The sequence below is a fragment of the Onychomys torridus genome, chromosome 3, assembly GCF_903995425.1.
Source record: "Onychomys torridus chromosome 3, mOncTor1.1, whole genome shotgun sequence".
Classification (NCBI taxonomy): Eukaryota; Metazoa; Chordata; class Mammalia; order Rodentia; family Cricetidae; genus Onychomys; species Onychomys torridus.
This window is the reverse complement of record NC_050445.1, coordinates 112,626,179-112,770,357: the sequence shown is the minus strand read 5'-3', so window position 1 is coordinate 112,770,357 and position 144,179 is coordinate 112,626,179. Positions and strand designations below refer to the sequence as shown.

At 46.6% G+C, this 144,179-nt stretch overlaps 2 protein-coding genes across 4 annotated transcripts; both read left to right on the top strand.

Moving 5' to 3' along the window:
* Positions 1 to 4,816: 4,816 nt before the first annotated feature.
* Prokr1 (prokineticin receptor 1) lies at positions 4,817 to 13,286 on the top strand. Its single transcript, XM_036182792.1, has 2 exons — positions 4,817 to 5,304; positions 11,707 to 13,286. The coding sequence occupies exons 1-2, from the start codon at positions 4,817 to 4,819 to the stop codon at positions 12,401 to 12,403; spliced, it is 1,185 nt and encodes a 394-aa protein (XP_036038685.1). The 3' UTR covers positions 12,404 to 13,286.
* A 39,535-nt stretch (positions 13,287 to 52,821) lies between these two features.
* On the top strand, positions 52,822 to 130,219 carry Arhgap25 (Rho GTPase activating protein 25). Of its 3 annotated transcripts, none has more exons than XM_036181504.1 (11): positions 52,822 to 53,168; positions 88,188 to 88,387; positions 92,511 to 92,598; positions 96,447 to 96,563; positions 112,864 to 113,071; positions 119,158 to 119,290; positions 121,605 to 121,678; positions 123,090 to 123,211; positions 123,980 to 124,176; positions 127,080 to 127,612; positions 129,518 to 130,219. In XM_036181504.1, exons 1-11 carry the CDS (start codon positions 53,108 to 53,110, stop codon positions 129,729 to 129,731), a joined length of 1,947 nt encoding a protein of 648 aa, XP_036037397.1. In that variant the 5' UTR covers positions 52,822 to 53,107; the 3' UTR covers positions 129,732 to 130,219. The 3 variants fall into 3 exon arrangements, with proteins under 3 accessions (XP_036037397.1, XP_036037396.1, XP_036037395.1); XM_036181503.1 differs by lacking the exon at positions 52,822 to 53,168 and adding an exon at positions 76,394 to 76,407; XM_036181502.1 differs by lacking the exon at positions 52,822 to 53,168 and adding an exon at positions 82,042 to 82,100.
* The last annotated feature ends 13,960 nt before the right edge of the window (positions 130,220 to 144,179 follow it).

The following is a 144,179-nucleotide window of genomic DNA, read 5'->3' as shown; positions in this document are numbered from 1 at the left end:
AGCTGCTGTTCAGTGCAGTCACACTACATCTGGAGCAGGCAGCAGGGCTTGGCTATGTCACCTACTTGGTGCTGGCTTTACAGGCATGCCAGGACATGGAGGCTTCCATGAAAGCCTCAGAAACCACTGGGGCCCAGGCAACATGTGGCTACATTGGATTCTCTTGAGAGGCCACTGCATGCAGCTATGAATGCCAAGTTCAAGTTTCAGTAAAGACTCCAGGATGCTGGCAATTCCAGGACCATAAACTGTCACTGAGAAAAGCTTTGGGATGGAGTTGGAGCTGGACCAAGAGAGGCTACATATATTACAGGGGGCAGAACTGGATAAGTAGGGCTGATGTTTGTCAACCTGCTTACATCTGGAGTTAACTAAAAACCTAAGTTTCTGGGCACACCTGTGAGGGATTTTTAGTTAACTGGGTCACTTGAGCTAGGAAGATCAGCCTTAATTCCAGATCACTTGAGGTAGGAAGACTCACTTTAAGTACGGGCCATTTGAAGTCAGAAGACCCACGCTAAATCTGGGCCACACTTCCTCATGACAGCCTATATAAAGGAAAAGGAAGAAAGAGGTTTTTACCCTTTCCTTATTCACCCTTGCTCTAGCTTCACTGGATTAGAGCCTACTCCTTCAGGACTCTAGCATATACTGAAGACCAGCTGAGACATCCAGTCTCATGGACTGAACTGGATTCTTGGACTTTCTTTTGGGAGACAGCCATTGTTGGATTAGCTGGACCACAGCCTGGAAGCCACTCTAAAAATATCTCCTCCCCATATGGATAGAGAGATTCATTTTATAAGTTCCAGGCCTCTAGAGCAGTTGTTCTCAACCTGTGGGTCTCGACCCCTTTGCCAAACTCCTGTCTTCGAAAATTACAAATAACAAATAACAAAACTACAGCTATGTGGTAGAAACACAAATACTTTTATGATTGGGCGTCATCACAACGTGAGGAACTGTATTAAAGAGTTGCAGCATCAGAAAGCTTGAGAAGCGCTGCTCTAGAGAACCCTGACTAACACAGATTGTGACACCAGGAATGGCATGGGTCTTTCCACCTCAACTGATCTGGATTTAAGGTGGGTCTCCCTAGCTAAATTATCCAGTTAACTTAACATCCTTCACAGGTGTGTCCAGAGACCAGTTTTTAGTTCATTCCAGATGTAGGGGAGTTGACAACCAAGAATAGCCATCACACTGCCTCTGCCCGTTGGTAGCCACATGCTGTCATATTAGTCCCAGATGCCAGATATGAGTCTACAAAGTTTGGTGTTTGCTCTTCCGAGTTTTATTCTTGCTTTATCCTGTCTTTCTTTACTGTCATCCTGTTCTTCTCTTTGGGAATGGATATGTGTGTCCTACGCCAATGTAACTTAGAAATACACAACTTAAAAGCAAAAACAGGAGCTCCCAATAAAGGGATTGCCCGAGTCTTAGAAGAGACTTTGGACAGAACTGGGGCTATTAAAGATGATGAGGACTTCTGGAGCTGGAGTGAGTGCATTGCGTTTCGGGAGAGGGCCACGAGCCTTTGAGGAGCAAGCCTGGAATATTATCATTTTGAAGTGATACATTTGGGTGTCAAGTTGACAAGGGGTGGTCTTCTGGGAGTTACTCTTGATTATTATCCTGATAGAATTTAGAATTATCTAAGAGACAAACATGGGCGTGTCTGTGAGGGTATTTTCAGAAAAGCTTAACTGGGGAGGGCAGACCAGCCTTGAATGTGGGTATCACCGTCCCATAGGCCGAGGACCCGAGCTGAAAGAGAAGGAGAAAGCGCATTGGGTCTCCTTCTGCTTCCCAGCTGCAGGTGCAACCCACCCAGGCGCCCTGCCCTGCCTTCCCTGCTGTGGTGACTGTGCCCTTCTTAGATCCTGAGCCACACTGACCCTTGCTTTGTCATGCTGTTTGTATTCAGTGTTGGCTACAGCAACAAGGAAAAGAATTAACAGAGGCGTCTTCAGTGTGCTGCCCACTGCTATAAACAGGGTATGGAAACATCTCTTTGAGACCCTGCGTTTATTTGATTTTAAGTTAATACCTAGGAGTTGAAATGCTGGATACTAAGGAAAGTCTGTAATTCTTTTCTGAGGAAACATCATACTGTTTCCCATAGCTGTCACACCATTTTACACCTCCGCCAGTGCACAGGAGGGTTGTACCTGTTGCAGTTCACTCCTGTTGAAAGTTTAGTAGTATTCAAAGGCATGCGCATGCTCCTTTGTTTTTCTTATATCAGTTGATGGACATTTGGGTTGCTTCTGCCCTTTGCTAACAGTGAATAGTGCTGCTGTGGATATTGGTGTACAGATACCTAAATTCCTGCTTTCGTTTTTGCAGTCTTTTATTTTAGATAGGATTGCTGGCTGTGGAGTGGTTCATATTCAACATTTGGAGACCGGGTCATTCTGAACAGGCATGGGCGGAGGCTTCCCCTTAGAGCCTATTACTGGGGGGAGGCAGCTCAGCTGAGGGCTGCGGAGAAGAACCCAGAGGTGAGGTCTCAGCCGCCCCGGGTGCTCAGGCAGAGTACCTGGGCAAGAGATTCTCTGTCCTTTGAAGGCGCCAAGCTCCCGTGACCAGCCTGCCCACTTGGGCGGCAATGGGCCAGACAGGTGAGCCCGAGGTGCTCTGTGCTCAAGGCAAGCATAACCTGCTCTCCGCGTGAGTTGGCGCTCAGGCGACCCACGGAGCCACCCCCTCTGCATCCAGACACTTCAGCAGGTTCAACTCCAGTCGACTCAGGGGCTCATCTCGGAGCTCAGGCATCTCCAGGGTGGGGGGTAGTGAGTGAGGGGTGAGGACAGAGGGGACGGGAAGGTGAGCACGCTCCGGGAACAGTGGCGGGGGGGGGGGGGGGGGAGGAATCTCTGACTGTGGGCGGGAACATCGGCTCGGGGCGGGGCCAGTGCGCCGTGGGCGGGGCTGGCTGGCCTCAGCCGCTGCTCTGTGAGTCCGCCGAGGTAGCAGGAACCCAGCTGCCACCCGAGCCTGGAAAGACCCTCAGAAGACAGAAGGGCTCCTTTCCCTTGATGCAGAGCTTCTGAGGAGAGACCGGTCTTCGCCCTGATTCACAGGTACCGACGGTCCCGGAGAAGCTCAGAGAACCACGCATAGGGAGTGGACGGAGCCCAGACTGCCCCCGATTCACAGCCTTAGGTGAAGCAGGAGAGGGTCTCTCAGGACTGAAGTCCCAGCAGCAGAGGACAGTTGGGTAGTGGGCTTCTCCACAGAGCCGAGGACAGTTCCAGAAAAGAGCGTGGGACAAGTCCTCCAACCGTCTACCTCCCTCTTAGGAGATTCTGGACCCTTTCTTTAAATTCTGACTTGGAGCAGTGATGGCAGCATGCTTATAGGGTATCCCTGGGAGGGATATGCCTGGGCTCCCAGCTGGGTCCCCGGCCTCTCGGCTCTGGGTTCCCCCTCTTATCTGTAGGGGCAGAGCTGGGGGCTGAGCTGGGCAAGAGAGAAGGGCAAAACCCACTGAAGAGCGCGAGATGAAGCAGGTGGGATGAGCCTCCAGGGGTGTGGAGGGACCGTAACCTGTCCTCTTACTCCTGGACAACAGGATTCCTGGGGGTATCGTCTTGGGGAAAACTTACTTTCTCCCTTTTCTAGGATCTCAGTTTTGTCTATCTTCTTCCCTTCTGACATTTAGTGTGCTTTGCAGACCCTAATCCTCTCCCATCTCCAGTTCTCTGGTCTGATGTCTTCATGTCTTGGGAGGGGTGTAAGAGAAAAGTCAGCAGGGAGGGAAGAGACTCCCTACTGACAGATCCTATCTCCCTGCCCTGCTCTGTGGGAAGCGGGTCCCCTCCCTTCCTTAGAGATGGTCTAGAGGCCTGAGTACACTGACTCCTGTGGTTCTGGGATGTAACACTGCCTCTCCAACAGCTCTGAGCTTTATAGACAGTATTGATCTGCCTGGAGGATGTTAAAACCCTGCGTGTTTAAGCTATTAACTGGAGGACACACCACTCACCCAGGGATTTTGCCCCAGGTCTCCTTTCTAACCCTCTAGGTTAAGTGACAGCCTGTGATTGTGCCCCTGTGACCACTGCCTAGGACAAGCCTTGGCACATAATGTGCCAACCTTATAGAGTCACAGCAGAATTTGACATGTGCACAGGAGTCGTGGTGAGAAGTGGCTGCTGGATGGTTCTGTGGACAGGCTTCCACGTTCAGTTCTCTGTGGAGGGTTCCATGTTCAGGGCTCTGTGATTCTGCAGCTGTGTTTTGCAGCCCCTCATGATATGTCCTTTCTTTCCAGATGTGGGAAGCAGCTGTTGTCACTGCAGAATGGGACTGTTCCACAGGGATAGAGTTCAGGCTGTCAGACAGGGACTGGGGTTTGGAGCAGGCCTCCTCTAGTTCCACCTTCCCACACTCACAGCTTTGGTCTTGGAGGAAGAGCACCGTTTTTCGGTCTCCATTGGAGTGGAAATAAATGGAGTTAGAGTCTGTCTCCGCAGTCCCCCCAGCCTTCCCCAGCTGAGTGGAAATGTGGTTTCCCCTCTCTTGTGTTCTCTCACTGGCCCCTTTCTTCCATCCATTACATTAGCTGAGTGTATGGTGAGCAGGTGGCTAATGGATCTGCATAGGTTTTGGGATGATTTTAAACTCACCCAGGCTCACTCCAACATGCAGCCAACCGTGTGTATGTCTTTCAAAGGTTTAAAATGGAACTCAGAGACTGTGTCCCTCACATGCTGGTCAGGAAGATCTGACTCACCTAGGAAGGATCAAGAACCTTGGAGCCGCTGCTCTGATACAGCGCCCCCTGGTGTTCATGGCAGCACCTGCCTGGATGGAGACCACCGTGGGGGCTGTGGGTGAGAAGAATACCACGGACATTTCCACCAGCTTCCTTTCTGCACTTGATGCCCACGGAGCCCAAACTGCTTCCTCTCCATTCACTTTCAGCTATGGCGACTATGACACGCCCTTGGATGAAGAGGAGGATGTGACCAATTCTCAGACTTTCTTTGCTGCCAAGATTGTCATTGGCATGGCTTTGGTGGGTATCATGCTGGTGTGTGGCATCGGCAACTTCATCTTCATCATTACCCTGGCCCGCTACAAAAAGCTACGCAATCTCACCAACCTGCTTATTGCCAACCTGGCCATCTCGGACTTCCTGGTGGCCATTGTGTGCTGCCCCTTTGAGATGGACTACTATGTGGTACGCCAGCTCTCCTGGGAGCATGGCCATGTCCTGTGTGCCTCTGTCAACTACCTGCGAACTGTCTCCCTCTACGTCTCCACTAATGCCCTCCTGGCCATTGCCGTGGACAGGTGAGTGCCACAAAGATGGACACAGAAGGGGGGGAGGTTGGCTTTGTCCCTTTCTTTCCTGTAGTTGCATGGTGATGACATGCATCTGTATTCCCCATAGATGGGACCTATGGGGACTCAAAAGCTCACTGACTGAACACCTAGCCTTATCAGGGCTGGAGGTAGCTGAGGCCTGAGTTGGACAACAGGAAAGTCTTTGATCACAGTCTGTGGATGTTCTTCTAGATATACCTGATCACAGCTTAGACAGGTAGGAGGAAGTGTTGAGGGGAGGGGCTGAGATATAAGGAATTACTTCTTGCATGAACATCTCATCTAGGCCTCCTCTATTAAACTGTGATATCCCGGCTCTAACTGGTTTTTAAATAAGATTGGGAGAGTTGTTTTGAATAAAAACGTTGGAGGGTCAGAAAGAGAGCGTGTGGTTGCTTACTTTTGTTAGGGTTGTCTGGATCCCACCTCACGTCACACCCATCATGCAACAGTACAAGACCTTCTCTGGAGATGGGGAGTGAAGTCAGTGGGAGCAGCCTCTGCAGGTCTTTCTTATTCTTGGATGTTTCACTTGGTATGAACTTGTGCTAAGGAACCAGGATCACCGTGATCAGGGAGTCTTTGCAAGCTTGTTGGTGCATTTAACTCTAAGTACAAAGCACCTTGTTATGGTCTATGGACAGCTACCCTGAGGGGCTAATCAGGCTTCCATGTACCTTGAAAGAGCTTGCCATCCTCTTCATCCAGAGAGCCTGCAGCACAGGCTCTCCTTGTTCCAAGGCCCCAGGGCTCTGGGGTGTTTGACCTGGGCCCAAAGTCAGAGCAATGGAGCAAGTTTTCTGGCAGTACAGATGGGGGTGGGAAGGCCCCTGAAAGGTTGCTTTCTAAGGAAAGGGACACAAAAGAGCCTGGCTTTAAGACCACTGAGGGGCAGAGCCCCTGCCTCCTTTCCCCAGAGGATGTCAGAGAGTCAGCAGCTGATGGGCCCCTGTTCTGTCACCCATAACAGGGATGTTGAGGTCCTTGATATAAGTCACTAACCTTGGGGCAGTTGCCCACTTAAGCAAGAAATCCAAAGAAACCTAGCAGAGGATAGTGTCGGCCATGCTATTTGTTTCCCACGTGACTTTCAGGGCTGCCCAGGACAGGCTCCTGCAACTTTGCCTCTGTCATTCCTTGAAAATGGAAATGCTGCCTTGTCTCTTAGCACAGGAACAGGACAAAACATACAGGGTCATTGCCTGGACTTTCACATCAGTGACACAGCTTTACCCAGAAGATGCTCATGGGTACTAGAAGCAGGATAGGTAGGAGCCTGCTGTGACAGAGTCCTGCTTCTCTGTGAGAGCCATTCACCATGGAGAGGGCTAACGGCTGTGGGGGAAAGAAGCCAGGATAAACTGAGGAATACTGAGGAGCTATTAACAGGGATATTGATGAACCATGATATAAGACCAATATCCTCAAGACAGCTCAAGCACATATCCAATTTTCACACCAAACTCCGATGCTTTGAAACATGGTATCTATCTCTCTGCACAGTGCAAACTAGACACACTAAGAAAGGTGAATCAGGTCATGCTCTGCTCTGGGGAGAGCTGTTGGTGCTTGGAGTGGGCTTCTGATGGGACATTTGCACACAGGTGTGGGAGAAAACCCCAGGTGCTGGCCTTCCTTAGTTTTAGGTGACTTTAGGGGACTCACTACCCCAGTACCTTTAGTTTTTGTAATCTTTGCCCCAGATGGTTTTTGTTTTACTATGTTGCTGTGATCTAATTTCAGTTTTGTGGTTCAGTAGTCATTAATTTTTTCCCTGTGAGCTATTCAAAACACAGCAATTTTTCAGGTTCCATTTTCTTAGCTTTTAACCTCTGTATAACAAATAGACACCTCGCTGTTAGAATGCCTTTATTTTGTTGAATGAAATTTCTGCAGGATAGTTAGTGTGTGCTTGATTTGATCCTGCTGGTGCCCTCCCTCACTGTGGGGCTTCCCCCTGCTTACTGGTTATCTGCCTTCTTCCTGCCTCAGGCTTTGAGGACAGTAAGAGAGTCTCATGTCCTCAGTTGCTTTGAAGATGGAATGCAATCATATCTGCAATGCAAGGTATTTTCTTTTTCTGTCTTGGTAATTTTGAGACTGGGTCTCACTGTAAAGCTCAGGATGGCTTTGAACTCAAAATTCCTTCTGCCTCATGCATCAGAATGCTTGGATTATAGGCTTGTGCTGCCATGCTTGGACAGAATAGCATGGTTCTTAAGTTAATATTAAAAAGACCACGTGACAGCAAAACTGAATAAGCTGGAGGGTTTCCAGCTAACTGAGGGTTGTTTTATGATGTACAAATCACAGTCTAAGGCTAGGAACTGGGCCCCCAAGCATGGCCCCTCGGAACAGCTTATCTGCTAGCAGCATAGATTTAGTGTCTCTCTTCTTGCTTTCACTGTCCTTCTAGGCCTCAAGGCTGGAAAGTTCCTCTCACCCTGGCCAGTCTCTGTTCTAGAGCATTTGATCAATTGTCCTGGTCACACTTGTTCCCGTGAAGGCTCACTTGGCTGGATGGTCTTAGTCTTCCTCTGCTTTTGATCTTCTGCTTATAGTGTCTCTTGGTTCTGCCCAGCTGCCCCCTGCCAGATCCATCCTAACTTTTATTCACTCATGCATACGTGCATTCTTGCAAAAAGAGTGTCCTGTAGAATAACTGTTCGGTGCCAGATACTATTCCAAAGGCTGGGGATGCGGTGGCAAACAGAGTAAAGTATCTCACTCCTGATGAAGCTATACCCAAGGGATGAAGAGAGCTCTCTGTCAGGCAAAGAACTATGGAAGGTGAGTTCAGAAGTGAGAAACAAACAAACAAACCCAAACCTAACAACAACAACAACAACAACAACAACTAACAGAGAAACACACCAACAGAAACATCAAGAATGATGGAGTGGGAGAGACAGTGTAGACGAGTCAGGAGAGGTGTCTCTGAGTTGACGCTCCGATGGCCCAAGAGTGACTGGAAGGTTCACTTTGTGAGGGTTGAGAGACAGTGCCTCGGATAACAGGATTTGTAAGCACAAAAGCCTCGAGGCAGGAACAGACTCCATGGTTCCAGGAACAGAGAGAAGGCTTTGTGGCTTAATGGGGGTGAGTGAGGCTGTAGCCCACCAAATCTTCTTGAACATAACTGGTTTCTTTCTGAAATCACTGATACATATTCTGAACCTTGTAAGCTGTAGACTGGAATGAAATGTCCTGTCAAAAGCAACATGCCTAGCTGAGCCTCACCTCCTGCAAAGTTCAGCCCTGACTCTCTTACTGCATTTCCAGCATTTGATTGCTTAGCCCCACACTGCATCTCAGTCTCAGGCTAAGTAAACACATCTTTGTCCCTTTCCCCAAACGGTCTTTTTGACAATGAAAGTTTCTGTTCACCCAGTACCAAACCATGGACAGGGTAAAGTTCTATTAAAGTTTTTAAAACTCGCCCCACACTCACAGACGGTAAACGTGAGAAAAGGTACAGACAAGGATCAATTAAGGCAAGGGACTAATGCCGGCAGAGCTGTTTAATAAAAGCCAAGGTTATGTTTACAGTGAGGCTTGGAGAAGGGCAGTGTGCAGTGGGCTGAAGAGGTGGTGCAGGAGGTAGACTTCAACATGGTCGTCAACAAATGATCCCCAAAAGGTCTTCTAAGAGACCAGAGCAGTGTTTGAGGAAGCCAGGAGGTGGGATCCCTCCAGAGACGGCAGAGTCTAGGGGAAGCGTGTGAACCAGGGACTGACTCTTCAGAATAGTGATCAAAAAGGATGGGATCAAATTTCAGAAGATCTAAAACTCTACCAGACAACAATAACCTGGAGGAAGGCATTGGCAAGATCCTGCAAGAAGTCCCCACCCCCACCCCAGCCCTTGGGCTTGGCCTCTGGGCCTCCTCTTTGATGTGGAAACCGCCACACTGCTTGAGGTGTCTGTAACATTCTGGTCTGCTGCTTAGGAAATGCTGGGAGCCTCCTCTTCCCCTGGCCTGCAGTGCTGAGGAAACCAGCCGAGGTGTGTGTCCACTGGTGTTGAGTCACGTTGTCCCGGCTCTGAAAGCACAGATGCCCCCAACAAGTTCATCCCTGGGGTCTGTTACCATGCCATGGCCAGCCTGGTAGGTTCTTCAACCACCGTTCTCATGTGACCTTGGATGGGGATAGGCATGGAGTCCCAACTGAAACACCCGGTCCATGGTTATCATACCTCCACGGCACCCTGGTAGCCTTTATTTGTTGTTCTCTAGGAACCGTTGTCTCTGAGAGGATCTGAACCTAATGCGCTGCAGCAGTGGACACAGAGCAAGTAAAGCCATGCTCATAGAGAGAGAAAGGAAGCTGCCAATAGTCTGACTGCCTCAAGGAATGGTGTAGGGAGAAAACGAGTCTGTGGTAGAGGAAAGAGATGGTTGCTGAGATCTGGTGAAGGTCAGGGAGAAGGGAGCATGCCCCATCCTGCTGGGAAGGGAGGTGTATTAGAGAGAACATGGGTTTGGTGGAAAGATGTGGGTCAAGAAGCTGTACAGCTTTGAGAACTCATTCCACTTCTTCATGCTTCCGCTGGCCTTTCCATCAAATGGGCATCTTTGTTCTTTTATACCTTTGGTAGGGTTGAGATTACCTAAATGAATGTATGGGCTTGCTGTTGTAAACTTCAGACTAATATGGAGTGCCAGAGCCAAGGCTGATGGAACTCTCCAGAACAGTGTTCTGCACTTTGCCTGTTGGTTCGTGTATCAGTGACAACAGTGTTAACTGGGTGGGATCATTGCCTGGGTGAGGATCGACTGTGTAATATGGCTAACACAATTTGAGCACTGGCATTCATCACTCTACTGGTTGTAGATATGATGTGGCCAGCTGCTTCAAGCCCCTGCCATGACTTCCCTGCCATGATGGATGGATTATAGCCTCAAACTGTGAGGCAAAATAAGCCCTTCCTTTCTTAAGATGTTTTTGTCGTAGTATTTTAATCACAACTTAGTAACTAAGAGATAGCATGTGTGTGTATGTGTGTGTGTGTGTGTGTGTGTGTGTGTGTGTGTGTGTATGTTGGGGTGATGTGAACCCAGAGCCTCTGCATATGAGACGAGACAAATTACCACTGAGCCACACTCCAGCCAGCATGATGGTTGCTATGAAGGGTCCATGTATGCACAATGCCAACAATGCACATAATCCTGTTCCAGTTTTCCAGCACTAAGAAGTTGCCTGAAGTTCCAGGTATGCATGCTGGTGCCCTGCAGCAGCTATCTATCTGGGGTATCCAGAGGGTAAACATGCCCTATCCAGCTTCTTCAGACTCCAGGTTCCTCCTGGTTCGCCCACTGTGGGATGATTACTTGTGAAATTCAGTCAGAAAATCACAAGAAGGGACCTTTCTTCAGATCAAAGTCCCGAGAAAGATGACCTGAAAGGGTTGTCTACAAAGGGCACAGAATCGGCCTGGCTCTCCTTCAGGGCCCTGTCACATTGCCAGCGACTCTGCCTGGAGTCAGCTGTGGACACAAAAGAGTTTGTTCCCGTGCTGGCCGGTCCTTCCCACTCCACTCCCATCCTTCTCCCAACCCTGCAAGCTTTGCAAAGCCTTCCAGGAAGCCAGAGCTCTCCGCATAAACGTGCACTCTGGGAAGGGTGCCATCATACCACCCGGGTGACTCACAGCCTCATAAAGTGCTCTCTGCTTCCTGGACCACTGTGGTAACAGTGTAGGCTCTTTGGGAGCGAACAAAAGCAGCATCTTTTACTGCCTGATGCTTTGTGGTTGAAAAAAAAAAAAAGTCCTGTATACACTAATTGATTTTCACATCAGCCCTGTGAGCTGGGGTCTAAACATTTTCTGCCAAGGGTCTTGTGTCCTATAACCTTGAGAAAGCCCCTCATCTTTCAACAGCCTGAATCTTTCCAGGTGGAAAATGAGGTAAATACACTTTTCCTCTTTGCGTGCAGAACAATGCTTTCTAAAACCTGGAATAAAAACAAAACCTTGGCCCATGCTTTGGTTGGAAAGGGTGATTTTTCCTATCAAACCAATTCAAGTTGGAGTTGTCAGGCCTATTTAACTTTGAACCTTACAGGCCTTAGGAGAACTGATGGAACGCTGCCTGGCCAGAGACCTGTGGGAACTATAATTACTAATTTAACAGTAATTTCCCCCAGTACATGACAGGTTTAAAACTTAGCTAGGAATAGTGTATTCATTATCACATTTAATCTTTAAACCACCCAGCTACTTGGGCAGAGAGAAAGCGGAGATGAGAAGTTAGAGGTGGAGCTGAGGTTTGCTGCAGAGCCCTAGTCCCGCGCGTGTCCCTCGGGTAACACCCAGTATCACAGGCGGGCTCCTTCCGCGTTGACTCCTCTTCTCTTCTTGCCCAGGTACCTGGCCATAGTGCACCCTCTGAGACCCCGAATGAAGTGTCAAACAGCGGCGGGCCTCATCTTCCTGGTGTGGTCCGTGTCCATCCTCATCGCCATCCCAGCCGCCTACTTCACCACGGAGACCGTGCTGGTCATCGTGGAGAGCCAGGAGAAGATCTTCTGTGGCCAGATCTGGCCAGTGGACCAGCAGCTCTACTATAAATCCTACTTCCTCTTCGTCTTCGGCCTCGAGTTTGTGGGCCCTGTGGTCGTCATGACCCTGTGCTATGCTAGGGTGTCCCAGGAGCTCTGGTTCAAGGCAGTGCCCGGCTTCCAGACAGAGCAGATCCGCCGGAGGCTGCGCTGCCGCCGCAGGACCGTTCTAGGGCTTGTGTGTGTCCTCTCGGCCTATGTGCTATGCTGGGCGCCCTTCTACGGCTTCACTATCGTGCGTGACTTCTTCCCCTCCGTGTTTGTGAAGGAGAAGCACTACCTCACTGCCTTCTATGTAGTGGAGTGCATCGCCATGAGCAACAGCATGATCAACACGCTGTGCTTCGTGACGGTCAGGAACAACACCTGTAAGTACCTCAAGAGGATCCTGAGGCTCCAGTGGAGGGCCTCTCCCAGTGGGAGCAAAGCCAGCGCTGACCTGGACCTCAGGACCACAGGGATGCCTGCCACTGAGGAGGTGGACTGCATCAGACTGAAATAAGCAAAATGGTCCCACAGCACCGAAGAACTTGTTTTTCTGCAAAGGCAGAGGAAAGAGACAACCATTTAGACATACTATTCAAGGAACACCAAAGTGTAGAATTTCTGAAATGAATGTCCGAGACACTGTCACCAGTGGTCAGCATTCATTGAATAACTATTTTTGCAAAAGAGTAGACACCAGTGAAAATCATTTATTTGACAAATGAAGTGGGGGTTATAACAAGGGAACGTGGTACTGAGTGTCTGTAAGAGAGAGTTTCCGAATAGAAGGCAGAGCAGGGTATGTGGGACATGTGGTCCTAACTCACCTCTAGCAGTCCTCTTGGGCTTTCCTTCAGTCCCAGCGTTAGTAAGCCTGCAAGAGTACAGAAGAGGTTCCCACTGGGAAGGACTCTAATGCATGTGTGGATATGCCAGGACCCATGGGCAAGTTCTGACCACCACCCCGCCAACCTATGACCACCTCTTAGGCCTAGAGCTCTGCATTAGACAGAGTGGGGCTTCTCTGGAGAGTGGACTTGGGGAGAAGCTGTGTGGACTCTACCATTTGGACAGGGAATTTGGAGTTCTGAGTCATATGGAGAGGGGAAGTCTGGGTTCACGAGAACATGGTTCCCTCACTTCACGGTCTACTCAGCACAGGGGAGGAGACATTTGGGACCTCTGAAAGCATGTGTGCAGGTTAAAAGATGCAGTGGTTCCATCTCTCAGCCACTGTGACCTGGACCACGGACACTTCCCCTAGAGTTCTCATGCCTCTGTGCTTATGGAGTGTAGAGCCCTTGAAGGTAAACCCAGCACCTCACTTTCCCATTCTTGCTTGCTCTCCAATATGAGGTTTCAGCCCAAGCAGCCTATTTGATGAGGTTGCCTCACTGGTATGATTGGGAGAAAGATTTCTTAGCCACTGGTGCCTGAATCTTGGCTTGGTCATGATTCTGTGGATTCAGACTTGCTGCTCCTTTAAAATGAAGGTGACCTTCACCACATCTCCGCTCTTCAGTGGGAGTGAAGACTTGCCTGTCAGTGGCATGCCTGGACACTTAGAAAAAGAGGTTGGCCCAACAGGGAGCTCTAGTGACCCCACAGACTTATGAAAGTTTCACCCATTTGGAACTTGCCTCCTTAGTTTGTCATTTATACTTCTAGCCTGAGAAGATCTGAAGTTCAGCTTTGTCTATGTTGTCTACACAGACCTGAGATGAGCCTTCTGAAGACCAAGGTAATACCTAAGAAACTTTTTAGAATTGTTGTGAGATCAATCAAATAAAACGTTGAAGACACGCTTTTAACAATTTAAATAGAAAATACCCACTGCCACCGCTGCCACACCACCATGACCACCACCACCACAGCAGTGAACTTAGCAACTGTGGGTTCTGGACAAAGGAAAACTTGTATGTATGTATCCTATGTACAGATCCATCAGCCTCATCAACATCTCCCCTCAATGTTCTTCATGTGAGTTATTTTCTTATGCTTCTCAACAGTGTGCCATGCTATCATAGCACATTGATACAAAGAAGACCACGAGCTTTCAAGGCAGATACATAAAGAAGTGGTACATGGTCTCCAGTCAGGAGCGGTAGATTCCAGATCAGAGCATCCTAGTTGCCAAGTAGAGTACCTTCCCACGTGTGCTCCTAGAATCAGATCATCCTCACATACCATCATCACACACGTGTTCCCCATCAGCATGAGGATGCAGAGCTGTAGAGTGGTCATGCCCTTTCCTCAGATTTCATTATAGGGCAAGGCATTAATAAGACTGGGTGACACCCATGTGTGTTTTCTCTTCAAACACAGGCAACTTTATTTTTGACCATAAAGTTTTTTTTTTAATTGTCTATTTTCCCAGAAAACACATTTCAAAGACCTATTTATTTATTCTCATTCAGTACCCGACAGATTTACCTTACTTTAAAGCAGAATTCTCTCAGAGGACAAAAATTCATTACACTAAAAACCTAAATTAAACACAGAGGGACAAAAACCCTATTTTTAATTTTAAACTTTATTACAAAAATATTGCAAAGACAGAAAGAAAAGAAAGCTGTATACTAAGATTAACCAGACCCAAAGACTCCTATTTTTTAGAGTAAAACCACATATTACATTATAAAATGGCTAAGTTAATTTGGGGATTTAGAAATGCTTAGAGTGTATAATTGACTGGGATTATGTTCACTGTTTCTACTACTATGGCTCAACAAGAGTTGACTCTGTCAAATTGTTTTAATCCATAACATGTGAACTCTTCTGCCTTTCAGCCTAAAATGTATCAAAATTTTGCTTATCTGACTGTCTGGACTACTTCCAGATCTTAGTGTTGGCTCGTGATTTTTATGGTGAATGGTTGTTATCAAATGGAATACCTGTAGATGTACACAGATGATCATAGACTGTGTCTGCCATTTCTGCCCCCTCCCATCCTTTCCCAGCTTTAGTGTGATGGCCTTTGAGATAACATCGAATAGATTCCATGATCATAGGAACTGTGAGAACAATGCTGTCTCATTCTGCTTTTGCCAAGAACGTCCCATCTCCATCAGGAGCAAAGGCAGATGCATGAGCCTTCTTCCTTGAGTCTGGGCTGGTGGAGCCAAGAATACTTTTCAGCATCTGAGTACTAAGATTTGATGTCTCTGGTCCCATTTATGGCAACTTTAGGAGTAAACCTGTGAGCAGGCCCAGTGTGCACACACACAGGGAGAATGAGGGAGAGACCAAAGACTCAGTGCTGCATACAGATTCCTGGGGCTAACAGCTCAGACAACAGGCTTCTCAAAACCAACTAAACAAACAAACAAACAAACAAACCACCAAAAAATCTTACACTCAAAAAGCAACTAGTGGTAAGCCCCGAAAGATGACACTTATGACCGATATTTCTTTTATGTTCTCTAAATACTTTCAGTGCTCAAAGAGATATGCAGATAGGATATAGATGTGATTTTGCAAAAGCATACCATTTCCATAACTAAGAGAGGAAATAAAACACAAAGTCTTAAGTCAAAGACATTAAAACAAGTGATGTCATGGTCACCACAGCATGCTCCGAAGCATGAGGCAAGAGCCATGATTGTTGTGAACAAAGATGCTGGAGCACTTAGGAGATGAACAGATTAGAAATCTGACTACTGTGCTTGAAAAGCATGATCTTTTGTAACCTGGTTGCAGAGAAGAGTCCAATTCTCCTTCCTAGAATTTGAGAATATCAGGTTCAAAACTGGGATTCTACAGTTGTGGAAACTGAAGTGCAGCAGGCAGGGGAGATGGGGGAAGCTGGGGGTGAGGAGGATGGACCTGATGGAGCTCAGTGTCACACAGCTGGACACTGTGAGAGCCAGTTAGACTCAAGATTGCTGAGTCTCACATTCTTCTATGGTGCAGGGTTCATAACATCTTAGAGAGGGGGTTCTGTCCAAGAATCCTTGAGATGTCTATTCAACCTGCCTGGCCTTCTCTGGAGACCCTTAAGGAGTTTAGCAGAGACATTCCTGGCTCCTTTGCAAGCCAAGTTTTAGCTCATTTAACCCTGGACCTCACAGCCAGTCACAGCCTCTCCAAGGCTCAGGGAGAATGACTTAAGAGCTGTTCCTGATGGCTCTGTTTACCTAGCCTAGCCCGAGGCCTCTAGGAATGTAACAGAACAAAACTTGGGCTTCCCTTCCCTGAGATGCAGAACGAGCATGACTCCATACTTGCCTGAATGTCCACACATTCAGGACGCCAGAGTTTAGAGACTGCACAGAGACAGCTCATGTCCTTCCCTGGGAGGCCAAGACTGATAAGTTTGTGAATGAGGCAGCGTTTGAACTTAAGAATCAAAGCATAGGGAAACAAAAGAGAACACCATGTCACAGGACCAGAAACATTTTTCTGCTTCTGGTGAGCAAAGGTTTTCCCCACAGCACTGAAACGGTGGTCCCTGTGAGAAAGAAATTAAAACTTGAAAAACATATTAAATATAGTTAAGGGTTAGCACCTCTTCCCTCACAGTGCTTTCAAAGGCTGGAGTGAGAACCACTTCAGAATACTCTGTTCTTTTTGGAGTTTGTGTGGCAGTCAATTTTAATTATGAATTGACTATATTCATAAACACCAAGAAGACACACTTTGGTTTGTCTGTGGCAGCTTCCCAAAGGGGTTAGTTAAGGAGGGAAGACCTGTCTGGAATGTGGGTGCACCATTTAATGTCTTGTGGGCCTGGACTAAATGAAAAAGGGGGAGGCAGAAAGCCAGCTGAGCACCAGTGCCTACCCCTCTCTGCTCCTCTGCCCACTGAGACTCAGTTTCACATTCTTGTCACATACCCCTAGCTGCCCTCCCTCCTGGACTCCCATGGATTTTATACTCCCATGTTGTGAGGCAGAATAAAGCATTTCATTCTTAAGTTGCTTTTGTTGGATATTTAATCACAGAACAAGTCAAGTGATGAATGCAGTCTGAAAACAGTTTATATTTTCATCTATCAATCTGTATTTGCTTCTATCTCTTTTTATCATTTTTAGTTACATTTGATGATATGCCCCCTTTGCCATGTCTCCCTAATAGAAATGTAAATGCTCATGTGCTATAAGAAAACTATTATCTTGGAAAGTGTCTTAATTAGTGTTCTATCGCTGTGAAGAGACTCCATGGCCAAGGTAACTCTTATAAAAGAAAGCATTTTATTGGGGCAGGCTTATACTTTCACAGGTTTAGTCCATTATCATCATGGCAGGAAGCATGGTGGCACAAAGCAGCACTCCAGGCACACAGTGCTGGAAAAATAGCTGAGTTTTATATCTGGATCCAAAGGCAGCAGGAAGAGAAAGAGACAACGGGCCTGGCTAAAGCCCACCCTCAGTGACCCACTTCTTCCAACAAGACCACATCTGCTCCAACATGGCCACACTCCCTAATCCTTCTCAAGTAGTGCCACTCCCTGATGACCAAGCCTTTAATATATGAGGCTATTTAATATTTAATATATGGGGCCATTCTTATTCAAACCACCACAGAAGGTTTGGTGGTCAAAACAGAAAGCAGAAAGACTGCTTTGGAAGCACACTAATAAAAGAGATAGATGGAGTGGATCTTGTGGGGATGTCTAGCTTTTTGACATGGTCATAGGACATAGGTCATGTGGGACATAGCCCACAAATGTGTTGCGCTCTTTCTATGCTATCCTGGGGTACATATGGGCCATGAGCCTCAAGTAAGCCTAAGTAAGGGAAAAGGAAAGGATCATGGCTTTAAGTCTAGGACTGGAGCTGATTTAGGAGGCATACAAAACACTTATTATTTGATATATTGATTTGAGTATTGATAAAATATTTAGACTACAGTTACAGCAAGTAGCTAGAAAGAACAGTTAGAACTCAGAGCAGATTGTAAGTCAGAGTTTTCACTGTGAACTCATGCAGGGGCCATGTTATCAAATCAGACTCAGGTCAGAACATTTGCAAATCATTAAGCTGAAAATGTCGAATCCCAAGAAACTCAGAGGCGCTGATAAAGCAGAGGTTGGCTGGTACAACCCAAAGGCTCCCAGGTTTTCTCAGCAACATAGTCTTTGCTCCAAAATAAATGGGGTGTGTGTGTGTGTGTGTGTGTGTGTATGCATATATGTAAGGCAGGAAACATTTGTTTTTTGAAACCTCTTTTTTTTTTTTTTTAAAGATTTATTTATTTATTATGTACACAGAAGAGGGTGTCAGATCTCATTACAGATGGTTGTGAGCCACAATGTGGGTGCTGGGAATTGAACACAGGACCTCTGGAAGAGCAGTCAGTGAGTGCTCTTAACCTCTGATCCATCTCTCCAGCCCCTGAAACCTCTTTTTAAAAGTAGAATATCTCAGGAACTTACCTAAGAGCTTAGTAACTTTTCTTCCTGCAGTGGCCAAATACCTTCAAGTGGCAACCTAGGGGAGGAGTGGGTTTTCTTTGGCTTGGGGTTTGAGGGGGGTGGAGTCCATGATGGCAGAAAAGGCAGGGGTAATGGAGCTCCCAAGGGTTGCAGATATAGAGAAGGGGTCACCTAACAGGTGGAAACCGGGCTTGTGTGTCTCTGGGGTATGATATCAGTATCTGCAAGTACCTAAGACATCTTCCTTTTTGCACATAAAAAGGTCAGTGTTTCGAAAGAATGAGTGTTGTAGAGATGGAATGCCCTGCCTAGTCTTTTGTTTCTTCTTCCTTAATCCAACGTCTACTAACACTCAGAAGAGTGTTGAGAGTGTGGATGCCATCCATCATAATATGTTTTCAGTCTAGGGACCATGTTTTACTGGGGTTTCCCTCTATCTCGAAGGTAGCAAGAAGGAAAGATTGATGCAACCATGTTGTAAGCCTCTCCCCACCAATAATCAGAAAGGATGCTGACCACTGAGATGAGAGCTCTGGGGCTCTGGATTCCAGAATCTTGTTTTCACAACTGCTTTTTGAGATGCTTACACCACTAAACTACACAGATGGTGTATTGAGCGCAGGCTTGCAGAAACCCAGGATTTGAACTGTTCCCTGTATGACAGCTATGTATATGGCTCTCTGACTTTTCAGTTTAGTAAATAGCCAAGAAAAGTCTCCCCTGGATTTCTAACAGGAATAGTTTGAACATCAATAAATCTAAAATGATCTAAAAAGTACATTTTGTTTAAGAATACTTGAATGAGAACAACCATTTGGGATTCAGTGACATTCAGTACTTCTGGAATCATCAAGAGAAAAAAAGGTGTCTTAAGACCCTCAAAATGGAAGTTTGCAAAACAAACCTCTTTCCAGATCAAAAGAAGCTACAAGAATGGTATATATGCAGGCAAATGGCTTCAGGGATCAACCATTGTAGATGCGATAACACATCACAAAACTGTGGAGGCAAGCATACATTTCACCTCCAGGCCCAGCTATCACAGGTGCTTAATTCTCACAGTTCCATAACATAACAGGAAGGTTGGATAGCCCATCTGACTTCCACAAGTTACTGAGGCTTCTGAGAAAGGTCTAGGCTTCATAAATGAGTCCCTGGTCTTGACTCATTGCTTCTGACCAGCAACCCTGTTCCTCAGGCTAAGTCAGCTGTTACTGGATTCTGTGGGTTGTGACCCTCCACAGGAGGCTCTTCCTCTAGAGCCTCCTGTACACCCCTTTCCTCTAGGACCAGGTCATGTACACTGTGCTTGGCAGAGTACCTCATCTCTTCCTCATCAACAGCAATTCACTGAAGTTTCTCAAATCTGAGTATTGTCTGTCCTTTACCAGAAGAGCACATAGAACCCCTCAGGGATCTTGTACCCAGGAAGCCCAAGGCCTCATGAAGCATGAAGTATGGAGGAACTGATCCAGGTGCATGACCTTGATAATGTCAGTCAATGCTTGGGCAAATGTATATATAAATATCTAGTAAAAATTAACATCTACTGTCTAGTATTTTTCACACAGCCTGACTAAGAAGCAAAGATTGCCCTGAGAAAACCACACTCATTTGGTCTGAAAAATCATCAGTCAGGTATTAGTGTCTTCTACACACACACACACACACACACACACACACACACACACACACACACACGTAAGTTACTCTTTATCTTGTGATGGGTAAAACATTAGCTTGGAGTAGTTAGTTCTGAATTCTAGGAACCTGTGAATGCTGCCTCATGTGGTCAGTATGATTGCATTAGTGATCATGGAGTCTAGATATGGAAGTTTACCTAGTGAACCCCAAACAGCATCAGAAAGCATCCTTGCAAATGGAAGGTGATCTGTGTGTGATTTTAGGTGGCTGTCATATGACTCTGCAATTGGAGGTTGGAGGGATGTGTTGTGACATCGGGAAATGCATCACAAACCGTCAGGCAAACCGGCCCCCTGCACAGCCTTCAGAAGTCAGCTCTCACTCCAGTGTGCTGCAGTGGGATGGCCCTGGACTTCTGACCTCCTGTTCTAAGGACATTGAACTCTCTCAGGCCCGTTGCTTCCATCACTCTAGAAGGCCGTTTCTGAAGCCTCAGCTCTGCTTCCAGATTCGGCTGATAGGTCTTGCTGCACATATCACCCCTCTCTGCTTTGGGCTAACAATTGGACTCCAGAGGCTGGTCTTGCTCTGTTGTGTGGAGGAACACAGGCCCTTCCCTGAGACAAGGCATTTTGGGGAGTGAGATGATTATTTGTGATGAGATGAGTTATTTGGATTACCATTGGATTTCTATTTGTTCTCTCGACCTCCCTCATTGTAGTAGAGATATTTCATAAGAGCCACAGTCTAATTGCTTTTCTCAGAAAATCTTCTTTCAGGGCTTAAAAGCACCCCTTCCCCCGAACCGTGGTCCTTAGGACTTGGAGAGGCATATCAGCCCTGGGACTTTTCTTCCTCCAAACTGTTTTCCCTAAGCCCCTGGTCAAGAATCACTCTGCGGGAGTGGATGGCTCATTTGTTGATGAGCAGGCCTCTCCCTCCCTATTGTCCTGGTGGGAGCATTGTGTTCAAGCAGACTTCCTTCAAGCCTTCAACTGAGTCTGCTGTGTTACTCCCTCCTGTGCTTAAGGATCTGCCAGGAGGGAGGGATCTGTGGGGCTCAGAGAGCTGTTAGCACATGTTGCTCAGCCCAGATCCTGTGCATGGCACTCACTCCAGGGTTCAGACTGAACAAACAACACGAAAGCAATTCCCTTCACTGTGCCCGAACTGCCACTTTATTGTCTTGCAGATTGAAACATTTAGAAATTCTATTAAAACAGTTGTTGCTCTTTGTATCATTATCGTTACCACCCAGTGTTACTCAGTCATCAGTTAACAAATGTCTGGATGGTATTTGCTGTATGTTAGGGCATGCTGGGAATTCAGCAGTCAACAAGGCAGGGCTATTGTCTTCATGTAACTCCATGAATTCTATGTCAAACAACCCAAGGAAGAGCACACACAGACAGAAAACCCCACAGTAGTAAGTAGTGGGGTGAAGGGCTAGCATGTGGCTATTAGAGAGGCAGCTGAAAGGAACTGGAGGTGGTTTGGATTCAGGGACGACTTGGCTACTTGGAGATGAAGATGAAGAAGTCAGCCCTGCAAAGACCCAGGGCTGCAGTCTTTCCCAGTGTTGGAGTCTGCAGAGGCAAAGGCACAAGGACCAAGGAGCTGAGGTAAGGAAGAACAAGGAGCTGTGTGGCTGGCCCAAGGAAGAGATGGATGGAGAGGCCACTTACTGACCAGCCAGGGCCTCACAGGCCTCAGCAAAGAGAATGGCTTCTCCTTCAAATTTGAGGGGATGCTGTGGCTCTGAATTAGTGTTTGACTGAGAACTATGAGTTAGTGTGGGAGAGAGGAAAAAGTGTATCCACCCAGGTGTCAACCTTGCGGTGAGCTACGGAGCTCAAACTCCATTTCTGGAAAACTTTCATGCCTTTGAGCTTTTTATTGATGGTTGCTAAGACCCTGGTGTTGAGTATTCCATTTAATAACGTTTTTCTTTTTTCTTTTTCTTTTTTTCTTTTTAGATACAGCATCATCTTTTAGCTTACATAGGGGGAGTATTATACTTTTTGAAGTTTTCTTTTTTCCTAATTGTCTTTATTGCTAACTAGCATACTTTATTTTATTGGCCACTATATTTTAGGCTGTGTACTGAATAATTTGATGTCAACTTGACCCAAGCTGGAGTGACCTGAGGAGAGGGAGCCCTAATCTGGAGCATTGACAAGCCTGGACTGCAGTCAAACCTATAGAGCATTTTCTTAATTAGTAATGGATGGTGGAGGGCCCGGCCCATTGTGGGTGGTTCCACCCCTTGCCTGGTGGTCCTGGGTTCTATAAGAAAGCAGGCTGAGCAAGCCATGAGGAGCAAGCCAGTAAACAGCACCTCTCCATGGCCTCTGCATCAGCTCCTGCCTCCAGCTTCCCGCTCTGTTTGACTTCCTGCCCTGACTTCCTTCAGTGATGGGCTATGGATGGGGAAGCATAAGCCAAATAAAGCCTTTCCTCCCCAGCTTGGCTTTGGTCATGGTGTTCAACACAGAAATAGTAACCCAAACAAAGACAGGCTGAATGGTTACAAGCCAGACTGCCTAGTTAGAATAATAGCTTCTTTGCTTACGATGTGACTTTAGGCAAATTCCTGATGATAATTGTTTCCTCCTTCTTAATGGAGATGATAAGAACATTAATTTCTGCAGACATGGTGGCCCAGTCCTGGTAGCCCAACACCCTGAAGGTGAAGGCAGGAGCATTCTGAGTTAGAAGCCGACAGTACTACAGTGAGTCTCAAACAAGCCAGTCAGCAGACATACCTGGCTACTCAGTAGTTTTATATTGAGTGGTATTTGTGAGGACTGATTGTGTAAATACACGTACAGTCCTTAGCACAGTGTCTGGCCCCAGGTGTGCACAGTGAATGCAGTTTTGCTCATCTTTTCTTGTGTGTGTGTGTGTGTGTGTGTGTGTGTGTGTGTGTGTGTGTGTGTTCTTTTATCTGTCTGTGGCTGTACATGCATTTCTCAGATGCGGGGACTCGCTGATCAGTGTTCAAGTTTGAGAAAGGCCATCATGATGCCCTGGGGGTGTGGCTCCAGGGTCCTCAGCTGGGCTGCACTCTCCCCGGGTGACAGCCTCCTTTAGTGTTCTCCCCTGCGCTGACCAAGTGCACTCTACTTCCCCTGCTTGCTCAGCCTTTAGCTCAAGAGCATTCATGTAACTCCCCTGTTTTACAGGGGTACTCCCTCCATCAAATACGTTTTGTGTCCCAAATGGAGAATCCTTTGACTTAATCCTTTCCCCAACCCAGCCTCCTCGTTTTCTCACCAAGCCAGTACAGGCATTTGGCTCATTAGAGATGGGGGGTTGGGGGGGATCTGGAATCAATCACTTTTTAACAGGCTCTTCCCACCTTCCAGTTCTCAGCCTCATCTTTGGTATTACTTCCAAGGATCCAGGACTTAACAGATGTGTGGAGCTTTGAGGATTCCGTGGTGCAAACACAACTTCTCATCTGTCTACACTGAGGGTCAAGTTGTAGCTTTCTTGGACAGTCAAGCCTGTTTGGTTTCCAACTTGCAAACTTTTTTTTGCCAATTTTCCTCTCTTGGTTCCTTTGTTAAAAAGTCCCAGAACCATTATTCTCACGGGTTTAGAAAGGATCAGAGACACATATACCAATGTGTTAGGTCTAACTGGGGGGATAGCCCTTTTTTACATATACATATTGGAGGCCTGAAGTCCAGGGTAGCCGCATTGATGGTTGGAGACAACATAAAGAAGAGATAAGTTTCTTTGATTTGTGGCCAAATATCTTCTCAAAACTTATCCCTTAGCATGGGAGCGCTAATGTAATACTATTGGTCATATTTTCTTCATGACCTCACTCTTGCTTCCAGAAGGGCCCCAGAGTCCCAGAAACTCAGAGACTGTGGCTCCCCCCTCAAATCCCCCCCACCCCGTCCTCAGCTGTGAAGCTGCTGGCTGAACCTGCAAAACAACAAAATCTCTTCTAGCGGCTAATCCCTGCTGGGGGCTCTTCATTTTAATAACTTAGTTTTCATAAATAGAGACAATTTCTCATGATTCTTGAGTAATGTCATGGATATTCCACTCAAGAAAAGTGTGAGCCACTGGTTGACTGCAGGAATCAGTTCTCCAATGGCTCTGAACTCCACTTCAGCAGCTGATGCTGAGACACCGGAGTCCACCTTGCTTACTGGGTTGTGTGGATACTCTTACTTATTTAACACTTCAGTTAAAAAACATTTCTCCTGCTCTCCATGTGGCTGGAACTTGAGTAGGCCAAGGATGACCAGGGAATGAAGAATGGCAGACACACATACAGAAAAGCTGGGGTCAGGTGTCATGTGCTCTGATGGCGCTGCACCAATGACCCAGAGCCTCAGCGCTTCAGTTATGTACAGGACAGCAGGAGGAGTTGGCTAGCCTCAGTGTGTGTGTGGGGGGGGCTTTGGGTGAGCAGCATCAGGCTGTAAGCATCAGGAGGAGGAGGCTATGGTCGCCTGCTTTTGCACACATTATCAATATTTGTACTTGGACCACACAAAGGCTTTGCCATCCCTCTGAACCTGACCTGAGAGAAGGGCTTTGGCAATCCCTCATGACTTTGAGGCCTTGGTCCTTGACTTGGCAGTGCCCATGTCAAAAAATGCATATTCACTCAGGACATCATGCACTCCTTACACATTAAGGCTTCCAGGATTCCCACACATTTCTATGGAAACTTTCAGACCCACACACATATTATACAATCAGAAAGAGACCTTAACAATTACTTAATCTAAAAACCCTATTTAATAGGAAAAGGTGGTTTCAACCTGGAAATTTGCTTATGGTTGCGCAAACAATTATGGTTTTGTTTGTTTGTTTTGTTTTAAATTATGGCCTTTCACACGGGATTTCTAGAGTTTAAAGACATCAAGTCACACATTTTTTCCAAACATGCTACTCCACATCTACTCTGTAGCAGACAGTGCTCTAAGCACTGGGGACCCTGGGATGAACAATCACACAAAGCTTTGATGTCACAGCTGCATGCTGTAGAACATGCGGAAAAATAGCGAGGACTGAATAACATGGAGTGATAGCTTTTTAAATTATTAGTTGAGAACGTTATCTCTGAAGAGGTGACATGTGAACAAACATCTTAATTTGAAAGTGAAACTGCTCATATCTGGACTAAAAAAAAATGCCGTGTCACAAGAGACAGCAAAGAAGCCCTGAATCGAGAGAGCAGAAGGCCAGAGAAGCGGTGAGGACTGAGCAGGAAGGAGCAGTGGAGATGACAGGACAGAGAGCAGATGTCACAGGACCCTGATGACCACCGAAGGGTTTCAAATGCTATTCTTGGTGTTTTACAAGTCAGTGGGACAGTTTTGAGTAAGAGAGTGACCAAAACAAGCTGCCTGTAAAAGTGTGCCTCCGCCATAGTGTATAGAATGGACGATAATAGGCAAGGACAAAAGAGACCTAGTATGGGAGAGAGCAGGTGATTATGTGAAGATGATAACTATTTTAACAATAGGAAGACACGATTATGAACAAATTTGTGCCAATATATCCTAAAGGGCTAAATGTCCACCAATTTCAAAACACACATTCAAGTGAAGTACCCGAGCAGACTATGCGCTGGCCCACAAAACAAGGTTTAATACATTTTAAAGAGCTGAAATGACCCAGAATACAGTCTCTGAAAAATGTGATTAAATTACAAATGAATATCGATATTAAAGTAATTCTCCAAAGTTTGGAGATTGAACAAGACATTTAAAAATGACCCAGTGATAACATCATGGAAAAAAGGACAGAAGATTGGAAGTACTGGAGGGCGGGGAGGAGTCACAGAAAACACTGTCTTCTGGATGTTACACTGTCAATGTAATCAGAACACACAGCACTGTGCCTGCCCCACAGTTGGAAGAAGAAAGGGTCGTTAGGAGTGGGATACAGAGTGTACACGGTGTACTGCATACATGTACAAAAATCATAAAAATTATTATAAAAACGGGGGTTGGGGATTTAGCTCAGTGGCAGAGCACTTGCTTAGCAAGCACAAGGTCCAGGGTTCAGTCCTCAGCTCCAAAAAACCAAAAAAACAAAAAACAACAACAACAACAACAAAAAATCCAGAACAACAAAAAACAAAGAAAAATGAACCTGTAAAAAATTACAATGGAAATTAAAAAAAATATTTTGAACCAGATGATAATGAAAGAATCCATCAGTATATTGTGGTGAGCAACAGAAGCATTTCTTATAATTTTAAATGATTAATTTGAAAGGATTTAAAACTGATTAACATCAGTTTCTGCAAAGATGCTAGAAACCAAAGAGAAAATTAAATCCAAATAACACAGAATAAAGGAAGCAAAAAATGGAAGTAAAAGAAATGAAAATAGATAAAAAATAAGGACAAAATCAAATTAAAAGACTGCTTTTTTAAAAGATTAAAAAATTAAGATGCTAAAAATTTCTTAGCAAAGCAAATCAGTAAAAAGTAGGGAAAAAAACAAACAAAACAAAACAACAACCAAACCCCACAACCATGCAGTTCACAGGGTGAGATAGAAGAGTTCAGGAAAGATCCTACATAGATTTTCCATATTAAAAAATGTAAAAGGTGCTAATGTGTACATTTTATGCTAACCAAATTTGGAATTCAGATAAATGAACTAATTTCTAGGTAGATACAATTCATCAAAAGTCACTCAAATGGGAAAAAAAATCTTAATAATTTCACATAATTTAAAAGTTAAATTTGCAATAAAAATTCCTGTCCTCTCTTAATACTTTCCCACCAAAAACAACAACAACAGCAGCAGCCATGGCGGTCCCCAACTCTAGTCTGGTACTTTATAAGACACTAGTCTGCAACAGATTGTACAGTTGAAGGGAATTACAGGCTAATGCCCCTTGTTAATGCAGATGGAAAATGTAATAAAATCGCAACCTGAAATTTATCTCAGGATTGCAAGGTTGGCACAGCACTTGCAGATCAACCAACTCAGCGCAATGCATTAACAGAATAAATGATAAAATGATCATCTAAATAAAACATAAGTTATCGATTCCAAGTTTGAGAAATTGCTGACAGAAGGAAGTGCCCCCCACCTGTGGAAGGGCATCGACATGAACACCCTTTCTCCTTAGACCAGGGGCATCGACATGAACACCCTTTCTCCTTAGACCAGGGTCATCTACATGAACACCCTTTCTCCTTAGACCAGGGGCATCTACATGAACACCCTTTCTCCTTAGACCAGGGGCATCTACATGGACACCCTTTCTCCTTAGACCAGGGGCATCTACATGAACACCCTTTCTCCTTAGACCGGGGTCATGACCTGGTTCATTGCTCTGGCTTGTTTTACTCAATACTGCTACAACCTCCACTGGCTTCAGTGAGTCAGGACAACTTGACAAAAGGCATTAAGATTAGGGGAAAGGAACCCTGTCATTTATACGATGAAGAGAGTTTGTGTGTAGAAGTCTCAAGTAACCTATAAGCAGTCTGTTAGAGTTCGAGATTCAGTTTAGTGAGTTTGCAGATCATTAGTTGATCTGAACATAAAGTCAATTACTTAAGTATATAACAGCGTAAGCACCTAGAAAGTGAATATTTAAGTATTACTGTCTACAATAGCATTGAGTTTTATCAAACACCTAGGAAGAAAAGTTGTGTACCTAGCTACACTTATAACTACAAAATCAATGGAATACTAACAATTCTCCCAACAAAGAAAACTGCAGGACTAAAGGGATTTGCTGCTGACATTTACTAGATGAAGACACCAATGCTCCTGAAACTTGTTCATAAAAAGAAAAGAAAGAAATGCTCTGGAATCCATTCTCCAAAGCCAGTATTGCCCAAACCAGATGAGGACTTGATATGATCAGAAAATATAGACTGGTTTTCTTGATGAACATAAGTGCAAAAATTATCTACAAAAACCTTGCAAACTAAATTTAACAACACATTTAAAAAATCGAACCCCATGAACAGGTTGGTTTCCTTCCAGGATAAATGACTGTTCCAATAAGTGCAAATCAATAGATATAATACAGTCATAAGTCAAACCAAGAATGAAAGTTACAGGATCTGCTTAACAGAAGCAGAAACGTTGTCTGAAGAAACTGAACAAACGTGTGCCAACCCCTTTAGATGCTGGGCTTGTGGGGCTGTAATAATTATATTGTCTCAACATAATAAAAGCTCTGTGCAACACCCTTGGAAGCAGCAGTGGGCTGCGGGTACGACCCAGTGCACAGCGCTTGTCAACAGTCATCGTGGTGCTGACTGGAGGGGGTGGAACTGAAGGACTCGCTCCAAAGTCAGGAATGAGACCTGGAAGGCAGACGCCAGATCATTCCCATTAGAAGGTGCAATGGTTCTAGAGACCAAATGAAGCCAGCAGACTCAATAAAGGCAGCATAGGAGGATGTGAAATCAACATAAAACATAACAGAAAGAATAAAATGGCTAGGAAGAAGGAAAAGGAAATGAAGACATTCCTAATAAAAACTGTAAAACATACACTAGAGGAAAGGGTGCTGAGGAACCCGAGTATCCACATGTAAAAGAATGAAACTAGGTCCATAGTTCTCAGCTTGCACAAAAATGAACTAAAGGTGGCCCAAAGTGCTAGTTACAACATCCAAAGTTACAGCTGCAAGGGTAAACACTTCCAAGCAGAAGCAGAGACAATGGCTGTCTGAATAAGATTCCCACAGCGAAGGAAGTAATAGTTGGGGCTGAGTAATTTGACTGTATTAAATTAAAAGGTACATCCAAAGAAACAGTTACTGGAGTGGGGAGACAGTCTACAGAATGGAAGGAAATCTCGGACACCTATTCAACCAGTGTGGGATTGATACACTAATATATAAAGAACTTTTCAAAAAAGTACACACTAAAAAAAGAAATAAGCCAATCAATAAACCAAGAACTGAACTGAACAGACAATTCTTACAGGAATAGAAACTACCAGGAAGTATGTGAATGATAAATATCTGATAGTTCCAATGACTGTCATCAGGCAAACAAAACAGCAAATGCGGACAAGGATGTGGGAAAAGAGGAATCCTTAATACTGCTTGTGTGAATGTAAATTTGTGCAGTCATGATTAAAATCAATATGGAGGCCTCAAAACAACTCAAAATAGTACTGCCATATGAACTGGCTTTACCTTTCCTACTGTATTGCCAACAGAATCAAAGGCAGCCGGTAACAGAGGTACTTGCCTGTCCACATCTTTCTGAACACTGTTCACTAAATGGTATCAGCCTACAGGCCCACCAGCGTATGGACAGACACAGAGAGTATGGACCAGATACTCAATGAATGTCACCCAAACACAAAGAAGAACAAAACATTTGCAGGGCAATGGATGGAACTGACTCAGAAAGAAAGTCATCATGTTTTCTCTCAGGCATCTATGAGTGGGGCCTGGGAGGAGGGGAAGCTATGGCGTGAGAATAGTGGCCTGACTATGACCAAAGGAAGTTGTGCACAATAGGAAAACGTCACAGTGAGACAGTAAATCTGTGCAAATACAATGCGTACAAAGGAAAACCATGATGGCTAGTAAGTATAACCAAAAGTTCTCAGCATCTTAGTTAGCAAAGAAATGCAAAATCGAGGAGATTCCAGTTCTCACAAATAGAAATGGTTAAAGTGTAATGAAAACATTCCCAAGACTGTGAAGGGCAGTTTTCACATACTGTCAGTAAAAACACAAAATTGAATTTGTCAAATGCAAATGGACTAGATATTGTTGATATGTTTATTGCCTGTATATGTTATATATAGCTATTGTACTTATTGTATATAGTTTTTCTTATATTAGCTATGATCTTTTTTATTTTAAACTAAAAGGAGAAATGTGGTGATATTTTGTGCATGCTCTAACAAATAAAGCTTGCTTGAAGATCAGAGAGCAAAGCCAGCCACTAGTTAGCCTTAGAGGCCAGGCAGTGGTGGCAAGCACCTTTAATCCCAGCACTGGGGATCTCATGCCTTTGCTCCCAGTACTTGGGAGGCACACACCTTTAATCCCAGCACTAGGGAGGTTGAGACAGGAAGTGATATGGCTGGGCAGAGAAAAGGACTACAGGGCAGGAGGAGACAGGAGCTCAGTCCTTTAGGCTGAGGAGTTGGTGGGGTGAGAGGTGGCTGTGGCTTGTTCTTTTGTCTCTCTGATCTTCCAGCATTTACCCTGATATCTGGCTCTGGGTTTTTATTAAGACCAATTAAGATTCATGCTACATAAAATGGTGCAATGCTTCCCACAAGATGATGTCTTCTGTGATCCTTTTCTGTAGCTTTCTGTAGTTGTGATCTCCCATAATACATGCATGAGCCACCAAACAGTTGACACATACCTGCTCTACTTGGTAGCTGTAGTTTTTTGTTTTTGTTTTTGTTTTAATCAAGTTGATACAACCTAGAGTCACCAGGGAAGGGGAAACCTCAACTGAAAAAAATTGCCTTGAGTAGACTGGCCTGTGGTCATATCTGTGAGTAATTCTCTTGACTGATGATTTATGGGGGAGGGGGGCTGCACACTGTGGGCAGGATCATCCCTAGGCAGGTGGGCCTGAGCTGTATAAGAAAGCTAGCTGGGCTAGGCTTGGTGGCTCATGCCTTCAATCCCAGCACTCTGGAGGCAGAGGCAGGTGGGTCTCTGTGAATTTGAGGGCAGCCTGCTCTACAAAGAGAGTCTCAGGGCAGCCAGGGCTGTTATACAGAGAAACCCTGTCTTGAAAAGCCAGAAACCAATCAACCAATCAATCCATCCATCCATCAATCAATAAAATAAAAAAGAAAGAGAGAAAGCTATTTGAGCAAGAGACAGTGAGCGAGCCTGTAAGCAGCATTCCTCGATGGTCTCTGCTTCATTTCCCGCCTCCAGGTTCCTGCCTTGAGTTCCTGCCCTGACTTCCCTTGGTGATGAACACCCTGGAAGTATAAGCCAAATGTGTCCTGTCTTCCCCAAGATACTTTGGATCAGAATGTGTCTCCATAGTAACAGAAAAGCAAATGAGGACAACTGTTGTGAGTGTTCTGGCCCTATCCTGCCACGTGAACTCAGCTACTGTGTGTTTGCTAGAAAAAGTGTTCTTGCACAATCAAATTTGTGGCAGCCATTTAAAAACAAGACAGATAACAACTCCACTACCTCCCACCATTTGCTCTGTGTCCTTTCCTTTTGTCTTAGGTCGTCAGCCCTTTCTGTGTTTCTGGCGTCCAGTCAGTGCTGTGCTGCCCTACAATGAGGCAGAGGAAGTTTGGTCACCTTCATGTGACATTCACATAAGTGGCAAAAATGAATTGGTTAGAAAATATAACATTGTTCATGTATCCCAAAGCTATTGAACTTTAAATATTTGTGTGTGTATGCACACATGCATACATGTGTATACATATGTGAACTTTTGCCATGGCATGTGTGTGGAGGTCAGGCTATAACTTGCTGGAGTCTTCTTTTTCTACCATGTGGGTCTTGGGGATTGAACTTAGATTATCAGGCCTGGTGGCAAGCCCCTCTTTCCCTTTGGTGAACCATTGTGCTGGCCTGCTAAGACAATTTTGAACTGTTATTTTTTACTTATTAATTGAGTGAGTTTGAAGAAATATCACAAGTCCATTTACTGCTTGGAAATGGCTGAAGGGAAATCAGAAACTAGGATTGTGTTTTATGTGAAAGTTTATAGTCAAACTAATGTTGTAGCTGCATTTGAAACAGCATCACCTTCTAAATAAGAGGAGAGGGAATTCTTGTAAGGAAACGTGTCTATCATGAAAACAAAGCTTATCAATGACATTTACAGGAAACCATTTACAGCCAACAAGCTAATTGTTTTGCATGCTGGGTCACTACTGTGTTCAAAAATTCTCTTACTCCACATAACTCACATTGCCCAGGAAAGCATCTTGGAGACCACGTCACCCAGCCTGCTTGCTTTCCAGTTGAGGAGCACATTAGGGAGATTCACCATCAAGGCAAGGGTCACACAGCTAGTTAAGATTTGAAAGGAGGCAATGGTCTTGCAATTCATCAGTCTTCCTGTTACTACAAGAGGAAAAATCATGGTGTGCCTTATTGTCAAGGTCTTAGGGGGACAGAGTGTCAGTTTCAAGGAGAGCTGGTTAATTACAAAAACACCACCCCTCAGGAACCAAACCCTGTGCCTTCCTCCCACCTGTACCAACCATGGCCCCATCTGCTGGTTTGGGCCAGGGTTGTGGGAAGGGGACCGGAGACTAAGAACCCAGAGGAAATTTAGTTCAGCCAGAATTCCACAGAAGCTGAAAGGAGCTGCCAGAGAAGGTGCTCACAGTTGAAACCTTCTTAGTCAAGGGTCTACACACTTTGTAAACCCATGTGAGAGCTTGGGTCTGTGGCAGCTGGTTTTGAATATTGCATTTAGTGGTCTCTGGGTTGTTCCCCTAATTGCCATGGGGTTATCGGTTTAACTGATTGGTGAGTCAGACAAACAGAAAGTGTTTTGGGCAAGGAACAAATGTGACAGGAAACAAGTTACCACCCATGGCCCACCTGTTTCTCTCCGTGTGGCTCCTTTGGAAGTCCTTCATTGAATGATCTTTCTGCTTGGAGTGATGTAACAGGGTTACTGTATGACTGTGATGAGCTTTCACCATGGGGAATACATTCCAGCCAGATACGAACAAAAGCCTGGGCGACTTTGTGCTTTCTTCTGAGTCTTTATTTCCAGGCTGGAGCTAGTCCTTAGTTCTGGAAGTCAGGGGAGTGCTGACTGCAGTTCATTGAAATAATGTAGCTTGTGCCTAACAAACAGGCAGGGCCTGTTGATTGGCTCCCAGGACTGTGGCACTATCCTTAGGAAGCAAAATACAGTATACCCACTGTGAACATGTGAACACATCACACACACACACACACACACACACACACACACACACACACACACACACACACACACACACAAAATCAGAATTTAATAAATAATAAATCCACATGATACATTGGTTTCATTGGCTGCCATTTTCTAAGCAGTCATGATTTCTCTTGATGGGTGGCTGTTGGCAAATATGGGTTCTGTCATTCCAATCTTAAATACTGATATTAACTCTGAGATCAAGTAGTTCATGCAACACAATAGTCGCATCTACAGATGTGTGAATGGGTAGGTCATAGAATGGCTACAAAAGGGTCAGAGAGGTGGCAGCATTACTTTGGGAGATGAGGATGGCAGAGTGGTTGCTTCTCTCTACATGGACTATAGATAACTTCCAACTACATGGAAGACACTGAGAGGATGTTTTGGATATTTCATGATGGGTTAAGAAGGTAGATCCTTCAGCACTCAGGAGGCAGAGGCAGGAGGATCTCAGTGAGTTTGAGGCCAGTCTAGTCTACAAAGTGAGATCCAGGACAGCCAGAGCTACACAGTGAAACCCTGTCTCAAAAAAAAAAAAAAACCAAAAGAAAAAAAAAAGAAGGTAGATCCTTAAAAGATGAAACTTATTACCTTGAGCTGCTTCTAGTGAATCAGGAGGCATTATCTAGGGTGTGGGCAATGGAGCAGAGGTGTTCCCTAAGGGTTAGAAGTCCCGCCTCCAGAGAGAAGTGGTGCTTCTTCCAGCCAGCAGCTGTGGAAGATCTGGAGTGGTGACTGCCTCTCTCTGTGGGAATATCTAAGCATCTGCTCCTGTTTAAAGATTTATTCCTGTTACTTTTTACGTGTATGGCTGTTTTGGCTGCACATATGTCTGTGCCCATAGAGGTCAGAAGAGGGTGTTGGAGCCCCTGGAACTGGAGTTATAGGTGGTTGTGAGCTGTCCTGTGGGTACTGGGACTTAATCCCTCTTGGTTGTGTTCCAACAGCCTGCCAAACTCCTAGTCAGCTAGAAGGAGAAGGTGTGAGGGAGCATGTGAGATGACAGAGGTGCTGTGGAATGAACCTCCACACCTCCCGAGAATCCCACTAAACTCGGAAAGTGTGGTGAGTCTGAATCCACCCCGATACAGGACACAGTGTGCACCCCAACAGAACAGCAGACTCATGGAAATCCAAAAGAGGGGGCTTGCATTGTGGAACTCAGGTTTAAATGAATTTTGCCTGTGTGCCCTGGGCAGCTGGTGTTGGGTTTCCACTAAAAAGAAGGTTTTTTAGTACATAGTTGGGGACAGAGCTTTAGAATTCAAGTAAAGGACATGGCTCAAGGAGATGACTCCAGGACACAGGTGTACACCAAGGGATAAGGAACTGATGATTTCTGAAAGGCTTGTCAGGGGGACACAGGGAGTGTGGGTGGAGAGAAGGTCCTGGTGAGGGAAGTCGTCAAGGAGAAGGATGTGTATCCACAGCCAGGGTCCTTACAGTGTGGGTGTGTGGGAAACCCTGAGTCAACCAAATGGCAAGTAGGTGTCAAACTCTCTGCATTGCTATGATGTCACACATTTAATGACGACAACAACAATAAATCCCGAGCCCATCAAATCCCGACCCCAAATCCCAATGACATGAAGTAATATGCATACTCCTACATCTTTTAAAAGGGCTGGAGAATTTGCTTGGCTGTTAAGAGCACTGACTGTTTTCCCAAAGGATCCAGATTAAATTCCCAGCACCCACATGGTGGCTCCCAACTGTCTGTAATTCCAGTTTCTGGAGATCCAATGCCGTCTTCTGGCTTCCATATACATAAAATAAAAAAAAAATTACAAATATATTTAAAAATTAGATATGAGAACTTGAGATTTTGTGGTAAGTTACAACATGCACATCCTAAAGTTAATTCTTATTTTCACTTTCTTATTTTAATTATTATCATCCCTTAAAAATGAAATATTTTTTCTTGTAAAATTTTCAAATTTTCTTTTTAGTTTCCCTATTATTACTTCCAAAAAGAATTTCCTGCCTAAATCATTTGGTCTTGCCAGTTCTTGCTGTTGGACATGTATGCCTCCAGCATTTCAACTCTTTCGTGAGGACAGCGTACAAAGTGAGTTTAAATGTAGTCATTTCAATTGCACAGGAAGCATCTAGTGCCGCTTGACATTTTCTAAGACACTTTGGGGAAAACATCAAGCTGATGCAAACCGTTATCAGAATGGGAAGAGCCACGGGAGGTGGAGTCTTTGGAGAAGAGTTCAGATACTGTCTGGTCAGCTAGTGACCGGACCTGATGGATGTGAGTGAGGAGGGGGTCTTTCTATTGGTGACCAGTGCCCTGCCGGAGTCGGGGTGGGATGTGTATGGGGGATGGGAGGGTTCAGACACACTTGACTGAGTATTTCCAGTGAACTCGAGGGTCTGTCTGAGACAAGCCTACCTACTGTGGCAAGTGTTGCCTGAAGGAAGGAGGCACAGGAGGCCTCAGCCTGTAAAAGGGGTTTCCTCAGGGAGGTAGGAAGTGAAAAACACAATTCCTGTTAAGGACTCTCCCTTCGCTTAGATGCCCACATGATGTTGAAAAGCAGAACTGAAGGACAGCAGGAAGCTCTCTGGGCTCCAGGAATCCAGCTTGAGATCCCTCATCCAGGACGGGACCACTCTTCACTCTTCTGGGGAACACTGGCAGGCTCCCTTGTGTGTTGGATGAGGCCCTGTGCTTGGTTTGTGCTCATCACTGGGAAAACATCTCCTCCACTTCATCAGCTAGAGCTCTGGGGGTCCTGAGAAACTAAAGCTGACTTTCCGGTTGGCTGTGGACCTGATTCCTGTGATCCCAAACCTGGGATCCCAGAGCAAGAGGTCAGGTGACCGGAAGTCCAGCAGAGGGAGCTAGGAAGCAAGAGCTTTCCCTTCTGCCCAGTAGTCCCAGCAGTTATGGACACAAAAACAAAACACGACAAAACAAATCCAGGGAGCTTTTCTCTCCAGGGTTACAATTAGGAACAGATTTAAGTCAAGCTCAGAAGTCCTGCAGTTTGGTCACCGCTCCTACGGCACTTCTGTCTCGCTTTGCCAGGTCCTCTTCTTCCCTGAGGGTCAGGAAGGCAAATGCATCATCGGCCAGCTGACCGGGACGCCAGCTGACCGGACGTCTGCCCTGCCTCACCAGCCTCCTTGGAGACAAAAAGAATACAATTCGATTGAACTTTGGATTATGAGGCTAAGTGGCCAGTGCATTTTTCATCATGATTTCCCCCTAGTAAGTTAAATAATGGCTTTCTTTAAGATAATAGCATTATGCTCTCTGAGAGACGCTTCAGTGTAAATCCTGTGATAAGCCTCGGCCATCAGATCTGTAAAGGAGGCAGCTAATCACCCAGAATGCATTGCATGCATTTGATTTTATGTTTGGGCACAAATGGTCCAGTAACTGAGAAATGAAAAAGGAGAATTGGCCACAGAAAAGATGGAAAAATATTAATGTAACTAAGTATTGTGGTGGTAAAGAGAAAAGAAATACTCTTAAAAAATAAAAGACATGGGCTTGAATTATTTTAAAAAATGTTAGGAAAAAAAAAGAAATTGAACAGAATACATTCAACTCCTGAGTGAATGGAATAGTAATGATAGTTTTGTACTAATGGAGGGTCTACAGATTCATTCCTGGATATTGAGTGGATGATAACCAGACTAATGGACCTAAGTAGCATATGAATTGGTCTCTGTTCCTCAGATGGTAGGCAAATAATGACTATGGAGCAAATCTGCCTGGACACAACTATAGAGTTTTTATTTAGTTTATTTATTTGAGAACTCAAGAGGAGGTCGCACTTAGCTTTTCTGGCTAGTTCTATGGGTGAACTCCAGCCCAGGAGCTTTCAGAGTTGTCCCCTCTGGGTACACACTGAACTGCTGGCCACCAGTGACTTCTAGGCCAGGTGGCTTTGGACACAGAGGATGCCCCACCCTGCAGGCCTCCAGACAGGTTCCACTGCAGCAGGTAGATGACAGGGCCTTTCCGGTCAGACTCCCCAGTCAATGGGTGACCTTACCAGGTACACTTATATAACATGTCTGCTTCTATGACATGTCTATAGCATGTCCTCCCTGCTCCAGCCATGTTAGATAAGTAGAAGTCAGCTAGGACGGAGATGTCTTCCACTCTCTAGTGACTGGTGACTGAAAACCCAGACTTCTGCTATGTATCCCATAGCATAGGGCCAGCCCAATGTAGGCAGGGTCTCCTCTGCCTCCTTGATCTCCTGCTTCCTCTTGGGCTGTTTGGATGAAGACACTTGAAACTTAGCTTCTTAGTTTCAGCCACAACAAAATGACTTGCATAGGCTGCAGCCTTCCTTGCCCCTCTTGAAGACACCCATTGTTATTTATTAAGTGGCGCTGTTTACCGTGGGAGAGAAGCCACGAGGCACAACAACAAGGGAAGGGAAAAGAGGAGGTGAGCAGAGGCTCATGGAATGAACGTGCAGGAAGAGAGGGAAGGAATAGGTGGAATCCGCTTTTATAGGTCCCCACCCCCTACCTCCCAACCCCCACACATGCACATATGGGTTTAGATTATGTGATCACGCAGGGCACGGATTAGGTAGCACCAAGACCCTAGGATGACTAGGCATCTTGCCTGGCTACTGGACAGTGCATGTACAGTCATGTAGCTGGGGAAATGGCTAGGAATTCTGACACCTATGTCTCTCCCCTTTGCTTCCCTGCTCTTGGTATCAAAGGGAGTCCAATGCCACTCTCTGCAGGTTATTCGGCTCCTTCTCAAGGCCTGGTACTGGTCTTCATGGTGGCTGAGGTGGCTTGGGGATGAGTAGAGGTGAACTTTCCCCTTACACCTTCTTAAATATTTTTCTAGTGGGGACATATGTTTTCCTAAGATAAATTATGGTGCAAGTCTTAAGTCAATATTTTCTCAATTTTACTGTGGTGAGTTTAACTACATTATTGGTGTTTTTGTAAGAACACCTATAAAAGCTCCACTCATATCCTTGGTCTTGATGTAAAGAAAAACCCAAAGGAAAGAAAAAGTGAAAGTTCCTTAATAGGAAAACATATTCTACAAAAGCATTCCTAGCCAAACAGATCAATAAAATCTTATCTGCTCAGATGGGCATAAAACGGGAGCAGAGTGTTTCTCTGCTCTCCTTCCTTTCCCACAGAGGGCCATCTCTGAGTACTTCAGTATTCAGCTGTCCTGATGGTTAAACAGCTTCCCCGACCAAGAGCAATGACTAAGCTCTGAGCACATGAGCCGGAAGTGTACACCACAAAACACAATCTAAAGCCTGCAGCAGGAAGTCAGTGCTTTGCAATCCAGGCAAGAGGGCAGGCTCTTTCACTGCAGGGCCATCCTCAGATACACTTCTTAAACCAGCACCATCAGAATTGCCAACCCACTGCCCTGCCCCAAACTTAGCAGGTTTTCTGGGATGAAGCCAATGGAGCCAAGCTTTGGTTGTGAGTGCTAGGGATTACATCAAGGGCCTTGGGCATGCTATGTGAGAGTAGAGTGACTGGCCCCTGGGGTTTTGAGGTGTTCTTTATTGAGGACTGCATAAAGACAGTCTCCTTCATCCTGCAGCAGCTCATTTCTCTTGCCGACTCTTGATTTCTAGGCAGGCAGGTGACCTTATTCTGGTCACTGAGGCTCTGTAGAAGGATTGTTGTGGGGGGGTCTCTGGGCGAAGAGTTCTTGCTTTTGGAAGGGTAATGATGCAAGTACTGCTCTGCCTCAGTCTAGCTGATTTCCTGTGTGGGTGAGGACAGAACTGTTGTCTTCTTGCGTCACAGGGGAGCTAGCATATTGAAGGAGTCGAGCTGAAATGGCATCTGGGAGCCCGTAAAATTGGTGATGCTGTAGCCAAACCACTTGGAGATTTCTTGTGTTATATTTGTATGGTTAAGGTAATTGAGTTGGCTTCAGCATAAAGCCCTGTGATAAAATTCCCTTCTGGAGCTCCATTGCCTCTGGGTATATGGATATGTGGCTGCCAAGACCTGCTCTCTAGCTCTATGCTAGAGCATAAATTTACTCAGCTTGCTATTTCTACAGCCCAGGGCTCCTACAGAACAGGACTGGGATCCCTAAAGCCCAGGTGATGTATGTCTACATAGACTCTTTTTTTTTTTTTCACAGACGCCCTTACTTTAAAAGTTCTACATAGACTCTTAGCAACTAGATAAGGCCACAGGATTCTTTGTTGCAGAATTGGGTGTATAGAATGGCTGTTGAAGCATGGAAGACATACTCAACGAAGTCTAGATCAGTTTAACAGTAAATATTTTCTACATATTTACTCACATTAATCAGTGGGGAGAGGCAGCTAGAAGAAAGAAGGCCTTCAGGTTCAGTCAGTCATACCTCCCACTTCCGAGGTCAGGGCCATTTCTGACTCTTCTCCACGTGGAAGCCTTTTCTGAGCCATGTTCTGATCATTCTCCTCCTGCTGGCATTCATCCCTCAGTGCAGTTCCATCCCCTAAATCACACACTCATCCTTTAAAGGCCCCTGTTCCTCCTTGCCCTTCTTCTTTTTTTTTCTTCTGTGTCAAACCAAAAGAAGAACTTTAATAAGCTTTTACACCACTGCAAATACAGGGACATTAACCCATAACATAAAAGTGATTTTGTCTTTCCAACGTATTTAACAGTTAAACTTGACATCAACGAGGAAGAACAACATGGTCTACAAAACAAATATGATGTGTTTCAACTTTCAGGTTAGAAAATGTAGGTTCTGGCTGCAATCTCAAGTAGCATTTAGAAAGTTTAACTTCCCATTTCTACCTTCTAAAAGAAAGGATGATTTTTAAGTGTAATTGTTCTCACATTGGAAATAATCACAAGGAATCAACAAGTTTAGTCTAATTGACTGACAGATTTCATTGCCACTGTTAATTTTGAAAGAGGGCTCCTGTAGTAGTGTGGGTTTGGGATAGGGAAAATAACTAGGCTAAGAGTAGAGAGCCTTGGCCTTAGAGTGGCAGGGGGAACATGCAGTGGCACACTGGGCAGGTGCCGGACTTCTGAAGCCAGGTGGACGCACATGGCTTGTGGAAACAGTGGTGGCACGGGAGTCATTGGGATGATATCGAGAACCAGCTTGAATGTTGAGAATGAGGATTATTCCAGGTATCCTCCAAGAGAGTACAGGGCCTCTGGGAGCTGAAGAGGATTGGCTTATGGACAGTGACACTTTGGGGGCACGTGACAGTGAGGAGGAGGGAGCTGGGCCTGTTGACAGACTGCCAGTGAGAGGGAAAACTGGCAAGTTTAAGGATGATCCTGAGAAGGGGGCAAGGTCTGCCTGCTTCTCTAGTGTTAACCATGATGTGAAAGAGGGGCTTGGCAAGGGAGAAACCCCCCTCCCCCGCTGCAAGGCGCTCTGCTAGCAGGGCTGAGTTCTTGAAGCAGAATGGCATGGCCTCTCAGATGGCTTCTGCTGAAGACAGGGCGGCTGCAAAAGGTAATAGCAGCTTGGAGAGGGAGAGGCAGAATTTACCAGCATGTCCTAGCAGGGCTCCTGTGAGTATTGGTGGTGCTGGAGAAAACACCCCAAAGAGTGCAGAGGAACCAGTGGAGAGACCAAAAATCCGGAATGTGGCAACTCCCAACTGCATGAAACCAAAAAATATTTTTTGATACTGACAATGATGATGATGTACCACGCAGTACTTCCAGGTGGAGAGATGCTGCCAATGTGGATGCTGAGGAAGCCCATGCAGAGGGCCTAGCAAGAAGAGCCCATGGTGAGGGTGCAGGCAGCTCCTCTGAGCCAAAGTATCCTGAAGACAACAAGAAGAACAGGAATGGGCAGGTGAAACCAGAGAAAACCTCCTTGCCCTTCTTTATCCCAGTTAGACAGGAACTGGGGAAATCAGCTAATAGAGTATGATTTGCTAGCCAAGTTGGCCTAGTTTATTGTTTGCTTTTATTGAGAGATGGCATTTCTGTTCCTTGGTAACTCATTTCAGAGGAAGATGCCATCATGGACAAAGAACAGAGCCTTCAATGAGTATACGTGTGCTGTGTACTGACAATTATTAACAATAATTACTCTTAACTCTTGCACACATTAAGAAACTTCAAGGTAGACAAGGACACTGCAGTGTGTCATGTGGATAAGGGGTGACTCCCAGACTCCCCTGTCTGCGTGAGTGTCTTTTGCTCTCCTCTGGCACTCGAGTGAACAACCTTCTCTCTGAGATCCCTCAGAAGACGTGGAATGTGGATCTCTCCTTTCACATTTTAAATTTGAAGTGTCAGTTATCTGGCACAGATGGAGGAAGAACATGTATGCGAGACACAAAAGTGGAGTGTTAGACAAACCCTCACCATGTGATGGTATCTTTAGGTGGCACTTACCCTGTGAAACCGCCATAGTCTCTAGGACCATGTCAAATAGGTATATGCACTTTACTGTACAGTCTTGGACCCAAACTTCCTTCAGCCCAGGAAGATCTTGCCCCAGCCTACTTTTCTCTTTGATCTTAGCGACACAAGCACATCCTGTCCACCCCAAATCCTGTCCACCCCGAATCCGTGGCATTCTGTGTTTTCAGCAGCATCTCCTTGTGTCTGTCCCTCAGTGCTTCCGTTACAGTTAGATGTTTGTTAATTTAAGTTCCCGTGCTATGTGTAACCAAGGCTACCTCTATAAAGGACTGAGACTCAGGATCTGGCCCAGAGCCCACACAGGGAATGAGCTAATTCACTGCTTTCTTTGGGCACTTCAGCCTCTTTCCTTGCAAAAGAGCAGAGGCTAATCACAGCCTGAGAGATTCTGCACGGACACAGCTCCCATCACTGACCCAGGCTGACAGCGATCACTCCATCTTTCACAGTTTAACTTACAAATCAGATACGCATTCTTATCATTTCCCACATACAAACTGCATCCAACAGGCACCGACAGGAAAGTTTTGGTTTCTTTAAAGTGTAAGTGAAAGCTGAGACAGGGCTTTTAAGTCTTTCCATGTGTGGGGCTTTTCTGACCTGTGTGTGGACTAACCTATTGTATAGTGATCTGCATTTCTTCTCTTCCTAAAGCCATTGCCTTAGACTTCATTGAAAGAGCCCCATTTTCTTCTTTGTACTCATGTTCACTGGCTTAAGAGATCTACTTAATCATTTAATTAGAATGCTGAGTAATTTATTTTACCCAGGGAAAGCATTTAGGCAATCCATGGGGTTCATCTGATGGGAATAGAAGGGAATAGCAAGGTATGAGTGTGACGACATCTGTCTGAAATTTTTACAAAGGAGAGCTGGGGACTTCAGGGGAAGATCTAATAGACGGAATCTCTTTTAGTGCAGGTGAGGGGTTCCTCTAGAGCCTGGTTATTAATGTGTGGTCTGGGCACCAGTAACACCATACCATTTGGGACATGATGGATCATGGGCAGTACTCAGCCTTCTTCAAACAGAATCTTTATTTTTAAATAAGAAGCCTTATGGTTCAAATGCATGGAGAAGCATTAGTGCAGGGTCTGGGTACCAGTCACTTTTCTGTTGCTGGGATAAGGATGCCATGACCAAGAGCAACTTAAAGAAGGTTTATTATGACTTACGGTTCTGAAGGGTTAAAGTCCACAATGGCAAGGAAGGCATGGCAGCAGACAGGAGTATAAAACTCGTTACGTACTGTCTGGACACGGGAACCAGGGAGAACTAACTAGAAGTAGGTGTGTGGGATAAAGCTGCACATTCTTAGAGCATGCTGTGACACACTTCCCCCAGCAAAACGTCAGTCTAAAAATGCCATAGCCGCAGCGAACAGTGCCGGGAACAGGGAACCAAGTCAGCCTATGGAGGATGTTTCTCACTCAAATTACCTTAGAACCTCACTTCTCACTCCCTGTGTCTTCCTCCCTGATAGACGCACCAACTTTTGAATTTGGCACCAAGTAAATATGTCATAAATAGAGGATAATACTATTCTAAGAACAATTGAAAAGAATTTTGTTGGAAGTTGCCCAAAGACCCTTGAAGCAAATCAGTTTTATGATGTTGTATGAGCTACAACAAAACCCACCAAAATTGAGTGTCTCAGGCCCCAGCTTTTGTTTATTCTCGGGTATGTCTGGAAGTTGGATGTTCAAAACTGGTCTCATTGGGCTAACGTGAAGTGTCACTGAGGCTGATCCCCTCTGGAGAACACGAGGGGAGAAGCACTTCCTTACCATTTTCAGCTGCTAGAGTCTGCCACATGCCTTGCCTTGTTGCTCCTTTCTGGCACCCCTTGGGCCTCTGTTCTGTCTCACACCTCCTAACTTCCACAGTCAGATATCCTGTTCCCTTCATCAAGACCCTTACCATCACAATCAGGGCCCAGAGAATAATCCAGAGGAGTGTTGCCATCACAGGATCCTCAGCCTACTCATTTTGGCAAGGTCCCCACCATGCTGTGAAATCATCATCATCATCATCATCATCATCATCATCATCATCTGTGTGTGTGTGTGTGTGTGTGTGTGTGTGTGTGTGTATGTGTGTGTTTGTTTGTTGTATCTTTTCCAACTTCTTGGCAAACTCCTAAAATCCTCTGTGGAAGATTATCTTGATTAGGTTAATCGAGATGAAAAGTTCTCCCCTTCGTGGATGACACTATTTCCTAGGATGGGAACCTGGACTACAGAAAAACTAAGAAGAAGCCAGGCGGCAGTGGCACACACCTTTAATCCAAGCACTCAGGAGGCAGAGCCAGGCAGATCTCTGTGAGTTCTAGGCCAGTGTGGTCTATAGCGCAAGATCCAAGACAGGCACCAAAACTACATGGAGAAACTACCCTGTCTCGAAACTACTCACCTCCCCCCCCCCCCCCCAAAAAAAAAACCCAAAAAAACTAAGAATACAACCATGGAAGCTGTTCCTTAAGAGCTGTCTATCTTGGTTTTTGAGACCGTGTCTTTCACTAGCCTGCAGCTCTCCAGGCAGGCTAGGCTGACTGGCCACTGAGCCCCGGAGAGCTACCCGTTTCTTCCTCCCCAGCACTGGGTCTCTAGGTGTATACTGCTTCTCCCAGGTTTTACACATGGTTCTGGGGACCAGACTTGGGTTCTCGTGCCTGTATGGCAAGCACTTTGTCAATGGGCTTATCCTTGCAGCTCCTTCCAACCCTTTTGTGGATTAGCAACCTCATTGCCATTCCCCCCTTTTCTTCAAGCATGACTATCTAGACCCACTCATGAAGCTTCTTGGGAGCAATTTTAGCTCATGCAACTCAGGATTCGCAGGGGAAATGGTTGTTTCAAATGAAGATGAACATGAGTTTCAATTTTATGGCTACTTCAAACTTCATAAACAAAGTCTTTTGTATAATGTATAAACTGTGGTAGGATTATTTTATCAAAATGACCAAAAAACATTTGCTCTTTTTACCATCAGAATTAGCAGCTACAAATTAGTTCCTTTCATATTATATTGTATATTGTATGTTTCAGGGATCATACTAATTATTTTTAGGGGTCCCTAAAATTTTCCAACAAAATACAGATTTCTGACCTGACCTATAAACAAATGGCTCCTCTGTCCCAGATGGTTCTGTAAGCAGGAGGGACAGTGTCTGTAAGAGGGTAAAGGCAGTTGAGTGTCTGCAGCCAATGCACTGCCTCTTCCAGCATGTGAAATTCCCTGTTCCTGCTCACCCTCCCTCCCCCAACAGGCCTGTTCTGTGTATAGTTACTTAACTTGAACCTCAGAGTTTCATATCAGCTCTAGAATCAGCTGCTGTTACTTCCTGTTCTGGCAGAGCGCTGAATCTCCTGACCTCAGGACTGTAAATTGGTGCTGAACAGTCCAGATTTATCTTCACAACATAGTTGGAGACATGGCTCATGAGCAGAGAGCATCGGCTGTTCTCACAGAGGACTGGGGTGCAGTTCCCAGAACCCACATGGTGTCTAGCAATTGTCTGTAACTGTGGTTCCAGGGGCTCTCATACCCTTTTCTGGCCTGCAAGGGTCACTGAGCATGCATGATATATATGTGCAAGCAAAACTCTCATGCACATTAACAAAATCTTTAAACAAACAAATAACAACAAAAGCCAAAACAAAAAACAAAACTCACAAAACGTAGATCTTCAGAGACTGGGGACACAGCTTAGCTGGTAGCAGCACAAGGCTCTGGGTTCAAGACTCAGCCCCACCTAAACTGGATCTGGTGCTACAGGAGGATCAGAAGTTCAAGATCATCCTCAACTACATAGGAAGTTCAAAGCCAACCCAGGCCACATGAGACCCTTGTCAAAACAGAAATGCAGCTCTCCACATGTTACACTGGATTTCTTCACCATGGAGCCCAAGGGAGACAGGTTTCTAAGCTTGCATTTCTGAGGCTCAGGTCTCTTTCCCTTCTCTGACAGGGATTGACTGTCTCCCTCCTGACATCCCACATCTTCTCACCCAATGTGTCCAACTAAATCAAGTCGGGTGTCATTATCTGCACATGTGCTAGGCCACTGGGCTGGCAAGGAAGGGCGTCTTAAACCACAACGGTGGTTTGTGGTCTAGAAGCAGCCACCACCCGAGCACCTCAGCACTACAGTGCTTTGTGAATGGACAGCGCCCTTCCTCTTCCCTATATATGGCCTTCTGCATCTGGTTCAGAGTGGCTTTGGTGGGAAAAAGGAAGGTCAGGCTGTCTTCCTCCAGTTGGAGTGGAGATGGCACACTGTAGCTTGCTAGAGAGGAAGTCACACACAATGGAGCTCGCAGGGATCTTCCTGATTCATAATTTTACCAATGAGTGTTGTTTTCATATCTAGTGCACATTTAGAGCCTGCTAATATGCCGTGTACTGTTTTTAGTACTTTTTGTGGAATATCTCACTTGACCCAAGGAGCTCTAACACGGTGGGTCTCAACCTTCCTAATGCTGTGGCCTTTTAATATAGTTCCTCATATTGTGGTGACCCCCCAACTATAAAATTATTTTTGTTGCTACTTCATAACCATCATTTCTGTTATGAATTGTAATGTTTCAGATGGTCTTAGGTGACCCCTGTGAAAAGGCCGTTTGACCCTCACAGGGATCACGACCCACAGGTTGAGAACAGCAAATCTAAGAGACAATCAATTCACTGTTGCACAAAGAAATAGTAGAGCTTAGAAAGGTTAGTCAGCATCCCTGTGCCATGCAGGGCATAAGCTGAGTAAGGGGAGAGGATTTGAGCCCTAGAAGTCTGTCCTCAGACTCATGGTCTCTAATTTCGCATCCTCTCTCAGGTTTCTGAACTCCCAACCTTTTCAGATCACCTGTGTGCTCAGTGGTGCTCAAGAACAACTTCGTAAAGCATTGTGCAAGCATACACAAGGGCAAGTGTAACTCAGTGCAGACACCTGCAAGCAGGCTCACAGACACAGAGGTTCCTTACTCTCCAAGCTAGAGAGAAGCATTCTTGTTTTGGGCTTCACCAGTGGGACTCCAGCCATGGTAGTTATGGTTTTCTTCTTGAGGGAGCCATATCAATGATTGTTTACATGCATTGTTGATGTCCCAGAAGGAATGAAGAAGTAGAAGATCCCTTGTGGAACCGATCACAGACCACTTCGCTAGCAAGCAATACATATCTGTCAATCAGATGCCTTATGGGACTTCCAGTGATTATATTATGTTGGTCTCAGCAGGGATTCTATAGTTCTTGATAGTCTGTGGTTGGGTGTACTATGATGGCTGATGCATCCAAAACCTCCTTAGTCGTTTGTAATTCCAAATACTTTTCCAATCCCTTGCCCTTCTGTGGAACATAGGCTTGCATTCATAGATGAGAGTCTACAGATACATGCTGGTTCTCTGCCCCCTCGTCCCAGCCTGTCTAATGACTGGCACTGTTTGTTGTACTAAGGTGTGCCAATGTGGGGTGGATATTGCCTGTTATGGTTTGAATGAAAATGGCCCCATAAGCCCATTGGGAGTGACATTATTAGGGGGCGTGGCCTTGTTGGAGAGGTGTCACTGGGAGTGGGCTTTGAGGTCTCAGATGCTCAAGCTAGGCCCAGTGTAACCCTCTTCCTGTTGCCTGCTGATCCAGATGTAGAACTCTCAGCTACCTCTCCAGCACCATGCCTGCTTGCATGCCACCATGCTTCCTTCCATGATGATAATGGACAGAACCTCTGAACTGGAAGCCAGTCCGATTGAATGTTTCCCTTCATAAGAGTTGCCGTGGCCATGGTATCTCTTTATAGCAATAGAAACCCTAACTAAGACATTGCCCAACCAAGCACACAGGAGGAGATGGTAGACCCACCAGAGTGGAAAATGGCTGATAACAGGTCTTCCCTTTTCTCGGTCCCAGACACACGGCTGGCTTCCCATTGCCCCCGGAACACACCAGCTCGTGCCCACCTCTTCAGAAGGCCCGCTCCCTTGCTTGCCCTTTGCTCTGCCTCAAGGTTCGTCCACGGGAGTACTTGTCCTGTTCTCACTTTTACCAGGTCTTCTCTGAATGCCATCGCGTCCGTGAAGACTCCAGCATTCAGCCACTTTAAAAAAATGCCATCTTGCTCCCTCTCCCAGCAACCTGACCAGCCTCCCTCCTCATACAGCACGTCTCTTTCCCTGAAGCACTCCCCACTGGCTAACACACTGTACTCCATTATTGGATTTATTACCTGTTTCCTCTCACTACAGTAAGTCTCCCGGAAGCAGGGGACTTTGCCCCTCTTGCTGTTGGCTGCATTCTTAGCACCTGGCTGGCATCTGCGACACCACGGGGGAAAGATTCACTTCGTACTTGTTGTATGAGTGAATTGCAGACAGCCCAATCCCATTGAACCATTGCAAATTTTAAGGGAAAAAATTCAAGTCAAAAGCTGTTGAATATTGGCAGTTTTGTGTGGCTTGGCCTTATATGTTGCAACCCAACAATTGGTTCAAGAGGGCTGTGTGGCAGGGGCATTTTCATCAGCTCAAAACATCAAGCTCTGTTTTCAGTCTGGTGACAGGTTATTCACTTAAATAGGCATGTCTCTCCCTAACCCTGTGGTCCACAGAGTAACCTTCTTTTAGAAGACTGTCATATCAGAGGCAGAACTGCCAGTACTGTCCTTCACAACCCCACGTATAATTTTTTTTGGCTACGGATTAGTTAGAGAAACTAGAGTTTAATTGGCCACAAAACTGACCAGACATTAGACCCAAAGCTGGGGAAATAGTGTAGGCCAGTGATGAGACAGAACATGGCAGGGCAGAGGGAACAAGGCTCTGTAGGAGAGCTGAGGAGGCTGTTCCTGGTGGTCACACAGTGTTCAGAGGGCAGAAATCTTCCTCTGCAACACAGTGGGATTTTATTCATGTTTCTTGTTTTGTTGTTTTTTTTTCCATATAGCCAAGGGAAAGGGAATAAAAACTAGCACCTCCTATCTTAGAATCCCAGCTTTCTTGAAGCTAGTCTGTTCAAATCCAAAGGGAAAAAGCTGTTGCTTTTGGTGTCTCCACCACAGCTCAGAAGACAAATGCGGTAAGTCAGTAATTCAAGGTGGCCAGACGCCGCTGGTAGCCCCTAACACATGACATCGGCTCTATAGTTGTGTCTGCCGCTGTCAGGTGTCCCCACAATACAGGGGCCACCTTTAGTCTCTGCAGGAGCTAGGAGTGAAATACAAATGAGCTGGGGCAATGGCTTCATATGTATGTGATCCTCCTGCGTTCGACCCCAGGCTACATTTGCTTACTCTGGAGTGAGGTGTGGGCACAGAGCTTTCACTTTTCTCCTGTGTATCTTAAAGAAAACGGCAATGCAGTATGCCCACAGGGACCCTTGGCCCAGCCTCCCAGGACTGTGAGGGTTTGGTCAGTTAGTGACCCACAAGGCCAGCTTGGCTGTCTCCATCAGCTTTGGTACTCTGGGATGTGTCCCAGTGGCTGCCGATCATCAGCATCGCTCCTGGACGTTGGAGTGATGACGCTTTCACTGTAATTGTCCTATCCTAGAGCTCGGAGCAGTTGCTAACTCTCACCAGGCCCCAGTCATGGACTAGACCTTGTTGTAAGCATGCACATAGAGAATCAAAGCACAGCATATGAAGGGATTCACATGATCTGAAGTGTCTGGAACTTGGTGAGGGTGTGGTATTTACATCAAGAGATGTCACTATCCACATGACATGGACACGGCCATTTTTGTTTATTCTTCTTTAAAATGTCTACAAAGAACACTCATGGGATTCTGCAATCACAGTGAAAGGCAAGGCATGTTTGAAAGTTTCCTCACCTTGTTGGGCATGGCGACTAATCCCTTTAATCCTGTCACTTGGGAGGCAGAAGAGTTAGAGGCCAGCCTGGTCTACACAGTGAGTTCCAGGCCAGCCAGGGTTGCACAGTGAGGCCTCCCCCCACCCCCCAAAAATGGCCAGTTCCTTAGACATGCCTGAGGTCTCCCTGTGACCTCTGGCCACCCTGTTCCTTTTACCATTCTTGATGCTTCCCTGATTGCGCATGGTGGGGGACACATTTTAGTGGCCACTGCTGTTTCTTTTGTAGGCAGTGGCTTCCTCCCTGCACCCTTGCTTCCTAGACTTTTGTGGTCTCATTTCCAGGAAGCTACTCTGGCTCCCAAACAGACCTGGCCAGACCTGTCTCCACCATGTGGAGTCCCACGTCTGTACCTGGAACTGCACCGAACCCACAGCTCCTAGACCCCGGCCCCACATCAGGCTTCTTTCCTTTTGTGCATACCCTTCTCGGTGGTGGGAACTGCCACCACCCCGGTCACTGGAGTGAGGGTCAGAGCGCCTCTGCTTCTTGTGTAAGAACCTTCAGGGTTCTCGTTTCTGTCAAATGCTCTGGTGTGTCCTCTCTTCTTTCCTTGTGCAACCTTTCTCCCCTCTGTCCTCCCACTTGGGATGTTGGGTTCAGCCTCCTCACTCTGCCAAGCTGAAGAAGACTCCTTAGAGATCCCCATTTACCTGGAAGAAGTCAAAACTTCACCAGTGCCTTTTGGGACCTGCCTACAGCACCCTCTGGCCCCGCCTATCTCTCCTCTAGCTCATCCCTTTCACGCTTCTCAGCACCCTAAGAGCAAGCAGAGGAGTTCTTTCTAGACTGTTCTAGAGAGCTTTTGATAACCCTCAGTCTCTCTCTCCCCACCCCCATCTCCACTCTTCCCTCTCCCCTCCCCCCTTTCCATTTTGTGAAGGGATCTGACTCCTGTAGCGCAGGCTGCTCTTAAAAACTCAGGGCAGTCTGCTCTCCCTCAGCCCCAGTGCTCAGATTACAGGCGTGAGAGCCGCCACAGCTGGTCCTTTTCGAAACCTTCTGGGCTCCCTAACACATTTGTCAAGTCAGAGTGTGAAAAAGCCTGCTTCAGGAAGCCGGCCCCCTTTCCATGAGTCCCGCTGACGCCCCTCCCACATGAACTTTCACAGCTCCCTGTACTTCCCCAACATATCCCTTCTCATGCTATATTTAGCGTCTTCTGTATTGGCCTTCTTCCTATTAGCTGCGTCTGGGGGGTGGGAGAAGAGAGCTGGAAGAGAGAGGCAGAAACCAAGTTGCTTGTTCACCAGCTTTCCTCCAGCAAAAAGTATAGGTCGTTAATACATGGTTAGTGTTAATAGACAAACACATGGATGCTTGCTTTCATTATTGCGATGACGTTAACCCAAACTTCACTATTAACCACGACATCTGGTTCTTCATCTTCTAAAGGTCAGAGAAGGTGCAGCAGAAGCTCCATTAGGTCTCTACCCCCACTCAGGAGAGGACACCCAGGGTCGGCTTCCAGGGCTGCTTTTGCTGATTGACTTTCTGAGTGTGCACAGCAACTTCCCCATGGGTCATATGTTTTTCCAAGACTCACAGGAACTCGCCCTGAAGAGTCCAGGAAGTTCCCCATATGTCTCTAAATGCCTTCAGAATGTCTTCAGAATTCCTAAGTTAAAGATCCCAGGACTGAAACTTTGGTTGTGAAGTTCCCCATGGAGCTATGGGGTGGTGCTCAGGAGGTTGTCAGCTTTTTTAGAGCTGGATAAGGAATAGTGTGTTGGGTCAGGCAGGAGGCAGTGGAGATCAGAGGCTTCAAAGTCCTCAAGAGCCAGAGCCAAAGTTAAGGAACCCAGCACTCCTGTGGTACTGGGTGACAAGCAGGTAAACGGGGTACTCCCTTTCCTCTTAGTGATATGTGTACTTCCTGTCTCAGTGACTTTGTGCTTGGTCATGTGACTCATGTGGGACAGTGGAATGTAAGCAGGCAAGCTGAGCACAGAGGCCTGAAATGCATTTATTGGCTCATATACTCCTTTAGTTCCTAGTGAGAAGGCCACGCTCTGGGTCACCGTGTTTGGTCCTTAGATATTGATTTTGGATTAGTATGTGTTGCCTCTTGGAGATCTAAGCAAATAGAAAAGTGGCCTGTTCTGGGAACACATATAGATGTTGTTATATATGGTGTGGGGTAATTAAAGCAGTCAAGCTTGTCAAGGCGATAAAGATAAGAAGGAAATCCACTGGTGGAATCATGGCGTAAATCATGATTTACAAACCAGAGAAACGAGAAGGAATCAGAGAGGAACCAGAAACAGAACAGAAGGAAAGAAAACAGAAAACCAGGCCAGCCATAGACCCTGACTGGCAGATAGAGAAAATGTTCGGAGTTGTGCCAAGTAGTGGTGGTTCTTATGTCCGACACTGCTGTTAGGCCAGTGAGGAGAGGATAGAGGCCTGGCTGAAGAGCCATTGGTGTTCTTGAGAAGCCATTCTATGAAGCAAGAGCGTCAAAGGAGGAATCCAGGAAAGAAAAAGAGGAGAGCTAACAGCAAGTTCAACAGTCCTTATTTAAAAAAAAAAACAAACAAAACAAAACAAAACAAAACAAAAACCAAAACTCAAAATCAGGCTACAGGCAAAGGAGGAGGAGGCATCAAGAGAGTTTCCTGCAGATGTGAAGAAAACTTTGTAGTGCTAACATCGATGGGAGACATCCAAGAAAAAGAAGAAAGAGGGGATGAGGTTGAGCTGTGGGAGTGGGGAGGCGGCTCATGCAACAGGGAGCAGGAGACTGGGTCCTCAGTAGATAACGTTGGAGAAGTGAGGAAAATGCTCAGGGTGGCGTGTATGCGGAGATTATGCAGAGAGGCCTCCTCAGCAGCCTGCGAAGTCACTCTGTGAATCGCTGCATTTACAGATGAGGGCACTGGAACAGGAAACAGTCAAGGAACAGGCCCGAAGTTGCACAGCAAACAAACGGTAAAGCTGGGATTTGAACCCAGGCAATCTGGTTCTAGGGCCTAGAAGCGTAACTGCTAGGTTAAGCTGACCCAGTTAAAGATGTAAAAGCCCACCACAAGCTGAACTAGCTAAAATGAAGGTTGCATTAGTGTTTGTGGGGTAACTACTGTGTGTCAAAAATCTGTACCAGAGGCCTCTGAGCACCCACGGTCGTTAAGGATCCCATTTTTCTGAAGAAGACATGGAGGCCCAGGAAGATTCTTTCAAAGGGGAAGGAAAACCTGAGTTTTTAACTGGTGATCTGGTTGTAAATAGCACCCCGTGTACACAAAGTGGAAGAAGCTTTAACCCTTTGCATGCTTCTGCTTAGCTGGAATCAACTTACCAGCTGAGTGCATGAAAACTCTCCATGCTTTAGGTTGAGGTGACTAGGAACCTTTATCCCAAGTAGGTGAAAGCTATGTGGTTCTTACACAGCAAGAATTTTAAAGACGGTAACTTGGGCAGAAAGCTGGCTTCCTGTCTGACCATTTTTTGATGGTTTGAAGCAAGGAGGAGAGCACAGGAGTTGAGGCACATGGTGAGAGCCTTGGAATTCTCTCTCTTTTTTTTTTTTAAAAAAAACAAAAAAAAAAAAAAAACTAAAACCACAGCCTTATATCACAAACAGGCTCTAGCTTTACAAAAATTTCTAAATGTCTTCTGAAGAAAGTGTACTCATAACGCCACAACACTGAACAGCCACCCACTTCCTCAAAATGCAAGGAAGCAGACAGTTTAAAAAAAAAAAAAAAACGCAGAGACTGTTGTTTATCACGACTTCGCTTCAGTAAGGCCTGAGATTCTTCTGAGCAAAGTGTCAACTGGGCTGTTTCTGGTAAAACTGAACGCAAAGCAGGGTGCCAGCCCCCGGGGGACTGTGGGTGGGATTAGGGGAGCTTGGGTGCCATCCCCAAGTGACAGATGGATGGACCTTTCATCTGAGAGAAAGGAAGAGACACGTGGGCAGATCAGCCTGGCACGTAAGAGTGCTTGTGGAGCAATCACCAGGCAGAGAAGACAGCCAAACTGAAGGGAAGATCAGAAAAAGCAAGAAGGGCACAGACTGTGACACACTGGCTACTTGACCAGCTACTCACCCAAATCGGAAGCAAAATGTCCCTGAAGTTGCCAAGGAACTGGGATTTCAACTTGAAAGCAGAGGCTGCGAAAATAGGTAAGGTCAGGGTCCAGGTCTTTACCTCGGGGGTTCTTATGCTTGAGCACCCACTATTTGCATGCTGGGCTGTGAGCCCTTAGTCGGTAAAAGCAGTAATACTGAGTTGGGTGGAAATTTGCATCCAGGTTGATGTGTTGACTGAAGTTTCAACATGCTGGAAAGGGGCTCTCCTGTCCAGAGGTGGCCTACATGGATCAAGGGAACTTGGGTGCTCTTTGGCTGTGCCTCGTATACAAAATTGAGGTTTTGTTCATGTGTCTGTAGAGTCATTTCTAGCTTGGAAAAGTCATCTGTCGGATGGCTTTCAGTAAAAGCACAGAGATTGGAGTATTTTGAAGTGATTGATCCATGAGTGAATTTAAGTGAATGTCACGTTTGTGAGCCCAGGGGCCAATGTGGGGCTACCTAGACTTAAAAAGTAGACATGGAAAATGAGGTGAGAGCATAGTGACTTTTAAAGTATGAGAACAGTGTTCTAGAGGAACAGAATGCGAGAGAGCTCAGGAGAGGTGAAAAAGACACGCTTTAGGACATTCTGAGATGTTCTGGCCCTCAATTCATACCGTATTCCTCTAATGACAACGATGCTACATTAGCTCGAATCTGTTGTTTTATTGTTGTATAGCTGTCTTTTCCTTTGGTTGTTCCTTGAGACAGGGTCTTGCTATGTAGTTCTAGTCGGCCTGAAACTTGCTATAGAAACTCAGATTCACAGAGACTCCTCTGCTTTTCTTCAGTGCTGGGATTATCGACATGGCTTGCATACCTGATGTTTCTTCTATTATTAAATTTTATTTTTAAATTGATTACAGTCAGATGAAGTAATTGGGCTGAAAGTGATTGACTATGTTACACACACACACACACACACACACACACACACACACACACACACAAACAAAATCTACATAGTAAGACTACTTCTTGATTTTAGACATTAGTGTTGAGGTCTTGCAACAGGTTGGAAGGACTTTGCTTAGAGGAAAGTTTAGGCCAGATGGTTCATGGTAGTTGGTGTGTTAAAACAACTGATCCACTGAAAACTCAGAAATGGGAAGCAGGTCAGACAAGGGACTTTGAAATTCAACTGAAAGTAACCAAAGGAGCCATTTATCTTGGTGACCACATTACCAAACAAAGCTGGGATTGACTGTACTGGGTCAGTTCAGAGATGAGGAGCAGGCAAGAGCTCTTTCTCCTGTCCATACAAACATCTGTGCTTAATGTGCACCCTAAGTTATTAAAATCCACTGTTAAGGTAAAATGTTCATGACTTTGTTCCTATGGAAATGTCCCATCTCTCCTGTATAAAGGCATCCTGCTCCCTTACCATCCATGTTTCAGCTGAAAATGGGAAACTTGAGAGAATAAACATGAGATTTTTTCAGATACAGAAAATTACCACATTAACTTCTCAAGCCTGGGGTTAGGCCGAGAGAATGTTGGGATTTCTAGCACTGGTTCTTACTCCTGGATAGCTTACTCTAGAACCGCTTTACTGCTGGCTAAAATCACAGACTCTCAGGGTCTACCATGACTGTGCAGCCAGAGGAGACCTCAAGAGGGGACCCCAGGATCTTGCATTTTAATGAGCATCGTCCTGGTGAGCTTTCAGCTTCCAAGGCTAAGTGCATAGGCTCAGAGTCACTGTGCAGGTAGCACAGAGCCTAGGGCCTGCACCAGCTGGGCAAATGTGTCTGTTAACTGAGTGAAAGCTGAGTACCAGAAGCCTAGGGCCTGCACCAGCTGGGCAAATGTGTCTGTTAACTGAGTGAAAGCTGAGTACCAGAAGCCTAGGGCCTGCACCAGCTGGGCAAATGTGTCTGTTAACTGAGTGAAAGCTGAGTACCAGAAGGCAGTATTGTTTAGTACTACTTAGTACCATACAATAAGTCCATAATGTTTAGAAGAGCTGTTGTCTGTCTCCATGCCATCTATATGCATGTTGCCCTGTCTCGGACTGTCACATGGACTGGCATCCAGATCAGAAGTAGGACCCTCTGAGGAGAAGGTGCTCAATTCAGTTGCAAAATCTTCAGTCCCTTCTCACATGCCTAGTACATGCCTAGTGCATGCCTAGTACAGCTGTAGGAATCGGTGTATCAATGTCAGAAAAGCTACCTCCAGAAGAAGGGCTATGTGATTGGGAGTCCCCACAGGGAAGTCAGGGACTGTGGTTTTCAATCCTGGGTAGTAAGGTGGAGAAGGATCGAGGCTTCTCTGTCTGGCCACTGCTGACATTTGTGACTGGGTAATTCTTATTGCAGGGGCTTTCCTGTACATTGTAATAGCAGCATCCTTGGTCTCTACCCTCTTTAGGATGATAATACCCCTCTACCACTACCCACAGTAGCAACCAAAAATGTCTCCAAAATTGCCAAGTGTCATCTGGGAAGAGATAGCTGTAATATTTTCCCTAGACCAGTGGTGCCAAAGGGTTACAGTTATAAGGTTATGGAGATTGGAGCCCACATCACATAGTTCGACTTTTAGGAATTTTTTTAAGATGTGACTTGAAGGGGATGGGAGAAAGCCTAAGAGCTCCAAGAAAGGCTCTTGATGGGAAAATACAAGATCCAACCACTGTGGAGCCCAACGGAGGAACTGCTTTTCCTCTCTGTTCCTCTAATCTTGAATGCTGAGCCAGATCTGGAGGGAAAGCCAACACCTCCAAGACCGGGGGAGGCTTCTGCAGCTATGCTCTTCCTCAGAGGATGGAGGGTACCCTCAGAGTAAGGAACAGAACGGCCAGGAGGTCCTCACCATGGCCTGGTGCTCCTGGTACCGTGACGGGAGAACATGATCATGGCCACCTGGCACCTGACCCAATCAGTCTTCATGGGGAACAGGAATTAAAAACGGCAGATAAAGGCAGCGACCTGGACTTGAGGTGGGACCAAGAGCACATCTTTCTTCTTTAGATGTAGCATCACCTACCATTTTAGTCCAGCCATTAGAACCATGGGAGTCACTGTGTTCACACCTGTTTTTCTAATATTCACACTTTTTACTAGCTCATTTCTCTCTCTCTCTCTCTCTCTCTCTCTCTCTCTCTCTCTCTCTCTCTCTCTCTGTCTGTGTGTGTGTGTGTATGTGTGTGTGCCCATGGGTGTGCACATGTGTGCATGTGCATGTGGAGGTAAGACAACAGCCTCAACCATCATTCCTCTCACCAGCCTGGAGTTTGAGCAGGCTCGGCTGACAGGTTAGTGAGCCCCAGAGATGTACCTGTCTCTGCCTCTCCAGTGCTGGGGTTACAAGTACCATACACAGATGGACACATAGACACACAGAAGTGAATAGATAAAGACATCTGTGAATTATTGGAAAGCAGGCAGACAACACAAATAGTCACACTTGACTAACAACCACATTAAAATATATTATTAGTCAGGGTGTGCAAATGAGAAGCACTGTGGCACATTCATTCCCATCCACTAGCTCAAATAAACCAAGAGCATCTGATGATTCCAAATGTTGTCCATGACATGGTGCAGGAGGGACCAAGCTGTTATGGAGAAGCTCTTGACATAGCTCACCTGAGCTGATGATTCACAAATCTTACTATGTTGTCTTTCTCTCCTGAGACCACATCCTAGAGAAGGATGAAATGTGCAGGGGAAATCCCCATGTTCAACAAGGTTTAATGCTCGGTAGCATCTTTCTAAGATGGAACTCCACACAAGAGAAAATAATTGCAGTTATGCACAAGTGAAACTGAACAGCAACAACTTATTTTTGAAGAGGATGAAATTCATTCATATTGAGTTTAAAAAGTACATAGGCTTATAGCAATACTATAAAGGAAAACAGAATTGCATGATGTAAAATTCAGGGTTATTGCTCTTTCAGGAGAGAAAGGATGGAAAACACATGTGTGAGGTGCCAAAGATCCTATCCCAGCAATCCACACATGCATGGTTCTGTGTCAAATGAACAGCAACAACACATCCAAATACACAATAAACCATCAAAAATATGCAAAGTTTGTTAACAGTGGTTAGAGATGGGAAAAGACTATCAGTGAGATGTATTCTACATGAATGCATCATTGTCCTAAGGCTAAACATTTAAATTAAGTGTACTGCATTATGAACAAGTATTACTGTGTCATTAAAAATGCCCAAAGCTAGCACACCTTCCCCTAGTGCTTGACCAAACAAACTGACCATGGTCTTCACACGATTCATGATCCTTTAGCAGCTCAGCAGCTAGCTCCAAAGCTCCACATTAGCTGAAGAGGCTCCACTAAGCCAGGATCTGCCCTTGCTCCTCCACAGAAGTCTCTCCACACCGCTCATGGATGTCCTGGGGTCCAGGGGATTTCTATCATCCTCCAGTTGCCAGGCCAGCCTGCTCGAGTTCACCTGGACACTGGAATGCCGCTGCTCTCCAGTGAGGCACACTGACACCACACAGCCTGAGGTGACCTAAGACAAGCATGTTTGTGAATTCGGTTTTGGAGGTTTCTTTCCACTAAATCCTCAAGTTTAATAGATACTAATCCAGACCAGCCTGGATCTGGACCACGGTAGTCTATTTTCTGTGACTGATGGCACTGTGCTCCCTGTGCAGCTCTGCGTCCCCCAAAGGCTGAAGATTACCACATGGGCAGCAGAGCGATGGCTACAAACATACCTTCCTTCACTGTCACCAAGGGGGTACTCATGCCTGTCTTTCTGCAGAGGTTACATTATTGTCCCTGGTCCCTAGGCCATTGTCAACTTTTAAGTCCTTAGTGTTAAATGGGGGACAGAGCCTTGTGGTCACTTGTGGAATGAAGGCTGAATGTCCCCTTTGGGTCTCATGCAGTGGCAGCTGGGAGAGGACCAACTTTAGTGGTAAAGGGAAGAAACACCTGTTTTCTACCCATTTGCACATGGAGTGCCGTCTGTAGACACTGGACAGTCTGCATTTCCTGCTAGGTTAGGAGCTAAGTGGCAAGCTCAGTGGTTCTTAGAATCCAAGTCTCTTAAGATGGTTCTGGGTTGAGATGCCCTGGCCTGGGCATAATAGCCTTCAGTAGTTCACAGGAGCGCTGCTGCATATCTGTCACACACGTCGCTGTTACAAGGCATCTTCAGAGTCCCATGGGAGAACTCCATGGGGATTCCACGCAGCTGCAGCTGGAAGGATTTAAGGATTAGTTGGTGACAACAGTCCTTTCACACACGTAGCATGGATTGAAAGAGAAAATTTTGCATGAGCTAGCATCATCTGGGACTACCTAGGTAATGTGAGATATGACATGGGAGGGTACAAAAGGTCCCAGCTGTGGCCATAACAACTGAGACCAACTGGTCCCAGAGGGAAGCTTGGAAATCATGGACACCACAGTAAGAATCAGCCCATTTATAAGGGTCCCATCACAGAGGACAGCAGCGAAGCTTTGCAGAAGCCCATGAAGAACCGAGATAAGAAAGTCACAGAGAGAAAAGAGAATTTGCCTTTTTCCCTTCTTCATCACCACTTTGCTCTTTGAAAGAAAAGACTCTCATAGGATTAGCAGCCAGATCTAGGCAGCTGGACTAGTTCTCAGGAGCCCATAGGTAAGTAGAGGCAGACTAGGAAACAATTACAAGACTGTGCTGAGAATAACTACATGGGTCACATGGGACATCATTGAGCCAGAAATCTGCTGCCACCATTTTCCTGTCCAACATATCCTTCCATAAGACACTGACCATTATTTCTTCAACTTTCTCCAATTATGAACTTTTTAGGCCCAGGGAATTTTTATGGAACTCCAGGTACATAGGTATTTTAAATTGGTATACAAACCACTATTTATTGTTAATGATTCATAAACAAATTTTTAAATAAGTGTGGTATGCATATAATTTTACCACTTATTAAAAATGAGAGCACATTTACACACTAGTCAGAAAGATGTATTTGTGCACTTTTTGTATAGTGAATTCAGTCTTGGCTGAATAGTTGATACTGCAGAACACAGAGGAGCTTCAAGGGTTTTCAGAGCTGATTAATATTTTGATTTCATAACTGTCGATGCTGAGAACACTACTTTGCATAAATATATAATATGAAATGGATGGGACTGGAAAGGTGGCTTACTGGTTAACCAAACTGTCTGCTCTTGTAGAGGGCCCAGGTTCTGTTCACAGCATCCACAAGCAATTCACAACCATCTGTAACTCTAGCTCCAGGAGCCCAGGTGCCTTTTCTGCCTCTGCAGGCACCACCCACACATGGTACACATGCATGCATGTAGGTGAACAGCCATACACACAAAATGAGAAAAAAACTAAATCTTTATAAAAATAAAAGAGAGATGGCAAAAGTATGTATAGGGCCATTACAAAAATTGCTAGAAGTTCTGCCCCAATTAAAATCTAAAATTCATGAAATGATTTCTTTTTAAATTAACTCAAGTCAGCAACTCAAAAATTTTTTAAAACCAAACATTCTAACGCAATTCAGTCCAAAAATATACTAATTTGATACTTACATGCTGAGGAACAGCAGTAGGAAAATGTTTTTTAATTGAAGCATTTTGCTACTACGGAAGCAGACATTTTTGTTTGTGTTGTAAAATCCTGTAATAATTCTGTAATAATCTTGAGTCTGAGATGCATCAACAATGTGTGTGGGTGCTGTATGAGGGCAGGCACGGTGCAAAGTGTGCATATTGTATGTTCAGAACCAAGACTACAGTAAAATTCTGTGGTATAACATAGGTGAACGCCATCCCAAACACCTCACACTCATCATTTGTTTGAGTCTGAATTAACTTTTTGGCCATTGCATATCAGAAACCTTTTACTGTGTATTTTCCATAGCTCCTACTTCAATTGCATGAACCTCCACAGGGCTGCAGCACCTTGTTTAGGAAGCTCCAATCATAGGGGTTTACATTCTCCAGTGAGTCTCACTTCCCTTCAGTCCTCTGTGAATTTTGCTGGGTGATATCTTGTGCATATTTCATGTCCTTCCTCTTCAAGAAAGGAACCAACCTAGAAGGGCTTGTGATCTAACCCCAGTACCCACTCCTTCCTCTTGCACTTCCCAAGCATGTCACACTCACTGCAGACTTCAGCTGACTTCTTCACTTACTCTCTCTCCACTCTGGGCTTCATCACCCTGTCCACGGGAAGTTGGCTAATCTCTGGAAAGAAGATATAATGGTCCTTTACGAACAATTTCAACAGAGAAGTTGACTCCTTTGGGGTGATATTTGTGGCTGCTTCTGGACTTGTGTGGTATAACTCAGCCCTGCCAACTAACTGGTTGCTTTTATCAAAAGAGTTTGTTCTTCAGTCTGTGGACCTACTAGTGGGGGTGACCCCAATTGCCTGGAAGAATTGGCATGAGCATGGGATTGGCATAGGGTTTGGCTGTCTGCTGATGATTGTTAGACAAGGAGGAGGCCAGCAAGGCGTGAGGTGTGGAAAGAGCATGGCCTTAGACGATGCTGACAGTTGATGGCTGATCTAGGATACATGGCTTAAATTCTGCAAATAAGTTTTGTAGCACTTATGCATTCTGAGAGGAATGAAGTCTGTCCTACACATTATAAACATCGACCTTTGTTTATAGACAACCTCATCTTTAACCTTGGATCAGACCAGGAGCTGTGCTTGGGCTCTTTCAGAAGAAAGCCCACTGAGCATGCTCTGATGTTATATTCTCAGGCATTATTTTTACTACAAAGCCTGCTGAAGGCTTCTTGGTTTGGAAGTAAGGATTGGTAAATTCCAGTAGCTCCGATATGTCACCCCACGTGAGAAAGCTTTCCGGGTTTCCAGTGCTCAGAAATCACCCTATGCACTCTCTCCTTCTGATAAGGCACCCACCAGGACCTGCTTTCATCTTGGCTTCCAGGAAGCTGAGTCATGCCAACCTCTACCCATGGATTAGCATATTCACCTTGTTGGGCCTCAGTGAGAATTTATGTGTTCTTTGAAAATGATTCTCTATGTGAACATGAAGATCTTATGAACCCTTTTCTCTGAAGACAGCATGTAAGGGCATGCAATGTGTCAGTATCCCTGATTGTATATCCTGTGGGCAGAGCTTCTATCTTTCAGTAGCAACTGAACATTGTGGTCTATCTAAGATGTGCTCAAAGAGCAGGTTAGTGATGAGGGCCATTTCTTCCTGTTTTGAGTGAAAACACGGACGGCTCCATGCACACTCCTTCCATCTTTAGAATTCCACGAGGCAGTGACATCTTCGGTACCTTCAGGCCAGTGATTTCGTTCATCCACCTGCTCATTCAGTCACTCACACTGGTCTGTTCACTCCTAGGACAGGTGCTCTTCCAAGAGTGTTCTTGCCTCTCTCTGGATGTCTCCTGTGTGGAAAGCATACCCCCCCCACACACACCTTGCTAAAGAAAGTCTTCCTTAACCTCAAGCCCGTCACAGTCTGCAGAAGTTGTGTCCACTGGCTTTGATGAGACCCTGCACTCCTCAGCCACTCCCAAGCTTGCCCAGCCAGATCTTGTTTCTCCATGAGCCCAGGTGCCTAGCCGCTGGATTCTGGCCTCTGGCAGCCAGGCATTTCTGCACTTCATTACGTTACTAACTGTAAGTTACCATGTCCCCTCCAGTCTGTCTCAGCCTGGTTGCCCTGTGCACCTCCTGGAACTCACCCACATTTCATCTTTTTTTTTGAGGGGGGCACTGAACTCGCTCCGAGCATTCCAAGTTCTCCCTTTATCAGCTATTCCAGTTTCCCTTGGACTCGGGCGGTGCGAGGTGATCCTTCCAGAAGGCCATAGCATTTGGGGGTAAAAACGGAGCTGGGGGAAAACCTTTTGAAGGCAGGAATCATTCTTCTTTCTAGGATCCGGAAGTCCTTCCAAGATTCTTTGCCCAGCCTGTTTGAAACTGCTACTCTAGGCGTTTAAGAAATCTTTCCTTCTGCTCACACGCTGGGAGCCACATCTGTCACTGTGTTGCAGGCTCTTTCCAGAATCACTCAAAATCCCCACCCTTATGCTTCCTACAGCCCGATCCGGTTGTCATCCTAGTTTTGGGTTTTCTTCCAGCTCTGTCCTCCATCCCTGCTGCCGCCCTCCTCCTCCTCCTCCTCCTCCTCCTCCTCCTCCTCCTCCTCCTCCTCCTCCTCCTGGGAAGTCTAATCAGATTGCCCAGGGGGTCATTCCCCAGGAACTTGCTTGAGTTGGATCATTTTCCTTTGTTCTGGTTGATACGTATTGTCGGCTGTCTATTATGTGCTGGACACTTGGCTCAGGACTCTTGGAGAGAAAACGATGAAGACTCTGATGGTTTCAGAAGATGGCTGAGATGACAGTGTGGTTTCTGGTCACGACAGGGGTGCTGCATACAGGAACTTGCCATGGCAAGACTGCATACACAAGATGGGGTGGGCCACAGCTCAGCCAGGATCAGGGAGGGACCCATGAGGCTGCACCCCTGCCTGAGGAGCTATTGACAACTGCTGGCTGCTGAGGGAAGGAGCCGGTTTACTTCAAGACCCCATGTGCCAGTAGACATCCTGACCCCTGTGCACACTCTGGCAGCACTAACTGAACTCAGCGGGTTTAAAAAAGAAAACACAAATGTGGGAAGTAAAAGTGGTGGCAGCGTACAGGAAAGGACGGGGTCGGCCTCATCAGAACGTGGAACTTCTCAAAACATTTACTTTGTTTAAAATACTCCAACAGTACCTTTTATCTGAGGGAAGGCCTACCCCATCAAAAAGAATCAGACATAGCATAGAAGTGTGACTGTCGCTACAACATTTAAAGAGCCAACACAGAGTTTGTTCTGTAAGGCCCTTAAATTGAGGCCCATCATTGAAATCCATGTGCACCTAAGAAATCTTCCGCTCGCAGACTGCATTCTCATTTACAGCCAGCAGATGGCGAACACAGACAAAGCCTTGGATTTAACAAGTCCTCTGAACAGCATGAAGCTCCCTCAAGCTTCATCCTTCTATGACCTGAAGTGCCCAGCAGCATTGACTGGAAAACATAACTGCCTATTTGTCTTCTCGGGTAAAAAGTAGGCTTCCAGATTAAAATATTCTTGAATGAAAAGAAAAAGATCTTGATTTGGAAAGCCATTCCCAGCATAGAGATGGGGTCAGGATAGGATTTGGGAATAGAGTCCTTGAAGACACATACACATGCAGCAGATCACAAGCTCAACACTCTGCCACTCCTGACTTTGGACACTATACATCAGTGTCTGAAGGGGAGTCACTCTGCTCTTTCGTAGATCAATAGGCAAAGCCTCCCCTAACAAGGACAGGCCACTCACTGTACACTGTGCCATCTCTGACCTCGCCTCAGTGACCCCCACATCCTGTGTACTCAGTTTACCTCTTCTGCCCATTCTATGACTTCACCCCCTGCCACTCTGAATATCCTGGAGAAAACCTAACCATTGGGCTGCCTGGTTCTATGTCAGGCTTATGCCCATCACCCTAGCTGGGCACTCACAGAGCCACTGAGACCCTGACTGAATTCTCTATGCTATGGTTGTGAAATATCTGTGACTAGTAATGATAAAGAGTTGAGATTTGCATCTCACAGTGCTGGAGGCCAGGAAGTCTAATGCCACGGTTTAACATGGTTGGTGTCAGTGAAAACCTATTGCATATAGATAGCAGCACCATGGCATGATGGGAGGTGGGTAAAGAGAGGTCACACACTGTGACTTCAGAGGGCAGAAGAGCAGAAGAGGGCAAACCCACTTCCTCAAAACATTTTGTAGGGGCCCTGGGTCAGTCAGCTGTTTGCCAAAGAGTCAAAATGTCCAAGAAGGTACTTAAAAGGAAAAAAAAAAATACTTGTTTCACCCCCTGTTCTGAACATCTCCATTCACTGTTATTTAGTCTTATCTCTTTTGGCATAAAGTAAGGTCAAACATCATGGAAGACAGCTTTTAGCTGAGCAAAGATGGTCATCTCATGGTAGGCAGGAAGCAGGATGGGGATGAGGCAGAGACTTGTGACAAGATGTGCCCTCCAGAGGTACATCCTGCATCCTCCACCTAGATCCAGCTCCCCCCAACCCCCAGCTTTCCAGAGTCAGTGGATTAATCCACTGTAAGGACAGCATCCTTAAGACCAAGAACTACTCAATAGCACTACCGGCTAGAGAAGAAGCCTTCAACATGGTGACCTCAGGGCATAGCTCATGGCCATGCCATTAAAGGCCTTCAATCTGTCTTTGAGGGCAGAGCCCTCCCTGCTCAATAGCTTGCTAAGGCATTGCTGCTTTGGGGATTGAGTTTCAACAGGAATTTGGAAGGGACATTTGTCATTCAAACCATAGAATCTATCCACCAAAGTTACTTTCCTTTTGCCCCAAACTCTTGCTGCCGAAGGTAGTTAATCGTCATTGTCAACCTGATTGGAATAAGGTTCCCTGAGAAAAGATGAGGGAGTTTCCCAAGAGAATCAACTAAGGGGATTACCTAGTTTGCTCTAAGAGCCCAGAAGGAATTTTAAAAGGAGGGGAAAGAGAGAGGGTCTGTGGTAGTTACGTTCTCTGTCTGCTCCCTGGCCACCATGGGTGAGCCGCCCTGCTGTGTGTTGTCTGCCATGGTAGTTCAAACTCTGGAACTGAGAGCCAAAGCAAACCTTCTGGTATTTATCATGCTTTTTCCTTCTCAAAGTCCTAAGAATTCCTCATACTCTTGCTCAGACTTTTATATTTCAAAACGAAGAATATGACAGCTAAATGAGAATTGCCCCTCTTTCTATTACAAAGAGATTCCATCTGGTCCCCACTTTTACCTTCAGACATGAACAACAGGGGTTCCCATCTGGAGACCTGCATGTTAGTGGGCCTCCATAGTCTCCTCAGGGTGAGGCAGGAAGCTGAGGGAGCAGGCTCATCTGGACTCTGCGTCCTGCTCACCTCAGGGCCCAGTGAGACTGTGAGTTCACCAGATGCCCCAGAACAAAGGAATGTTTTCATGAGTCTTGCAGTGTTCTGTGTCTGTTGGATTGTGGAGGAGCACAGACAGTTTGGACTTCTGGACCAGAGTCCATGCATGTGTGTAATCCTCACTGTGAGAAATGGAGCTGGGGTCAGAAGAGGAGGGACATGGGCTTTAACATAGGAACCTCCATTTGCATTCTTGTTTCCACAGGCTCTTGACTATCAGCCATGGAAATGTTCACTTCTCAAGTAGCCTGATTAAACACTGGCCCATGGCACCCCACCAGAAGGTTCTCTCGCCATCACTACCGGTCCACATCTTGCCTAGCCATCATACCTCTGTTCTCGTCTCATTCCACTGGGGCCATCAGATGTCTTCACCTTGAAATGTGCGCTTAATCTCACACCTTGCACTTTCCTTTGATCTCAGTGGCCACTCTTTCTGAGACCCTTCAGCAGTATGCCTTTCTCTGCCGCACCTCACAACACTCAGGTGTTTCAGGCAGCACTGGCTGTGTCGTTCATTCTGTGTCATTAATAGTTACAAGATGCTGGCAGCTGAGCATCAAGCCAAGTGCAGGAACTTCATCAGGGCAGGACCACACACGTGACCCCACAGGCTGCGTGTCTATGAAGCCTGTGATCAGGCTGCTGCTCATCCAGCCCCACTAGCTAGGTGGTCTCAGCCCTTCTCTGCTTCCTCAGGCTTTAACCTCCAGCTGCCATTCTATTGTTAGCTGTGATCTCTCGTGTGGATTCTGCACAGCGCAGTTGTCTGCTTGGATGCCTCGGCGGCTTCTCTCCCCTAGCTTGGCTACCACAGGATTCTGAATTTTCTTCCTGTAGATGAATTTCTAAGTGGTTTTATTAAATAAAGAACATGGAGCCAAATATAGGGGTGAAAGCCTTAGATCAGGGAAATAGGGAAAGCCACCAGCCAGCCTTACCTCACCAACTCTGCAGCTTCCAAAGAGAGTGACTTCCTGTCTACCCAGGCTTTTATGCCTTGCTGTTCTGCCCTCTGATTTGCTCTCTGTCTAGCTACATCACTTCCTCTTCCTGGCCAGCTCTGCCACTTCCTGTCTGTACAGGCCTCCGGAACTCTATGGTTGGTACTGGGACCAAAGGCATGTATTATCACGCTTGGCTCTGTTCCCTAGTGTGGCCTTGAACACACAGAGATCCTGCCTTCCAAATGATAGGATTAAGGGCATGTGCTACCATTGCCTGACTTCTTTGTTTACTTAAAATAGCTTGCTATTTCCTCTGATCTCCAGGCAAACTTTATTTATTAAAGCACAAATAAAATATCACATCTCGCCATCCACTTGACTTGGCTTTAGTGACTAAAGTTTAGTCAGCTCTGTTAACCACCCAGACACTGTAGCCAGCACCTGGAGTTAGCTTCATTTATTTTTTTCCCTCCCACCTCCCACTGAACCCATCAGACGAAGCGCTGCACTCACCAATCTGTATCTCTAGTCTGACCTTTTCCATTGTCCCTGACACTGGAAACCCCAGCTTTCTCACCTCTTCTGCCATGGCAGTTTGCTCATCAGTCTCCCTCCTCCCACTCTTGTTCCATGCCACACACCAGGCCCAACTCAGCAGCTCTTAAAAAGAACCAAATCGTGCCATTTGTTTCTTCAAACCACCAATGTACTTAGAATTAAATAAAAAATCAGGGTCTCCATCTGTAGGCTAGGCCTGCCCCTACCAACCAGCATTGAAGACTCTGGTACTGTTGCCTGTGCTCAGGCACACACAAACTTCCAGTTCTAGAATTGCTCTGCTTGGGTTATTCTCAAGGCTGGGCCTCTGTTCTCCTTGAAATGCCCTTTCTGAGATTTGACCATGGCCTCTCCGCTACTCATTCAGTTTTAATGAAAACACATCCTTTCAAAGAGCCTTTGTTTGAGCACAGTGTCTGCTGTGCTCCAGCACCTCTGCATCCTACTATCTCAGTGTCTTCCTGACAGTGTGACTTTGAGGCTGAAATTATCTCATTTGTTTGCACAACTGCACTGTAAGTTCCCTAAAGTGAAGGCTTTATCTATTCCATTTACTTTCAGATTCCCCAGGAATACTCCTTCACATGGTAGCTACCCTGAAAATGCTGTGGGATAGCTAGGCTTTTTCTGACTTTCCTTTGTCATAGGGACCATAAATTGAGACCAAAGCATATTTATTTTTATCATCTCTGATTGCTGTTCTTATTAGTGGCAGAGCAGGTGCTTCATCTGGAGCTCATTCTGGCATCCTTGGAGAAAGATACAGACTTTTGGTTTTGGAAGATAATTAGGACACTGGGTGGGTGGGTGTAGGGTGACTGAACATGTAGATACTCTCAGTTCTAGTCTCTATGGTTGGCTAAGATCACAAGGAATACTTCTTGCTCCATCATCAGAGCAGAGTGTGAGCAAAGAATTCCCCCACTTGAGACTGGGGGGGGGGGTCAGGTATTTTTACCCAGCTTCCCTCCCCTGCTCATCTCTAACTGGGCATTGGTTTTATTTTTTACTATCTAGGAGGCAGCCAACTCGGGAACTTAAGAGCAATTTTAAACAGAGGGCTAGGGGTAAGATGAACAATGTAGCTTAGTTTTTCTCATGGAGACAAATCAATTCACACTCATTACTAAGGATGAGGAAAGTGACTCTCAGGAAGTACAAATACTGATGCTGCAGAACAGTTTTGTAGTAGTTAGAGTTAGTACAAGAGGAAGAGGAAGAGTGAGCCAGGGAGAGGAAGATGGAGAGGAGGGAAGGAGTGAGCAGAGCAGGGAGAGAAACTTAGTATACAGAGGGGTGAAAAAGCAGACCAAGAGGGGAAGGAGAAGGGAAAAGGAAGGCAGTGATGTAGGCAGAAGGTGGAGCCTCTGTGTGGTTTTTCTATTTTTGAAGATGCCACCTGCAAATTTCAGCTTGAAAAGACCAGTAGCTAAATGGAGCTTATCAACTGCATATCAAGAAAATAACTTCATTGCCTGCCTATTACGGATGATAGCATGGTTGCTACTCTAGATATTTCATTAGGACTTCATTCCAATTTCCTGTGGAGAGGTTGGGAAACTACTCAGGGACTCTCTTGCAGCTAGGACTCTGGAACCAGATTACTTGTACTGATTAAACTAGCTAGATAAGATCAGCCAAGGAAAGGTGTCTTCCTGTGGTTCCACCATGGCTGTTATGGATACTGCTGCCGAGCCAAGCAAGATCTCCCAGCAGCCAAGCCTCTGATCCAGCATTGTGTCCAGACCACCAGAGCAGTGGCAGTCATCTCAATGTTGAGCCAGTTTCCCCAGAGGTGGTTTCAGACAGGCTGACAATGTAAGAATCAAGTGCTGTGCCTTGTGGAGGTGTTCTGGGTAAAATGAACTTGCCCCTTCAGTTCCTCAAAACATTTTATGATCATCCAAGTCTTCATAAGTCAGTTCCTTCTTCTTGCACTAAACTCTGACTCCTACACTGCTACATGCTGTATTAGGAAAAAAAATTGCACATAATTCTCCTCTTCTCTACCCAGATCAGGTTTCCCACACTACCAACGACTACTTCCCCAGAGTCATAGACACTCCAAGTACCTCAATAGCTAGTCAAAACCCACAGTCTCAGTGATACATCATGCCATTCAGGCCATTCACTTATGAGTAGAAAAATCTACACCACTTTAGCCAGCATTTCTATGGATTTTTACATAGGAAGGCCATTAATGGTGGTCTTCTATATTAGTGACTTTTCTCATTGGTGTGACAAACAGAACCAGCTTAAGGTAAGACAAGTTTACTCTGGTTCATCATCTTGAGGAATTTCAGTTTGTTTGTTATCAGTGTGTTGAGGAAGGTAAATGACACAAAGGGCTGCAACCAGGAGTGTGCAGAGCTTTTGAAGGCCTGCCTCTAGGGACGTCTGTGTGCCCATCAAGTCTTACCTACTGAAGGCTCCATAGCCTTCAAGAAGGCACCATAACTTGGGACTGGGCATCCAAACATCAGCCTGTCAGGACATCTCAGGTTGAAGCTGTAACACCTTCCATCCCTGGCCGTTCTAGGAACCACCTCTGTGAAAGTCTCCTTCTTGTCCTGTTAGTAACCAAGATCGCCTTCCCACAGTGCCAGCTTTGCAGTGTGCACCCAGTGCCACAGCATGGGACCCCTGCTGGGCCTCTTGCCACCGTCTTGTATCTCTCCATAATTTCCAGACAAGGGACTCAGTATTTTCATTTGATACTGAATCCTCATGATAGTCTTCCATGTTCTTCTGGAAGCCAGGTTGTCTTTGAGCCTGCTCTTGACCTTAGTGTCTCTTCCCACTCCACTTCATGCACTATGATTCTTAGGTGTTCTGACTCCTATTTGTGGCTCACTCCACACCCTTCTCTCATCCTTATTATGAGCTGGACCACACTGCTAGCCTCCTGACCACCTCTAGCCTATAGTATTTACATGGTTGTTGTTGTCTGTGAGAGACTCTTATGTATTAGCACTTTGATGGTTCAGTGCTGTCATCCCAGGCTCCAGCAAAGCAAACATCAGTGACAGCTTTAGGCTTGAGGGGTAAGCACCTTCCGCCTCTCCTCTGATTAGCTGCTTTGCAAATATGGCTGCCTTGGGAGCCTCTGCTAAATTTCCACGCTAGAGATGGCAACTGAAGTGACCTGGGGTAGGAGCTGGAAACTCAAGAGACTGTAGATTTTTAAATTAATTACTGTTGTGTGTGTGAGTGCATGAATTATGCCACTTGTGCGTGCAAGCCAGAGGAAAACTTTCCAGAGTCAGGGCTCTCTCTCTAGTGTGAGGTCTAGGGACTGAAGTCCCATGGTCAGGCTTGCACAGCAAGTGCTTTTGCCTCCCGGGCGATCTCACCAGCCCTGGAAACTCAGCCTTTCACCAGCCCAGGCGATCAGACCTGCAGCAAAGTTTGAGGTTTGCTGATCTTGGTGTTGTCAGACAGGCAGCACTTAGGTTGACTGGAGGGGGATCTGGAGCAGGAACTGAAAGCTTATAATTATGTTGCTGCATTGCAGTGATTTTGACTTTGAAACCTTTTATTTTCTAGCAATGTATATCCCACTAAAGGATTTCTTATATTCTAGAATAAAGTTTGAGTAATGTGCAACTGTCTGTGAGGTAGCAATAACAGGGTTTTGTTAAAATCAAAGGTGATCACTTCTTTGTGAGTGTGTGGAAGGGTATGAAGGGACAATAGAGACTGAGCCATGTGCCAACAGGTCCAGAGAGAAGAGGTAGCTGCACCCTTTCCCCCCATCCTTGACACCCGACTCACCTGCTTTAAGTGTGAAATGACCATAGAACGTCTAAGAACTGCAGCGCAGACTCCAGACCATGCACTCCACTTGTGACTTTCACTGCTTCTCACTTGTACTCAGGGGTAGGGGCTGTTTGGTTGTTTGCACCCACATGTTTGTCCTCAGTTGCCCAGAGAAGCTGGAGGGCTTGCTCACACACTGGGTGGTCAGGGCTGATGGCCATTTTCTGAGTCTGTCTGGTTTTCTCACTCCCAACACAAGCTTCACAGCCAAGGACTTCACAGCCAAGGATGGAGAAGAGCAGGGATGGGAGGGGCCAGGAAACTCCAGTGCATAAAGCCCAAAAGTGGTGCTGAGGGCAAAAAGGAAAGGCGGAGGGTACTCAGCATGGATGAACACAGCTAAGAGCCACACTGGCATTTGGTATAGCCTAAGAAGGCAAGTATTGCCCCCTAGTGGGCAACGGTTTTCCCCTTCCTTTTCATACACATGGCCTGCTAGCTCCCTTTCTGTTCCAAATGATGTCAGAATAGCTTAAATGATCCCTAGATAACATAGATATCAAACCTACAATCAAGATGTTTCCCTTTGTGCTCATGGACTGGTCTCAGTGAATGCACACCCCCTAGAGGTTGTATAAAGAAATGCACGTGAACATGCATACTCCCAGTGTGGTCTGTAAACTCACAGAGGTTAAAAACACTGCTGTCCGTTTCTAAGTGCCAAGAAAGAAAGCCCTTCCTTCTTAAGAAATCTTGTGACATCTGGTCCAGACATTTACAAGATCAACAGGTGGCTCCCACCTCTCATCTAGGGTGTTTTCTGAATATAATATGTAAGGGGACGCAGAAGAAACGGCCGGGCTGGTGGGAAAGCACGACACAGGTCTTGTGGGACTAGCCCAATTCCATGGGCTGGACCAATACAAGTGACAGCTGATGGAAGTTCCTAGGGCAGCCTTTTGCTGCTTGAGTGCAGGTTTCTAGAAAGCCACTGCTGTCAGCCTTTATGAACTGACAGGAGCCCCCAGGGGGCAGCAAGCCCAGCCAGAGGCAGGGACTCCTGTTGATGTGCTCACTAGCCCGCGCAGGGGGCCAGCAGCCTCCTCATGAGCTAAGACACTGTGGTAGTATAGACTCAGTTTTGAATTTCATTTGTTGTTGTTTTTCTCGTCCTCACTGTTGAGTGGGAGAGCATGTACTGTTCTTGCAGTCACTTAGTTGGTCCACATAAAGGGTAGCAGAAAAATCACCCTCCACATCCTCACCTCTAGAAGGGACACTGGAGCTGTTTCTGACTGATAGAGACTAACGCATAAACTGTTATAGATTGCTACATAGAGACTTTCTGCGACCATGATGCTTCATTTCTCTCAGGCAAACGTTGAGGAGCTGAACTACTGAGGAGTCTGAGTTTAACTCTATAAAATACTTGTCGGTTGTTCGCCCGAGTGGCAGTGCCGTTTCCTGTCTGACCAGCCTCCTAAGGTCATGCTACTCCTTGCTTGCCAGTCTGCCTTTAAACTTTGCCGTATCCATTCTAATATGTTTATGTTGGCATCCCACTGTGGTTTTATTTTAAATTTTCCTAGTGACTAATGATGTATCACATCTTTTCATCTGACAAAGTGTCACTTCAAATAGTTTGGCCATTTTTAAAAATGGCCTGTTTTCTCAGGGATGAGTTTTGAGTACCCCCCCACTCCTCTCCTCTTCCCATCCTCCTTATCTTCTTCCTCCTTCTCCTTTTTTTCTTTTTTGGAAAATATTTTATTGATTATGCTGTAAGAAGGCAGCAGGCTGGAAAGTAAGTGGAGTGCCACCCACAGTCAAGAGTCTACAAACGTCTATTCTAAATACAAGTCTTTGGTCAGATGTGTCATGAGAGGTACTCTCCTCCCACTCTGTTACCTGCTTTTCCATCTCCTAATGCATATCAAAGAGGGCAAAGTGCTGGTCCTGGTGGAATCTAGTGTCAACTTTGTCCCTTGTGGAGGATGGTTTTAGTGTTGGGAGTTGGTCATCTCAGCCCAGGATATTCTGGGAGTAACAAACACATTCTATAAATATTAAGGACTCCAAGTCTTTCCTTCGCCTACTTCCTGCAGTGGCTTAGAAACATCTTCTTTCATGTTTTCTTCCTTAGTACTGCCCTAAAGAACACACTCACAATTAGACCTAACAAATATGGGTTTCCTGTGTCTGATCTCTAAGCCCTCCTTTCCCTGGCCTCCCAAAGATCATAAAAGCAGCATTTTCCAAAGTATCTTCTATCGCTCAGACAAAACCAATGGAAGATTGGGGTAGCTAGTGCAAATTTTATAGCGTAACACTCTGGAATATCACTCTGCATCCTCTGGACGCTCATGTCACAAACACTTCTACCCCCCAAAATAACAAAATTCAGTCATGTATCAACTGGCATTTCCCACTTAAGACAGTGAGCTGTTTGTTTATATTTGTGTTGTGGGACGTCTTCTCACATACTAAAAAGTGCAGATATCCTTGGAGGCCTTTCCTGAATCTAAGTACAACTCCTGCCTGCTTCCCTTGGGCCTGACTTTAAGTCAGCCCCTTTCACAGCTGATGTGAGAAGGAAATGCCAAGGAAGAGAAGCAGCGAGGACAATGGCCGAACTACGACGCCAGAGGGGCAAAAGGGGTGATTCACCCAGAGCGCATGAAACAGTTGCTTTTCCCCTCATTTTATTTTCAAATCATGTTAAAATGTTTACCCATGCCATCAAGGTGGTTCCTTGGTAAAAGTACTTGCCACATAAGCCTGATGGCTTGAGTGTGGTCTCCATCCAGACTCCACAGTGGAGGGAGAGAACAGCTGTCCTCCGACCTCCAGTTACACACACACACTGTGACATGTGCATACATGCTCACACATATGCACGTCTACAAACACATATATCGGACACCCAATAATAATAAATAAAAATTAAACATTTGCTATTTTTATAAATGCATCCCAAGTCAGTTTATTATAAACTACATGAGCTATTTTTATTTTCAACAATTTTCTATTTTTTGGGGGGAGGGGTTAGATTTGGTTGAATGAAATTATCCCCTAAAACATAACCCATGGAGGATACTGGGACAATGACAAAAGCACCAGAAATCTGTCTTCCCACCTGGGCATCAACCTTGCAGAATCCACCTGGTGCAACTATTTTGGTACTCTGGGTCTTGGAGGCTTCAGTTTTCCAGGAGAAGGTTTGGATGATAAATTTTTGGTAAATTCAAGGTCTTGGCACATGAGTCCTCATCTGTCTCTCATAACCAGGCTTGTGGCAGGCAACTCTGAATGTATTCCCTGAGCAGCTTGCTGGAGCCAGGGTGGACAAAGAGATTGAGTCACCAAATGATAGGAATCTGTGCTCTGACCACAAACATACAGGCAGAAAACCCTGGAGAGGGGACAATCGGGTTTCCAGAGCCACATTATTCAGTTCAAATGCTGAGTCTCTCTTCCTTTTCTTTTTTTCTTCCTTCCTTCCTTTCTTCCTTCTTTCTTTCTTTTTACAGGAAAAATAAAGTCTCAAAGTATATAAAGAAACAAGAAAGTATGGCCCTTTCAAAGGGAAAATGGATCAACAGAAATCTGTGAAAAAGAAATAGAAAATGTAAAAGAAAAGTAAAATAAATGCTGAAGCTGAAAATTATTATAAATGAAATGAAAATCTTACCAGAGGGTTTCAAAACCAGACACAAGGAGGAAGAAAAAAGAATCTGCAAACTTCAGGTTAGGGCAGTGGAAACTGTCAAGTTTGGGGAATATAAGCCAGACTAAAGAAAAGTGTTCAGAATCTAAGGGGTCTGTGGGACATGAGCAACTGAGTGACATACTCATCTGAAAGTCCCAGGGGAAGAGAGAATGGGGAAGGGAGGGTGTCTGAAGAAATAATAACTGAAAACTTCCCACACTTGAAGAAAGACATGAATATAAAGATCCAAGAAGCTGAGTTAACTACAGGTGTGAGGAACTCAGAGGCCCAGAGGGAGGCATTACAACCAAACTTTCAGAAAAGAATGATAAAGAGCAATTTCAAAGCAGGTGGGGAGAAGTAGCAGATTACCTACAAAGGATACTCAATACGATTGTGAGAAAATTTCTCATCAGAAGCTTTACAATCCAAAAAGCAGTGGTCTGATAACTTCAACCTTCTAGAAGAAGAGGAACTATTGACCAAGAATCTTACATCCAGCAAAATTACCCTTCAATAATGCTAATTCAACTCAGATAAAGGTGCCTTCCACCAAACCAGATGACTTGAGTTCAATCCCTGTGACCCACAAGGTAGAAGGAAAGACCTGACCCCTGGTGGCGGTTTGAAAGAAAATGGCCCCCAAAGGGAGTGACACTATTAGGAGGTGTGGCTTTGTTGGAGGAAATATGTCACTGTGGGGGTGGGCTTTCAGGTCTTTTTCTCAAGCTTCACTCAGTGTGACAGGCAGTCGACTTCCTGTTGCCTGTAAGATGTAAGACTCTCAGCTCCTCTAGCACCACATCTGCCTGCATGCTGCCATGTTCCCTGTTATGATCATAATGAACTGAACCTTGAAACTGTAAATGAGCCACCCCAATTAAGTGTTTTCCTTACAAGAGTTGCTGTGGCCATGGTGTCTCTTCACAGTACTAAAGACTCTAACTAAGACACCCCTGCAAGTTGACCTCTGGTCTGCATGTGCTCTATGAAGCTTGTGCAAGCACATGTGTGCATGTTGTCACACACACTCCAAGTAGATAAGTAAATAAAGGGCAATTTTAAAAAGTGATAGAGAAGACAAGACATTCCTAGAGAAACAAAAGCTAAGAGAATTTGTTAGTCTCATGCTGCAGGTCCAAGTGGAAGGTTGTTAACTGTAACTCAAGACCACAAAGACATCAGACCTCAGAAAATGTGTGTGTGACCTACAGTTACTAAACAAGTTATAACAGTGCTGTGAAGCTCTACCATTTTCTTGCATGATTTAAATGTTTAAAGATTACTCTAGACACTAACATAATAGCAATTTTGGTTTATAAACTATGCAGTTTTTGTAATAATTTAAGAGCTTAAAACTTTTAAGATTAAAAAATTGTTAATTTTCTTGGAATTACAAGATATAGAAATGTAATTTGATGATATTCAGCACTGAAGGCATAGGGACACAGGCATTAAAGAATAATATTTGCATATTATTAAAGATAAATTGGGATAAATTCAAATTAGAATGGAATAAGTTTGGACCATGAAATGCAATTCCAATTGTAATAAACAAAAACAGATAAATGACATATGCAAGAGAAATGAGAAATTTAAACCTTTTGCTGTAAAAATTCAATTAAATAAGATAGCAATACAGAAAACAAGGGACCAAATGCTATAAGGAATGTGAGAAATGAGTAGCAAATGTACAGAATTAAGTCCAATGTCATCGATGATTACTTTGAATGTAAATGACCAAATAGAGATTTTCTGAATGGAGAAGAAAACATGGCCCAACCATATGCTGTCTACAAGAGGTTCACTGTGTACACAAAAACACAGTAGATTAAAAGCAAAAGCTTTAAGAAACCTTCCCTGCAAATACTAACTGAAAGAAAGCAAGGACAACCACAGTCACAGCAATCAAAATGTACTGGACCTATAGAAGAACCTCTTCTAGAAAAGATTCAAGTTACTGAAATAAAAAAAATGGAATTGGAAACATGGCCACCTGTTCCACAGACACACAAGTAATGAAAGTTAGCATACTGGTCAGTTACATATCAGCAACTTGATAACTAGAATCGATGGAAGAAAATCCCAGATATGCCACAGTACCAAGACTCACCCAGGAAGAACTAAGGAATTTAAAAAAGAAACCTACAACTATGGTTGAGATTGAATCAGTAATCACAATTCTGACACAGGAAAGACCTGATACTTTGCCAGTGAACTCCATCAAAACTTTGTTTTTAAATTTATTTTTATTTTATATTTTTTGTGGATGACTGTTGTGCCTGCATGCATGTCTGTGCACCTGGTACCCTTGGAAGCCAGAAGAAGGCATCAACTTTCCTGGAGCCGGAGTTACACATGGTTGTGAACCACCAGGTGGGCGCTGAGAACAAAATCTGGATGCTCTGGAAGAGTAGCCAGTGCTTTTAACTGCTGAGACATTTTCCAGCCCTGCCATCAAGTTTTTAAAAATGGCCAACACTAATTGTTCTCTTTTCCAAAAAAATTAAGAGAAACTTCCCTGTGGTGATATTTTATTTGTATGGTAATAAATAAAGTTTGCCTGGAGATCAGAGGACATAGCCAGCCATATACACAAGTCAGGCAGTGGTAGCACATGCCCATAATCAGATCACATGGCAGGCAGAGTCTCTGTGTGTTCAAGGAGACACTAGGGAACAGCCAAGTGTCATGACGCACACCTTTAATTCCAGTACCAACCATAGAGACCTGGAGGTCTGTACAGACAGGCAGTGACAAGGAAGTGAGGTAGCTGGGTTAAGAGCCAATGAGAGGGCAGAACAGCAAGGTAATAAATGCCTAGATAGACAGGAAGTAGCTCTCTCTCTTGGGAAGTTACAGGGTGGCATGGCAAGCTAAGGTTAGCTGGTGGCTCTCACTATTTCTCCAATCTCTACAGCTTTCACCCCTGTATTTGGCTCTGTGTTTCTTATTTAATAAGACTGTTTAGAAATTCATCTACACTTCCCAGCTCATTTTAGAAGCTAGCAGCATCCTGAAATCAAAGCTAGCCAAAAATACTCCAAGAAAACAATAAACTACTGTCTTTTATAATATTGTTGTAAACATTTCCAACAAAATACAATCACAGTGGATCCCACAATATCAAAGGCCATGCATTGTCATGATGGAATTCATTACTAGAACTCCAGGATGACTCAGCCTTAAAATGTCAATCAATATAACAAAGCACATAACAAAAGGAAGGAAAAATACATAATTTAAAATGCTGTGGTTATAGGAGTGTTCCAGCACACCAGGGCAAGAATGGAGTCCTCCAGTCTTGATTTTGACTCTCGGTAAGGCTGGTGTTGAATGTGTTGCATACAAGTTCACAGTCTTTTGAGAACACTGAGCTTTCAAAAACTTGTCTTAACTGTGGATGATATAAACCAGTTATTTAAGTATCCCTGCCTTCCTACGATAGTCCAGACATTTGGCACAGAAGAGTGATGGAACAGGAAAGCTGTTTAACTTTGTGGGCTTTATTTAGGTATTTAACTCTATAAACTGCTTTGGAGGTCTTTCTTTTTTTAACCATGCAGAGACTTTTCTCTTCACTGTTTCCCTTGTATTTTGTGTGCAGTCGTCTCCCTCTCCTCTTCCTCCCTCTCTTCCTCCCTCTCCTCTTCCTCCTTCTCCTCTTCCTCCCTCTCCTCTTCCTCCCTCTCCTCTTCCTCCCTCTCCTCTCCTCCCTCTCCTCCCTCTCTTCCTCCCTCTCTTCCTCCCTCTCCTCTTCCTCCCTCTCTTCCTCCCTCTCTTCCTCCCTCTCTTCCTCCCTCTCTTCCTCCCTCTCCTCTTCCTCCCTCTCCTCTTCCTCCCTCTCCTCTTCCTCCCTCTCCTCTTCCTCCCTCTCCTCTTCCTCCCTCTCCTCTTCCTCCCTCTCTTCCTCCCTCCCTTACTCTCTCTCCCTCCTCCCCTCCCTCTCTCTCTCTCCACCTACAACTTCAGATTTTGTTTCACTCTTTGTAGATTTTCTTTTGATTGCTGTTGAGATAGCCTTGGCCATTTCAATGGCAGTTTTAAAGGAGCACTGTCTTTGGAGTTAGAGACCTAAGTGCCAGGGCTAAGGATGGGGGTAGGGATGTGAAGGTTGCTCCTTCCTTATTTTCCCCTCAGGCTCTCTGTTCTTGAGCATAGTGATGGTGCAGGAGGTGTTCTTCATATTAGAAACTCCAGCAGCTCAGGCTCAGTGCTCCCATTCATTACCAGCAGCTCCAGCAGCTTCAGCATCTCCAACAGCTGAGTGCTCCCATTCATTATCACCAGCAGCTCCAGCAGCTCAGTGCTCCCATTCATTAGCACAGCTCTAGTAGCTCCAGCAGCTCAGTGTTCCCATTCACTACCAGAAGCTCCAGCAGCTTAGTGCTCCCATTCATTACCAGCAGCTCCAGCAGCTCAGTGCTGCCATTCACTACCAGAAGCTCCAGCAGCTCAGTGCTGCCATTCACTACCAGAAGCTCCAGCAGCTCAGTGCTGCCATTCATTACCAGCAGCTCCAGCAGCTCAGTGTTCCCATTCACTACCAGCAGCTCCAGCAGCTCAGTGCTCCCATTCATTAGCACAGCTCTAGTAGCTCCAGCAGCTCAGTGTTCCCATTCACTACCAGAAGCTCCAGCAGCTCAGTGCTGCCATTCATTACCAGCAGCTCCAGCAGCTCAGTGCTGCCATTCACTACCAGAAGCTCCAGCAGCTCAGTGCTGCCATTCACTACCAGAAGCTCCAGCAGCTCAGTGCTGCCATTCATTACCAGCAGCTCCAGCAGCTCAGTGTTCCCATTCACTACCAGCAGCTCCAGCAGCTCAGTGCTCCCATTCATTAGCACAGCTCTAGTAGCTCCAGCAGCTCAGTGTTCCCATTCACTACCAGAAGCTCCAGAAGCTCAGTGTTCCCATTCACTACCAGAAGCTCCAGCAGCTCAGTGTTCCCATTCACTACCAGAAGCTCCAGCAGCTCAGTGTTCCCATTCACTACCAGAAGCTCCAGCAGCTCAGTGTTCCCATTCACTACCAGCAGCTCCAGCAGCTCAGTGCTGCCATTCATTACCAGCAGCTCCAGCAGCTCAGTGCTGCCATTCATTACCAGCAGCTCCAGCAGCTCAGTGCTGCCATTCATTACCAGCAGCTCCAGCAGCTCAGTGCTCCCATTCATTATCCGATTAAATGATAGGTAGAGGTGTGGGGGCAGGTCCATCTGAGGGAAAGGTGACCTGTTTAATGTGACATCTGGGTAGTCTTACTGATTCCAGGATGAGTAGTAGTAACCATCAGGTCTGGAAATGCCGACTTGGAGGAATAGCCAAGATGAAGCTCACAGCAATGGCTGATTGCTGTGGGATGGAGGAGAGGGTAATGGGACCTTGAAGAGTGAGTGTGTTTCCCCACATACACTCCTGTATATCCAGTTTCTGAAATTCAACGTTTATTGAGGTTGTCACCTTTGAATCTATCCCTTTTTTCTTCTTTGCTGAGATGTTTTAAGGCAAATTCCACACACAATGTAACCCTTTGCTTCATGCTGAAGTAAATATCCTTTAAAATATGGATATTTTCTTTCCTAACCACATTGCTTTGACCATGCTTAACAACACCAAGCAGCCTTCTGATCATACATGAATTAGTTTAATTTCTAATGAGATATGGGATCCTTTTATCATGCCGTGTTACTGGCCATCACACCCCAATGGTTGTTTATATACTGGGTAAGGTTCAAGGCAGAAAGTATTCTTCCCAAAGTCCAGTGGCCCCAGGAGCCACCTAGAGCAAAGTCTGAGGAAGGACAAAGGCCTGTGGCCCCCAAGACTCAGGTCTTGATGTGTCTGGAGTATTGTTTTCCTGGAGGGACTGTGTCTGTGGAAGGTAGGGCCCTCACATGCAAGAAAAAAAATGCAGAGACTTCAAGCACCCTAACACACTATTTATTTATGAACGTTAGTAGATAATAAAGCAAAATCCTTACCTAAAATGACTAGTTTTGATTTGGGGGAGAAGGGCTTAACTCTTAATTTAACTCTTGTCTCTGGGTAGCTCACAGCTCTCATTATCCCACAGTCCCGTAGATATGGAGCATTCTTGCTCACACTCCTACCTGGGGAGGCAGGTAACTTCTAGACAGCCAGAGATACAGCTGCCTTCTCTTCAAGGGCTCTTTTGCTACCCATTGCCAAATCTCTCCTAGTGTCTGCACTGAGGAAGAGGCCTTGCTTAGTAGGAAGTACTCACAACTCTGCAAAACTTCTTGTTATTACACTTGGTTTCCTGTTATGCAGAGACGGGCAGAGAGAGAAAGAGAGAGCAAGCTAGGGAGCCGTAGCAACTGATGGAGACACACATGGACCCAAGAGAGGCAATGGCACTCTATGGTCCTAGGAACCACAAAAGCCCCAAAATGTGAGCACCACAAGGGTTTCCAGAGAGGTACCCCAGACTAGGAGAATTTTCCTGAGGGCAGGAAATCTTTTGAGCCTGAGGCTGGTTCCTAGCCTGGGTTTCTAGGGCTGCTGAATAAATAAAAAGCAGCAGAAATCCAGGCCCTTCTAATCCCCACCCCTCTCTCCTGCTCCCTGCCCTTCTACAACACACACACACACACACACACACACACACACACACACACACACACACACACACACCACTTCCATTCTCTGTCAGTACTGCTCTTGTTACTACTGAGACAACATCTGTGTCTGCTCTGCAGTAGTCCTCATTATCTATACAATAATCCTTTCCAAGGTGGGCTCTCCTCTGCAGTAGTCACGGTCATCTAACTAACATGAAAGGCATTTCCATCAGATGTAGAACACAAAATGCCCTCCAATCCTGGGCAGCAAAGGCAGGCATTCAGGGGACAATTCTGGGTGTTCCATAAATCTGTTTGTTTCCAGACGTGAGTGTTCAGGGAAATTTCAAGTGTCATTTCAGAGTCTCTCTGCTGCCACCAGGGTCACAGCCTGTTGTCCGTGTTAAGTGGTGATATTCTTCATACCCAAGTGAAGACAGAATTGAGATTACTTCGTTGGTTGTTTGCAGCAGGAGCTAGCGATGACTTTGCTGCTCTGAGGGTACCTCAGCAGCTCCCTCTGCCTAGGGTGGAGCTGGGCTATCTCAGCACTCTCCTTCCCATTCCATGCCCACACTAGGTGTCAATTAGCATATGGTCTTCCAATGAGCGTGGGCAGTGAGCTGGTGAGACGCAGCAGGATTACCTAATATGTCCATCTTCCGGGTGGTGTCAACAAAGCCTGGTGGCACGTTTGAGGTTTCAGCACCGTTCTCTGTCAGCGTTTCTTCAAGGCCCGATGAGTGTCACCGATGATGCGCTGGGCGGAAGCAGAAACATGAGGTTGTTTATATGCAAGGCTTGAGGCAACTTGAGTGGGGCCAGGTGGGTGTCCTATGGCTTGAGTCTGTCCCCCAAGTTCACATATTGGGGATTCAGTCTGCAGTGCAGCTGTGTTTGGAGGTGGAGCCTCACAAGAGGTGGTTGTCACAGACTCTCCTCATGAGTGGAGGATGCCTTTATCTAGGGAATAGGCTGTTACAAAGTGACTCTTATTTCCTGCTCCTTCCTCTAGCCCTCTCTCCATGGGACATTGTAGCTCAAAGGCTGGGGCCACGAGCAGCCTTCAGAACTGGAAAGCGAACGGTCTCTGTTCTGGGTACATTACTCAGCTCCCGATGTCCTGTTATGAAGCAGAGGGTCACAAAGACCAGGAGCTTCCTGTGGTCGGTCCTCAGGGCTTTGCGCCTGCCCAGATGAAGCACCGTTGTCTCTGTCCTCGGCACACTTTCTTACCCTAGAACCACCTTGCTTGGTGATGTGGGCAGCTCTCTTCACCACAGGATGCTGCTCCTTTCTGGGTCTCTTGGCCAGAGCATGGACAGTTGGTTTTAAAATCAGATTTCCACTAGCTGGAGATAATTGCTTCAGCTCTCTGGACTTCAGACACCCTTGTACTTAAAATGGAGGTCGAATTCAGGTACTTCGTAATGAAGAGCTGGTGTGGGCATGGAAGTAATGGAGACATATGGAGTCCTGCACCAAAGCAGGTAGGTGTAAGTACATGATATGTATTAAGTAACTGGCGGTTTCTTATCCCTGGAATAGACATCATTCCTTGTACAGCCACTGCCTGCACTGGTGCAAGTGAACATACCTAGAAGTTCCACAAATAGGACAATTTGCCATTATCTCTTACAAATATGAAGCTCCTTGATGATAGCTGTCAGCGCTCCTAAAATGCTTATTTCATACATTCACTAAATACTCACCAAGGACTGTGCTGGCCAGACCTCTTCTAGGCTATATGGCACTCACTGTGTGACACTCTCATTGTGTGGCACTGTCACCATGTGGCACTCACTGTGTGGCACTCACCGTGTGGCACTCTTACCATGTGGCACTCTTACCATGTGGCACTCTTACCGTGTGGCACTCACCGTGTGGCACTCACATTGCACAGCACTCTTACCGTGTGGCACTCTTACCGTGTGGCACTCTTACTTTGTGGCACTCTTATTTTGTGGCACTCTTACCCTGTGGCACTCACCGTGTGGCACTCTTACCGTGTGGCACTCACCGTGTGGCACTCACATTGCACAGCACTCTCACCGTGTGGCACTCTTACTTTGTGGCACTCTCACCGTGTGGCACTCTCACGTGTCCTGAGGGCAGCAGCACATGCTCCTCTGGTACGGAGGATTGTATCTCTAGCCTTCGGTGGTGGCTGCTCCCCTCTGGGCCAGCTGCTGCTGTGTGCAGCCCCACTGACTTCTGAAGATCCACTGCTTCGTTTTTCTGATGTGAGGTTTCCATGTTAGTTACATTCTTCCTTCCAGCCTCTTTTGATCCAGACCCTTACCTGTTAAAACCCAGAACTCTGAGGTGTCCTCTAACCCCCTCTCCACCTTGTCCCTGCAAATGGGTCTTGGGGGCTCTGAGGGTTTCTTGAGGCAGGGAGGTCCATGGTTTAGGGTCTGACACTGTCCTGAAGCTCATCAAGGGTTCAGCAACGTGTGCTGTCTGAGCAGTGGGAAGGCTAGCTTTCCTGAGCTTTGCAAACCCCAAGCCTCAGAGATTCAGGGCTCCTCCTTGTTCGTTCTGTACTCAGTCCGTCCATCCACTCTCAGTTGTAATTCATAGTGTGTCCTCTCCACCAGCACCTTCCTAATCCAGGCCCATCTGTTACACCTGGATACTGTGTGGCATCCTGCTAGTCTCCCACTTCGGCTCTCTCCCGCTTTTGCCCTTTACTCTGCTAGTCCGCCATCGCGCTTAACATTCAATTAACTACACATTCACAATAACAGTGTTCACAGCACCAGCTTCTTTTCTTCTTCTTCTTTTTTTTTTTTTCGAAGTCACAAAGATCGGCCAGCCTCTGCCTCCTGAGTGCTGGTCAAGTCTTATGTTTTAAAGATAGGCACTAGCTGAGATATGTCCAGTATCATTGTTAAACTCTTATAGGTTAACCACATCCCAAGTGCCCCTGAGGCTTACAATCTCATGAAAGAAGAAACATGTCATAGAGTAGGTTAGATGGAGACTCGGCCATGGCCACTGTGACAGAGGCCTGTGTACCTCTCCACCTCCTCCTGCCTGTTCTTCATCGGGAACCAGGATGAGCAAGGACGAGCACAGAGGCAGCATCCTTGTCCTCTTATCCTGCAAGTGGAGAGGGAGACAGGGTGTGAGAACTACCAGGCAGGGTAACAAATGCTGCTCCACATCCAGGTCCCCGGCGAAGAGGGGACAGGGCTGGAAAACTGCCAGGTTTAGCTCCTGGGTCATGGAGATGTGGCCTGATATGAGTCTTGAAGGATAGGCAAGAACTTTTTAAGAGGAAATCCATGCAAGGAGCATACCATCCTGCAGGTTGGATGTGTGGGGAGAACAGAAAATATGTAGAAAGGCACAAAGACCCCAGGTCTATGGACAGGTCTCTCTCTAGGAGAGAGGTGTTGTGGTTCATGGGAGATTTGTAGTCAGGAGACACACTTAAGTCTGTGCTTAAGAAGGGTCACAGCATCAGCAATCGCATCAGTGCTGAGTGGAGCCATAGCCTATTGGGTCAGTCATAGAGACAGTCATGGGACACCAGTTATGGAGGCCAGAGAAGGCAGGCAGGCTGGGGTATGTTCGTGAGCACAAGACAGGAATGGCAGGTGATGCGAAGCAGGAGGGTGGCGAGTTTGATTGGCCATTCGGTGAACTTGAGAATTTCCCTGGTGCCTGTCGGCAGCCGGGTGAGGGGTCTGTAACCCAACAGAGCAGTCTCGAGGGAAGCTGTGGGAATTCTCCTCCCCTTTCCAGTTCATTCAGACGGGTTTCCATAGTGATGACAGATCGTGGTGAGAAAACAGCCACAGGCCCTCCCAGCTTTAAATCCTGCTGAACCTCCTTCCTGCCCCCTAAAGCAGAGCCGACGCGGGTGACTGGAGAGCTCGTGGTAGAGATACTTCAAAGGTGGGCCTAAGAAAGTTTGTGGTTATTTTTCAGGTCAGTGGGTCAGCAGATGGGAGATGAAGAGGAAGTGGCAGTGTTTCCGAGGCAACTTCTCTGCTCATACTTCCTTCTTTAATTTTCTCTTGTTACAACTTGGGGCAAAAATAAGTTAACTTCTGTGCAGAAAGAAAACCCTGAGTGCACACACCTCCTGTTTCTCTTCTCTCGGTGCACACTAAAATTCAGCATGGACAATCTAATTGCATAACACTTATTATGTTTTGTTATGGTCTCCCCTTGCTCGGCGGCATGAAATGGCTCCCCTTTTCCCTCTCAGAAGAAGGTTGAAGCCTCACTCTACACCTAAGGGCCACTTCTCTGGGCCCAGTAGTCCATTGGCTACTGAGTACTTGAAATATGGCTGATGGAAATGTGTTTTTACTTAGTTCTATTTACCCTAACACATGTAACTGTCTCCAGCCACTTATGGCGACTGCTGTGTTGTCTAGCACAGTGCTAGCTGGGGGTTTGGTCTTCTCTTTACTGGGTTTCTGGCCTCATTGAAACTCTCACCCTGTTCTTGCAGGGAATTCTATAAACACTGAGCAGTTGCAGCCTTACTCTCCTTCCCTTGTCCCCTGTAGCCTGCTCCGTAGCCCATGCCTACCTAGTTCATACCTCCTCCCTGAGGGGAACACTTACCATGGGTGTGAAGACCAGCTCACAGCAAAGTTTGTCACCATGACCATGTTTATTACGAGGAATTAACCATTGACAGTAGCAGATCACCTACAAAGAGGGGCTGTCCAAAGAAGTAACAAAGAATGTTAGTCAAAGCCAAGACCCGCCAGGCTGCTTCTCTCGTACTTGCATCATCCCCAAGAGGCCTGCCTGGTGGCTAGAGGCTGAGATGGGGCAGGAAGCTGCTCTGCTCAGTTGCTGGCTCACTGCGCCATCACTGTCTCCCAATACTGGGCTTGACTTCCAGCTGTGAAGATTGTGTACAGATCTGTCCACATGCTCTAACTTGGAATGGGTGACCCTGGACATATTATTGGATCAGTATGCACTTAAGACATACTGGCTGTTCAGATGGTGAGAGGTATCTTTCTAGGCCACATCTTGGTGTCGTGCTGTCTTCCTGTTTCATGGCTATCGTGTCCTCTTTGGGCCATATTTAAGAACACCAGGCATTCACACCTCCTCCTCCTCCTGCCTCTCCCAGGCCATTCTTCAGGGCACAGATGTTTTTAGGGGTGATGATTTTTGTCTTGGTTACTGTTTTTCACCCTAAAGAATTATGTTCCCCCAGAACTGAATTATAAAAGAATACCTAACCCACTAGGTTCCATGTTCATCAAATTCCCTCCAATCCACGGAATCTTTCTGGTTTCTTCAGACCCTTGTCCCATTTCTGGATGCTTCTGAGATCTTCCACTTTCCTTGCTTCTAGAAGTGATTCTAATAAGGTCTGTGGGGTTATGGGAGTGACTCAAGAGACCCAAGTCCTCATGGATACCATGTGGCCTTTGTCCAATTTCTTCCTTTTCTGTGTTGGTTTCATTTGGTCCTATGGAGGCTCCTCATCACTCTGCTGCAAGAAAGAGGTCCTCTTCCATATCTGATGTTGCTTTAGGTGGGTGGTCATCAGAGTTGCCCTGGAATGGCTTACACTGAGGCCATTACAGCAGAAGAGAATACGCTTCGCCTCCCTCTTCCATCCTCTTCAAAAGCTTTGTGTGTGAAGGACACTTTCACTTTTGCCCATGTGTGCCTTCTTTCTGGTACAGATGAGTCTTTTCAAGATACACTCCCACACAGAAAGATACAATGCTGCACAGAGGCCTCAGTCCTTCACTCAGGTCCACTCCTCCTCATTGCTCCATGGCCAGTGCCTGTTCATCATCTCACTGCCCTGATGGTTCCTTTGATCAGTGCCAGTGACAGACTCTGGGAATGAGTAGTCAGCTGGGAAAAACACTTGGAACAAAGCTTCTTGTTGTTATTGTTGTTGTTTTGTTTGTTTGTTTGTTTTTTGGTCAGGGTATCAAAGCACACTGATATAAAGCAATCTCTTTACAAACCAAATGGGCATCAAGCTGAAAAGTTATCTCCACACCCCCTGACTGTGCACTCTTCCGTGTTGATGGCTGTCCAACAGAAGGCCTAATCAAGCATGTGTTACAACTCCTCCAGTTCCCTAGTGGGAGTTAAGGAATAATAGGAACACAGAGTGAGTGCAGGGTTGAAGGGCCTAGTTAAGCAGAGCTCTGTGCACACAGCACCGTAGCACTCTGCACTGTAGAGGTGGTGGGTTTTGATACCGCCGGAGCAAAGACTGCCATTTCTGTGTCAAGTTCTGGTACTTAGGAGGATGCCGTGAACATGAATGAGTGAAGGCTGAGAACCATGATGCCTAGAAGGAGGCAGGTAAGCAGAAATCAAATACCACAGGGAGAAGTTTGCAGTTAAATGCACTAAAGATGGGAATGAGTAAAATCAGCAGGGTTGAAGCTTGACGTGAGAGAGACTGAGGACGCTCTTAAGAGCGGCATCTGCTTAACTGTGTGCTGGGTGGTTTGTTTGTTTAATCTTCGCAACTGTACATCGTAAGGACTATCAACAACCCGGTTTAACTAGTACGGGAGTGGACTGGGGCTTGGAGAAGTGCCAGTCAAAAGCAGAGGGGTCAGTTCTCTGGCCAGGCAAGGGAAAGGGATGGTATAGACGCACTAACTTAGCCATATGATTAGTGTCTTGGGGATAAACCAATGCTAACTAAAGAAGCAAAGAGCTAGAGATGTGCTTCAGCGGCAGAGCGGAGCCCAGACACTGGTGTCCAGAACATCAGCACCACGCCGTGGCTTTGAGTGGCTGGAGGAGAAAAAGGCAGATGTTAGAAGAAAGGGTTGGCTAGAAGCCAGCAGAGTGACTGGGTCACTTTGGAGGGACAGGAAGGAAGGAGATAGTTGTTCTGGGTGGGAGTCACCATGGAGGCACAGGTTAGAACCCGATCAGATGACAGGCAGAGCTCTGTAGGAAGCCAGAAGCCAAGGATAGCATGCAGTGGGCAGAGGAGCTCATCTTCAAGCCCCACTTCTGCTTCTGTTAGTGATGACCATCTGACCAGAAGCATAAGGACAAATGTGCCAACCAAAGCCCTTGGCCCAGCCAAGTGATGTAAACACAGTGGGCGGGCACTGGAGGGTACATGATGACTCTTGACCAGAAACTTCAGGAGGTGCCAAGTCCTCGGGGGCTGGCAGGGGGAGACAGCGTGGGGCAGTGGGGTCCAAGCTACAGGCTGGCCCCTCAGAAGGGCCATGGAAGAAAAGTGGACAGCTTCCGGTGGTCTGTGCAGCTGTGTGGGCCTTACTCTGGACACAGAGCAGGGCATTATTTTGTCCTCTGTCAGAAACTCCCACGCAGGAAAAGGAAGCACCTTCTGTCAGATGCTGTGGCCACTTCCTCTTCAGAGGCCCCAGCCAATCTCCGCTTTGCAGCTCACAGGGCCGGAGGCAGCTGGACTGCAGGCGCTGGTCGATTGGGCTCCTTTCAGGAGGAGCCCCCCCCCCCCGCTCCTCTCTGGGGTGTGGGGGACAGCAGGGCTTCCTCTCAGCCCACCCCCACCCCACTCTTGACTCCCTGCTTCATGTCCCTCAGTCAGCCCGCCTGTCTGTTCCTCTCTATAGCTCGGTCAAGGAGCGTGATGACTGGGGAGCAGATGGCGGCCTTTCATCCACCAAGCACCCCCAACCCTCTGGAAAGGCCGATTAAGATGGGCTGGCTGAAGAAGCAGAGGTCCATCGTGAAAAACTGGCAGCAGCGGTACTTCGTGCTGAGAGCTCAGCAGCTCTACTACTACAAGGACGAGGAGGACTCCAAGCCACAGGTACCTGCTGGGTGTGTGTCCTTGCTTCAGGTGCGGAGGAGCTGGGCCGGGCCCACTGGATGCTTTGACTCCTCTAGGCCTCCTCACTGGGGCCAGACACCTCCAGCTGGGTGTTGCTGCTGCCTCGTCATAGACTTTCTCTAGATGCCCAGAGTGTGAAGATGGCAGAAACATTCCCACTAGCACAAAAGGGTTCCTAGGGCACCCCAAGTCCAGTCTCACACCGTAACGGTGGCACTGAGTTGGGAACCCATCATAGCAGCTCAAAAGAACTAATCTGGGACTCTGTTGTTGTCGTTGTTCAATAACTATGTCTTGGACAACTATTGTATTTAATGCCTTATGCATTCATGCATAAATATTCCCACACCAGTTACCGCCAGAGACATGTGAAGTAAATCAGTGAGGAAAGTGGGGGAAATACCTGCTGAATGGAGCAGCAAATAATCCCAACAGATAAGGGAAACATGGAGTTGTCAGAAAAAGGATGAGTTATGAGAGGGGAAGAAGGTGAGAGGGAAGTTTGGGAGACATGTTGCGGTCTTTAATGGGACAGGAGTGCAGACTGATGTCATGCAGGTGGTGGCAATGCTAAGGAGAGGCGGTGCCAGGTGGGTCTCTGGGACAGGGGCCTCCTGGGCAGAAGAATGGCCACACACAGACCAGAGGAGCTGTAGGTGACCTGTGTAGGAAGCACCAGGGGTTCCGGGTGGCAGGAACAGACCCAGTTCTGAGTACCAGAGGGGACGAGGTCAGAGAAGTGTCAGGACCAGTGCTGAGAACTGGAGGGGAAGAGGTCAGAGAAGTGAGGGCAGGGGTGTGGGTTTAGGGGGCAGGTTGTGAGTGTCACTGCAAAGACTGGCCTTTTACACCGAGTGTCATGGAGAGCCACTGCAGGATCCTGAACAGAGGGATCTCAGTCTTCAGCTGGCTGTAAACACAGATGGTGCTGTGTGTCCTAAAACAGACTGAAGTTTGGGTAGGGAGCACAGGTAACATAAACAGCAGTCACAGTGCTAGGAATGTCAGAGAGGGCTGTGGGCTGAAGTTCAGCCATCAGATTCAGGGTATATAGGAGCAGAAGGACAGCATCACACTTGAGTGTGAGGTTATCTGCAAGCCAGCTGTGATCCTCAGCCCCAGGCCGGTCTCTTCTCCCTGTCCCCTCTGTTCTGATGTTCATAATGGGAAGTGAGAGTGTGACAGGCCACCACTAGCCACGACTATGGGTTCCCGAGTATAAAACTAAGGTCCCTAGCACCAAAGACTGCTGCATACCCACCAGGAATTCGTATCTGTGGTAACGGAAGCAGGGTGGAAGGGCTTTACTAGAACTTATTAGAGAAAATAGACTCCCAAAATTAGGAAGGTAAAGACAAGTCACATTTGGATATCGGGGGTGGTTAAGCAGGTGAACAGACAAGCAGATGGGTGGAACCAAAATGAAACAGTCACAGAGACTCCGCCTCACCGGCTTTTGAGGACCTCTGAGTGTGGTGACTGGACTTCCTGTTCTTTATGAGCAACACAGATCTTATCAAGTCTGGCAAACACAGGACAAGATCACGGTGGCTGGTGCATCGGGGTGATGTGAGAATCCTCTGGGAGGCAACCGCTTCGGCCACCCCCAAGCCCACCGAAAGGGCTGCTGGGTAGTGGCCGTCTCGAGTGGAAAGGGGAAGGTGCCTCCCATGGAGCACTGCGCTCTTGCCGTGGCTCCGCAGTTATGGCTACCTTTTCTGGATCCTCCTTTCTTATTTATAACGAGACAATACTGCCTGGCCTGTGTTTGTCGCGTGATCTCACAGTATGAAGCCCACATGAAAACCTGCTCTGTAAAAACAAACTAGAGACAAGGGTAGTCACGTGTGAGTCCTGGCTTCTTCTCCACGTGAGAAACCCACGGCTTCTCGTGATTCAATTGACCGAGGATGAGTAGGCAATTATGTTCTCGGCCCTCAAGGACAGTTTATTATGAAATCTGTGAATATAGTAATCAGACCAAAAGGCCAAGGGAGGAAACCACACAACCCCCACCAGGCAGCTGACATAAAGAAACAGCTGGTAAAAATAACACACTCCTTTCAGATCTAAAAATACAAATTGTAGGGAAAGAATGGTTATTCCTTATAAAGGATATATTTTACTGTGTGCTGCTCTGCATATTTGATTGCAAAAAGCTGCACTTGTACACGAGGAAGTTTAGATCACCGGAAAAATACAAGTGAAAAATTATTCACAATCCCATCAAGTAATAGCTGCCCAAATTGAGCATTCCCGACACTTGGGAAGTTGTTCCGTATGTGTGAAATAAGGATATCATTTAAGAAACGTGGCAACATGTCACAACTATTGTTCTTTAGTGTTGACTGTTATTCTAGAATGTAGCCAATGATCATGGTGAATAATGTATTGTACAAACATTCTGAAATATATACTACTTTTTGGTTGTTGTTTAATGACATAGTTTCTCTGTGTAGCTCTGGCTGTCCTAGAACTCTGTCTGGAGACCAGGCTGGCCTTGAACTTACAGAGATATATCTGCCTCTGCCTCCCGAGTGCTGGTATCAAAGGCGTGTGCCACCACCTCCTGGCAAATATTCTGAAATTAGAAAAAAAGAATTTCTTACTGTTGGAAATCTAACTGATGGTCACAGTATATCCCAAACCATAGTTGGTGGCTGTCCTACAACCTTCCTGCAATCTCCAACATCTCATTCAAATAAAGATCACTTCTAGGGTTGGGGATTTAGCTTAGTGGTAGAGCGCTTGCCTAGCAAGTGCAAGGCTCTGGGTTCGTTCCTCAGCTCAAAAAAAAAAAAAAAAAAAAAATCACTCCTTTTTAATGTTTAATGGGCGGGCTGGGGGCAGGTATGTGCATGTGAGTGCAGGTGTCCAAGGAGGTCTGAGATGTCAAATTCCCTGGAGAAGTTGTGGGCCACAGTGCTGGGAACCCAAATCGGGTCTTTGAGAAGAGAAGCAGCCAGTCCTCCTAACTGCCGAGCCATCTCTCCAGCCCCACATTGCTCTTCTGAATACTAGGTCATTTACCAAGCGCTCATATAGTGTAAGTTCCAGGGAAGGCTTAGCAGCTGGCTCACACAGCTTTTGAATGTGCCTCGATCTGCTCTCAGGAGCCATGCACTCTGCCTCTGCCCCATCTCCACTCAGAAGCCACCCAGGTCAAGCAGCAGAGTTAGTGATAGTGGTTACACAGCTCTCTCCCCACTGCCCCACCTCTACCCCCAGGGCTGTCTTCCTCTAGTCACCACCTGTTTGCTTATGGCGTCTAAGGGTCTCCCTGCACAGGGAGAGGGAAGAGCTGCAGGGCGTGTTGATGGCCAGTGTGAGTGACTTGAAGTCTCTTGCTTCTTTGAGCCAAGTCTGGTTAGGAAGTCCTGATCAGGAATTCTGGATTCTCACTGTCCAATGTTCAAGTCATTGTTTTCCAGCTAATTCACCTCCCGAGGTCTTGTTCCCTCACCTCTCCAGCTTCTCCGCTCCTTCCCGCCATCTCCCTCCTCCCCCCCCCTCCTCTCAGCCCCTCCTCCCATTTCCTCCCTCCCTCTCTCCCTCCCTCCTCCCCACCCTCTCTCCTCTTCCTTCTTATTCTTTCCTTTTCTTTCTCAGACATCTTTATTCCTAGATCTCAGGAATCTCTCTTCTTCCAGGCTTCTGATGTCATTTTGGAAATGTCTTGAGCTTCTAATCCTTTACACGTTCACTGTTGCTGGTTTTTCTTTAGACTGTTTGGGATAGTGACAACTCAGGACTAGATGTCCTACCTTCAACCTCAGGGACGTGAATACAAATCAGGAGTAACTAAGTCTGGAGAAATCAGCTGTGTCATTTAGCTCCCAATCTGAACCACATCTGAATGGTGGAAGTGAGCGTCCTGGCTGTGAGGCTCCAGTGTGGGAAGCCCAAGAGGTAGCTGAAGCATTGTACTCACCTTGGCCAAGGCCTGAGTCAGAGGGATGCCCTTCAAACTGGAAGCAGCTTCCACGTTGCTCTGCTTGCTCTCCTCACTCTACTGTTAGCATCTCATTTGTTTCCCCAAATTAACAGCTTCCTAGGTAAGAAATGGCTGACTACATAAAGAGCATAACCTTTGGTCTTTCAGGGCTCCATGTATCTGCCAGGCAGTACAGTCAAAGAAATCGCCACAAATCCCGAAGAAGCTGGGAAATTTGTCTTCGAAGTTATTCCAGGTAGGTAGCCTGCATTTCTATCTCATACCTAGAAGTCAAGGTGACAGTCCATCAATCAACCATGCTATGAACTCATAGTGGCTCTTCATATAGTTAGTGAACATATCCCAGGTGATTAACTGGCTTAAGGGACACCCATGACAAGTGGGTGCTCATTTGGTGCAATCCATGAGTGTTTCAGAAGTGCCTGGGGCCAGGAGTTGTAGCATGAGGCTCTGGGCCCTCACTGTGAATAGCCACCATCGTTCTCTCTCACCCAGATTGCAGAATCCTACCAGTTGAGCTGGGTGATACTGCCGCTTGGATGGGTTGTGGTCGTAGAATCTCAGTGGTCCTTTATGTTCCAACAGGACCTAATGAGAAACAGAATTAGCCTTGGAGAACTTAAAACACTACAGGTGCTGGATGTCACCCATGTGCACATGGGCTATATGCTGGAAGGAGCCTCTTCTCCAAGAAGAATATATTAGGAACAATGGGAATTTAGCACATACCCCTGCATCGGCCACCTTGGGGCTCCCTGCTGTCTCTTGCTCTGAGGCTGCCCCTGTCCAGCCAGGAATGATAGTGCTACTATGCTGTCTGGTTGCCACAGCCCTGATCCCAGCAGGGAAGGTCACAAGTTCCTAGACCTCTCCTTCTTGCTCACATAGACAGCCATGTCCAAAGAGCCATGGGTGGAGAAGGAAGCATGGCAGAGGAGTAAAGTACCCTCTCTGGAACCAACCTCCCCACACCCAAATTCTGACCATGCCTCTCACTGTATAGCAGCCCCTCTAGTTTCTCCCCAGTGTTTCTGACTTATCTGTGATGAGGACAATGAGGACAGTGAGGATTACATGGAGATGTCTGGATAAAACATTTGGTATGGTGCCTCATATATAGAAAGTGCCATGCAGATGTTTGGTACTGGGAACATCTGGTGGGAATTACAACACAGAGAAAAATGCTAATGTTGGCTGACAATTTACAGCAAAGAGAAGGGAAAATGAAGTCCAGGTGATTTTCATGGCGTCTCTCTTGTTTTCTAATCTGAAGATCTAGCCACATCTTCCCACCAGCCCAGTCATTCCTCCCCATCCAGGAAAACCCCATCAATTTCCCGCCTGAACTGTGATATCTCTAGGATCTCTCTCCCAGTGCAACTCCTGGACTACAACCACCCACAACAGTGTGTCCCAATGACAGCATTTTCTCCCCAGAAAGTTCCATGGAAAGCTCCCTGAAAGTGCATTGTGGGTTTGCCCCATAAACCACCATCCTAGAAGACTGCTCTTTGGGAGGGAAGGGAAGAGGCTGTCCTTCATCATCTTGCCCACATATATCACCTCCTGCAGGAGCTCCTGGATGCTAGCTCTTCTCTCCCTCCCCCTCTCTCCCTCTCCCTGTTCTATCTTTCAGTCTCTGTCTTTCCTTCTGTCTATCTCATTGTCTGTCTGTCTCTTCCTGTCACACTATCTTCCTCTACCCACACACAGGTGGGTATATAGCAATCCTAAACTCAGAACCTCTGTTCCTACTGTTGTTTCCAAGGCTCCACCCAGCCTAGGCTAAGCTATGTAAGATTCTCAGTTCATCTCTTAGTTCTCCTCTTGCAGAAGGCCATGCTGCCATAAGAAACAGGATTCCCAATCAAGGCCCTCTCTGCAGTCCCCAGGTTCAGGGCCACACAGTAGTGTGTACTTATTACTATGCCTTTAACTTCCAGCAGGCGACTGTTGAGGAAGGGCGTCCCTCTCTGCCTGGCCTTTAGCTTGAGAACAAGTGTAGGGTTCTCCTCCTATTGTGTAACACATCTCATTCAGCCTTCACACATTGCACTTTAGGAGATGCTGTCATCCATTCAACAGCAAGTGTGTCGAGCATCTGTTAAGAGCTGGTGCTGTATGAGGGCGGCGGTCGGAGAACAGAGACAGCTACTGCTAACAATGCAGCCTCACACCAAACAGCCCTGGTGAACTGTATCATTCTCCTGATGGGAAAATTAGAGGGGAGAAGACATTCTGACTGAGGGGGGTGGAGGTGGTTGCTTTGTCATTGATGGTGGAGCAGGCAGAGGATGTGTCCTTGAGAAGGTGGGATTGAGGTAAACTTAGGAAGATGCTAACAGAGAAACTTAAGTGTTTGGCTGGAGGAAGCCTTTCCGAGGACAGGGATGGCCAGTGCAACATCCCCAAGCCTCCGTGTGTCAGAGGATTCCAAGTGGACTATGTGGTCAGGGTGACATGACTTTTGGAGTAGGGGATTGGATAGGTAGTTCTTGGCAATTATAAGAAATTGAACGTCTGTGCCAGAAGTATGGAAAGCCACTGGGAAGTTCTAAGTACAGTGGCATGACATGGCTCATGTTTAAAATTCATGTCATTTGAGAGTAAAATGTAAGTTATAGGGGTGAGGACAGAATGGGGATGGATATCAGTGAGGAGACGAGGCAATTCAGAGGTAGTGGCCAGAGGAAATGTATCCCAGTGGGGTTTCTCATGGCAGAACCAAAGGGGTTCCTGGAGCCAGTAAACCAAGAGGTATTTTGACAGTGCAGCAGACTAAGTGTGCTCATGGAAGAGAAGGACACCAGGTAGATTCTGCCCATCAGGACGTCCATAGGGAGGAGGAGAGCAGCAGCCTTGCCTGGCGTTTGGTCCCCAGTGGGCAGATACCTGGCATCTCTGGGCTTCAGTCCTAATAACCGTAAGCTGGTAACGTCACGACTCCCCACTCCATCTCAAAGGGACCCTGTGGCTACTCAGGTAGTTTTTAGTTCTTTCCTGAGCACTTATTTCTTCCAATTTTACCCCTGGAGATATCACAAGAAAGGCTTTTATGGAGATGAGGCAATGACAAGATGGATTTAGAATCAGCTCATCCCAAACTGTAAAGGAAGGTGTGGTAATGCTCAGTCCAGGAGGCCAGAACCAACGGGGTTGGAAAGCTGCTCTCTGCAGGAAAATCCAAGGCTAGGCCCCTAGGACAGTTGGAATGGGCTCTCTCAGATGGCGTTGTAGGAAGAAGGGGCTTCAACAGCATCCAGTGATCGAAGGGATTACTGTTATGCTCGTCCCTTCTAACACCTTTACCAGCTAAAGAAAGTTCTTTCTCTGCAGATTTCTGCCCTCGGGGAGGTGTAGGAAGATGTTAGGTTCCCTTCTGTCCTCCATTTCTTTTGTCACTTTTCCTCACTTTTCTGTCCCTTCCATGCCACCTGTCCTCTGTCTTTTCTGCCATCTTTTCGCTCACTTGATACATTTAAGCTTTCTTTAGTTTAAAGTGAGAACGGTAAACAAGGCCCTGACAATCTCCGTGTGTCCCTTAACTAAGCATTGGAATCCCACCCTCTGCAAGGCTCTGTGGCCCCAACATCCAGTGACGGGAGACATCAGTTCTATGAGAAAGGCACTCTGGTACCCACGGTCCCTCTTGCCCGGGGCTGTTGTTCCCTGCCGGATCTCCACAGCTGAGCTCAGGCGGTCTTGGGAAGCATCTGTTGTGGGCATGGGGACCAGAAGTCTCCTTGAACGCTGAACTGAATGCTGCAGTTGCTCTTCCTGTCAGTAGCAAATGGCTTCTGACCTCTGTGGAGGCGGCTCTCTGGCAAAGGCAGGGCGGCTGCAAGCCCTGTATTCAGTGACTTGTCAATAGAAATATGCCATTGGCTAAAGTCGTAAAGTGGGCCAAGATGGGGGGCCACTGGGCAAAGTTAGACAACACTTGACTCTCGGTGCTTTGCTGAACTAAGAAATCAGGTTCAACACCCTCCTCACCTCACCCCCCAATCTCCCACCCCACCCCCACTTCCCCTGGCTCGGCTCCTCCCACTCTACAGCCTCCCTGTGTACTTCTCTTTCCTCCAGCCTCATGTGACCAGAACCGCATAGGACAAGACTCCTACATCCTCATGGCCAGCTCTCAGGTAGAGATGGAGGAGTGGGTTAAGTTCCTCAGGAGAGTTGCTGGCACGCCCTCTGGAGGTAAGGACTCGCACACACGCTCTTTCTGAGCAGGCCTCTTGGGAGGAGGAGGAAGCAGGCTCCAGATACCACCTCTCTTTGTGCAGTGTTCAGAGGAGAGGATCAGAGACCTCTGAAGCCACTGGCATAGTCAGGTCCTCTGCTGAGTATGGGGGAAAGAGTCTGGGGATCTCGACACCCTCCTAGCTCACCTCAAAGAGCCAACTCCAGATCAAATAGAATCACGGTGAGTCCTTTGCCTTGGCCAGCAAAGGAGTGTGACACCCCAAAATAGGTCCTTCTCCACTTTAGCTAAAGTACTGTCGCTGAGGTGAAGAGGTTGGCTAGCTGATCTGGGTTCCTGGTAGCCTTAACTCTTACTGTGCCATGGGTATGTCCTTTATGGATCCAAGAAGTCTAATGACAAGATGTGCAACCAAGGCTGGTCAGTACAGAAGGACAGCTGCCTTTGACGGAGGTGGGGGGGGGGGGGGGGGGGGGGCGGTTCTCCGGGTCTTACAGATATTCAGTAAACTCTGCATTTAGCCTTTTCTAGGGTATACAAAGTATTTGAGGTCTCTGGGCATCCTAGTGATATTTTTCGCCCTTGGGCAACGGCCTGACTACCAAAAACAAACAACAAAAACCTGATGCAAAAATATGCATGAGAGGGGTTGGGGATTTAGCTCCGTGGTAGAGCACTTGCCTAGCAAGCACAAGGCCCTGGGTTCGATCCTCAGCTCCAAAAAAAAAAGGGGGGGGGGATATGCATGAGAGCAACAGATAATGAATGTAGCCTGTTTTCTTCATTTTATAAAAACATAGAATAACTCAAATGGGTAAGTTCACAAAATACCATTTTCTAACATTTTAGGAAAATGTACCATTTGTGTTGACTCCAGGAAAACTATAAATACATAATTAATTATTGATGTCTCTTATTTAGAACTCATTTATGGGAGCATTCATGGTTAAATATTGATATCATTTCCCAACAGTTTCTTTCAGAAATTACAAGAATACCAAAATAATTTTATGTAAAATTGAAAAAAATTAGTCATTTGAGTTTAGAGCTTCTTTGTTCCAACCAGCGTTGTGTGTACATATATTTTTTTCTGAGAGGTAAATGTAGAATGTATGAAATTTCGTATGCTTTATAACTTATTCTATGTTATTATAAAATCTTTTTAAAGGTCTATTTTTATGATGTGTGTGTGTGTGTGTGTGTGTGTGTGTGTGTGTGCACATGTACACACGCCCGTACATAGATGCAGTGCTTGTGGAGGCCAGCAAACTGTGTCAGATCTCCTGGAGCCATAGCTCCAGACAGTGGGTGCCTGTGGATGCTGGATCCACACGCTCATCCTCTACATGGAGAGATGCCCTCTTCACTGCTGAACCACCTCTCCAGTTCCTGTCATAGAACCTTCCTGAGTCATTCCAGAGGTTGTTTGGATGCAGAACAGAAATCCTGTCCAATGACGTTAAGTAGCCAAAAGGGTTGCTGGGTAGATGCACTGGGGACAGGAACTCCCCTGGGCTCCTCAGGGACAGGAACTGAGAAATGGAATTCTATCTGTTTCTCTGGGGTCATGCCTTCACCCACTGTTCTTTGCACACTTGCCTGGTTCCTGTCTAGCCAGCAGTCCCTCATGCCCACACTCATCCCACATATATCCTTATGGCAGCCAACTTCTCTGCCAGTACCAGCCCAGCCTCTGCAGCCCCATTGTTAACTCCTGAGAAAGAAAATCCACCTGGCTCAGCAGAGGTCAGGATTCCGTCTGGGGACTTGGGTCCTGTGGCCTGCCAGGAGGGCCTTGGAGAAAGAAGCCATCAGGATAGGAGTGTGTCTGCCAGGGCTTTCATTAACAACTGCACCAATGCACAGAAAGCGCCATGGCTCCATTGGCTGTTTCCCAAGTCATAAACACAAGCTCTTATTACGGAAACTGTGCCAAGAAGAAGGTTTTATTTATTTATTTATTTATTTTTAACGTATGAAAGCTTGATCCTGTGCTGTTCCCCCCTGGAATGTCTTCGCCACCACCTTCCTTAAGCCCCTGACGGCAAGATCAAAAGCCTGCTGAGACATCCATTTCACAGTGAAGGGCTTTGGTCATTGGCAGGGGTCATGGGTGTTATCTAACTGTGCATCTGCTCTGTGCTCTCACTGGGTCCTGTGCCTTCTACCAGCCTGGATGAGACTGGCCATGCTGACCTCTGTCCCCAAAAATGTTCAAAAGTTCCTCTTATCAAGCTCTCAGCCTCCACCCTGAGGAAGAACTTGAGTTTTAGTCCTGGGTGGGGAAGCACTGTGGACTTACTCAGGGGACAGTATCAGCTGTGGTGTGATGACTGCTCATTGGACCAATGTGCCAATGTCACAGAGAAAAATAAGGAAAACCAACCCTTGGTGCCAGAGACAGAAGAGTTCTGATCTCTCCTCTCAAACAAAGGCTGCCCTCTCTATCTATTGAACAACCTAGCAAATATGACATCAAAAAGGAACGCAGAACTAACTCCTGTCTTGATCAAGCTTTTCTAGGGGTCCCAAAGGGAGGAAATGGTTTTTAGGGCCCTACTGACTCAGAACAGCACTCGAAGCCACAGCCAGTTAGGATCAGCCAGTACCTGCAGGCTGTTTTCATCATCTTCATTGGGCCCTTGCTGTCAAGGCCTGGCTGCTCTCAGCAGATAGTCTTTAGTCTAGGAACCACATCTTACATGCACATTCACTGTTCCAAGGCAGGGGCATGACTGAGCCTTAGAGGAGCGATACATGGCACCCCAGGAGTCCAAAGTACAGTAAGGTCGATTAGGTTTCTTTTCTTAGAAGTGAGTTAATCTGAGCAGGCTGGGGACACAGTATGTAAGAAGAATGAGCACATGGTTCTCAGTGATCTCAAAGCACAGGATTAACTTGGTTACAGGTGAGGTAAACCTTTGATTTGTAAAGGCAAGTACCATATAGCACTTCTTAGAAAAGTCATTCCCACAGACCAAACGTGGATTGCAGACAACAGAGCTTCACTGCAGCCATGACATCACTCCAGTTCTTCCCATGTTAGTTGAGGGAACTTCAGACCCCAAAGAGGATATGGCCACCCCCAGGAGACCATCTGGAGAAGGCCAGGGACAGAGCCAGGGCTCTTTGCACGGTGCCATCAATGAACTGCAGCTGGCCAGCAGGACGTACTCCCCAAACGGTGACATCACTGAGACACATTGCCAGCTCATTCCAACCCTAGGGCAACTGTGCCTTTCCCATGCATAGCTTGACCACTCCTCACTACCCTCACTCCTCCACCTGGTCAAAAAAGAATCCCTCCTGCTCAAACCCACCGCTAAACTTGCAAATCTTCCCTCTGATGGACACCCTGACGCCATCCGTCAGAATGGGCCTGACAACGGTCAGGTCAAGTCCCCTCTGCTCAACCCTTTCCTACTCTTCCCTTCTCCACGTGAATGCGAAAAGCTGTATACTGATCCATAATGCACACTGTTCCCTTGATTACCTCTTCATCCTTGCTTTCTAAACCTCCCTTCCACACCCACTGCACTCCAGCATCACCAGCCTCCTCAGACACCACTAGCATGCCCCTTGCACATCCTGTTCTCTGTTCAGAATCCTCTGCATGGCTTGCTTATTTGTATATTTTTTGTTTGTTTGTTTGTTTGTTTGTTTGTTTTTCTTCAGGCTTTTGCTTAAAGACCACCTCAGTAATTCCCCTCTGGGGCATTTCTGTTTAATTTTAGTAGCTGACGTTATCTGGCCCAGCCAGCCCTATTCCTCTGTTCTTCTTTTTTTTTTTTTTCCTCTCCAACGTGTAAACCCTTTGTAACTTTTGATAACTATTTACTTCCTAGTCCCCTCTCACTGGCATAAAGTCTTCAATCTGTTTGGCGGGAACTGTTTTTCTCTGTGTACCCCAGGATTGTCATAGTACCTGGCTTGTGTTAAATGGACTGATTAAGGAAGAAGCCCTCCACAGCAGAGTCACTCTGGGTCATTCTCCCAGGCTATTCTCGCCATTGGCTGGTGCCCAGCCAAGAAAGGACTCAGTGAAGGGAAGTGCTCCATCTAGAATGATTTCCCATGGAGCCTGTCAACAGCAAGCCTTGTTGAAGTTCTTTTTGATCCAAAGACATCATTAGGAAATCCAGTGAAAGCATGGAAACTAGCCAGAATGATAGCTGAACTCGAAAAGCTTTGCCTTCCACAGCAGGGTGTTCTCTGACACCTGTAGCCTGTCTGAGTGCCCATGTTAAATGAGAGAAGCCACTCTGGGCAGAACTGACACCTTCTCCTGCTCCTGTCACTGAAGAGGTGGCCCCAGGTCTCCCAGATGTTCCTCCCTACTGTCAGACTCTGCATGGTCCTCACATCTCCTTGGGGAGAAGATGCTTGGTGTTTTCTAGTAGCCAAGTATCAGTACCCTGGAAGTTGGGGATGTAACCCCAAAGTCTTGTCAAGTTAAGCAGGGAAAGAGAACGGAGGCAGTCAATTTCTAATAGCTCATCCCAGGCCTCAGTTCTGGTGTGTGGTATGTGTGTGTGTGTGTGTGTGTGTGTGTGTGTGTGTGTGTGTGTGTGTGTCTAGACTCCTCTCCTCTGCATGGAGACAACATCCTCAAGTCCTCATGGGGAAATCTGGTTTCTGTCACCTGGGAACAGGCAGCCCATGCTGCAGATGGCATCTCTGTTGACTGTTTGCCTTGCCCTCTGGATGCTTGCTCAGTGGTTCCTGGACCCAGGAATTCTGTGTTAGGTTTCATCCTTCTCTCTGATGCTCCAGTCAGAAGACGGGGTTCAGCTCCTTTTTTTTTTGTGGATTTGCCAACAGAAGGCTTATGCCATGTAAATATTAACTTATTATGAGCCTCAAGTTTTTCTTCCTCTGTTCTTTTATTTCTTTATGCCCCTCAGAACATGGTTTCACAGTCCCCAGCACAGTGCAGCTATGGGATGTGTGTCCCTTATTCTGTGTGGTCTAATCTTTCTTTCTAGCTAACTGATGACTTTTATTTATTTATACTAACTCTCATCTCCCCTCACCTAGCTCCTAAATATAAGAAAGACATGTACCTATTCATTTTCTCTCAAACTCTCTATTGATCACAGGCCAGCACCAGGGGGAAAGACTCACTGGTGCTCCCCACTGGGTAAGAGAAGGAAATTACGCTCTCAAGGAACTCATAGGCTACTAAAACACACTACAATTTAAATTTAAAAACCAAGGGATAACATAAAATGATGATTTTGAAAGATACTCTGAAGGCCGAGTGTGATTGTTCATGCCTATAATTCCAGCATTTGGGACCTAAGATAGAAGGATCACTGAGAGTTTGAAGCCAGCCTTGGCTACAGAATGAGTTTTAGGTCAGGCTGGGATAGAACATGCCTTAAAAAAATAAAAGTGAAAATGTGTCACGGAATAAAAATGCCAGAAACAAATAAATCTGTGAGGAGGAGAGGGAGGTGGGCTTCCCTGAACTAGAAATGACTCACTGAACTCCAAAGGGGCAGGAGAGGTGAACCAGACAGAGAAGTGGGAAAAGGAACAGTGTCTGTATCAAAAGGAACAGCACCTGCAAATGTCTTGAGATGGAAAGGTGAATGTATGGTGGGGGTCGGGGTGGGGGTGAGGGTAGCCGGTAGCAGTAGGGACAGCTGGTGAATGTGCTGGTTACTAGGACCAACAGGCAGCCATTCTGGAGAAAGGTGCAAGAAAGAAGGTGATGAAGTCAGATTGTATTGAAAGCTCATTCTAGTTGCTCTGTGCATCATAGCCTGGGCTGGAGGCCCAGAGAGAAGGCAGTAGACCAGAAATGGAGCTGGAGCTGCCATCCAGGCCAGACTGGATGGGTGGCAGCTTGTATAGGAAGGGGACAGTGGAGCTGGGAGAATCAAACAGGTTTGCACAGCGTTCTAGAGGAGGCACTGCCAGGACTCGGGTGTGAATTCCGTGTGGAGAGAGAAGGGGGTGTCAAAGGTGAGTCCCAATTCCCACCTGGGGAATGACAGAGGGGCGAACACTTGGTTGACAGGATGAGACTGCCCCGGGCCCTTCCTGGCAATTCTCTCCCTGCCTGTACCCCCGCGGTGCTCTCTGGGGTGTACAGGGTCAGCAGCAGCAGTGGAGGGGGTGGGGGGACTGGCTTGCTTCACCCAACAGCCTACCTCTGAGATCATTGTCTCAGAAGACCCTGACTGAGCCACGTGTGTCTCTGAAAGCCTTTCCAGGGGAGGGGAGGGTGGGCTGACTTCATAAAGGCTAAGTGGCGATCTGTGTTCCTGCCAGACAGCTTGATGTATGGCTCCATGCTGGTAAATGCTTGCGTGTGGGATTTTCCTTCTTTCTTTTAATCCACCTCAGAGCTGTCCCCTGAATGGCGGCTGACAATTAGCTGCTAAGTAAAAGGAGGCACTTATTTTTATTGTGTTCTGACAGCTTTATGTTTACTCTCTGAAAGCCAAGGGAGCCAGCCTCTTGTGTGTAAAGGTGAGTAGGGAGAAGTGTTGGGAAAGGGCCGGGCAGGTGCCAACACATCCCTAGTGTTCCGCCCAGGAGTCAGAACCTGAGCAGCCTTTGCAAGCATGTGCTGATCTGGAAGCCGGAGAGGACAGTTAGCTCTGGCAGTGCAGGAAGAGAGGCCAGACTGGCTTCTCCGAGGCAGAGTGCTCGGCAGCCATGCCTCACGTCCCCAAGATGCCGAACTGGGAACTGGGCTGTGGTTTTCCCACCCTGGCGCTCCTCTTTTGCTGGAACTTCAGGAAGAGAGCCCCCAAGCTCGGAAAGAAAGGTATTGCTTTCCTAGTCCATCACTCTTCCACGACAGGACACTTTTCTCAGCTGCTCTGGGCTCTCGTAGCGGGATAGGGTGTGCATCTGAAACTGAGCCCTGGGAAATGGTGAAGTTGGCACAGGGGCAGTGCTGGGGTCCGGCTGCGGGGGAAGGGTTCAGAGAAACTGAATGGTGACAGAGGAGGGACAAGATAAAGGGGGAGGTCACAGCTGATCTAGTCATTTTCACTTCTCGAAACCACTCCGTGCTCTGGGGTTTTGTAGCCACTCTGGGGAGGGATGTCTGGGGCTGAGGGCTGAAGATGGATGGACAGGGAAGAGAAGGGGCAGCTGTGTTATCTGTGAGAACAGGATGTCACTGTTGTGGGATGTCAGGACAAGGCATCTCCTGTTCGAAGCTTTAGGTCTGAGGACTGGGGGGAACTTGGAGAGGATATCAGAAAGATAGGATGTGGTGCTGGAGCACTATGGGAAAAGTACCAGGAGTCTCTATCCCTGGATCCTCCCTGGACATGAATGATGTCTTAAATATTGTTACATTGAATTGGGGGGGGGGATACTGTGGAGTAAAATCCAAGACTTCATGCATGATAGGCAAATGCTATGAATTATATTCCCCTCCCTTAAAAAAAAATGTGTGTGTGTATGTGTGTGTGTGCACGCACATGTACTAAGTATGTGCACATGGAGGCCAAAGATCAACCTCGGGTGTCATTCCTCAGGAGCCATCCACCTAGCATTTTGAGATGTAGTCTCCTGCAAGCCTGGAACTCAGGTTTAGGCTGGAGACCAGCGAGCCCCGGGACCTGACAGTCTTCAGACTAAACTGATGCTCAAGCTTGGGTATGGGTGCCTGCAGAGCAAATTTTTTACCCATTGAGTTTTCCCAGCCCATTTTGTTTTCTTACCTTGTTTTTTTTAAAGACAGTAGCCTGACTTATCATTGACTTTAATAAAACCAGATTAAACTGCTGCACAGAGAGTCCCAGGGAAAAAAAATATGGTTTTAGGCAAATTTCTAACCTGAGTCTAGCTTCTCAGTTTCCAGCTTCAGATTAGTCCAAGTAAATCAGTCAATGGTCCCATTCAAAAATTAGCCAGACCAAAACCTGCACAGCTTAATGAACTGATATACAGTTAGAATTGGCATTCACCAATTGACTGAAATATGGTCTTAGAGAAATTTCTAATCTGAACCCACCTTATTTTTGGAATATGATATTTTTATTTGCAAAGTTTTTAATAATAAAGTTAAAAAACCAAACCAGTCAATTGCTGTGAAGATTATGTTGCATTTAGCAATTACAATTTATATTGCATACCACACAATGGTTGTACTTGATAGGCTGACTTTTATAACTGTTAAGATGGAAGTGCTTCTGCTAACTGATTGGCTCAGAGTGACAGTGAGCTCTGGTGATTGAATTGATCGGACCTCACATTGTTGCCAAGAGCATAACTACGGAGTCCAGATGCCCTGAAGGAGTGGGCACGACCTAGGCCGGCCTCACTGGCCTCTTCCCTCACTGGCCTCTCTGGTTTTTGTCCTTGGGCTGCCTCTCCTTCTGTCCCCATATCCAGGCTTTTCCATGTGTGCCTGGAAGCAAAGGTAAAGATAAGGGCTGGGTGGTGGCGCATGCCTTTATTCCCGGCCCTTGGGGATTACTTTATGAGTTCAAGTCCAGCCTGGTCTACAAAGTGAGCTCCAGGACTACCAGGGCTTTTATACACAGAAACCCTGTCCCCCAAAACAAAAGCAAGCAAGCAAACAAAGGAAAGGTAAAGGCAAGGACCCAGAGAATAAGACCAGTACAGTTGGTGCAGTTCAGTGTGTGTGTGTGTGTGTGTGTGTGTGTGTGTGTGTGTGTGTGTGTGTGTGTTGGACTCAAGGATCTGCTTTGGATGCCACACTACCATGTGGTCTGCATGAGGAATGATACAAACTGACTAAGACAAGCATAGGGTACTTTTTTTTTCAGGGGGGATATTGAGACAGGATTTCTCTGTGTAGCTTTGGAGCCTTTCCTGGAACTCACTCTGCAGCCCAGGCTGGCCTTGAACTCACAGAGATCCGACTGCCTCTGCCTCCTGAGTGCTGGGATTAAAGGTGTGCATCACATCACCACTTTCCAGCCATAGGGTACTTTCTTTCGTGAAAGAAGGGACACAGTGGCCCTCCTGTTTCTAGGGCATGCACTGAGTTCTCCATAGAGGGGATGGCTTTGGCTGAGTTCTAAGCTACAGATATGAAGTTTGGGGATTTCATCCTGGAGGAATTTAAAGTCATGGTTTTATAAGGAAGTGAGTTAGGACATGGAAGAGAGTGCCTGGGACTTGGAGGTCAGGGAGAAAGGTAGAAGCCCTGGAAGAGGGTGAGAGCAGTCGATGATATGAACGAGGAACCCAGAGAGGGTTGTTCCAGGAGCCACTAGAAAGTGTTGCAAGAGGGGAGCATGACCTACTGGGCCCCAAGCTGCCGACTGAACTGCTGAGATGAGCACTGGAAATCTAACCCCACAATTAAAAAATGGAAAGGCCATTGGTCTCCTTGACAAGGGGGAGTTTGGAAAAATGCTGAGCAGAGGGAAGTGTGGAAAGTGGGAAGCATGGGAGGAGACAGCAGGTGGAACATTTCTGAGGTCTAAGGCAGCCTCTGTGCCAGGAGATAAAAATAGGTGAACCAGACGGGCTGTCTGTCTCTGAGGCTCTCACAGCCCATGGAAGAGTGCTGCTTAAATAAATCATCACAAAACTACATAAGAGGCGATAAAAGAGGGCGTGGAGGGGGAGATCTGTGGATTCAGAGATGGCTCCATCCCCTCCCTAAGTCTTCCAAACTCAGGAAGTCTGGGTGTTTAGGAGGTGTGAGAGGAAGGGCATCAGCCTGCGAGCTGTGAGTGCAAGCCTCCTTTTTATTCTAACATGACCTCAAGCTTCAAAGATCCTGCAGATGGTTTGCCGAATGATTTTGTGCATTCTGCAGGAGAAATTTGCAAGAAACGCAGCTGTCCCCCCTCCAAACTGTAACAACGTGAGCAGTGGCTGTGAGGCAGGGACGGGTTAACATGTTTCAGGTGGCCCAGTCTGCCCGGAGGCAGAGAGTGTTTAGGGATAACTCCAAAGTGATGCCCTCAATCTCACTAACTGGTCCAGTTGCGTTAGGCACCTGTTGCCAGCCGCTTTGTGTTCTCGTGGCACTTGACACTTGGTTGACTGTCTAAATGCTGTGGGTTGTGAGGAATGCTGGGAGTGGGGGAGCTGGGACTAAAGAGGAAGCAGGAGGAGTGTGCAATTGAAGAAGACCCTGGGAGATGCGCTGTTCTGTGTGGACTGAGGAAATAGAGGAGGGAGGGGAAGCAGGGTATGGCTGCAATAGTCACTGGTTTTAGGTGGTACCCAAATGTGTGGAGACATGGAAAGGAGGCACGGGGGGGGGGGGGGGGGGGCATCAGGATGAGGATGGAGTTCTGTAGGCACGTGAGAGGAATGGAAAGAAAGGCAACTCAAGGCTATCTGTGTTTGGAGAAGACCAGCAGGTACAGAATCATCCCAAGTCCAAAGTAGGATTTGGCCACTGGGAAGGCATCCGATATCACCAAGAAGTTTTGTTGCAAAGAGATGAGCTATGGAAATTAAACTATGATGGGCTGAGAGTTGGGGAACTGAATAAATTCAATGGGCTGTGAGGGAGGAAACGCCCTCCATAAGTAGACACACATTTTGTGAGAACAATGGTAAATAGAAAAAGGTTAGAATTGCTGCTTTGCAGAGCTGAGGTAAAGGATTGGTCTTTATAAATTGACAATGATGTAGATTGACTTTTAAAGAGCAAGTCTCAGAAGAGGTGGGAAGCACAGAGCTGACTGGTGGAGGAAGAACAGGGTTCGTCTTCCTCTCTCAGAGGAGGAGGAGGGTGGGGGGCAGGGCCTGGGATACAGCCTTATTTATGTCTTCCCTCCTGGAGGAGTCAGCTGACCTGCTGAAGCAGGGAGGAGGCGGGAGAGTGAGTGTAAAGTCAGTGGAGCTCCAGAGGGATGAAGATTCAGAACCCAGGTCTCACGAAGACTGGACTAGTGCATTCTGGGATATGGCACTATCTCTGTATAATATGATGCCCTTAGTTCTCTGTGGACTTACAAAGTTAGACCTGACAGGGTAGGGTTGTTGGAGGGGAACGTAGTACTGAGAAATGGATATCCTGCTAAGAGCTACATGAGAACTGCTGAGTGTGGACTCGGAGGAAGAAGGAAGTCAGACTTCCCGTGGCCTTTGGTGTATTTTGGCTGTTTGTCCTCATCTGGATCTAGTGGCCCACCTGTGCCCACAATCCATGCTCCAGAAGACATCTGCCTTTCCCTCTGACAGTGGTTCTCCATGCCTCTCAGAAAGAATTTCCCAGTGAGGCATGACAGTCTGTGTTTTCAGTCAGATCATTTCAATCATGATCTGGCTCAGTGGAAATATCTATCCAGCTCCTTTTAGAGCAGACAGAAGCCCGGTTCTGTGGGGTCTTGAACATCCTGACTGTCTCGGCATTGTCTGCATGGTCCTTTCATTTTCATAATGGGAAGTTGGGTTTTTGGAGTCAATGACAAGGTCTTTGTGCTCCCTGTCATATTCCACAGGCTGCTGCTGGCCCGTGCTGGGCACTTGATGACCGTTATAGAGGAAACTGGGTTAATTTATGTGATGACTGCTAGTGGTCCAACCAACGAAATGCCAGAACAGCCATGCATTTCGGAAAATACTTGTTTAAAGATATTAATCCACTAAGTAATTTAGCAGAATCTGTTGCCCATTCGCCTTGTGCCGGGCTCACAGGGGGGAGAAAAGAGACCTTACCTGTGTTTTCTTATGGTCACATGCCCAGACACAGACACACAAGTCCCAATATGTAACCTCTCTACCTGAGAGCAAGAAGGCCTGATGAAGTTGGAAAAGTCCCAGGAGGGACAAACAGAATTCCAGGAGGCAGGGAAGGGGGCAGACGTGGGAGGGAGAGGAGGGTTCGAGAACATAGAAACTGGGGAGCGCTATGTTTTGGGAGCATCAGGGTGAGATGCCTCTGAATACACGTTAGTAGGTCATACAAAAATGGTGTGGGGACATTAGGCCAGCACTGAGATGCACTGAAGTCAAGCAGGCAATGTCTGGGCAGACTTGGGATCAGAGCCAATACCCTTGGCTCCCAGAACCCGATACCACAAGGGAGGAGCCATTTGGTGCTGAGAGCCAATTGAAGAACACTGCTGTGGCCAATGGAAGAACACTGCTGTGGCCAATGGAAGAACACTGCTGTGGCCAACGGAAGAACACTGCTGTGGCCAATCGAAGAACACTGCTGTGGCCAATCGAAGAACACTGCTGTGGCCAATCGAAGAACACTGCTGTGGCCAACGGAAGAACACTGCTGTGGCCAATTGAAGAACACTGCTGTGGCCAACGGAAGAACACTGCTGTGGCCAATGGAAGAACACTGCTGTGGCCAATCGAAGAACACTGCTGTGGCCAATGGAAGAACACTGCTGTGGCCAATGGAAGAACACTGCTGTGGCCAATGGAAGAACACTGCTGTGGCCAATGGAAGAACACTGCTGTGGCCAATGGAAGAACACTGCTGTGGCCAATGGAAGAACACTGCTGTGGCCAATGGAAGAACACTGCTGTGGCAACCGAGGAAGAGGTGTGTGACCTCAGAAGCAGGGTAGTGGTACTCTAACAGACTAGTAAGAAGTAAGAGCCAGAGGGTTTGAAAATGCCAGATACTGGAGCAGAGGCCAGAAGGACACGGGGATTCAGGAGTCTGATACCCTTCTTCACAGCTGGAATTCATATTAACTAGTGTCTGGGTGGAGAACAGGCAGGGGAGAACCAAGAGACTTTGCAAAGGGCCAGCTTCTAGGACAGAGCCCAGGTTTGGACAGAACTGAATCCATGGCCCTCTGAACCTGAAGGGTACAGGGGAGCTGTGGAACTTGTGGGAAGAACAGGCAGGCCTTGACTGCCTTCATGTAGATCCAATCTTGTCAGGCTCAGGGGTGGGGAAATTAGAGAGCCGGGTGCTGACAGAGCCGAGGTGGAGCTGGCCCACGCTTGCTCTGCTCGAGGCTGTGTAATTGGGAAAAATACTTTTGCAAAGCAGTTTGCATACCGTCGGGACAAACCACCTGACCCTATAGTTCAACATGCAGAAAGTCGCCCCAGGAAAATAGTTCAACAGCATGAAATATCTGTGCTCATCTATACAAACACTAATTAATTCAACAATAACCAAATATTATGCCTTCGTGTGTGGACATTCCTGTGAACATGTTCACTGCAGCTGTGCTTTTGAAAGTAGAGGAAATACTCTGAACTCTACAAAAGGCCTTAATGGCTTAACTTGGTATGAGATAGCCAGGTAATGGGCTGGCTCTTGTCCTTCCATGCTCTGTGTCTCCAGCAGAATTCAGTACTTGATTTTCCTGTGTTACCTTTAAACAAGACCCGAAGACAAGTCACTTGAATTTCCTGAGGCTGTACATTTGGGGCTGTTTCTATCAGTCTCCATTTTGACACCCCCTCCCCCTTTTTTTATGTATTTAAGACAACACTAAACTTATGCTGAGCACCATGTGCCAGGAAGCTTGTCAGGTACTCTGCCTACCATTGCTCCTTCATTTCATCTTGACAGCAGCCCTGAGGTGACAGTACTACCATAGTCACTTCCCCCTCAACCACGCTGAGCCTTGGAGGCATTGGTAAACTTGCCAGATGAGTAGCTGGAACAGGGAACATTCAGAAGCCAAGCCTTGGGATGCAGTGGGCTGTCAGTCTTAATGGAATGGAAATAATATGCTTTCTCGGTGAGAAATACACTTAGAGATGAAGGGAATCTCTTTAATAGTGCTGAGGTATCTGGGGCTAATGGCCAAGTAAGAGTCCACTCCCCAGTATAAGATTTCATTAGCTGCTTGCACTTTAGGCTTATGCATTTTACATCCACTGCCACCCTTACATCTCCTTTAGGTCCTGGCCCCAGGTTACACTTCAAATAGTTTAAACAGTGTCAGGAGACTGCCAGTCGGCCTGCTTAGGCAGATAGGAGATTTAGAACAGCACACATGTTAGATAGTGCCAGAATTATTTTAAGCATATCCCTGTTGTTCTCTTTCAAATAGTTGTTAGCCAGGGTCACTTTGCCCACCTGGCAGGATTATGCCTTTCCTGATAAGAGCACAGATAATTTAATGGTGGGACAGGACTTAATGATGGTTGCAACTCTGCACTGCCCTCCTTGAGCTGTTGCTTAGAGGTATGTCTTTTATTATGGGAATGAAGTCTGTCTTGGTCACTGTTCTATTCCTATGAAGAGACACCATGAACATAGCAACTCTTACAAAAGAAAGCATTTAATTGGGGCTTGGTTACAGTTTCAGAAGACGATTATTGTCAAAATAGGGAGCGTGGCAGCATGCAGGAGGACATGGTGCTGGAGAAGTAGCTGAGAGTTCTACATCTGGATCTGCAGGCAGCAGGAAGAGCAAGCCACTGGGCCTGGCTTGGGCTTTTGAAACCTCAAAGGCTACCCCCAGTGGCACAATTCCTCCAATAAGGCCACACTTTCTAATCCTTTCAAATAGTACTATTCCCTGATGACCAAACATTCAAATCTATGAGCCTATGGGGACTGTTCTCTTTCAAACCACCACAGAACCTAATGACTGGTCAATCCCAGTGAATAAACATTTGCATCCTAGCACCTTAAATTTCTTTCATCTCTAACAGACCTAGTTAGCATACTATTTATTTGGGGGGTATTTTAGAGGCAGTGCTCTGATATCTAAATTTTATTTGTGTGAGTTAATGTCTCCTAAGCAAACCTATTAGTAAGCCCTTTATAATACCAATGACATCACTTTGAGTTTCTTCTGCATCAATAATACTCCCTCCAAGAGCCATAAACTGTCTAATAAACCCCCAGTGCCAGGCATAGAACCTCCTTTTGAGCTGTTGTCCAGGGCAGTAGAAGAGACTTCCCCAATACAGGCTGCCCTTGGTTTCCTCCTAGAAGTTGAATATAAAACCTTATTGCTGAAAACACCACACATGCTAGACCTAAGACTTAGATGAATTGAGCTGGAACTGACTCAGAAGCTCTTCCAGAGGACCAGCTTTCTTAGTAGCAAAGGTGTTATGCAACCTGCCAAAGGAGATAAGTAATCAATAGTCCTGCCCAACTATAAAGCCACAACAATGAACAGGATGGCAAGATATCCCCAAGGGTGCAATAATGGCACTTATATCTTGGGAGCAACCAACAGCTGTCTAATTGGATTGAAGACCTACTCAAGAGGAAGGCATTCATGCTTGATACTATAAAGCTAGCCAACTACTTGTGGCTGCTGAGGTGTTGGACCCTGGAAGAGGTTACAACCACTTTTTAAAACCAGTATAATTCCTAACTGAATGTGGGTCTCGACCTCATCAAAGAGCTTCTTTTTGCAGCAGTTGGAGATCATTGCAGAAGCTCACATCTGTCCAAAATTCAGAGGTCAACAGACTGTGTGGTGCCCAACCCCAATTAATACATCTAAAACACAACCCTGAAGCTCAGGGAATGTCATGAAAGAGGGGCACAAAAGATTGTAAGAGCTGGGAGACCAAGACCTTGGCTGTGAGATAGTGTCTGCTGTCTATGACAGGGAATCTGTACCCACAAAAGCTCAAAAATATGGTCAAATAAATATGATCTGAACAATGACAGTACCAGTTGACATGCCAATGTTAATGGAGGAACTCTCACAAGACTCTACTCCTAGATGAAGAGCTACAGGCAATCAGTGGCTGCTGAAAGAGGGAGAATTAATCTTCCCCAGGGACAAGTTCCCTGATAGGTTATGCAATCCCAAGTGGTCAGCTCTAAACTAGTACATAAAGCAACAATAAATGGATTTAGCCGGCTGTGCGTGTGTGTGTGTGTGTGTGTGTGTGTGTGTGTGTGTGTGTGTGTGCGCGCGCGCACGTATGTGTACTTGTGCATGTGTATATAAAACAATAATCAAAGCAGAAGAGCATATAAATTTGAGGGATCAGCAGGGCACATGGAAAGAGCTGGAGACAGAAGAGCGAGGGGTGCACATGATGTCAATACAGCATTCATGTATGAAACTCTCAAAAATTAAACTAAAAATAAATAATATTTTTAAAGAAAAAAAGGGGCTGGAGAGGGGCCTCAGTGGTTAAGAACACTGAGTATTTTTCCAGAGAAACTAGCCACCAACATGACAGCTTACAACCATCTGTAACTTGGATCCTGGAGGCTCTCATCTGGCCTCCAAGGGCACTCATGCATGTGGTGCACAGACATTCATACAGGCAAAACACCCATGCATGTAAAATCATAATAATAATAACAACAACAACAATAGCAATAACAATAATTTTAAAAAGAGAAGAAATGTGCAAAGCCCCTGACTACCCATTGACTCAGAGAAAGTCAGAATAACTCAGGGGTCCCCAATTTCTTCCCAGCGGTGTTTGGCCAGCGCCTGGATGAGACTGTGGCCTATGAGCAGAAGTTTGGTCCTCACCTAGTGCCCATCCTGGTGGAGAAGTGTGCAGAGTTCATCCTAGAGCACGGTGTGAGTGAAGAGGGCATCTTCCGCCTGCCTGGGCAGGACAACTTAGTGAAGCAGCTGAGGGATGCGTTCGATGCAGGGGAACGGCCGTCTTTTGACAGGTATGTTATCCTTACCTGCACTGCCCCGTCCACCTTTGCCCTGTCCAGACCTCGTGGAGCCAGGGAACCCCTGCAGAGGCTTCAAAAGCCCCAGATCACAGTGGGAAAAGGAGTTTGTTTTGTTCATCACTCCGAATTTTGGGACCTGGGCACAGTTAGGAGAGTGTGCAAACTATTTATAGGACATAGTATGTTCTAGGCAGATTCAGGTGGTGATTAGGACATGAGGGAAGGGGAGATGTAGGGCATGGGGGGGGAACTGAGGCTTAGCCTAAGAATACTCTAGCACCCTCATGCAGGTGAGAAACATCAAGAGCAGAGCTATCTACATAAACATGTGAGGGATCACCACATCTGTGACAGGCACCAGTAGTCTCCAGCATTCCAGAAGTGGATAGAACTAGTAAGTCTCCACATCCACACTACTATGTGATTCTAAACTCGGCTTTGAGCTGTCTGACTGGAGTACACACCACATGGCAGCCTGGCATTCACTCTTATCCCCATCAAAGTTTTCCAGCCCTATTTGGGGAATATCTGGTGTGGTGACAATTCCTACAGTCAGTTCATCTCACTCTCCAGGCACCCAGGAAGGATGTCCTTCTCTACTAGGCTTAGCTGGTCCAGCCCCACCACACACTGCATGTTTAGCTGGTCCAGCCCCACCACACACTGCATGTTTAGCTGGTCCAGCCCCACCACACACTGCATGTTTAGCTGGTCCAGCCCCACCACACACTGCATGCTTAGCTGGTCCAGCCCTACCCCACACTGCATGTTTAGCTGGTCCAGCCCCACCACACACTGCATGCTTAGCTGGTCCAGCCCTACCCCACACTGCATGTTTACCTGATACAGCCCCACTACACACTGCATGTTTAGCTGATACAGCCCCACCACACACTTCATGTTTAGCTGGTCCAGCCCCACTACACACTGCATGTTTAGCTGGTACAGCTCCATCACACATTGCATGTTTAGCTGGTACAGTCTCACCACGCACTGCACGCTCTGTTTACTGTGCAGTACCTGATTGCCTGCACACACTTGTCCTGCTGGCTTACGACCAAGCACTCTTACCTAGTTAGCAGCTCAGCAAACAAGATTTGGTACAATGGGCCTGAACACTACCCAGTTTCAAACACTGACATCCCCCCTAGAGCTATTGAGAACAGAGAGGAAATGACGAAGGCCTGAGTCACTCTTATGCAAGAGTCTCCTCGCTCTTCCCCTGCAGCTCCATTCTGTCCACCAATGCAGCCGCTTTCCTCTGAAACATCTCTGAGGCCATTGGTTTCTCTCCAGGCCCACTCTGCCACAGTCTTAGTTTGGCCTGCCATACGACTATCTCCTCCACCCTGAGTATGCCATAGGCTGATTTGCTTGTGTAGTTTAGCAAGCAGCAGTATAGTTACCATCGGAACTGTAGCAAGTTACAGGCCCTTTTAACAGCATAATTGGTCAGTTCATGAGCAGGTGCCTGTTCTAATACGCTCACTGTCGTATTCAAATTTCTTCTTTATGTTTAAATTATGTTTGAGTTGATCAAAAGATGTAGGGGGTTATTGCTTAAAGAGTAAAGTCAGACTGCCAAAGGACAGAGGTGATAGTGGGATTTGCTAAATAACTGCCTTGGATGCCAGTTTGAACTCTGCCAGGCCGGTGGGGGAGGGGTGGTATTGCAGTCTATGGTTCCCATGAAATTCAAGAGCTTAGAAGGAGGAGGAAAGCTGCTCAATCACACATACACATACACACAATCACACACATGCAGAGAGAGAGAGAGAGAGAGAGAGAGCGCTAAGGCTAGTTCCTGGGTCCAGATGCTCCTTGAGTGGACAACCCTGGTTTGGAGAAGAATACGGGCTTCTTTTATTCTTGTCATTTAGCTAACTTCCAACATGTTTAGGGCCAAAGCTAAGAGTGTGTCCCAGCACCTACAGGTGACCATGGCTTAGCACCTTGCAGGCTTTTGTCACAGGAGTAAGCTACACCTCTCCTACAGCTTTTCTGAACCCTGAACATAATTTTTATCAATCAATGAGTTATGGGAGCTGGAAGGTCAAGGAAGCCCTTCCTGGCATCTCTAACATGGGGCCAATGGGCAGCCCCTAGATCTTCCCCAGGGCCATACACTTGGTTCTGTCAGATGATCTATTGTTTTTTCATCTGAATAAACGTAGCATGGGTCCCTTGCTTGGTGAGATTCTAGCACAGGTGTACATGGTTCTCACCAAACAGAGAAAAGCAAATAAAATGCCTCCCTAGATGGCTAGGGCAGGTGGCTCAGTGGCTAAGGAGCTTCCCACACACAAAATGAGGGTAGGAGTTCAGATCCCCAGTAATGAATGGCAGCGACATGGTGGCCTGGCTACAATCCGTCCTCCAGAGACCAGGCCAGGAGGCCCCCGAGCTATGCAGATAGCTAGATTGTCCAAATCTTCAAGCTTTTATGTTCAAGCGAAGGAGCATGCCTCACTACATAAGGTGGGGAGAAATGAAGGAAGACACCCATATCAACATCTGTCCTCCACAGGAACATGCACTCACATGTATGTGTACCTACATACATGTGAACACGTATAAATACACACATCACACACATACACATGCAAAAACTGTAGTTAGAGTTTTCCTGCCTGGCCCAGTCAGGACAAATCTCTCTCACCTGCCAGTCTCACAGTGGCTCAGACCCAACCAAGTAAACACACAGAAACTTACATTGTTTAGAAACTGTATGGCTGTGGCAGGCTTCTTGTTATCTACTTCTTTTATCTTAAATTAACACATTTCTGTTAGTCTATACTTTGCCACATGGCTTGTGGCTTACCTGTGTCTTTACATGTTGCTTCTCATGGCGGCGGCTGGCAGTGTCTCTCTCCAACCTTCTACTTCCCAGAATTCTCTTCTCTCTTGTCCCGCCTATACTTCCTGCCTGGCCACTGGCCAATCAGAACTTCATTTACACAGAGCGATATCCACAACAAAAAACAGTTTTAAAAATCTCCTTGTCAGTTTTTACTGGGCTGGATGCCTCCTGGTCACAACGCTGATGTCCTTTCCATCCCTGTGCCTCTCCGTTGAGAATGGACAGGTGTGCCGCATGGCACATATGAGGGTTCCAAGGCAACCTGGTAGGGCCACTTGAGATGGGTCAGAACTCAGACCTGGCAAAGTCATTTAAGGTTGACCCTTTGGTTTGGAGGGACATGAACTCAAGAGAAATGATCCTGGAGACTTAGACTGAAGGGTGACCCCCGAGTCAGCACTAACACAGTGGAGTGACATTTTTTTGCCCCCAATACACAGGAACCAGCACAAGTTCCATTGTGTTAGTGCTAAAAGTGATGAGTAGAGATGACTGAATTTAGAGAAAGGGAGCCATGTGGGTCTGGTGGAACTCGAGAAGTCCTTGAGAAAATGATGAGACCGGAAAAACCAAAATGAGAAGTTGTCCAGGCTAACCTCAGACACTGTCAGCCTCATCCTTCTCAAAATTACCTGGGCTTTCTGGAGGTTTCTAAGAATATAATATAATACCATATAATCCTATTGTGTCTATGGCTATAACATCTTTCTTTTTCTTCTTCACCCTTTCTTTTCTTTTCTTTTCTTTTCTTTTCTTTTCTGAGACAGAGCTCCTCTGTATTGCTCTGGCTGTCCTGGAACTCTCTCTGTAGACCAGGCTGGCCTCGAACTCACAGAGATCCACCTGCCTCTGCCTCCCGAGTGCTGGGTTTAAAGGCGTGCGCCACCACTGCCCTCCTTTTCTATTTCTAACTTTGGGTATCTTTGCCATTCTTGTTTCTTGTGGTAAAATCGCCTTTTCTAAGCTTCAGTTTCTCCCTAAGGGTCTGTTTCCCCCTGTATCACTGATGCTATTTTTCTCACTGACATTTTTTCCCTCTCCATTCATTCTGTGGGTGTGTTTTGTATGTTGGGGCCATGCCGTCGGTGGTCAGGATGGAGAGGACAGGGGCTGGGGAAGGCTGTGGCTGTCTGAAGTCTGGAGTGGGAGGAGAGGGCCCCTGAGGGATTGCTTGAGATGATGGTTGGGACACAGGGGCTTCGTTGTGTATGTGGTAGAGGCCACAAACAGACACAGGGTGGACCGTGGCTCAGGAGCACTTCGGAGAGTTCTTCTGCAGACTGCCAGGCCCTGGCTCTCCTGCTACCTTTCATCATGCTTTCCCGGAAAATGCTTTCCCGCGGTTTTCTTTCTAGACCGTGACTCAATAGGGTAGGATGTTTTGGAATATCCGTGCTGAGGGAACATCCCTGGCCCCAATTTCCTGCCGTAGAGTGCAGATGGTATCCTTTGCGGCTCGAGCTCTCCTTCAGAGGCAACAAGTTCACAGGCTTCAGAGGCAGGGGTGGGGATAATGGATTAGGGGTGGGAATGGGGTGTGGTGTTGGGGGGGGTAGCATAGAAGCCAGAGCAAGAAACTGGCAGTTAAGAACAGAAACGCAAACAAAAGAAACACACACACACACACACACACACACACACACACACACACACTCACTCACTCAGTATTCTTGTTTGCATTGCCTCAAAAGCCTCAATGACAGACCACAACAGCATTTCCCATGTAGCTTAGGGCTAGAGCAGCTCATACCACCTGGGCTTGTGAACATCACTCCAGGACTTTCATACAGTGACTAATTCCCTAATGGCAAATTTCTCAGAACACACGCCCTTATTGAGTAACTAACTCCCTGTTACATGGTAGATTCAGAGTTAGTTTCTCTTTTAGCAGAATAAATGCAACCACTGCAGTTCAGGGACCAGCAGGCTTCCCAGGCTGGGCCACAGATTATATCCGTAGGCTCTTCGGGGCTTTGTCACATCTGTATTCTCTCACAGTAAGGAGGCAAGGCCAGTTTGTAAGTGAACAAGTGGGGCCGTGTTTCTCTAACTTATTTTATTGATACTTTAAGTGCATATGATTTTCACATGTCATGAGATAGACAGCTTTTGGCTTTTTTTTTTTCCCTACAAACACTTAAAAAAGAAATAATCATTTTCAGCCAGCAGGCTACAAAAAAAATGAAGGTTCCAGGCCAGATCTGCCTCCTGAGTTGAGGCAATATTTGCTATAAATATCAGAAGCTAGGGGCTGGAGAGATGGCTCAGTAGTTAAGAGCACTGCTTGTTCTTCCAAAGGTCCTGAGTTCAATTCCCAGCAACCACATGGTGGCTCACAACCATCTGTAATGAAGTCTGGTGCCCTCTTCTGGCCTGCAGGGATATGTGCAGACAGGACACTGTATACATAACAAATAAAGAAAGAAAGAAACAAACAAACAAATAAGTAAATCTTAAAACAACAAAAACAACAAAAATCAAAAAACAAAAAACATCAGAAGCCAAATGTCACAGACCCTCAGTGGGGAGCTGCTGTTCCCACTCCAGGCTGACACACCTGTGGTTTTCAGATCTCCCCCACCTCACAACTTCATCTGAAGAGTCACTATGTCTCTCAGGCTGTTCCTGTCTAGACTTGTGACCTACTGAGTCCTGGGCTTCTCACATCCCAGCACCTTCTACAGTGTTTGGTAACACTTGCGTGTTCCAAGCATTGTGGCCTGATAGAACTAGGTATTCCCTCGGGCTTACTACTGAAATCAGGAAAAGAATGGACAAAAGAAACCAAGATGAAAGCAAGCAATGAACTGTTGATGAGATATATGACTGGACCTCAGAACTTCTTTGAACACTCTGGGGGTAAATGAGAACAATGGACCAAGGACATAAACGAGTTCACACACAAAATGAGAGACTAGTTAGACATTGCTACTGTGAGGTGCTAAGTGGTCTGAAGAAACAAGAAAGCAGGAAAAGGGCAAAATAGTTAAAGAGCATTTCATGAAAAAGCGAACCTTACTGTTACCTTTGAGGCAGCTGTGGAAGCAGAGGCAGTGACTGGAGTTGTTCTGGGAGTCCGTGTCTGGGTCGGGGACTTTACCAGACTCTGGTCCTTTGTAACACGTCCCTCTGTAGTCCATGCTTTGACCCGGTGGCCCATCAGGGTCAGTGAGAGGCCCTGGGTTCTGCTCCCTAAGCGCGGCGTGTTCTCTTTCAGGGACACAGATGTGCACACGGTTGCCTCTCTATTGAAGCTTTACCTCCGCGACCTCCCGGAGCCCGTGGTTCCCTGGAGCCAGTATGAAGGGTTCCTGCTCTGTGGGCAGCTCATGAATGCGGATGAGGCCAAGGTTGGTGTCTCTAGTTGACCGTCCTACTTAGAAGAAAGCATCTCATGTTCCGAGCGGGGTTCCGGCAGGTGAGAGTGAGGCATGGGGGCCATACCCCTTGGTAGGAGACTGGAACTTCAGGGACAGCGCCAGGCCAATGATGCCAGCCTCACTGGCAAAACAGTGCCAAAGACCTGGATTTGACCTTCATCCTGTCGTTTGACAAGTGGTGCACTGTATTAGTTACTACCCCATTGTTGTGGGAAAGTACCAGACCAAAGCAGCGTGAGGAAGGAAGGCTTTGTGTGGGCTCAGTTTCAAGACACAGTATACGGTGGTGGAGAAGGCATGGCAGCAGGGGCTGAGGCAGCTGCACACACTGCAGCCACAGTCAGGAAGCAGACAGGTGAGCGCCCATGCTCAGCTTACCTCCCACCTCCCACCTCCCACCTTCCACCCAGGCTGTGGGATGCTGCTGCCCACAGTCAGGGTAGACCCTCCCACCTCCCACCTCCCACCTCCCACCCAGGCTGTGGGATGCTGCTGCCCACAGTCAGGGTAGACCCTCCCACCTCCCACCTCCCACCTCCCACCTCCCACCTCTCACCTCCGTTAAACCTCTCTGGACACACTCTTGCAGACACAAGTCTGCCTCTACTGGTCATTCTAAATCCAGTTGGGTTGATAACTAAGCATAGCCACCTCATGCATATTCTATGAGACTCAGTATACTTACTCAAACCAATAGGAGTTCTTTTTTTCTTTTCTTTTCTTTTCTTTCTTTTTCTTTTTTTTTTTTTTTTTTTTTTTGGTTTTTTGAGACAGGGTTTCTCTGTGTAGTCTTGGTGCCTGTCCTGGAATTCACTCTGTAGCCCAGGCTGGTCTCGAACTCTCAGAGATCCGCCTGGCTCTGCCTCCCAAGTGCTGGGATTAAAGGCGTGAGCCACCACCGCCGGACACCCATAGGATTTCTGTGGTGATATAATCTTATCACCAGCCCAGGTGCTAACTTCTAGCCACATGTGATATCATGTCCACGAAATATGGCTAGCATACCAGAAGAACCAAATTCTTAATTTTATTTTAATTTTGGCAATTCGCACATGTGTCGAGCAGCGCAAACTTAGCCAATGCCCTGTCTGCTTTGCCTGGGATTGTTTGGAGGACCAAGGCACGTGAAACTAATTAGTAACTTGAAGGTTTTGGGGGTTGAACAGTTCTCTGTTCTTCAGTATTTGTGACGTGGTCGGAGTCACAGGACATCCGGGCCAGGGAGAAAACAGCTATCAGCTCTCCCTGGGTGGACTGCTCATAGGGAGCCATGGTTATAAAGATCCTGGCCCAGAGGAGTATTTTACATTTCAAAGCTAGGATAGGAAGAGATCCTTATCGATGCAGCCAACATGTAGCTGTTTTCCAAGAAAACACTGAGGCTTCACGGTCTACCGGAGTTGTGGGTGTTGTAGGGGAGAGAGGAGATACGAACACCCTTGATGTACAGGGTTTTTGTATCAGAACTCCTTTGTGAATGATATGGAATAAAGCTTGAAAAACTCCTAGGAAGAGTCATGTTAGATGCCACCCCACACATGGTCAGAGGGTGATCACAGGCTCTGCAGACAGAGCACCGAGCCCTGTCCTTCCTCTCCCTGGTGCAGGTGATTTATGAATGGGCACATCTGACATCTACAGCAGTTGTAAAACTTGAGCTGCCCATTCCAATGCATGCCTTCCAGTGTCCCAGAATTTCTCAGCAAGACCACGGGGCTTTAAAGCCGCCACAGAAGAACCCATTTCTCATCACGTTTAAGGTCATTTTGAGAGATTAGGTTGTGGTTTGATTGTTTACTGGACCATGACACCTCATTCATTCAGCAAACCAACTCCAGTGTGAGTTATCAGGTAGTCCGTCCAAGGTCAGGAGCGGGTGGGCAACATAATTTCAAACAGACTTGTTAAGTACAGGGTAGAACAAAAAATATAGCAGCTGGGAATGGAGCTCAGTTGGTAGAGTGCTTGTCTCGTCTGTGTAGAGAGCCCTGGCACAGACTGGTATGGCAGCACACTTTTAATCTCAGCACTCCTGGAGGCAGGATGATCACAAGTTCAAGCTCACCACTGGCTACATAGGGAATTCAAGAGCAGTCTGGGCTTCAATTCATACTTTATGAATCCTCAGAATTTTAATTTCAAAATATTTTAACTCGGAGACCTGTGGGAACCGGAGAGACAACCAAAGCGTTTGTCCTCCACAGATGTACCAGGCACGTCCCTCCACTCGCTGCCCACAAACAGGCAGCGGGCTTGCTTACTCCTCTCCAAACTCTCTTCCCAGGCTCAGCAGGAGCTGGTGAAGCAACTGTCCATCCTTCCTCGAGACAACTACAGCCTCCTGAGCTATATCTGCAGGTGAGTCTCCTGGTGTGGAGCCAGTTTCCAGGCACCCCGGAAAGAAGCCCCGCTGAGAAGAGCAGGCAGTTTCTCTAAGAGCACAGATTCTGGTCCAGGACCATAGGGGGTCAGCTCCTTTTACAGAGCACCGAGAGGGTGTTCTGTTCGCACGAGATTGTCAGGGGTCCCTAAGAACTTGCACACAGAATGAACATATTCCTCCCTTCAGACCTGTCCCAGGGCCTGCAAGAGAACCTGGGATCCCTGTTGTCCCCAAAACTAACACCCTGGAAAAATTCATTCAAGGCCACCATTTGTATTTTCCTGCAGCCCTTTCTGAGGACCTACTGTATGAGGTCCTTGTGGCAACACCTTTCAGGTGGACCAGCTCAGATCTGCTGTGCTGGGAATCTTCACCCCATACACATCTCCATGTTGTCTTTTATTTTTCAAAAATACTGTGATGTAATTTCCAAATTATAAAGGTGATTCTAACTTAACCTGGAAACCACGAAGATAAAAGAAATGTACATAAGAACCCAAACTAGATGTAACACCCCCCCACCCCCCCACACCCCCCACACCCCCTCACCTCCCCACCCCCCCCATCCCTCCAGTGATGTCTCCTCCTGAGTGTTTTTTCTCTGATGAGTCTTTTCTTACATGAGTGTAATACAGGGGATGCTTTTATACCCAACTGAAAAGCATGTCCTTTATCACAAAAATAAATTATCCCATAATATGTCATTTTTCATCATGTGAACACATAATTTTTTTTCTCAAAGTGGAGTTTTATGGTATTTCAGGATACCTACTTTTAAATGGTTTTTTGTTTGTTTTTGAAGATATCCAGAATTTCTTTACTGATCTGTTCAGTCATTTTTGTTTTTCCAATACATCTGAGGGTTTTGGGCTTCTAATGGTTGGCAGTCCAGTGGGACTTCCTTATTAGATGCTGAGCATCTGCCAAGAGTGAGAGATGCTCCATTCTCCAATCAGAGGATGAGAGAGAGGAGGCACCATGTATCCTCCTGCCATCTCTAAGTCCTCCTCACTGATACATTTTTTCCTCTCTGGAGACATGGATGGGGTGGGTACTGAGAAGCAAATGGTAAAGGCAAAACACTGAAGCTGCTGGACACCCCTCTGTGTCCTTCTAGTTACCTCTTATTCCCAAACAAGCCCTGCTATGAGACTCCACCTCCAGCCCGCCCCTCCCCCGACAACTGAACAGTCCATGGCTCCGCATCCCTCCTTGGTCTGTGAACTTCCAGATTCAAGTTAAACTCTTGCAGGCACAGCCAGTTCACCTCCATCCTGAAACAGGGGAAAGAGCTAGAATTCAACAAGTGTACTGTTGGGCCCAGGGAGTACTCTCTCTCCTGGCCACTTCCCATTATCTGTGGTGGGGTTTCCTGGCTGTCCCCAGATTTCTGCATGAAATCCAGCTGAACTGTGCCGTCAACAAGATGAGTGTGGACAACCTGGCCACTGTGATTGGAGTGAACCTCATCAGGTCAAAGGTTGAAGACCCAGCTGTGATCATGAAAGGTACATAAGTTGATCCTACAATAGAGAGGAGCCCCGGATGTGACAGCGAGAACACTGCCCCTAGTGTCCATGTCCTGCTTTGCAGCTGACTGAGCTTGTCCACTTGCCATCTCTTCTGACTGGTATTAACAGCCTCCTGAGCAATGCAGGAATTATGTCCCCTGCCCAGTGGTCATAGAGCACAGTAGTCTGACCTCAAACCAATTGACTAGTGTTTCCCAGTCTTTTGTATGACTTTACAACACCTTTAGCCAAGAAGACAAGCAGGGTTTTGTTTCACAAGCTGATTCACAAAGAGGCTGCTGTAGAGCTAAGCTGAAAAGCTTTATGAGGTTGTGTTTGATAAGCAAAAGTCCTGGCCCAGGACTCAGGTCTGCCATGCATGTGACAAGGAAGTGTTTCTGACACTCATTTGCTTGGGGTGCAATGAGAAGACAGACATCACATGGAAGACCACAGCAGGGAGAAAGATGTCTGTTTTCTTGACTGTTATTATTCCCTACTGCCTGATAAAACCTGATTCAGGGCAGTATAGGTAGAAACTGTCCTCAACGGCTCCAATTCACCTCCCCCATATATCTCTATTTTAGTACATCCTCTCACCAGAAATATTCGTCTCCAAATAATTAAGAAGGGCCCCATGAAGAGCAAATGAGCCTGTGGTTTTGGAGCCAACATGGAAACATCCTCTTGGAGGGTGGGCAACCCTTGAGTGTTTCCAGACTCTTGCTCCATGGACCAGCACTACAAATCTCTTATTTCCTTCAGGGACTCCTCAGATCCAAAGAGTGATGACCATGATGATCAGAGACCACGAAGTCCTCTTTCCCAGGTCTAAGGACGCACCACTGTCACCCCCTGTCCAGAAGAACGATGCCAAGAAGGCTCCAGTGCCCCGGAGCTCTGTGGGATGGGATGCCACAGAAGACCCACCGCTCTCCAGGACAGACAGCTTCAATAACACAGTAAGATGCCTGCCGGGATGCCTGCTGCCCACCCCCGCCCCCTGACTCTTCCTTTAGTCTGGTCATTTTAAGGCAGCAGTTTGAGGAGTGGTGGGTGATGCTGGGGCCATGGTAGAGCTGGCACAGACCCATCAGAACACACCGGGAAAACCCGGTGATCTAGTGACTGACATGTGTGAGAACTGCCCACAGACTTGGTCTTGGGCCCTTTCCCGACATCTTCACCAAGACAAAATCCCAGAGAAGTTCAGCAGAAACAGATAAATGCAGCATCTCATGTGTGAGAACTGTTGAAGATTCTGGGGAACGTCCAGGGGACCGGGTGTCCCGATGATTCTGAACGTGATTCTTTCCTCAGAGCAGGGGATGTGTTCGTGTAGTTATCCCTGTTCCTGATAAGCTGCCTCGGCAGCATCAGCCCCTCGCTTGGACAGAAGGCTCAGAGCTCACGTTCTCTGTGTTGCCAGATTCTGGAGTCTCCAAGATATAGACTATTAGAGGGTGAAAGCTGACAAAGGTCAAATATTTTTGTGTATTTATAGGAACAGACAGTTTTTAAAAGGATAGAGAGACTTTTTATAGCAGCTTGGTTTTTTTTGTTTTTTGGGTTTTTTTTTTTTTTTGGTTTTTTAATATGTGGCCAATTTAAAAAAGAAAATTTCTAGTTGACTGAGAAAGCTACCTACGGTGCTGTTAAACATGAGAGGGAAAAAAGCAATAGGTGGTTGTGGCTGGAGTTTTTTGTTTGTTTGGGTTGGGTTGGGTTGGGTTTTTTGCCAGCTCCGGAGTCCACACAACACTGGGGGCAGTTCATCACACACGCTTCTTTTGGTTGAGGATCTGAGGCAGGAGGTTGGTCCAGGCAGTAACACTAGCATGCTCTAGAGCAGGATGCATGTCTGAGGTCCTAGTCCAGCAAGACCACGAGCTCCTACCAAAGCAGGGCATTTGCTGGAAAGTACCTCAGCCCCTGACTTTCCCATCTTATGTGGGACTCACTTTTTTCTCTTTTTCTTTTCAATTTGATTTTATATACAACCATATGGTTAAACATACACACACACACACACACACACACACACACACACACACACCATAAGAAGTTCTGCTCCGTGCCTGTGTCAGTTCTGACATTAGTGCTGTGAGAGCCTGCCTGGCGGAAGCTACTTAGGAAAGCAGAGGTTAATTCTGGCTTGTAGACAAGGGGACAGTCCACAAAGGCAGAGCAGCCATGGCAGCCAGGGCTAGGGGCAGCTGGTCACATTGTATCCACAGTCAGGGAGCAGGGAGGTGAACTCGGGTGCCAGCTCCTATTCTTTTTCTTCAGTCCAGGGCACCAGCCCCTGTGGTGGTTCTGCCCACAGTTAAGGTGGGTCCTCCCACTTCTGCCAATTCCCTCACAGGTATGATCAGAAGATCGTCTCTGTAGTGATATCTAGACTCTGGCAAGTTGACAGTGTTGACCACCACACTTCCCTCTCACACCCTCCCTTTCCTGCTGGATTAGCTTTTCCTCGCCCTTCAACTGTTCCTTTATGCAAATATAAGAAGATGTAAATAGAAACTTCTTTCTTATCTCTCCCTTTATACAAAAACTTTATTTTTCTCTATTTTGTTTCTCACATTTTAAAACTTATCAATATTATCCCAGAGACTATAGCGCACAACAGGGCATAAATACCTACCCACATGACCTCATTTTTGGCAATTATATGTATGGTGTTCCATTCATTGACTATCTGTGATCCGCTCTCCAGACCTGGGATGAACTGGTCAGTTTTGCATCACAAACAGGGCTGCTGTGAATCATCCTGCCCTCACCTCAATTTGTATTTAGGCAGATACAGTTCTGGGATGAAATTCTCAAAAATGGGACGAGTGGGTGAGAAGATAAATAGATTTAAATATGTGATTTTCATAAATGTTATTAGCATCTTATCCTTTCACAGCAGCGCATGAAAAGGCCTCTGGTTCCCGGAGCATGCTGTCAGGATTAGGGGTGTCCCCACCCCATGAAAGAACTGATAATTTAGTAACTTTAACTTGAGCCTCTCCCACTGATTATGAAAAGTGGCTAATTATCTTTTTAAAAGTGTCTGAGTCAGTTCATTTTCTCCTCTGTGAACTATTTGGTTTTCTGTTCATTAAGTATTTATTTATTTTATATGTATGTATGTGAGCCTGCTTGAGTATATGGGCACCACATGCATGCAGGAGCCTGCAGAGACCAGAAGGGGGCATCAGATCCCTGGGAACTGGAGTTAGAGTTGGTTGTGAGCTGCTGTGTGGGTGCTAGAAACTGAACCTGGCTCCTCCGTCAGAGAAGTGCCCCTAACCACTGAGGCATCCCTCCAGCATAAACTACCTGTTCTTGAAATTCTTTGCCCATTTCTTCTTGGGCACTGATGTTTTCCTTTTCAGTGTATGTAAGCTCAGCACCCCAGGGAGTCGCCAGCAGGAGCCCTTCACTGTCTGGGACATGCTTCATAAAGCTGTTGCCAGCATGCTGTTTGGCCTTTCACCTGGTGGATGGCGGTATGCTTGCTTTGCTCTTCTTCGTTCTGGAGGTCGTGGAAATGGACTCGGTGGAGCTTATTGAACTTCACTTTTGCGTCTTGGGCTTTGGGTCACAAAACCTCCTAAGGTCATGAAAGGATCCTCGCTTAGGATTTCACACGAATCGAGCAAGTGATTTTAGTTCATGCTTCCTTCCTCTCTAGAGTTCAAACAAGACTCTTAACTGTCATATCTTGGTAAATTATCAACAAGGTGATCCACTAAGGGTGTCACGGGTGTGTGACTAGGAAAAACTTCCTCCTAGGTTTCTAACCCTTATCTTGAGGGCATGGCACACATGATGGAAAAAAAAAATCTTATATAATATTCATGGCTATTTTTTCCAGGCAGGTAGTCCTGATGCCACCAGCCCCACTGGACCACAGCCAGGGGAGCAGCATCAGGAGGACAATGAGAAAGCACGCAGGGAAAACCCAGGAGACTGGAAGGTGCAATCCCGCAAAAGGACTCAAACGCTCCCCAACCGCAAGTGTTTCCTGACATCAGCATTCCAAGGCACCACTAGCAGCAAACTGGAAATCTTTAAAAATGAGTTCTGGTCTCCATCTACAGAGGCAAAGACAGGGGAAGGGCACAGGAGAACTATGTCTCAAGACCTGCGCCACCTTTCCAATGACCAGCGGACTTCTACCTATGATAATGTCCCTGCCCCACCAGGGTCCCCAGGGAACCCAGCAGGTGCACTCTCTCCTCCTGCCAGTGACTCCAAGAGAGATGCTCTTGTCAGCACAGACTCTGAAATGGGGTCTGGAAGCAAGAACTCTGGAGAGGATGACCTTGACTCTTTGCAGAGGATGGTCCAGCACCTACAAAAGGAAATTGAAACCCAGAAGCACGTGTATGAGGAACAGATTAAAAAGTAAGTCCTGTGCAGAGGGCCACTGAGTGCACTTGGCTTCTGTGTTTAGAAGGAAGTATTTATTGTTTCCACCTTCTAAAATGTCACGGCATAATGTATTTCAGGGGACAGAACTCTGTAGCAACCAAACTTAGTAAAGGAAAGGACAAACGAAGAGAGATTAGATGGGAAAGTCCTACCCTGCTGAACAGATCTGTGGAAACTTGAAAAATGAAACCCGTGTTCAGGGTGAATCTGCTTATCTGAGTTGGGGGAAACTTTCTTGATGCTTTATATTAATGTATGTGTTCAGGGCTGGCCATCTGGTTGGTATGGGGTAACAGTTAGTATTCTCTTCCCTGGAGAAGACCATTTCTCTGCTCTCAGCCTTTTTGGTTGCCTGTTCTTCTTTGTGCAGGGTTGAAGCCTGTGGGCTCTCCCCCATTCCCTTTGGCTTGCCTATGTTTGGGCAGTCATGTTGGTGAGGCTTTCTGGATTGAGTTTCTGAGTGGTTGGAGATACAATCTCTCAGCAAACTCCCTGATCCTCTGGCTCTTACAATGAGTTCATCCCCTCTTCCCCAGTGTTCGCTGACCCTTAGGTGTGGCAGTGTTTTGTAGATGTATACACTGGGAGCAGAATCCACAGCTCTGCATTTTGATTGGTTGTGGGTTTCTGTATTGGTCTTTGTCGCAAAGAGAGAAGTTTCCTTTTTTTATTTTTATTTTTTATTTTTATTTTTTGGTTTTTCAAGACAGGGTTTCTCTGTGTAGCTTTGTGCCTTTCCTGGAACTCACTTTGTAGACCAGGCTGGCCTTGAACTCACAGAGATCCGCCTGCCTCTGCCTCTGCCTACTGAGTGCTGGGATTAAAGGCGTGTGCCACCACCGCCCAGCAAGAAATTTTCTTGATGAGTGGTGAAGACTATGCTTGCCTGTAGGTATAAGGACAAATTAGATTGTGGTTAGGGAGTTATGCTGGTTTAGTAGAGTGGTGGTTGTAGGTTTCCTCCAGGATCCACAACTTCACTAGTCCTGAGTAGTTAACTTTGTTTCTGTACCTGGCACGGTTTCCTTCTTGTTGAATGGGTCTTAAGCCTTGTTAGCTGCTGGTTACTGCCAAAGTGTGTGTGCCACTACTACCCACTTAGGGCTGTCATGACATGCTGGTCATGTGTGCCACTACTACCCACTTAGGGCTGTCATGACATGCTGGTCATTGTTGTGGTTCTCTCCTTATTCTTCTCCCTTGGCAAATTCTTTCTCAAAGAGTTAACTTTAGTCCAACTTGACCCACAAGAACACTTGTCATAATGAGAATAACAGGCTTTCACATTTACAGATACTTCTTCTACTAAGATTTAGGTAGCAGAAAGAAAGACTATCATGAGTCTCCATCCATTGTTCCATACAGAGGGATGGCCCTCAAGAAAAACATATGTCCTCTGTCTGATAACCTGAAATCAACCATTTGTAGAATTATAAGACTTCTGTGATATTTTATCAGGGAGCAAACCAGTCCTAGAAAAGGCTGTCATTGTGTCCTAGCCCAAACACCACTGAAGAGCAGAAGGGACTGGCAACCATAGAGATGTCTGCTCCTTCTGAGTACAGCAGTCTCTGAGACACCTCAGCTCAGATGGTAACTTATGTCTGCAGATGAGCACAGGCAGGCTGCTCGGGGAAGACGTCACCAGGGTGTTAAGTGAGACCCTGAAGTGCCTTGGAAAGTCAGGTTTTCTGTGAAGTCTTCTCCTGGAAGGCAGGACATACACACATACATACAATGGCCGGATTGGCCTTTCACCAGTTGGTATCTTGTGTCTCCGAAGGCAAATGAGCAAGAGGTTGTGAACGTGGGCGAAGGGCTGTGAAGGAAGGGTTTAGAATGAATACTCAGGCATTCCTTTGGTTTTCTTCCTTGTAGCCTGGAGAAGGAAAATTACGACGTCTGGGCTAAGGTGGTAAGGCTCAATGAAGAGCTGGAGGGGGAGAGAAAGAAGTTCGCGGCCCTGGAAATCAGCCTTCGGAATGTGGAGCGCTCCAGGGAGGATGTCGAGAGGAGGAACAAGGTCTTGGAAGAGGAAGTCAAGGAGTTTGTGAAGTCAATGAAGAAGCCCGAGACAAAGACCGAAGCTTGAGGCTCTGAGGCATGTGGGGGACAGTCAGCTCCACCCCATTTCTCTGTGTTCCGGATGACTGGAAAAACGGGATCACCTCCTAAGATGGACAGGCTACCTGAGGGGAAGTGCTACATACAGTCCTCAGCAACTAAACAGAAGATGGGGGCGAGCAGCAATATACCAGGACACTTGTGGCCGCGTACTGTACTCAAGGGACTGCTGCTCCACTGTGGGAAGAGTGAACTGGAATCTTCCAAATGTTCCAAGGAGACATTTAAGGACCCCAAGCCAGAGCTAGGCCAAGGCCTCAGGTCTTTGTTTTCTATGTGGCTAACTTGCCTGGTCAGGTGACTCTGGTCAGCTCTGAGACATGTGCAGAACATAATACGTAGCTCTCAAGTACTCACCCAATGAGGACTCTGGGGAGGCTGGACTGTTGGAAACAGAATCAAAACAATGAGGTGTATTTATGAAAACAAAATTGGCAAGAAAATTATGTTCAAATAAAAAAAGAAAACAAAAATTGAGAAAGGATATTGATAATCTGTCAAACTTTTTTTAAGAATTAGTAAAGAGTGGCTAGAGAGTTAACTCAGTGGCTAAGAGCACTGGCTGCTCTTCCAGTGGACCCAGCACCCACATAGTGGCTCATAACCATCTGTAATTCCAGTTCCCGGGGATCTGACACCCTCTTCTAGCCTCTGAGGGCACCAGGAATGCACACAGTGCAATACATACATGCGAGCAGAACACTCATACACATTAAATAAATAAATAGGTAGATAGGTAGATAGATAAGTGTAATAACAACAACAACAACAACAACAACAACAAAGAAAAATAATTAGGAAAAGACACCTCTTGACTGAAGCAGGTAAATCTCTTTCACAGCACATGGCTGTGTGAGCAGAGCTTATGCTGGGTTACTCTCCAGTGGCCCAAACCTAAGAGCAAAGATTTTCAACTGTGGGGTGACCTCAGGAGTGTGGATTTATATAGCTAATAGTCAAGATGATTTTTTTTTTTTACTTCACCAAAAAGAAAATGAGTTTACTCTTGAGAGGGGCATCTGGCACTATTCTCTGTTTTAACTGTGGTTAATGTCACCTGCCTTTGGCCATGGTTTATTGTTCAAAGTGTAAATCTACAAATAGATGGGTCCTGCTCTACCACCCTCAATGCCCTGAAGATGGTACTGATGGAGAGAGCGTGTGGAGAGCACAGAGCATCAACTTTGAGACATGCTTGCAGAAGACAGGGAAGAGGGCAGTAGGGCATTACTAAGAGCAGTCAGGGGTTGTGAGGGGCCTCAGTGGGTGACAGCACCTGCTTACAGACCCAACCAGACTTGAGAGAGAGCCTAGGGACCTATATGCTGGAAGGAAAGACCCAATTCCCCAAAATCGTCCTCTGACCTCCACATACACGTGTGTCTGCACACACGCATGCACACACGCATGCACACACACACATGCACACACACACATACACACACACACACACACACACACACACACACACACACACACACACACACACACACACACACACACACACACACTGCAGTAAGAAGGGCAGGATAACATCTGGCTTCCTCGGAACCACCCATCTGTAAGTTGTAGACTGGCATGGTGCCATGCGCAGGACACCTGATTGAACCAATGAGTGCCTGAAGTTGCTTCTGCCAGCACAGACCCTCTCTCATTGCCTCACACTGTCTCTTTGTGTGCTGACAGCGTGGAGCATGAGAGTGAGCACAATTCCACAGAGGACAGTTTTCTGAAAGCACGATCAGGGATCCCTGGAGTCTGTGTCAAGGCCCGGAATACAGGGGCTTGGGTTTGGCAGCCCGCAGTCAGGATGGGTAGAAGTGCTGGGCTTGAACCCCACCCTCTTCTGGTCTAGCAGTGCTTTCCCCCTTGTGCTGAGGCAATGGAACAGCAGCTCCCACTTCAGAAGGATGGGGCAAGAGAGAGAGGGACCCAGGACTCACAGGTCAGGTACTCTGTCAGGTCTAGGAGTCCCTGCCTACACACAGGACAGGATTCTAGTGAATCCTACTCTCCTCCAGCCACACCCCCACTTCCACTTGTTCTCTCTTGTGTCACGAGATTAAAGCACCCTCGCCCTGCCTCTGGCCAGCTAGGCCTCCTCTCCCTCACAGTACTGAGCATGGCATGCATTGGTGCCTATTTGTCTTAAGCATAAGGCAGATGTAGTACTTTCTTTGAAAGTTTACAGACTGGATGGGACAATTTGTGCCAGGCTTTGTTAAATCTCCTCCTGGTAGAGATTTGGGTGGGCTGGGGCGGGCTGGAAGCCTGGAGAGACCAAGTGTGGTGTTCCTACTACAGAGCCTGCAACACAGGATGTAAACAATCGACTGACTTTGTTGTTTGACGAACTTCCTTAAGCTCTGCTCAGGGAAACAAGATCCAGGAGACAGCTAGAGACTGATGAGGGAGGAGGGCAAAGAGCAAGTGCTGGCTGGGCTCCGCAGGTTCATGGGAAGATGCCTGAGGACTCACATTGGGTAAACTTCCGCATTCCACCACTTCCTGTGCAGATACCAGTGAGGACCAGGCCATGTGCTCACCAGGAAGCCAGGGAACACTTGGATGTTGATGCTGCCAATGAAGTGGGTGGCCTTTCAGTACATCACCTAAGGAGAAGGTGTTACCCAGCATGGGGCTCCAGGTACACCCATTCCAGGCTGGCATCCATTGGCATGGCAGCGGAGAGACAGAGCTGGGTCTTAGGGCTCAGGCTCCTAGAGCAGCGTCCAAAATGTAGTGTGCAGGGAAGATGAGTGTAACTGCAGGTTCTCGTACCCCAGTCAGGAAAACTCAGCATCACAGATTAACTCCTACTGTGTCTAATCCAGCCTGTGCATTCGGTGGCCAGGGAAACAGAGTGGGAGATACAAGCTACCCGACCAGTGTTTCCAGGAGGTGTTGAAACTACAACCTAGAGGTCAGAGATTCTTGGCATCTTTCCGGGAGCTCCTTTTCCCTAACCCTCGGTGATGGGCTGAAACCCTCTGGCGTCAGCTGCCAAGTACTTGCAGAATGCAAAGCTGAGCTCAGCTCCTGGTCACAGCTCAGACCCACCGGATATGGAGCTGTTTTGCTCACCTCCTTTGACAGAAGCTCTTAGTGTCAGCCACACACTAGAATCACTCACGGTCTTTGACAAGCATTCTGCTGCGGGATGCAGTGGGTAAAGATCAGCAATTCCAGCAATAGAATCAGAAGATAAAGGCCTGCTAGGACCACAGATGAGTTCAAGTCCAACATGGGCAACTTACTCAAAGCCTGTTTTAAAAGGAAAAATATGAAAAGAGGGCTGGGGGATTCCCTGGGTGGCTGTTACTTTCTGTATTAGTCAGGATTCTCTAGGGGAACAAATTATAAAATGAATCTCTCTGCACATATAGAAAGGGGATTTGCTAGACTGACTTATAGGCTGCTGTCTAGCTAAGTCAACAATGGCTGGCTGTCAACGAGAAGTCCAAACATCCAGTAGGCTGGAGGTCTCAGTTGGTGTTCAGTAGATGCTAGAATCCTAAAGTAGACTCTAATGTCAGTGAAGAACTTGCTAGCAAGGCAAGAGCAAATAGGCAAAGAGTAAAAACTTCCTTTTTCCATGTCCTTATATAGGCTTCCAGCAGAGGGCGTGGCCCACATTAGAGGTGGGTCTTCCCACTGCAAGATCTGGATTAAAAGAGTGTTTTCCTACTTCATAGATCAGAAGTAGATCTTCCTACTTCAAATTAAGCAAAACTTACACACCTCACAGATGTGCCCTCCATTTTGGGGTTTTAGTTCATTCCAGATGTAGTCAAGTTGACAATCAAAAATAGCCATCACACTTTCCCAGCATGCAAGATGCCCTGGGTTCAATCCTGCACACCACAAAACAAAACAAAACAAAGCAAAAAAAACAAAAAGCTGATTCTCAGCTGTTGCTCCATACCCACTGAATCAGAATCTTTGTGGGGAGGCCTAAAGAACTGGATGCTTTCAAAATTCCCAGTTGATCCTTATTTGTATTTGTAACCAGGATGGTTAAACACATTTGTAAACTGCTAAGTGCAGTGTGGATCAGGACGAATGATAATATTAAATGGACACCTTCTCTCTCCTGTCCCCTGTCCACGTAGATCCATTCTCTGGTCTTCCCTACATGCAAGTTTTTGTGTGGTTTTTGAATTAGTAGCTCTCGTAAATCCCCTTTCTATATATGTAGAGAGATTCGTTTTATAATTTGTTACTCTAGAGAATCCTGACTAATACAGACAGTAAAATCTGTAAGGATAAAAGACGCCTAAGAGACAAAGTGGGGATTTAGTATATGTGCATTTCACAGATGGTAAAATCTGACCCCAAAAGCATTACAAAAAATTCAGTAGTAATTTAGTCAGGGACAAACTTGGGGATTCTGAGATTCCCTTCACAATGGGGGCTGTTCAACTTGCTTTGAAGTTTGAGTCAATGCATTGGCAAAGAAAGTAAACACTTGAGGCTGGATTTAGAGTCCTGGGGGTAGCTTGATTGCAACTTTAAGAACCATATTAGAGCAGGAATCCCTGAGCAGTCTTGGGATACTCACCATGAGTACAATGTTATGGGAGGCAGCCTATAACCATTGACACATGTTTATGTTAGCATCTCCTGAGCAGAGTGTGACAATATTGTCAACTTGGGAAGATCTAGACTTACCTAGGAGACAAACTTCTGGGCATGTCTATGAAGGAGTTTCTAGGTTGGGGTGAGGTGGGAAGAGCTACCCTACATGTGGGCGGCACCATTCCATTGGCTGGGGCCTGGACTGAATATGAAGGAGAAAGTGAGCTGAGGATGAGGGTCCATCTCTCACTGCTTCCTGACTGTGATTACAATGTGACCAGATGCCTCACGTCCCTGATACCACACCTTCCCCATGACAGTGATCGATACCCTTAAACTGTGAGCCAAAATATACCTTCCTTTCCTTATGTCAAAATAGTGAGGAAAATACCCACCACAGAAGGATCAGACTTAGATTGCAAGAGCCTAGTTCCCTCAAGCATGTCTAAGAATTGGCCAAAGCGGTGACCCTGACTCCTCTCGGCCCTCTGCTGCTCCATTGTTGTCCTCTTTGTCCTGTGGAGATTCACTGTGCTAAACTTATCTAGGCTCTTACTTAGCAACAGTCCCAACACCTTAACAATGACTACCATTAACAAGCAGCAAATACTGTGCTCTTCACCAGGCCCTGTGCAGAGCATCTTATACATTCATTTCTATTAGCTCTTATATGTATATAGTGTGTGTGTGTGTGTGTGTGTGTGTGTGTGTGTGTGTGTGTGTGTGTCTATTTCAATGCAGCAGAGCCAGGCACTAAAGAGAACCTGTTTAATTTGTTCAGAGACATATTGGCCATGCCTTACACAGAAGGCACCAATGCTGTCTTTTGGAGGTTAGAAAGATGACCCAGTAGATAAAATGCTTGCTGTACCAGCATAAGCTTGACTCCTCCAAATCCAGCTTTTCAGAAAGCTGGGTATGATGGCACATGCTGAGAGGCAGAGACAGGAGGATTCCCAGAGCTTCCTAGCCAGCCCATCTAGCTAAACTAGTGTATTTTGGGTTCTGTAAAAACTGTCAAAAACAAGATGGAGAACAATGGGGGAAGATGCCTGACATGGACATGTGGCTTCCATGTGCATGTGAAGGATTCTGCAAAGGGTGTGGTAGGAGGAAACTGGGTCACTCATTCCGCATCTCCTTAAGATGCCTCTAAGTTGGTATAGGATCTAGTCTATGGAAGTTCACAGTCCTACAGCCCTCCTTGACTTGGAGCACTCAGATGTCCTGAGTCTGTTTCATGAGGTCTGGCTGCTAAACACTCCTGTTGGGCCAGTAAGCAAAAAGCAGCAATGTCACGTGACCACTGTGAACAAGGCTGTGAGGCATCAACACTGACTTGACCTCTGTTTCTTGTGTTTAATCATTGCTGATTTTCTGGCAAGGACCAAAGCCCTTGTTTCTCTTACAAGTGTTTTCTCTCCCAGGCTGTGAAGGAGGGTTGTAGTTTGCTGATGGTCTCTTATAGGGAAAAAGCTGGGTGAGCAGGAGGATCCTGAAAAAGCCTGCTTCTTCTCAAAGACAGACTCGGTTGGGAAGTCAGTCCTTTCTTATTCTGCCTCAGAAGGAAGAGGGCTGTATGAATTCAGTCATGAGCATAGTGACCAAGATGTGTTGCATCCAAAGCCCCTGGAATAAAGAATTCCCCTGAAAGTAAGCTGTAGGGCCACTGTCCCTGTTGGCACAAAGGCCTACCACCATGCAGTAATCTCCCAGCAGGGCAGAAATCCTCCCTAGTTCCCTGTGGGTCCTCTTTACAGTGATAAAGTCTGGGTTCTTTAACAGCCTTTTAAAAGCCATTGGCTCAAAACAACCAGGGTGGTAAAAATTAATACTCATCATTCACATACAGTGAGAATTCACTCCACAGTGAGAGTCATCTGAATTGGAATCCCTGTTCTTCTCTGCTTGGTACCATTTGGAACTCTGTATCACCATCATTAAGCCTGTCAGAAAAACTTGAACCATGGGGTGAATATTTTCCAGGATCCATAACAAAGCCATAGCTGGGGTGAGCAACAGAAATGTCTTTAGTTATAGTGTTGGAGGCTAGATGCCTGATGAATAAAGGTGTGTGGGTGGGTGGTTTCTTCTGAGGTCTCCTTCCACGACTAGGAGGCGGCTTCTCTTTGTGTGTCCCTTGTGTGTCTGTGTCATCCTTCTGTGTGTCTAGCTGTGTGTCCTGATCTCATCCTGCAAGGACTCCAGTCACATATCCACAACCTAATCTCATCATAATCACCTAAAGTCTCCAGTTCCAAATGTGGCCACAGTCTGAGTTGTTGGAAGGGGGAGGGGCTCCATGTGGATCTTAAGGAAGCACGATTCATCATAGAGCAGTGGTTTTCAACCTGTGGGTTGAGACCCCCTTGGGGATTAGGATTCATAACAGTAGCAAAATTACAGCTATGAAGTGGCAAGGAAGATAATTTTATGGTTGGAGTCAGCACAACATGAAGAACTGTATTAAAGGATGGCAGCATTAAGAAAGCTGAGAACCACTGCTCTAGAGTGTTTGGTATCTTCGTTAGAGCTGCCTCTTAGCCGTCCCACTGTTCACAATCTCCACACGTCAGCAAATGCCTTCATGCCCAAATGAATAGAACCATAGGCTTTTTCGTTTGATTGTTTTTCCGTCTTTGCCCCAGGAGGTAAGATCAGACTCCCAAGCCTTGTCAACCCACCCATAGATACTATAAGAAGGGCCCTGGATTATAGTCAGAAAAAGTGGGCTTCGTACTGTTTTATTATTTACTTTTTATCTATTTTATTATGCAATTTTTAATCTGTGTCTAAAAACATTTTATTAGTTTTGTGTGATAATATGATTCAGGAGCCCTGAAGGCCTGGCCCCATGTTGAAACAGCTGTTACTATGACAGGTCTATGGGGAGGTGGCCACTAGCACATTCTGTATTTCTATAAAGTTTTTGCTCTGAACTATAGTTTTGTTCCCAAAGGGTCTGTCATGAGCCTCAGGCAACACAGGGCCCTTGCACTTGGCTCCAGAGTGGATCTGCAACTCTCACCCAAGGATGGCCCAGAAGTCTCCTCCATCCCTTCCTGTGGCAAAGGGAAAAACAGAGCAAAGAAAACATCATCCTGAAAGGATGCAGGAAGTGCTCTATGTGACCCCTTAACTTTACACCTCCCAGCCATCCTCACACCTCCCTGCTGGCAGAAGAATGGGAAAGTGTCGCGCCCGCCTCGACCAGCAAGGAAGACGCGACACCGGGATCCTTCTCATTACAGTTTATTCAGACCTTTGATTAGTTGCATTGTGTCTCTCTCTCTGGGGCAAGCCTCTCCCAGCACCTAAGTAGGGCTGGGCTGCCAACCCCAAGCAGCCACGTGGGCACTGTCCACAGGTTCACGCATATGCCAGCAACACACGAATCCAGCCACAGCCAAATAAGGAGCTGTTTACCATAAAGAGTGTTTGCCATCGGGAAGGCAGAGGGTAGAAGCCAGAGCCATCTTTAGGGTGCGGCTACACGCGGCTCTCTACAGGAAAGCATGAACAGGGGTGGTGGTGGGCTGGGGGCTGGGAAGGAAGGAAGGTAGGTACTAGTGAGTGTGTGTATAGGTAAAGGTGGTACAAAAAGAATCAAATTACTTTACATTTCTATCCTATGCCTGAGTCTTTGGAGATCACCAACGAAGAGATTTTCATAAAGGCCTAAGGGTAGCTAGCCATTATTCCACGAAAATCCACAAAAACCACCACTATTTATAGCTGTCCCCTTAGAGTTGATCAAGGTAAGAACTACTGCTGCCACTAGAGGGAGCCCTTGGCCCATGCCGCACACTGGCTACAGCCCAGAGTCCAGAACCAGGGTATCTGCTCCTTCCGCATCAGAGGTCAAGAGGCCAGTGACATCTCCCCTGTAGTGTGAGCTCTGGGAGTCTGATGACCTGACAGCTAGTTTGGCGTGAGGCTCCTGAAACCACTGCTCACCCTTCCTTCCCTAAACATCATAGGTTTGAAGAACAGGGATGCAGATGTATTTAGGAGTAAGATTATCGTATTAATGTTGGTCACATCTAATCACCTATAAGACCTATGAGGCACAGATTGTCTGTCCAGGTAATTGCACCAGACCCAGTCCTTTAGAGAATTCTAGACACATGGAAGTGAATGGTTCTGGAGGGGCCCAGAGGTGTACCAAAGCAAGCCTACAGGGGCCCAGTGCTAGCTTACATCACATTTTAAATTTTTACTGTGTTATTGTTATGTGTTTGCATGCATGAACATGAATGTGAGCATATGAGCCACAGAGCGCACGTGGAATGAAAGGACAGCTTCCGGTTATCAGTTCACTCCTTCCACAGTGGGATCAGAGGAGCGAATTCAGGTCATCATGCACACATGGCAAACTCTTTTATCCACTGAGCTGTCTCACCAGCTCTGGGTTTTACACTTCAGAGAGAAAGACCACGGCCCTTGGCACCCACAGAAACCCAGGGCAGCCTGCCAGCTGTGGGTTCTTGTAGCTTGAGCAAACACCACACACAGAACAAGGTGGGCAGGAGACAAGAGTGGCAATGCTTAGTCTAATTTCCAGGTCCGAGAAATCACGCCGAACGCAGCAAGAGCTCACAGACCATTAATAATGGCGCTTATCTACAGATGGGAGTCTAAAAGCATTGGGTTTTTTCCCATTTATATGTGTCCTTTCAAACAGCTACTAAGCTCCTGAGGCCCAAGTTATTGAAGTGTAGATGCTTCCAGATCAGCTGTGCTGTGACAGAGACCTGTACAGGATAGTGCTGCAGACAGGAAAAGAATCCCCTTGTGCTGATGAGGGGCTTCTGGCAGGGGTGGTGCAGGAGAGCTAATCCTGTACGTGGAAAGTAATGGGACCTCCCAGAGGAATTGGGTTCAGAGCAGAGGAGATGCGGTACACCAAGCAGAGCCATCGTCAGTTCTGGAGCCACTGGACCAGCCATGTGGAACCAGGTCGCAGGAGGCTGAAGAAGACTGACTTGACATCCGTGCTGGAGAGGTAGACGCTGCCTGTCCTGAGCTCACTTGACAGCCTTGAACGGGTACATGCCCTTAAATTGAACTCAGGTGTTTAACATTTTTTTCCCTTGGGTGGACTTGTGCATCTCCCTGTTTTAAGAATTTAAGTAAACCTTGTCCATCTCACCAGCTGCCCTCCATTCCTCACCTGCGTCTTTCTCTGACTCCACTGTTCTGTGCTTTGATTCCACCCCACACTACGGTGGGTAGAAGAATGAGAGAGTCAGGGTAGTGATTCTAGAGGACAGGAGGTCACTCTGGACAAGGCATTAGTCGAGCAGAAGCTCCTGGTCTTTATTATTATATGATTTACCATGCCCCAGACCAGGCTGCTCACCACCTGCAGTCTGTGTGGTATTGGAGACAGTGTGAAGAGACACAGCCATTTTCATAAGACAGAAGTCCCTGTCTTTCTTCCATATTTAGGGTCACTCCCCAGAAATAACTTCTTCTTTTAAAGACAGGAGCTCATGTGTCCAAGGCTGGCCTCGAACTCACTAGGTAACTGAAGATGACCTGGAAGACTCCTGATCTTCCTGCCTCCACCTCTGGGGTGCTGTTATTACGGGTGTGCACCACCACACCTGGTTTAACGGAGTGCTGGGGACTGAACTCGGGAATTCCTGCAGGCTAAGTAAGTACCCCACAAACTCAGCCAGACCCTCAACTGCACCCTCAGACCCTCAGCCTTTCTTAGCTTCAGTCCCGTGATTCTCTCTCATTGGTCTCAAACTCCTTTCCTCAGCATCCATCTCAGAGTCGGGAGGTTCATGTGTTTAATCCTGGCTCCTCTGCCTTGCCATGGGGAGGAACTAAATTGAGATCTCTTAGCAGAGACGCGTGAATAAACAGGGGATCTGCTCTACCCACTTCAGAAAGCTGTCATGAGGATTAGCAAGGTGTCACCCTTGGAGCGCTGCCTGGCACTTACTAAGAACTAAGTAAGTGTTAGATACTATTTTTTATTTTTATCTTAATCATTTTTATTCTGTCTCATCGCCCCATGCTGTGGCGGCTCAGTCACTGTGTAACCTTTGTGTTCTCTCTGGGGTATGCACACCATACTCCATACAATACAGAGAAAGGGGATCTCATTTTTCCCGAAAACCTGCAGGGACAGATGAGCGCCGCAAATGGACAAGGGCCCCAGGGCATGAAAACATAAAGGATTTGCACTATCCTTTAACTAAGTGGGCTGCACAGATGGCTGAGATGCCCTGGAAGAATTGCGGACATTCAAGAATCTCGGGGTCATGGTCTATAGACTTTAAGCTGGAGAGCACCTGCTTGGGCCAATACTATGCCTTACTCTATCGTAATCGAAGAGGAATACAAAAGGCAGGAAGTAAAGGAAATTCTGCCAAAAGAGTGCCACCAGCTATGGGGCAAGCATTTAAAACAGGACCCTGTAGGACCTGACAGTTTGTCACCATTCACCAGTCCTGAACCACAAGGAGCCCCCCACACCCTGACCTTTGTTCCCACAAAATCCACTTCTTCGTGAAGCCAGCAGCCAGTTTTGTTTCTGGAGACACTTCTTGAATGCATTCTTTGAGGGCCGCCGGCATGTGTCCTGCTTCAGAACAGATCTTTATTTCACCTTCTACTTCCCTTTCTTCCTCCTGCCTTCCTTCTCTCCCATCAAGGGAATCTGGAAATTCTGGAAAAGAGAAGGGCAGAGAGCCTGAGTCCTGGGAAGTGCCACCAGGGTCTGAAGACTCATGAGCCTAGTCTGGAAGGCAGACAGGCAGCAGGAAACACTGTCCAGTGTTTGATCTGAAGAGACAGGCTGAGTTGATTACTGTTCTGAGACCAGCCATGTAGGCATCTCCAGCCATTCTGATTAACTTGGGAAACTCAGTTCCTTTTTAGGGAAACAGTATGTTAAAGAACCTGGTGATACAACAGAACATTAGGCAGGGAAGGAAACTTAGTGTGCATCTGGGAAGTCAGACATTGGTCTAGCGTGTGGCAGGTGCAGAGGAATATGTTCTTGCAGATTTGGCCTGGTCTGGGGGTTCAGAGACTCTGTCCCTATGGAAACAGAAAAGATTGTACAGGTCTGGAATTCCTACAGTAGGGAAGGGAAAGAATCATGCCTCAGAGAAAGCACCAGGTGACTTAACTTCCTCACTCGTCCAATTTCAAAATACACTGGACACTGGAAATAAACAGGAGGGTTTTCCAGTGAGACACCCTGACCTAATACCAGCGACTTCTTTGAGGCCACTCACTGGTTTTAGCAGCAGTGTAATTATCCCAGATACTTGCTGATGTAATTCCAACGGCAGCAGTCCTTTGCAGGATAACTTTTTGGGAGAAATATCATATTTTATGCTTTAATATTCATTCATTTATCCATTGAACAAAAGTTATTGGCTCCTATTGTACCAGGCACTGTGCTGGGCATGCAGCAGTGTATGATAACTGTCTTCAGTATCAACCTTAGGGCAAACTGAAGGTTTAAGCGAATGCTCCAAGGGAATCTTGGAACTTGTTTCCCAGAGAACATGCGGACTCTGAGACTATAGTCAGCGCAAGCTTTGGCAGTTCCCAGCCAACGCACTGAGAAAGTGCTTCCTGGTCTTGGAGGTCCATTCAGCCTCCTGAGGTTTGGAAGCCACATCTAGTACAGATACTTAAATCTGCATACTCGAAAGCTGAGGAAATATCCTAAGATCGCCTGGCCAACAGCCATAACTCAGACTGGTCATAGTGAAGTCTTGAGGAAAGAGCATCAAATACCAAGACAACTGAGGAAGTGAGAAACACAGACCAGGAAGCCCACTGAGGCTGTGTGTTCAGACACAGGCAGACGGCTGAAGCCTCGCCATGATGTCACTTCCCCTTTTCTAAAGAAATAGCCACAACTGTCCCTATTTTCTCTCTGAGCATGTGAGTTAGCTGGAAGCCAAGGCCCACAGAGGTCCACAGTGAACCCAGGGGTGGTGCTGTGCTTCCTAGCTCCCAGGCACTCCTTTCTTCAGTGTTTGAAAGTAAAGTGTCTCTGGACACCAAAGGGGCGGTTCTACAAGGAGCAGAATGGGACTCTGAACAAATTTTGCTTTCTGGAGGTTAAGAAGGAAGCAGTGGTTTTAGGGGCAACATTACTCCTCCAAGACCATGCCCATGTTTTGTCTAATGCTTACTTGGGGGTGGGGTGGGGTCTGTCAGGGATATTAGCTGCTTTTGCATTGCTGAGACCAAGCTAGCCAGCAAACAACTAGGGAGGAAGGATCTGTTTGACTCACGGGTTAGCAGGACTCTGTGGTTTCTTGGTTCCATATGTTTGACACAAACATTGTGGTGACAGGAACATATTACAGACAATAGCTGTTCACATCACCATGCATGGGAACAGAGCGTGACAAGATGTGGCTCAGCCGTCATTGGAAGGATGAAAAGAGCAGAAATTTCACTTGGGTGTCTTTTTATGGGACTTTCACTGCTGAAGGATTCCATTTCAGACCAATCCCTCCCCTCCAGGGTGCCTACTCTGAGGAGCTAGAAAACGTCTTTGATGACATTGGAAGTATCCAGAAGGAGCTCCCGGAGAACTATGCTGACACCCCCCAACTTTGTCTGATTAGGCTCATCCCATTAAAACCAGCAATCAAGGGATATCACTAGCTCAGTTGGGTAGAACGCTTGCCTAGTATGCGTGAATCCCTGGGTTCCAGCCTCAACACTGCATGAAGCAGATGTGGTGCCACATGCTTATATCTCAGCATTTGGGAGATGCAGGCCAGAGTTCAGAAGTTCAAGGTCATATTCAGCTATATAGTGAGTTTGAGGTCAGCCTGGTCTACATGAGACCTTGTGAAAAACAGATAAATAAATGTATGATAAAGTCAACTTCCAACTAAGGCCTTTCCTGTGAGGAAAGGAATAAAGACATGTCACAGAGAAAGGTGGGCATAAATCAGAGGCAGCCAGAGCCTCCGTGATGCTGTGAGGTGGCTTCTGTGGCCCTTGCTGCTGGCACACACTTCCATCGAGGATTATCACCATTAATCCTCACAATTGCCCAGGAGGCTGACACTTGTTTTCTTCTGACAAATAGAACCGTCAGGCCCCTTCGCTCAGCCCCGTACCTCAGAACAGGAGGCAGGGCAGAGTGAGCCAAGGCTTCCTGAAGCTTGGGACCAGTGGGGACTCTCGCTCTTCCTCCCAACCCCTCTAGCAAGATGAGCTTTGTAATGCTTTGCACAAAGTGCTGTCACTTGCTAAAAGTTTCCAGACTCCTCCATTTGTAAAACAGTGGCCAGGGGACTTGAGGGCTTTCTCTTCTCAGTTCCCTTCTTAACCCTTCTAATTTTGCTACTTCCCATGAGATCACAAATGTTTTTCCACATCAAATATATTTAGGGATCCCAACAACACCTAAACAGAGGAAACAGAAGAAACTTAAAATACACTCTACCGTTTGAGAAATTGTCATTTTCCCAATTTTAATGGCATTGGCTTTGGAAGCACACAGTAACATAAATGTGTCACAGAGAAAGACAATATCACCCTGCAAGGTTTCCCTCAAGGGCCTTGGGTTTGTCCCATGGTGGATGGGTGAGTGTTATTTGTAGAAGGAGACTTGACAACCTGAGGGATTGTTCCTCATGATATCTTTATCTGTCTCAAGTATCAATCTTGTTCCTGTAGGTAAACACAGATTCAAGTTTAAAACTTCCACTTAAGGGTTGGAAACCTAACTACAGAAAATGCAGAATCTCTGCAGGGTCTACTTAGCTTAGCAGTGTGCAATGTGCAGCCTGCAGCTGCACTGACCATCTCTCACCGAGAAAGGGCTCTTTTGTTG

Bases quoted from the DNA above. Each gene is read 5' to 3' on its own strand.
- Arhgap25 (XM_036181504.1), top strand. From the start codon at position 53,108: ATGTCCCTGAAGTTGCCAAGGAACTGGGATTTCAACTTGAAAGCAGAG. The intron at 96,564-112,863 runs GTAAGGACTCGC...ATTTCTTCCCAG, and splicing joins TGCTGGCACGCCCTCTGGAG to CGGTGTTTGGCCAGCGCCTG. The intron at 123,212-123,979 runs GTACATAAGTTG...TATTTCCTTCAG, and splicing joins CCCAGCTGTGATCATGAAAG to GGACTCCTCAGATCCAAAGA.
- Prokr1 (XM_036182792.1), top strand. From the start codon at position 4,817: ATGGAGACCACCGTGGGGGCTGTGGGTGAGAAGAATACCACGGACATT. The intron at 5,305-11,706 runs GTGAGTGCCACA...CTTCTTGCCCAG, and splicing joins CTGGCCATTGCCGTGGACAG to GTACCTGGCCATAGTGCACC.